Source organism: Myotis daubentonii, chromosome 1 (assembly GCF_963259705.1).
Source record: "Myotis daubentonii chromosome 1, mMyoDau2.1, whole genome shotgun sequence".
Classification (NCBI taxonomy): Eukaryota; Metazoa; Chordata; class Mammalia; order Chiroptera; family Vespertilionidae; genus Myotis; species Myotis daubentonii.
In genome coordinates, this window is record NC_081840.1 from 233,329,881 (window position 1) to 233,432,233 (window position 102,353).

Here is a 102,353-nt window from a genome sequence, read left to right on the forward strand (position 1 = left end):
CTTGCTCTGGTTCTGTCTGTCCTGAGGGGTCCCCGCCAGGGCTGGGCCCGATCGTGCACCTCCTTTCAGGTGGGGAACCTAATGTCTCAGGAGACTGGCTGGACCGGGCCCCTCTGTGCAGAGAAGCCCTGACCGTCCTGGGACCACATTCCAGGGGCGCCAGGGGCCAGGGCAGGAGGCGAGGGGCCAGGGCCGTGCTGCTATTTTGTGCACCTGGAGCCCAGAGGCTGGAGTGGGGACCAGGCTGAGCTGGGAGGGGCCTCTGCCAGGCGGGGGGCAGCACAGGGCTGTGGGACGCCTGGCTCCGGTGGAGTGGGCATGAGGGCAGCCCACGGGTCTCCAACTGGCCGGCACCCTGGGCACAGTGTCCCCCGAGCTCCTGGTTCACAGAGTGGGGGGCCCAGGACCAGGGGCCTGGCTCCACCCTCCCACCCAGAAGCTGCACAGGGCACCTCCCAGTCCCGCCGGGCCTGGCCCACCCAGAGGGCCACTCCTCCGGGTTCAGGCGTGTCTCCAGGGCCGAGCGAGGACCCCAGGAGGGGAACCGGGCAAGGGTGGCATCTGGCTTGTGGGAATACACGGGGACCATCACCCCCCGGGCCCGGGCCTTCCATCCATCCTCCCCAGAGTGCCCGGGGCATCTCCGACACACCGAGCCCCAGCCCGAGCCTTCGTGGGAGCCCGCTGTGTGACCCCCGACCCCCAGGCCTCACGCCCCCAATCCCTCCCCAACGCAGCTCAAGGCCCCAGGCTGCTCACAGGGGGACACCGGCCGCCCCGCCCGTCCCACCTCCTCTTCCTCCCCGAGTTCATCCATTCATTTATTTGCTGAACTTCTGGCGCTGAAGGGGGCCTTTGTCCAGGCAGACAATCGGTGGCAGGAATGGGCTGGAGTTGTGTTTGAGGAAAGTCGAGTGTGTGTGTTTGTGGGGGTGGGGACAGTGGTCCAGGCCGGAGGTGGGGCGCCCAGCCAGCACCCAGCCCCTGGGGGGCCTCGAACACTCTCACCCCAGGCCCAGGCGCCAGCCCTTGCCCTCGGGAGCAGGGAGCGTGGGCCTCGATGCCGGCCCTCTAAGGCCCGAGGGGAGCGATTCACAGCAGAATCCTCGGCGGCCACTGTGCTGGAGAGGCCTGGACCTTGACCCAGAGCCCGATGACCCTGCTGTGCAGGGAACAGCGCTCAGGCCCAGGGAACAGCCCCTGCGAGGACCCTGAGGCTGGGCCCACAGGCAAGTCTGCAGAGCAGTGAGCAGAGGCTGGCGGTGGAGGAAGGGAGAGGGAAGGGGGTGCCCACTTCTATTTAAGGTTGTCAGAAAGGGTGTGGGGAGGAGGGGCTGCGAGGCCGGGGAGAAGGTGAGGGATGGAGCGTGAGATGTGTTAGATTCTGGTTGGCTAACGGCTCGACTGCGGGTGCAAGAGAAGTGGGGGCCCGACTAGGGGGCGGTGAGGGATCTGGGTTCAGGCTGGCTGGCCCCTCACGGCTACCTCCCCAACCACCCCATGGCACGGGGTCCCTGGAGGTCAGGACCGGCCCACCCCACTGTGCCTGCTCCCATTTGGGGCTGGTGTTGAATGAGGCCTTGGGGGTCACCCGCCGGACAAGCCGGACCCAGAGGGCCTTCTGCCCCGAGGGCTTCCTGGTGGAGGTGTCTGTGCCTGGAGGGAGAAGCACGGTGGGTAGGCTGTGTCCCTGCACGTCCCCTCCTGGACCTGGCCTGGCCCCTGGCCGAGAGGGGGAAGGGCCGGGAGCGCCCGCCTGGCCCGGGGCTGTGAGCGGCGCTGACCCAGCACTGGCCTCCTCGTCCTGGGCGCTGCCCCGCGCCTGCCCCAGACACAACACGACCCGTTCCCGGCAGGAGAGGCCAGGAGTCAGGAGGCATCAGCGTCAGCCGCCGGCCAGCCGAGTGTGAGGCCGCCCGCACGGCCTGGCTGGCTGTCGGTGTCCACTGGTCCCTCGGGCCTGCATCAGGCTGGCTGAGCCCCCTGGATCGGGCGGCTGGACTCAGCTGCGGCCTCGGCCACTGGGATGGGAACGAGGGGGGGGCTGAGGACAGGGAGAGAGCCGGCTCCCAGACCCCAGGTCCCAGGCAGGGCTGTCTCGCACGGGCGCTGACACCGGGGCTGGCCTGCTGGTGGCCCGGAGCCCACACCGAGTCCCCAAGGCCTGCGCCCTCTGGGGTGCTGCCTGATGCCGAGGCCGGTCAGCCTGTCCAAGGGCCTCGGGGGGCCCTGGGGCTGGCGTCTCATTGGCCCTCGAGCACCAGTGTCCACGGAACCCGGGCACAGTCGTGTGTGAGCCGGTGTCTGCCTAGCCCCTGGCGGCCGGCGGTGGGCTGCAGGGCTGGGGAGGTGGGCGCATCCCCACGCTGCGTGACCTCTACCCTCCGCACCCCCAGGCCCCTCGGGCTGCAGCCTCCTCTACCTGGGACTTGCCCGGAGGCGCCGTCGTAAGCTAAGCAGTCGAGGTGCTCAGGCGGCAACGGGAACAGGACCCAGACACACGGGGCAAAGGCACGGAGAGGCCCACCGGGGCGCGGCTGTCGGGCCGCCGGACACGCCCGCGAGGCTTCCACGCAGGAGGGCGGCAGCGGCAGCGTGGGTGCAGCAAAGCCGCGGGGAGGTGGGGGCACAGAGGCAGGGCCTCGGGGAGACGCACGCCCCCGCTGGCCAGGTGACGGCCAGGTGGCTGGACTGGGGCCAGGGCAGGGCCGGGACGCAGGGGGAGCTGAGAGCCTCGCTGCCCGGCCCGGGTGGGGGCTGCTCCGAAGGATGGAGAATGGGCCGCCCCCACCCCCCGGGTTCTAAGGTCCCTCCTCGTGGACCACCTCACCCCTTCACGGTGCCACGGGGGTCAGAACCCAGGCTCCCCCTGCAGGGAGCCCCTGGGGACCCGTCAGAGGCAGCAAGGAGGGGGGAGGGTGTGGGGCAGGGGCTCAGAAGGGGCCACCATGGGGCTGGGGGCTGGGAACAAGGACCTGTGGCCGGGGAAAGGGCACTGCCTGGGTGGGCGGCAGGGGTGCCCCAGGTGGAGGCCACAGCTGGGCAGAGGCCAGCAGGCCCAGCGTGGTCACCCAGGTCCGCGGGGCCCCGGGAGGAGGTGAGAGCAGGAAGCTGCTGCTCCCGCCACATCCTGACCCAGATCTCGCTGCCATCTGAGCAGGAAGGGACTGGGACCTGAGATTGGGTCCCCTGGTGCCCCCGCCCCCCAGCACTGGGAGTGTGGTCCCTGAGAGACCCCTCTCCCCCCGCCCCACCCCCCTCCGGCCCAGCTCCCCCAGGCCTGGCCCCTGCTCCTCGTATCTGGGGCAGATCGAACTGGGAGGGGCCGGGACAAGGGTCTGGCTAATCTCTCATCTCCGGGGACGGCCGGCCAGGTTTGCAGGGGGTGGGGGTGGGGGTGGGGTTGGGTTTCGGGTTGGCCCCGTCCCAGGCGCCGACACCTGCGCTGGTGCGGCGGCCCATTCTGCGGCTGTCACAGATAGCACCTCCGGCGCTCACCGGCTGTCCCGGGAACAAGGGCTGGCACCGGTTCTGGCCGCTGGGGAGGCGGGTGCAGGGGCCAGGGCCCCAGGGAGGGACAGTGGAGGCGAGAAGCCTGCCCCTTCCCACCCGCTCCTCTCAGGGCTCCAACGGCTCCCGGCTCCCGAGTGGCCCCAGCACCGAAACCCAGGGCCCCGGGGGACCGCAGGGAGGGCGGGCGGCTACCCAGGGGGCATGGCACGGGGCGGGGGGAGGACTTGGGGGCCCTCCTCCCCAGAACACAGACATGTGCTCTGCATCCAACTGGCCCCAAACCCCCGTCAGGTGAGGCGGCCAGAGAAGAGGAGGTGGGGGGAGGCTGGGGTGGCCCAGGCCAGCAGACGGCACCCAGCGGGCGCAGGTCGGCCCTGCCCACAGCCCGGCCTGCTCCCGTCGGCCCTGGAGCCGGGGAGCAGGGGGACTCTCCCACGGCCTCCGTGTCCGCCTGCCAGGCGGGCTGGCCTGGCCCAGGGTCCCCAGCCCTCACTGGGCCCGTGCTGAGCCTCATGTCCACGCCTCCAGGGCCTCCTGCCCCAGCCCATCGGGCTCTCTGCCTGGCTCTGCCGTCCCAGGAAACTGGGTCATCGTGCGGCTGCAGATCCCTCGCGAGGCTCTCAGCCCCTCCAGGCCGCACACCACAAATATCCACTGAGCCCGACCTGCGGCGGGCCGGCCGGGACCCTCCCAGGGCCGTGCGCTCCCCAATGCACCGCATGTCCCTGCGCACGGAGGGGTCAGGCTCCGTAGAGTCCCCGGCCGGGCTTGCTGACCAGGCCTGAGCCCCGGCCCCTGTGGTCGGCTCGGCCAGGTCAGGGTCCCACAGGCGTGGTCAGGCCGGGAAGCCGAGACCTGCGCTCCCCGCCACCCCCTCAAGGCCAGCAGCTCCCCTCCCGCCTCTGTCTGCCAAGACCCCTTCACCCGCCTTCAGAGTCTGCGGCCCCAGAGCCAGGCCCGTGCTGGAGGGGGTGGCAGTGGGAGCCGGGCCCTGAGAGCCCCCTCTGATGGCTGGAGGGGGAGCTCCAGGCCTGCAGTCCCAGCCCCCCAGGTCCCCACATCCCAGCCCTGCCTCCTCCCAAGTCACAGCACACCAGGCTGGGCAGATGGAATGGGGGCGCTCCCAGGGGTGATACCCCAACCACAGCCACGCAGCCATCCATCCAGGCCCCCAGCACCCAGTCTGGGCGGGACCCTCCAGTCTCTCCCACCCGGTGAGTCCTGTGTGCGGTTCCAGCCCCGTCACCCTGGGGGCCCCAGCTCTGAGCCAGGGACCTGCTGGGGGCCATGGCGCCGGAGCCCCGAAGCCCTGGGTTAGGGGCGTGTGCACAACCCTAAGGCCCCCCTCCCCCCGGGACCTCCTAGGGCCGCCCCTCCCGGTCTGAGCTGGCACCCAGGTCAGCCTCAGAAGCTTCTGGCAAATCCCCTTGGTTCTGCCATCGGCCCCTCTAGCTCCCCAGAGCTCCTGAGCCGGGTGCCAGGTGGGCCCCTCCCGCCCCCTCCCTCCGGCCCCCACCCCTGAGCCCCAGCCCCAAGCTGCTCCTTTGAGTGAAATGCAGAGGACACCCCTCGTGTCTGAGCCCCTCAAGGTGTCACACACCAGCCAGACACCATCCACGCACCCCCTTCCCCGCCGGGGGCCCAGTCGGGGTGCTGCCCCGGGCGGGACGCTCCCCACAGTCAGGTGGGTCACAGCAGCTGGGCACAGATCGGGGGAGTCCCTTGGGCATCCCCTCGGGAGTAGTCCCACGTCACCCCACCCAAGCAACTCCATCCCCACTCCCCCGCCTGCACCCCGCCTGGAGGCCTGGAGCCCAGCCCCGCGAGCTCATTAGCAGCAGCAGCCCCGGAGCTCTCGCTTTAATTGGGGCCTTGGGGACGTGAGAACCTGGGGACCCGGTGCCCGGGCGCGGGGGGAGGGGGCGCCCGCCGGAGCCTCCCGCGGTGGCAGCCCCGGATTAGCCGGCTCAATGGGCCCAGCGAGCGGTCATTAAAACTGCCCGCTGCCTGCAGCCAGGAGGGAGGCTCTGGCCCGCCCGCCGCCCACCCGCCCGCGGTCACACGGCCCGTCCTGCCCCCACCCCGCCCCCGCGCGTCCCGCCGGCCCTGCTGGGTGACCAGGCCGTGCAGTCAGACACGCGTGTTTCAGGGGGAGCTCACGAGTGGATCTGGCCCGAGTGGTGGGGGCGTGGCCAGCCACTCCAGGACCCTCCCAGACCCCTGCGGCCGCCTCTGCCTCAGGCCCCCCCAGCTCCCCGAGGCCTGGCTGGGCAGCTGGACCGCAGGCCCACGGGGGTCCAGCCTGGATCCCAGACTCCCCAGAGGCAGCCCAGGGGCTACGGGGCGTGTGTCCCGCGTGGGTCCGGGCTGGGAGGGGTCCGTGGTGCTGGCGGCTGCAGACTGGGGGGCTCTTGTTTCTCTTCAGTGAGTTCCCTCCGCTGTCCCGGGCCCTTCCCTCGGGGCTGGGACGGGAGGGGGCGGGGGACAATGCAGGGCCACGGCTTCCCTCCGCCTGACACCCCTCCTGGGGTTGGTTGCAGAAGAGCCGCCCAGAAGCTCCAGAAGGTTCTGGGAGGGGCCCTGGTGTGGGCGGGGGGGGGGGGCGGGGGGGTAGGTGTCCAGGCTGCGTGAGGGGCTGGGGGCTGGCGAGGGAAAAGGCAGCGGGGTGGGGGTGGTGAGCAGGCCTCGGCCCGGCCGTTGCAGGGGGGGGGGGGGGGCGGGGTTCCCACTGCTGAGAGGCCAGCGGGGAGCTCCCTCGCTGGTCGCCCCCACACCCAACCCTGTCATTACTCGATCGGGTTTCCCGCTGCAAACCCCAGGCTCCGCGTGGTTTCTCCAGCGTCACAGGATCGGGCCAGGTCTGCCCGGTCCTGCCAGGGGGGGCCCGCGGGCTGCCTCTCCCCTGCCTTCCCAAGGTCACAGCCGGCCACCCCCCCCCAGGGGCAGGGCTCCCGGGCCCAGGGGGCCGCCCCCAGCCAGGTGCCCCCCAAGCCCCATGGGTCCCACGCCGGCCCGCCTGCCCGCAGCTGGACCTGAGCCGTCTGGGCACAGGGTGGGGCGCGAGGAGATGCTAGCGGCTGGACAGGGGCCCCAGGGCGGGCAGCCTGGTTTTCTCTCAGGCAAGATCCTAGGAACAGAGGGGCCGCCCTGGGGGCCAGACAGGCCTCGGGGTGACTCCTGGAGGGGGTGGGGACTCAGCGGCCACCCCCAGGTGCCTGCTCAGACACCGGCAGCTGCAGGGAGGGCCCGGGGTCCCCTGGTGTCCGGCCTGGGGTGGCGGTCAGTGTTCGCCACCGATGGAGAGGCCGTGGTGACGGAGGGGAGCCCACAGCCGCCTGGGTCTGGTTTGGCCACATTTTTTCTCTCGGGAGACGGCCTGTAGCTTCATCTGCAGGAGATGTTTACTCTTCTCAAGCCGGGCCCTGGCTGTGGTGCGTGTGCATGTGTGTGCATGCGCGTGGGGACACGTGTGCGCCCCTGTGCGTGGGTCCCAGGCAGCGGGTGGGTTTGAGCCCCACCAGCACGGAGCGGGGAGGTGGGCTCAGGCCATCAGCTGCCCCCAACAGGCAGGTGGTGGGTGGGGGTGAGAAAGGAGGCCCTGAGGGTGGAAGTTGAGGTCAGATCTCTGCTCCACACCCCCTGGCAGGCTGACCGCGGCTGCCTCCCTGAACGGCACCTCAGTTTACCCATCAGGTCAATGGGGCAATAGTCAGACCTTCTTGGCTTGGTCCGGGTCGGTGTCGGGGGCAGGGACCGTGGGCTCTGAGGCCCACTGGGACAGGACCCTCCCGGCCCCTGGCAGTCCGTGGCCCGGGGCCCAGGAACTGTTTGGAGTGAAGGCGAAGGTGATCGCCCCTCTCTGGGCACCGGGGAGGGGTGCTACCCACCGGGGTGCCCTGAGAGCCAGGGGTTCCGGGAGGAAGAGGGTGATTTCAGGAACACGGGCCTGGCGCTCCCGCTGGGAAGACCCAGACAGGCAGGCTCCGGGGGTTGGTGGGCGAGGCTGGAGGCCGGAGCCTGAGGGTGGGGCAGCCCCTAGGGCGGTGGGACGGCCCCTGGGCAGCCGGCCGCCCAGCAGCAGCGGGTGCTCGCCCAGCTCAGCCCCGGAGGCGGCGGGGGACACGGGCCTCCCCATCCGCAGGGCCCGCCTCGGGCGCGCCCCTTGCCGCCTGCCCCCACCCCTTCCCGGCTCCCTGGGCTCCAAACCCGGGCACCGCGCGAGCGGGTCCGGCCGGGGGAGTCCGATGGCAGGGCGGGCGGCGGGGCCAGTCCCAGGCGGCAGGCGGGGCGGCCGCAGAAGGGGCGCCGGGGCGGCTCAAAGGGCCGCTAATGTTCGCTAATCCCAGCCTTTCAGGCGGCGCAGCCGGGCTGTTGGCCCAACAACAGGCTGTGAGAGGAGGCCGGCCGCTGCCCCGCCGCCCGCCCCGCCCGACCCCGCGGCCTCCCGCCCGGACGAGCTGAGCCTGAGGGCGCAGGTGCCCGGCCTGGCTGATGCCCCTGGGGCGGAGGCGAGCTGAGCGCCCGGTCTGTCCGCTGGGGCGGGGCCGGGGCGGGGGCCGGGCGGCCTGCACCCCTCGGCTGGCTGGCGGCGCTTCCCAGGCCGGAGGGGCGCCCGGCTCACGGTGCAGACGGGCCAGGCCCCTCCGGAGGGAGCGTGACCCCCGCCCGCGGCCCCGGCGCCTCGTTAGGTCTTTAATTAGGGAGCCGGGATTTGCATAATCTGCCGGCGGCAGCGGGGGCGGGCGGCTCCACATTGGGGAAGGGTCTGGGGTCCAGGGGCCCTGGAATGGCCCAGCCCAGCGGGGCCCCCCCCAGCAGCTCAGAGCTGTAGACTCAGCTGGGCCCCCAGGTGTGGGGAGGGCTCCCCAGGAGGGCGGGGCGCCCCCTTGGGCAAACAGTGAGCGCAAACATTCCAGCCCCAAGCCCAGCCTGGAGCCACGGGCCCTGCCCTCCCCGCAGGTCCTCCCGCGCCTGCCCATCCCAGGTGGCAGCAGAGGGCCACGGGGTCCCCGCCAGAGTGGAGCGAGGGGTGCCCACCCTCCCCGGGCAGGGCACGGCTCCCCTCACAGGGCCTGGCTTGGGGAGGGGCGGGAGGCTCCGGTCCGTGCCCGGTTCCGGTTCCGGCTGGAGCTGACCCCCCCCCCCCCCCCCGCCCCGGGTGGTGGTGCAGAGACCTTGGAGTGGAGGCTGTGAGAGGCCTGTGGGCCTGCTGCTCTGGTCCCAGCGAGGCTGACGCTGGGGGTGGGGCTGGGGGGCGGGGAGGCCTGGTCATAGCGCTTGTTCTGTGCAGCGGGTCTGGGAAGGGGGCCTCTCAGGGCAAGGGTGTGGCAGGGGGGGCTCAGGAGGGGGCCCGGCTCCCCTAGGAGGCCCTTTGGGTCAAGTCACAGCAGAGCAGCCCCTCCCATGCCGGGCGCCTGGGGGCAGGGTCTGGCCATCGCCTGGGTGGGAGCTGGGGCTGGGTGACCCCTGGCCGGCCACCTCCCAGGCTCTCCCCGCAGCCTGGGGGGACCTGGCACTCGGCCCAGCTTGTCTCTTCCTACCCCACCAGGGAGCCTTGCCGGCAGGGTAGGAGCCAGCAGTGCCGTGGCCAGGCCCATGTGCGGGGCCTGCACCCCCCGCCCCCAGGGGTGACCCAGGCCCCCCGACGCTGCCCTGCCTGGGTCCTGCCCCTCATCCGGGTGCAGCTCTGTCTGCAGTGGCTCCTGGGGCCTCGGAGTGGAAGTCAGTCTCTGCAGCGGCCAGGAGGCCACAGGGCAGCGGTTCTCAGCCTTCCTGACGCCGCGGCCCTTTCATACGGTTCCTCATGTTGTGGTGACCCCCAACCATAAAGTTATTTTCGTTGCTACTTCCTAACTGTAATGTTGCTGCTGTTATGAATCGTAACGTAAATATCTGATATGCAGGATGTGTTTTCATTGTTACAAATTGAACATAATGAAAGGACAGTGATTAATCACAAAAACAATATGTAATTATATGTGTGTTTTCCAATGGTCTTAGGCGACCCCTGTGAAAGGGTCGTTCGACCCCCAAAGGGGGCGCGACCCACAGGTGGAGAACCACTGCCATAGGGCCTGTGCCTGCGGCCCCACCACCTCCCTCCCCCATCCCAGCCCGCCCCCCCATCCCAGCCCCCCTCCCCCATCCCAGCCCTCCCTCCCCATCCCAGCCCTCCCTCCCCATCGCAGCCCTCCCTCCCCCATCCCAGCTCTCTCTGCTCCAGCCGCCAGGAGTCCCACGGGTGAGGGCCACGCAGGTCTCCTGCCTCCTCCTTCCTCAGGGGTCAGCCAGAGTGTCCTCCTCACTCCACCCCCCGCCCAGCTCATCGCCTGAGGCCAGTGGGGTCTTGTTCACAGGCGGTGGGCTGTCCCCCTGGGAGGTGGCCCCCCTCCGCCAGCCTCGATCAGGAGACCCACCCCACCCCAGTGGGAGGGCAGGTGTGTCACTGGTGCCCCTCAGGGTTGGCTCAGCAGATACCGTGTGACCCCTGGGAGCCCCAGTCTTCACCGGAGCCCGGTTCTGAGTGCCCACAGGGAATAAGCGGGGTTTAGTCCAGCAAGCAGGGCGCCCGGCATGTGCACAGTCAGGGCCGGACACCCCACACCACCCAGCCCTGTGCACACACACACCCAGGCCTGTGCAGTGGGGACACACCCAGCCCTGTGCAGTGGGGACACACGCAGCCCTGTGCAGTGGAGACAAACCCAGTCCCTGTGCAGTGGGGACACACCCAGCCCTGTGCAGTGGGGACTCGCCCAGCCCTGTGCAGTGGGGACACACCCAGCCCTGTGCAGTGGGGACACACCCTGCCCTGTGCAGTGGGGACACACCCAGTCCCTGTGCAGTGGGGACACGTGCAGCCCTGTGCAGTGGGGACACACCCGGGCCTGTGCAGTGGGGACACACCCTGCCCTGTGCAGTGGGGACTCACCCAGTCCCTGTGCAGTGGGGATACACCCAGTCCCTGTGCAGTGGGGACACACCCAGTCCCTGTGCAGTGGGGACACACCCAGCCCTGTGCAGCGGGGACACACCCAGCCCTGTGCAGCGGGGACACACCCAGTCCCTGTGCAGTGGGGACACGTGCAGCCCTGTGCAGTGGGGACACACCCAGGCCTGTGCAGTGGGGACTCACCCAGCCCTGTGCAGTGGGGACACGTGCAGCCCTGTGCAGTGGGGACTCACCCAGTCCCTGTGCAGTGGGGACACACCCAGCCCTGTGCAGTGGGGACACACCCAGCCCTGTGCAGTGGGGACACACCCAGTCCCTGTGCAGTGGGGACTCACCCAGGCCTGTGCAGTGGGGACTCACCCAGCCCTGTGCAGTGGGGACACGTGCAGCCCTGTGCAGTGGGGACACACCCAGGCCTGTGCAGTGGGGACTCACCCTGCCCTGTGCAGTGAGGACACGTGCAGCCCTGTGCAGTGGGGACACACCCAGGCCTGTGCAGTGGGGACACACCCAGCCCGGTGCAGTGGGGACACGTGCAGCCATGTGCAGTGGGGACTCACCCAGCCCTGTGCAGTGGGGACACGTGCAGCCCTGTGCAGTGGGGACACACCCAGCCCTGTGCAGTGGGGACACACCCAGCCCTGTGCACACACACACCCAGGCCTGTGCACACACACCCCCAGCCCTGTGCAGTGGGGACTCACCCTGCCCTGTGCAGTGGGGACACGTGCAGCCCTGTGCAGTGGGGGCACACCCAGGCCTGTGCAGTGGGGACACACCCAGGCCTGTGCAGTGGGGACACACCCAGCCCTGTGCAGTGAGGACACGTGCAGCCCTGTGCAGTGGGGACTCACTCAGCCCTGTGCAGTGGGGACACGTGCAGCCCTGTGCAGTGGGGACACACCCAGCCCTGTGCAGTGGGGACTCACCCAGCCCTGTGCAGTGAGGACACACCCAGTCCTTGTGCAGTGAGGACACACCCAGCCCTGTGCAGTGGGGACACACCCAGCCCTGTGCAGTGGGGACTCACCCAGCCCTGTGCAGTGAGGACACACCCAGGCCTGTGCAGTGGGGACTCACCCAGCCCTGTGCTGTGGGGACACACCCAGCTTTGTGCAGTGGGGACTCACCCAGCCCTGTGCAGTGGGGACACGTGCAGCCCTGTGCAGTGGGGACACACCCAGCCCTGTGCAGTGGCGACTCACCCAGCCCTGTGCAGTGGGGACACACCCAGCCCTGTGCAGTGGGGACTCACCCAGCCCTGTGCAGTGGGGACACGTGCAGCCCTGTGCAGTGGGGACTCACCCAGCCCTGTGCAGTGGGGACACACCCAGCCCTGTACAGTGGGGACTCACCCAGCCCTGTGCAGTGAGGACACACCCAGTCCCTGTGCAGTGAGGACACACCCAGTCCCTGTGCAGTGGGGACACACCCAGTCCCTGTGCAGTGGGGACACACCCAGTCCCTGTGCAGTGAGGACACACCCAGCCCTGTGCAGTGGGGACTCACCCAGTCCCTGTGCAGTGGGGGCACACCCAGTCCCTGTGCAGTGGGGACACAACCAGCCCTGTGCAGTGGGGACTCACCCAGCCCTGTGCAGTGGGGACTCACCCAGCCCTGTGCAGTGGGGACACACCCAGCCCTGTGCAGTGGGGACACACCCAGGCCTGAGCAGTGGGGACTCACCCAGCCCGGTGCAGTGGGGACACATGCAGCCCTGTGCAGTGGGGACTCACCCAGCCCTGTGCAGTGGGGACTCACCCAGCCCTGTGCAGTGGGGACACACCCAACCCTGTGCAGTGGGGACTCACCCAGTCCCTGTGCAGTGGGGGCACACCCAGCCCTGTGCAGTGGGGACTCACCCAGTCCCTGTGCAGTGGGGACTCACCCAGCCCTGTGCAGTGGGGACACACCCAGCCCTGTGCAGTGGGGACTCACCCAGTGCCTGTGCAGTGGGGACTCACCCAGTGCCTGTGCAGTGGGGACTCACCCAGTGCCTGTGCAGTGGGGACTCACCCAGCCCTGTGCAGTGGGGACACACCCAGCCCTGTGCAGTGGGGACACACCCAGCCCTGTGCACACACACACCCAGGCCTGTGCACACACACCCCCAGGCCTGTGCAGTGGGGACTCACCCAGTCCCTGTGCAGTGGGGACACACCCAGCCCTGTGCAGTGGGGACACACCAGCCCTGTGCACACACACACCCAGGCCTGTGCAGTGGGGACTCACCCAGTCCCTGTGCAGTGGGGACACACCCAGCCCTGTGCAGTGGGGACACACCCAGCCCTGTGCAGTGGGGACACACCCAGCCCTGTGCAGTGGGGACTCACCCAGTCCCTGTGCAGTGGGGACACACCCAGCCCTGTGCAGTGGGGACTCACCCAGTCCCTGTGCAGTGGGGACACACCCAGCCCTGTGCAGTGGGGACTCACCCAGTCCCTGTGCAGTGGGGACACACCCAGCCCTGTGCAGTGGGGACACACCCAGTCCCTGTGCAGTGGGGACACACCCAGGCCTGTGCAGTGGGGACACACCCAGGCCCCCAGTGGGGACACACCCAGCCCTGTGCAGTGGGGACACACCCAGGCCCCCAGTGGGGTTGACCTGCATGGCACCTTCCCTCTGCCATCTCTCAGGACAGGGGCTGGGGTGAGACACGGGCTGTGGTTAGCGGGAGCCACACGCCCACGCTGGCCTGGCACATCGGGAAGGAGTGAGGGGTGACCTTGGGGGTGGCAGCGTGGACGAGGCGAGCAGGCGGCCTGGGCTTTGGGATTCTCTGTTGTCCCTGGAGCTTGGCCTGGCCCAGGGCCCTGCGGACCAGCTGCTGCCGGGCACATCCAGTTTGGTCCTGGCAGCCCCTCGGGTCCCTGGGCTGCGCTCCGTCCGGCTCTGTGCCCCCGGAACCTGCCCTCACCTGAGACCTGGAGCTGGGGCGCAGGAGGAGCAGGCGAGGGAGCCAGACAGGACCAGGGCCGGGACAGCCGGGCCAGGCCTGGGGGAGACCTGTGGGGGCTCTGAGGTGGGTGTGCTCCAGGGTGAACCCCCACCCTGACCGCCTCGCCCTGTCCTCACCTGGGGTGTCTGCCGGGCCCAGAGCGCATGGCCCTCGGACAGACGGGAGCCCGGAACCCGACACCCCTCTGCCCAGGCCTGGTGTCCCCCGGGCGCCCGTCCTTCCAGGCCTGGGGTGTAGGAGGGGCTGGGCCCACTGTGGCTCGCGGGGCTGGGGTGCTTTGAAGGAGGCTCTGGGGGAGGCGGAGGACCAGGACCAGGAGGGCGCCCAGAAGGGCAGGCACATGGGGTCAGGGCTGCGGACCCCGGGGGCCTCCTCCAGGGGGTGACCGGTGGCAGGAGGAGCCCCTATCGCAGCCCCTGGGCCCCCAGCACCCGCCGCCCGGGGTCTGACCCAGAGCCCTCCCGGCCTGGGAGGAATGGAGATAGTATCCGGGTCCTCATTCATTTCCACGTAAGTTCCCTAAACTTTCCCGCAGGCCTGCCTCCCAGGGCCCGGAGCTGGGACAGCCAGGAGGGGGCAGGAGCCTGCGTGTGGCCCCACGGCCGGCCCAGTGAGGCCCCTCTGCCCTCCCGCCGGCCCTCCCTCCTTCCTCCCCCGATCCCAGGGCCCGTCCAAGTCCAAGTCCGGCCGCTGAAGGGAGGACAGCTCTTGGCGGCGGAGGTGGCTCACCCAGGGCCCCGCAGCCACTGTGTGCTCAGGCCCGGCGATGCCGGGGGACCTGGGGGGCGAGGGTGGGCCTGCCCTGCCGGACGGAGCGGGCCCAGCCCCCTGGCTGGAGCCGGCTCTCTTGAAGGGGCCTGTTCTCCAGGGCGGCCGGGGGAGGGGGTGCGGGCGCGGGAGCCCCTGCCTGCCGGTGCCCAGCCGCTGCTGGCGCCTCCGGCCGGGCGGCCACAACCCTGAAGTTGCTTTAATAAAACAAAGTTTTCCTTTCGTGCACGGCCTCCAGCGGTGAAAGGGCCGATTTACGGAGCCGAGCCCCCCAGGCCGCCCCGCCCACCCTGCGGTGGCGCTGGCCGCGGCCGGTAATTTATAGCTTCAACTTAGCGCACTCGCGCTGGGCCAGCGAGGATGACTGGGGCCCTTTATCCCGGCCCGGCGGCCGCGGGCCCGCCTCTCCCGCTCACAGGCGCCATTCACAGCCCGGCCCTCCCGCCCGCCCGGCCGGCCACCTTCCCTATTAAGACGTTGGAACCCGGGGGTGAAAACAAGCCACTGTTTGTGCCTTGGCAGCGCTCGGCCACCCCCAGCCAGGCGCCCGCCCGCCCGCCAGGGACAGCCAGGCCCGCGCCCGCCGGCCACAGGTGAGTGACCTGGCGGCCGCTGCTGGGCAGTTTTCATTTCTTTTTTTTAAATTTAAATATATTTTTATTGATCTCAGAGAGGAAGGGAGAGGGAGAGAGAGACATCAGTGAGGACAGAGAATCGCCGATCGGCTGCCTCCTGCCCGCCCCGCACTGAGGACCGAGCCCACAACCCGCGTGGGACCTCCTGGTGCACAGGTGGACGCTCAAGCGCTGAGCCACGCCGGCCGCGCTCATCTCCCGTCTGTTCAGCGGACTTCACTTTGCTCCCAGAAACTCCATCCGCAGCCCCAGTCCCACCAGGAGCCTGTCCCTTTAGGAGCCCGCGGGCGGCCCGCCCGAGGCCAGGAGGCGCCCCATGCACACGGCCAGCGTGCGGGGCCCCATCCCGGCACCCCTCCCCGAGGAGGAGGGGGGTGCCCCGGCCGGGACTGAGGGCCCCGGAGACGCTGAAGCTCGGGTCCCTGGAGGAGGGGCAGCCCGCAGGGCCCTCAAGGAGGACTGTTGCCCGCGACTCACGCCACACGACGGAGACCCCGATGTCAGCCCTGCCACGCACGCCCACCCAGACGGCAGCGCGGGCCCAGACCAGCTCCGGGTGGGCACGCACAGAGGGACACACAGACACGTACACGCAAGCACATGCGTGGACGTGGGCGAATGTGTCCTCTACGCGGTGTTGGCACTTGGACCAGTGGATGGGCATCGCGAGGGGGCACCCGCTTGAGTCTGACCACCCTCTAAACCCAGGGCACCCGCCAGACCTGGCCCCCTCCCCCAGCGGGCCTGGTCCACACCCTCCTGGGCCCGAGGCGATGGGGGTGGGCCACCCTGTCCTTGCAGACAGCTTGGTTCTGGGGTTCTGAGAACGGGGAACCCCCAACCTGAGCCCGCCTCCAGAAGTCAGCCTGCGTCCCCCCAGCCGGGGCAGGGGCCCAGCCCAGGTGGGCTCAGGCCCGGGAAGCGGTTCTGCACGGGGACCCGGCCTCTGGGAGGGGTGTGGTCCACCTTGACCTCGGGCTCCTCCTCTGTGCCGAGCCCAGGGAGCTGCTGGGCCCAGTGCTGCCCTCACCGCAGGGGTGGGCGGTGTGGGGGGAGCGCGCGATGGGGGCAGTGCCTCTGAAAAGGACTGGCTGTCGGGGGTGTTGGGAGGCCCCCCGGGTCTCCTTCCACCAGGACCCCCCTGGACCTGGGGTGGGCACTCCCATCACTCAGGCAGCCGCCACACCCCGCCTCCTCACCACGGGCCCAGGTTAGAGGCCGGGAGGCAGGAGGGAGGGGCAGGGAGAGCCCTGGACGGGGCACAGGCAGGGAGCTGGTGTCTCCCGTCTCCTTCCCCAGCTCTGTGCCCCCCAACTCCAGGCTGCCCGGCCTGTGACCAGACTGTGCAGGGGCTGGGGGGGAGGGCAGGGCTCCCAGGGGAGGGCAGGCCCCCGACGTGGACGACACCGGGCTGGAGCGGGCGGGTCACAGGAGCAGAGGGCACCGTGTCAGCGCCTGGGGCGGGGACGGGCACGGGCCCTGGTGGGGGCGTCGGGGACTCTCTTAGGAGAGGAGGTTTTCGCTTGGTTCCCACTCCCCCGGGGCCAGGGATGGGGGCCGGCGGCGGGGCCTCCCCGTGCGAGGGCCCGACAGGGTTAAGGAGCCTCCTGGCTGTTACGTTGGAGCTGGGTCATTAAAACCCCATCTCCCCGCGTCCCGGCCTCGGGCCTCCGGCCTTTGTCTCGCTTTCTAAGGCTCTGACAGGATCGCCGGGTGGGGCCCAGGAAGAGAGAGGGGCCGGCACACCAAGCCCCCCGCCCGGCCCGCGCCGCCTCTGCCAGGCCGCCAGCCCGCGCCCCTCCCAGGATGCCCTCCTCGGGGGGCGGCCCGGCCCCGCTGGGCAGGCGTCCCCCGAGTCCAGGCTGGGCGGTGCGCCAGCCGCGCCCCACGGCCACCCTGCGGGTTCCCAGGCCCGGCGAGCCGGCCTCCTGATTTGCCCACGCTTGGCTGCCGGTTGCTAGGAGCCGGGGGGGGGGGGGGGGGGGGCGTGTGGCCGCGGCGGGGCTGGCAGCAGACCTGGCGGGCGGGCGGGGGGACAAAGCCCGCCTGTGATTAAGTCATCTGCCCGCCGGCACCTCGAGAGCCCCCCAGCCAGCCGCGGCCGCTCCGGCCCACGCCCTCAGCCCGCACCCCGCTCCGGCCGGCACCAGGCCCCACATGCTCGGGGTCCTCCTCCTCGGCCCCCACTCCGCCCTGTGGCCTCCGCTGCTCAGGTGCCCGGCTCTGACCGGCAGGTGCCCACAGCCCCGCCCTCTCTCCCAGCGGCTGGACGCGGGGTCAGGGCTGCCCTGTCCCCACACACCGGGGTCTGACCCTGACACCAGAGCTCCAGTCTGAGCCGGGGTGCTGAACCGGCCAGGTGGGTGTGGGGGTCACCCTCCCCAACGGAAGGAGGCAGGGGACCCCTGTGCCCCCAGCGGCCTTTCCTGATGTTCCCAGTGCCCCCCCGCCCCTCCCCTGGGGCCTCTGGGTGCTGGTGCACAGTCCACCTCCCACAGCACCGAGGCCTAGGACAGGCCAGGCCCCCCACACTTCAAAGGAAGAGTCCGCTGGGGGCCGGGGCGGCGTGTTTGGGCACAAGAAACACACCTTCCTCACTGACCCCTCCCTGCTGGCCCCACTGGGCACATAGGGGGCCTGGCACAGCAAGACCGGGCGCCCTCGGCCTCTGGAGAGTGGGTGCCCCTCCGGGCTCAGAGCAGATACCGAAGGGGGGGCCGTGGGGCAGGCCAGCTCACCCTCAGTCTTGCCATCCCTGAGGTGGACGTGCGGCCCTCCCGAGGCCGGGGCGGGAGGGGAGGGGGCGGAGGGGGCCGGGCTGGCCTGCGGGCGGGCGGGCGGGCGGATCACTGCCCCCTGAGCCTGGCTCCTGGATGGGGTTTCCGGATGGGGCGGGGACTTCCTGGGATTGCGGCAGCCAGGGCTGGAGCCGGGAAGGAGTTTATCTCTGACTCTCCCACTTATCTCCGCCTGGGGAAGGAGAGGGGGCCTGGCTGGGGCTGGGGGAGGGGACCCAGGAGCCTCTGGGGGGCAGGTAGCCAGGATCCCAGCGCCCCCTCCCCTCCGGGACTGCTCTGATGGCGAGGGGCAAGCGGCAGGGCGAGCTGCCCTCGGCGTGCAGGTGGGGAGCCCCTCCCCCCGCCTCTGTGTGCTCATTCCCTCCGAGGGGTGGGGGGTGGGACTCGGACCCCAGCCTCTCGACAGGACCCCACGCGCCCTCCCCGGGACCTGGGCCATGTCCCAGCGCAGCCCAGGGAGAGGTGAGTCGTCTGGTCTCGGGGTAACCCTTCTCCCGGCTCCTCTCCGCTGCCCTCGGGGTGACGGCAGGAAGGCTGGCAGGCCTCCTGGCCCCTCCGCCTGAGCGCCCCAGCTATCCACTCAGCGGGCACTCGGCAAGTGCGTCACGGGAGGACCCCCACTGTCCACCGCCCACTATCGGGGTCCCGCCTCCCCCGGGCCCAGCCTCAGCCTGTACTCCCTCCACCCCCCTCCCCGCACCAATCATTTCCCAGCCACCATGGGCGCATCTGGGCTCCAGCCGGCCAACACCCAGTCACCCCTTAGCCCTGCTCAGGGTCCCTGATTCGGGGGCCTCTCCTTCACCTGGGCTCCCCCCACGCCGGGGGCAGCTCTGAGGGTGGCTGTGGGTCAGGGCCATTGGCCCCGGGACGGAGCGGGTGGAGGCCTGGTCTTCGTGTTCTTACACCCACCGGCGTGGCCAGGCCCCGTGCGGCCTGGGGGACGCGGCAGGGACGCGACAGACCACCACGGGCCTGGCTCGGGCCACAGCGACCCCACCCCCACCAGCGGAGTGGGCTGTCCTCAGGCGCGGGGGCCACAGGCCACTGCCCGCAGCCCCGGTCCAGGAGGCCGGCCGGCGGATGGGCCCAGTGGACACAGACTCTGCGGCCAGCTTGGCCTCTGCTGACCCTGCAGCCTCGCGGAGCTGGTCCCACTGGCCTGGGCCAGGGCCTGGGAGGACCCCACAGGCAGGCTGACGCCAAGGGGTGTGGGTCTCCCGCAAACAGACTCTCCGGCACCCCAGGCGCGAAAGGCAGCTCTGGGGTGGGTGCGGCTGGGCTGGAGGGGACCCTCCGGCCACGCCCTGAGGCTGAATTCTGGTCGGGCAGCGAGGCGGAGCGGGCAGAGGGCGGGGGCACGCGGTCACCGGCAGGGGAGCAGCAAGGGTGCCCACGCAGATGTCAGCTCCGGCCCCGGCCCCTCCCCGGGGCAGAGCAGGCGGGGAGCTTCGCCCGTCCCGGCGGTCATCGGCCTGCCTGCTCCCCACCGGCCCAGGCCTGGCCGCGGGCTGAGGGGGCGGGCTCGCCTCCTGGCATCACACCCACTGCATCTGTCAGAGCCGTGGCCTTGCCCCTCAGTCACGCAGCCTGGCCCGGGCGGGGAGCTGGGAGAGAATGGCCTTGCCCAGCACCACCGGGCCACTCGCACCGGTCAGTCCTCGCGGGGCACTGAGGGATGGGCGTGGTCCAGGGGAGGGGGAGGGTGCAGTGCAGAGAGGTGGGCAGAGGAGTGGACAGCGGTGCCTGGTGAGTCAGTAGGTCTGTCGATGGCTGAGTGACCGCTGCAGGGTGAGAGGTGGGGACGGCCGATGGCACACGGAGCTCACACAGTCGGGGGTGGAGGAGGGGTGAGTCCATGGAGGACGGAGGGGGGGGGAGGGAGTCTGGAGGAGGGACAGCAGATGGAAGTCGCATCCCCGTGTCCTGGGAGTGGCGCGCGGTGGGTGCTTTGAGATGCCAGGAAGGCGGTGAAAGTCCCAAGGGAAAGTGGGCGAGGCCTGTCCCAGCTCTGGTGTCAGGGTGGCCTCGGGCCGGGAGGCGCTGCTGGCTGAACAGTGTGGGCCCTGGGAGCACCCGGAGGCCGCTGTGGGTCTGGCCTGGGCGGCCGGCCCTGCCTCCCACCTGGACTGGAGCTGGGGGCCCAGGTGGGCGGGGAGAGGGTGAGTCACCGGCTGGGGTGCCCGTCGGGAGCCGGCACCCACGCCTGCCTCGGTGGGCCCCGCGGATGACGTCACGTCTGCTGTGGGTGCCCTGGGGCCTGGCACAGAGCCCGGGGGTTCTTGGGGCCGGGTGCCCTGCCCAGGCTGGGCCAGGCCCCGCTTGACCCCGCAGCCCCAGCTCACCCAGGGTCACCCTGGGGTCACCAGGTGGGCGGGCCTCCACCACCTCCTTGCACTGCTTGCCTCTGCGCTGACCGCCTGGCGGCCCCACAGGCCCCTGATTGGCGCTTTTGAGGTGTCAGGCCAGGCCAGGCGGGGGCCAGGGCGGGGCCTCCCCCAGAGCAGGGCCAGGAGGGGTGAGCACCCGCCCTGGGTGCCCGGGTCCCACAGGGCACGGCCGGCGCCATTTAAAAATGCACGTTTTTATTGATTCAGAGAAAGGGAGAGGGAGAGGGAGAGGGAGAGGGAGAGAATTATCCATGAGGAGAGGGAATCATGGACCGGCTGCCTCCTGCACGCCTCACGCTGGGGATCGAGCCTGCAACCCAGGCGCGTGCCCTGACCGGGAATCGATCCCTGACCTCCCGGTTCACAGGTCGGCCTCAGCCGCCGAGCCGCGCCGGCCGGGCCCCTGTGCCATTTTACAGGTGGAACACTGAGGCCAAGTAGCGGGGAGGGGAGGCCCAGCCCACCACGGTCCCCCTGGAGGGTGAGGGGTTCCTCTATCAGACCTTCGCAGCTGCCCCCACACCCCCTGCCATCACGTCCACCCACCTCCCGCGGCCGTGGGGGGAGGGTGCCCGGCCAGTGCGCCCGCAGAAATGGAGCTCAGCCCTCGAGGTCCCTGCCACCCCTCCCGCCTCCGGATCCCCGAGCAGGGAGCCGGGGCCGGTCTGCCCTGCCCTGGCTGAGCCGGGGCGGGGGGCACAGTGGGCAGCGGAGAGGGCTGGGGTTGGCAGACGCCAGGGCCAGGGAAGCTGACGGGCAAATCTCATTAGCTGGCCGACTTCCGCAGCCCCGTCGCTGACCGCCTGGCGACCTTCTCGCCGCCCGCCGGTGAGTGCAGCCCCGGGCCTGGGGCTTCCCAGCAGGGAGCACCTGGCCTCCGGCTCCCGGTGGGGGGCGCAGCCACCCTGGTCTTCAGGGGCCCCCGGCTCTCACTCGGGGCCGGGAGGCTGGGGGTCTCCGGAGCTCCCCTGCCCGGAGGGAGCCAGGGGCCTGCAGGAGGGGGTCCCTCTGGGTCCCCTGCAGCGGCCCGGACGCCTCCGGACCAGCCCCTGACCCGAGCCAGGGAGCGGGCACGCGGCAGCCAGCGCTGGCCGGGCTCTTCCGGAAGGACACCAACCTGGGGCCAGGATGCGGGGCCCCATCCCCGACGCGCTGGGCCCCTGGCCCTGGCTCCGGGCCCCACCCCCTGTGCTTCAGGCTTCGCAGACCCGCAGGGCTGACCCTGTCTCCGTCTGTCAACTGGGAACGAGGGCCACTCACAGCCACTCTGGGCCCGGCACGAGCTCTGGGCGCGAGGTCCCGACACCCCCCGGGGGCCTGGCCCCTGCCCCCTCCCCAGGCCCAGCACAGGGCGGCCGTCCACAGGGTCCCATCTGGAAACGATTGTGCTTGTGGCCCTCAGAGATATAATTAAAATATATTGGGTTTTATGCTCCTTCCTCAGCTGGGCGGGACCCAGGCTGGTTATGAAACCGGATCGCGCTGACGTCGGCACGGGGAGCATCCGACCCCCACCGCCTGCTTCACGCTGCAGCGGGGGGCCCCGGGGTCCGGCGGGACTGGACGGCCTCCTGTGCCCGCTGCCTGCTCCCCACGACCTGCTCACGAGGGGGGCCTGCTTGGCCCCAGCTGCTCCCAGGCCTCGGGCACTGTCTGTCCTCCTCCCTGCCGGCATCCCTGCCTGAGGGGTGGGCATGAGCCGTCCCGGCCCGCCTGCCCTCCCCCCTCCCCTCTCCCGGGGGCACCCTTTCCTCCCCGGGCCTCCCCTCCCCCAGGAAACCTCCGTCACCAGATGGGGTCTCGCCCCCAGAGGCCCCAATGGTGAGATCTGGGGTCTTCCTGGGCCCCTAAGCAGTGTGTGGGCCCAGGACAGACTTGGGGTGTGAGGGCCTCAGAGGGGTGCCTGCCTGGCTAGGCCAGCCCCTCCTCCAGCCCAGGAGCCTTCGCCAAACCGCGGGCTCCGGGCCCGGAGCTGGAGGCCCAAGGCGAAGGCGTGGGGTGGGCTCTGGGCTGCTGCCTCCTCCTCCAGGGAGCCCTCCTGCCCATGCTCAGCCTGCAGTGCTGGGCCCCTCATCCCACCTAAGTTCAAGGTCCCCTGAGGGGCTTCAGGGAGCCACAAGCCCTGCCCCCACCCTCCAGCCTCCAGCAGCCGCCACGGCCCCCAGCAGGGACCCCAGGCTCTCCCGTGGGGAAGAGGCCAGCACGTTCCACTGTCGCCCAGGGAGAGCCGGCTGGACACGGCCTGGGCACCAGGTTCCTGGGGGGCAGCACGCCCAGTCCCTTGGCCAAACCTCCTGCCCCCGCTGAGCGGGTGGGGGCTCAGGGCCCTCCCACCATGGCCCCAGCCCGGCTCTGGTGCCCACACCCCAGGCCCAGTGCCCCAGACCCGGGCAGCACCCTCCAGATCGGCCCTCCTCACCCCACTGTCCGCCCTCCCTGAGGCCTCCTGGGTCCCAGGCCTGGTTCCCACCCAGGATGTGCTGCCTCCCCTCCCGGCCTCCCGTGAGTCCCAGCTACAGGGCCATCCCGAGCCTTGGTCCTTGGTCTGGACAGTGGGATGGGCGGCCCAGGAGGAGGAGGGCAGGAACAGGGGCCCCATGGCCTGGCCCGCAGGTGGGCTGCCCCATCGCTGCAGTCCCATCACGACTGTCCCATCACCTCTGTCCCATTGCGACTGTCCCATCACCTCGGTCCCATCACCTCTGTCCCATCGCGACTGTCCCATCACCTCGGTCCCATCACCTCTGTCCCATCGCGACTGTCCCATCACCACGGTCCCATCACCTCTGTCCCATCGCGACTGTCCCATCACCTCGGTCCCATCACCTCTGTCCCATCGTGACTGTCCCATCACCTCTGTCCCATCACCTCTGTCCCATCACCTCTGTCCCATCGCAACTGTCCCATCACGACTGTCCCATCACCTCTGTCCCATCACGACTGTCCCATCACCTCTGTCCCATCACCTCTGTCCCATCGCGACTGTCCCATCACGACTGTCCCATCACCTCTGTCCCATCACCTCTGTCCCATCACCTCTGTCCCATCGCGACTGTCCCATCACCTCGGTCCCATCACCTCTGTCCCATCGTGACTGTCCCATCACCTCTGTCCCATCACCTCTGTCCCATCGCGACTGTCCCATCACGACTGTCCCATCACCTCTGTCCCATCACCTCTGTCCCATCACCTCTGTCCCATCGCGACTGTCCCATCACCTCGGTCCCATCACCTCTGTCCCATCGCGACTGTCCCATCACCTCGGTCCCATCACCTCTGTCCCATCACGACTGTCCCATCGCGACTGTCCCATCACGACTGTCCCATCGCGACTGTCCCATCACGACTGTCCCATCGCGACTGTCCCATCACGACTGTCCCATCATGACGGTCCCATCACCTCTGTCCTTCGTGGCTCTGGTGGAGTTTAGGATCTTGTCTGGGGGTCGGGGATGTCAGCGTGAAGACGGGCCTTGCCCTGGCTGGTGCCTCATTTGGTCGGAGCATCAGCCCTTGGACAAGAAAGGTTGTGTGTTCGATCCCCGGTCAGGGCTCGTGCAGGAGGCAGCCAATCAGTGTCTCTCTCACATTGATGTCTCCCCCCCCCCCTCTAAAATCAATAAACATATCCTTGCGAGAGGATTAAAAAAAAAAAAGATGGGGTCCAGAGTCTGGCCATGAGGGGGAGTAGCTGGAGAGAGGCCCGGCTTGGGGTCCAGAGTCCTGGCGTCGCCCCCATCTCCCTCCACCCCCTCCGCTGCCTGAAGGAAGGCCCTGCTCAGGGTCCCGGCCCACCAGCCCGCCCCCTCTCTGCTCGGGCACCTCCTCCGGGAAGTCAGCCTCGCCCGCTGTGGGGGGAGGGGTGCGTCAGGCGGGGCTGGTGGGGCACCCAGGGCCAGGCAAGCCTGGGCTGGGGCACAGGCACATTCCTGCTTCCTTAGCAGGTGGGGAGGGGGTTCCCAGAAGCCGAGGAGGCTGGCTGGCCAGCTGCCCGCAGGGACAGCCCCGCACTTCCTGCTCAGAGAGGAGGCTCTGAGTGCAGGACACGGTCCTGACCACACCAGGCCCGGCCCGCCCCCCGCCCCTGGCACAGCCGCACCATCAGCACCTGCTCCCCTCAGGGCCCTTCCCACCAGGCCTGCCACCCTGATGCCCCTGCTCCCAGCCACCCCGGCTGCCACCTCCAGGCCAGGACGGCAGGTTGGGAGCCCGGCTGTTCCAGGAGCAGAGGGAGGCGGTGAGGAGGCCGAGGCCGGGCGGGGAGCCGCAGAGATGCTTCGGGACCTCGAGTCACATCGCCTTGGGCCGGGGTGTCACCACGACCCCCCTGCGGTGGGGGAATGAGATCACGCCGCTGGCAGGCGAGCTGGCACCTGGAGCGGGGAGCGCCCGAGGGGAGTGGCACGGGGCACGTCGGGGCGGCAAGGATCTGGCCCACACTCGCCTGGCCCGCGGCCTCCGCAGGGCGGGGCTCCCCCCGGGCACGGCCAGCCCTGGGCCGCTCCGGCACCCACGGCCTTTCAGCCCCCGGAGAGAGAGGCCCCGGCCTCAGGGAAGCCCCTCAAAGCTGGGCTGGCGGCAGGGTGTCCCCCACGGAGCACAGGGGAGCCACGGGGCCTGGGCTGGCGGCAGGGTGTCCCCCACGGAGCACAGGGAGCCGCGGGGCCTGGGCTGGCGGCCTGGGCTCGGCAGCCGCGTGGGCCACCAGGGTCTGGCACTGGGTGTTCTCAGAGGGAACGGAAGCCGGGCCGGGCGCCTCCCGGCTGGAGCGCAGCCAAGCTGGTGACGAGAGGCCAGGAGAGGCTGGGCTCCCAGGGGCTGGGGGGCTGGGGGGCTGCGTGTCTTTGATTCATTCCCTGGACGCTGGAGGCCAGGTCCCCCGGGTGCCAGGTCCCGGAGCAGGAGGAGCAGCCCTGACCCCGGCCTGAGGCCGCCCTCACCGGCACGGCCGGGCCGGGCCGTCATGAGCCTCCCGGGGGAGGAAGCAGGCAGGCCCGCGGGGAGGAGGGGCTGAGCCAGATGGCGCGTCCCTGGAGGACAGGCGCGTGGGGGCAGGAAGACCCGTGGACCCGCACTGGGCCCGCCCCGGCTCCGCGCTGGGAGCTGCCTGAGGTGAGGGCTGGGCGCGGGGACGCGGGGACACAGGGATGCGGGTGGCCTGCCATGTGTTTCTGATTCCTCGAGGCCTCCAGGCGGCACTTGTGCAAGAGGCCCCCTGCCTCGGGCCCGCCCTCTGTCCAGCGGCCCAGGCTGCCTGGCCTGGGGCAGGAGGCCCGGCCTGAGCCCTGGCCCCTGCTGTCTTCGGGGGGGGGGGTGCATGCGCGTGTGTGCACGTGTGTGCACATGTGTGTGCGTGCATGTGTGTACGTGTGTGTGTGCGCCTGTGTGTGTGTGCCGGGCTCCGGTGGGAGGCCGCCTTCTAGGTCCAGAGGTGCCTGAGGTCGGCAGCTCCCAATCTCTGCGCGGCACAGACAGGATGAGGCCGCCTGGGTCCCAGCGCCGGGCGGAGCTGGCCAGCTGGGCGGGGGCTGCCTGCACCCCATGCCAGGGGCGGGGTCTGGCCTCTCCCTGGGTGGGGGTGAGACCACCCTGGGCCAAACCCTGTGCTCCCTGCAGCTCTAGCCCTGGACACGTCAGGCTCCCGGGGCCTCGCCTGGCTGGCACGGGTGGGGGGTGACCCTTCCTCTGTGGTGGGGGGCTGGGCAGGGGATGATGGAGGTGCCCGGAGCCTCCCCAAGATGCACCTACACCAACTTCCTCCCCACTTCCTGCCCCCGAAGGTCGCCTCCCCATGCGCTCTGTTCGCTCCCCAGCAGGGGCGGGGCTGGCTGTGCCCGGCTGGGACAGCGCGACTCCCGCACGTGTGTGTGTGTGCGTGTGCATGTGCGTGTGCGCGCGTGTGTGTGCGTGTGTGTGCGTGTGCGTGTGTGTGTGTGTGTGTGTGTGTGCGTGTGTGTGAACAGGCGCAGGACCAAGCGAGAAGCAGTGTCAGTCTCAGGGCCCCCCCCCCCCCCGGCTGCCTGATGGGCTGGAGGCGGCCAGGTGGGGTCTGCCCAGAGGCAAAGCCCCTCCCAGCCACCCCTGCACCACCACCGCCTCCTGGAGCTGGCTCCGCTGATGAGACAGCCGGGGGCAAGCCCGGCCCGGGAGGCTCCCCTCAGCCTCTTTGCAGGCCCAGGGAAGACCCCCCCCCCGCTTGTGGGGTGCTCCTGGACTGGCGTGCACCCTCCTTGGCTGGCTCCACGCACCGCCCTGGAGCCCCCTGCCCGCCGGGCACACGGGGAGCTGGTGCCCCCTGGTGGCCCTCGGCTGGCTGTGGCCTCCACCCCCCACTGCACAGGCCCCACGTCCGTCCCACAGAGCGCCCTGGGGTTCAGGCCGCACAGCAGCTCCTGCCAGGACAGCCCCCAGGCAGGCCTGCCTGGCCCCGGAGGGACACCCCGTGCCTCTGGAGACCTGGCAGGCAGGCCCAGGCAGGGCCCCCCCCCCCCCCCGCCCCCGGCCATCAGTGCCGGGGCAGCCCTCTGCCCACACGGGAGCCTTTCTGCTGAGGCTCCGCTGCCGTCTCGCACGCTCTCCTATCAGAAGCACACAGGAGCCGCTCCAGGACGCCCGCCCCCCCGCCCCCTGCCCCCCTACCCCTCTGCCCCCCACCACCCTGCCCTCCTGCCCCCCTGCCCCCCTGTTCCCCTGCCTCCTGCCCCCCTGTTCCCCGCCCCCTGCCCCCCGAGTGTGCCTGGCCCCGGGGAGCCCAGCCCAGTGCCTGCGGGGCTACGGAGGGTGCGGGGGACAAGGAAGGGGACACGGGGAGGGGACGTGGACACCCCTTGCTGGGCACAGCCTCGCTGGCACGTCCCGTACGCACCGCTGTCCCTCGTTCAGCCGCGGGGACACCTGTGACCCGCCCAGCACTGCGCCCGGGCCAGGCTGGGGCAGGGTGTTCTCTGGGGCCTCCCACTCCTGAGGGACTAGGAGGGGGCGCCCCGAGCCCTCACACCTGAGCCTCGTTGGAGCCTCAAGGATGTGGTGTCCACTCATGGGGGGCCCAGGACATTGCTGGACAGGACTGGGCCTGGGCGGGAGGGGCCCGGGCCTGGCCATAGACCTTCTGTGGGCGATGGGGTGCTGCTGGGCCTGGGAACCCCAGCAGCACCCCCTCCTCCGCCCCAGGAGCCTGGCTGGACCTCTGGCCAGCTTATTGGTGCCCACTGCAGGCCTCCCAGCTCAAGGAAGCCAGCTGGGCCCCAGCCGCTGGGCTCAGAATTTGGGGGTGGGCATGTGGGTGGGTAGAGCTGGGGCCAGAGGAGCACAGAATTCCTGGGGTCTGGGGACAGGAGGCCATGAGGAGCCAGGGCCGACGTGCATGCCTGTCCCCAGCCAGCCCAGCTGCTCTGCGGATGGCGGCTGCCCCTCCGCTGCTCCGGGACATCCGGCACAGGGACACGGAGGGCCTGGCTGAGGGGCAGAAGGAGGTGCCTGCGGGCACTCAGCCCCGGACGGACCCACTCAGAGGGGTGGCGATGGCCGTGATGCCCACACCTGGCGTCTCCACGGGGCTGGAGGCCTCCTGGGCCACCGCTCAGGGAGCACAGACGGGCAATGGTGGCCACCGTCACTGGGGCTTAGCCAGCACCTGCCGCTGTGACAAACACGACAGCAGGCGCTGATCCTCCGTCCTGGAGGCTGGGTGTCTGCGACCAGGTGGCGGTCAAGTCGTCTCGCTGGCCGCAGCCTGTCACGGTCCTCACAGTGGAGAGCGGCGCTGGTCTCTGCCCACCAGGGCCCCAAGCCCATCGCGGCCCCGTCGCGGCCTCACCCAACCCCACTCCCCCCTCCCCGCCTGTCAGGCCAGGGCTTCCACACACGAATTGGGGTCACACAGTCAATCAAGGCTGACGGAGTCTGGGCCCAGGACCCACACCCCAGGGGCAGGGGCAGCCACCCTCCCCTCCCGTGCCAGGGGAAGGGCGGCCCGGGCCTGGGGTCTCGCTGCCCGGTGCTGGCCCTGGAAGGGCCGCCTGGGACAGCTCAGCTTCCCCTCCGGTCTCCCACGTCCCCATCCTGGCGGGAGGCCCGTGATGCCAGGGTGTCGAGGCGCAGGAAACGCCGGGGGCGGGAGGCCAGGCCGCGCTGATTGCCGGCTCCGGTCATGTTTACCTGCGGAGCCCGCGCCAGGCCCCCGCCCGCCTCGCGCCCGAGCTCACACGGCTCCAGGATAAACACCCATTCAGCGCACAAGGCCCCTTTGTCCCGGCGCGGCTCCCGGCCCAGGACGCTGCCCCCCGGCCTGCGACCGTAGCGCGGCCAGCCACCCCGCGTGCCTTCTCCAGGCCGAGGCCGGGCCTGGCTCAGAGGCCCCGGGACAGGGACCGGGCAGTTCTCAGAGTGGCCGGAGGGACCCTCCGCAGCAGCCCTGGCTCTGCAACAGGAGGCCACCTGCCCCTCAGCCAGGAGCCGGGGCTGCTCTGCAGCTCTGAGCCGGGGCAGCTGTGAGCCCCCCAGCCCCTCACCCACCCACCCCAGCCCCAGGCACCCGCCTCTCCCCACCACAGTCGCTGACCCTTGTGAGGGGGCCTCACAGGCTTTGAAGGCTCCTCAGCATCTCAGCTCCATCCCTGTCTAGGGGTGGGTGAGATCTGGGGTCCCTGTGCAGAGGAGGGGGTGGGTGAGATCTGGGGTCCCTGTGCAGAGGAGGGGGTGGGTGAGATCTAGGGTCCCTGTGCAGAGGGGGTAGGTTGGGGGGTACTTGTCCAGGGGCCTATGGGAGGGTGCCAGGGGTGCAGTGGGCTGGGAACGGGTTACCACCTTGTGGTGGGTGGGGGCTGCATGTCGAGGGCAGGAGCCTGGGTCATTCCAGGGAAGGGGCCCAGAGCGCTGCTTTGAGTAGCAGGACTTTCGGGGGTGCTGGCCTGGCTTGGAGGGCCCCACGCCCACCACCCACACCCCTGCAGCCAGCACCCTGGGGTTTGGTCAGGTTGAAGACACACAAACCCTGACATCACATCTGCTCTTGGGGTGCCTCCCAGGGTCTGAGTCCCCCTAAACCAGCCACTCCGCACAGAACGGGACAGAGCCCTGAGCAGGGAGGAACACGTGCTTGGGCCCCAGGTCCGGCCACAGCGGGTGTGGTTTGGGGGGGTGACAGCTTCGGGACGGCCGGCCGGCCCTGCCCGAGGGCTGGGAGCACTGCAGGCTGGCCCTCGGCCTCAGGAGGGACATGTGTGACTTTACAAAAGGACCTCCGGCCCTGGCCGGTGTTGCTCAGTGGGTAGAGCGTCGGCCCGAGGACTGAAGGGTCCCGGGTTCAATCCTGGTCAGGGCACAAGTTTGGGTTGCGGGCTCGATCCCCAGTAGGGGGTGGCGTGCAGGAGGCGGCCAATCAATGGTTCTCTCATCACTGAAGTGTCTCTCTCTCCCCCTCCCTTCCTCTCTGAAATCAATAAAAAATGAAAAACCAAAAAGCACCTCCTGTGCGGCAGTGGAGGAGGGGGCCCAGCAGGGGGCCCGGGCTGCCACGGGGTGAGGAGAGGGCAGGGCTGTGCACGGGGCCATGGGGAGCGGGGGGCAGAGTGGCCTCAGTCCCTGCCCCGGCCGGGCCCGTGTCCCTGTACCAGTCTCCCCCAAGCCCTCCACCTGTGGGGTCCTGACGCCCCAGCCCACCAGAGCCCCAAGTGCAGGTCCCTAGCCAGGACGTCACCTCCAGGCCCTGACCCTGCACCTTGGCCCACGGCCGGCAGCGCCCCCTGGTGGCAGCCAGGCACATCGCCACTGCCCTCCCTCCGGCCAGTCACAGCCAGGCTGTGGCCCTCACAGGTCTGAAGGCTCTTCTTGGTCCCCATCCATGACGAGGGGGGAAAACACCCCTTTTGTGGTTTCCCCCAGGCCTGAGCGTGGGCACCGCCTTAGCGGCCGCTCCCCTGCACAGGGCCTGTTTCTGGGACCCAGCGGGCTCCAGGCCCAGCAGCACCCGCTCACCTGGGAGCCGTCACACACACAGACCGGGGCCCGCCTGCCACTGGTCAGCACCCAGGAGCCCATGCCTCCCGCTGGCTCTGGGGGCCCCGGCGGGGACATGGCTCCCGGGCACAGGGCGTCTCAGTCCGTGATGAGTGTCCAGCCAGCTTCGTGCCATGTCTTGGGACTGGGCCGTGATGCCCTGCAGGCTGAGCGTCTGCCTGGGCCTGCCCCCCTCCCGCCGGGGCCTCTCCAGGGCCTCACCTGCCTGCAGTGCACCCAACGGGCCCCGACACCTCACTCGGCCAGAGAGAAAGGGGCCCAGGGCCCAGGGTCAGCGAGCTGACAGGCTCCGTGGAGCAGGTGTCCACACGCTGAGCCACAGCCGGGAGCCGGAGGTCTGCGCTGGCTGGGGTGCCCCCAGACCTCACCTCAGCTGCTGGAAGGCCCGGCTCAGCAGGTCGGGGCCCAGCTGGGAGCCTGAGGTCTGGGGCACAGACCTGCTTCCTCTGGGCGTTTCCCTTGTCAGCCCATGGGGCTGGACGAGGCCACCGCAGCCAGGACACAGGTGCCACGTTGTGAGTCAGCCTCAGGTGCCAATCCCGCAGCCCCTCCTCAGTGCGGGCTCATTCACAGGCCCACCACCCCCGTGCCTGTTTGTTTTTACATTAAAATTGCAGTTGCCGAAACTGGTTTGGCTCAGTGGATAGAGCGTCGGCTTGCGGACTGAAAGGTCCCAGGTTCGATTCCGGTCAGGGGCATGTACCTTGGTTGCGGGCACATCCCCAGTAGGAGATGTGCAGGAGACAGCCGATCGATGTTTCTAACTCTCTATCTCTCTCCCTTCCTCTCTGTAAAAAATCAATAAAATATATTTAAAAAAAAAAGAATTGCAGCCGAAACCGGTTTGGCTCAGTGGATAGAGCGTCGGCCTGCGGACTGAAAGGTCCCAGGTTCGATTCCGGTCAAGGGCACGTACCTGGGTTGCAGGCATATCCCCAGTAGGAGATGTGCAGGAGGCAGCTGATCGATGATTCTCTCTCATCGATGTTTCTAACTCTCTATCTCTCTCCCTTCCTCTCTGTAAAAAATCAATAAAATATTAAAAAAAAAAAAAATAAATAAAAAAATAAAAAAAAATTGCAGTGGCCCCAGCCGGTTTGAGTCAATGTATAGAGCGCTGGCCTGCAGACTGAAGGGTCCCAGGTTCGATTCTGGGCAGGGCACATGCCTGGGTTGCGGGCTCGATCCCCAGTGGGGGGCCTGCAGGAGGCAGCTGATCAATGGTTCTCTCTCATCATTGATGCTTCTCTCTCTCTTCCTTCCTCTCTGAAATCAATAAAAATATCTTTTTTTTTTTTATATATTTTATTCATTTTTTACAGAGAGGAAGGGAGAGAGATAGAGAGTTAGAAACATCGATGAGAGAGAAACATCGATCAGCTGCCTCCTGCACATCTCCTACTGGGGATGTGCCCGCAACCCGGGTACATGCCCTTGACCGGAATCGAACCTGGGACCTTTCAGTCCGCAGGCTGACGCTCTATCCACTGAGCCAAACCGGTTTCGGCAAAATATCTTAAAAATAAACAAACTTGGGTCCATTGGACTCTGACCTGTGGTTGGAGGCAGACCCAGCAGGCTGTGTGCCCGCCTGGCAGCCTGAGGTGCGAGCAGAGGGGCCGGAGGCACAGGGGCCGTGGAGGGTCCGGCCAAAGCTGGAAACCTTGCTTTAATCAAGATAGAGAACTTCAGTGCTAAACTCACATTTTATTTAGTCTTGTTCCTAACATAGTCATAGTTTAAACACGAGCTGAGGTTAGGAGAGGAGAAAGAACATGAAACCTGACAGACAGACAGACAGACAGGAGGGCGGGGACCCCCAGGTCAGATCTTCTCCATCTTGGAAATGAGGTCGTCACAGATCCTGGTCAGCTCGTCGTTTTCTTTCGTCTGAAAGAGGAAGGTCAAGCCCTCCATCTCCCAGTGCTCAGACGTGGCAGCGGGGCCCACCAGGTGAAGAGGAGTTCGGGAAGAGGCCACGGGGCGGGAGAGGGCAGGTCCCAACCACGGGCTCGTCCCTCCCGCTCCCGGGCCGCAGGCCTGGCCCACCTTCTGCTCCACGGCCTTCTCCAGCGACTGGACTCGCATCTGCTCCTTCCTCAGGCTCGCCTGGAAGGCCAGCGCCTCCGCCTGGGCCTTGCTCCGGACCTGGGCGATCTCCTCGCTGGCCCTGCACATGGAGAGCGGGCTCAGCCTCCCGCCTCCCCCATCACCCACGGCCCAGGCGTCCCGGACTCACAGCCGGAGCTTCTCCTCCGCGTGGGCCTTCAGCGCCTGGTACCGCTGGCCTTCCTTCTGGACCCTGGCGATGTAGTCCTCCACGCACTTCTTCAGCGACTCCTCGTTCTGTGAGGGGGAGGGGCGTTGCTGCTGCCCGTTCGCTGCTCCGGGTCAGCTGTACGAGGCCCCGGCCAGGCCCCCTGGAAGTCCCCCTGGCGGCAGCTCGGACGAGAAGGCGCGGAGCAGCGCCAGGCCCCCCGCCCCGGACACCAGGCCTGTCCTGACCCCTGTGGCCGTCGTTGCCTCCAGGCCCCGAGCCTGTCCAGCACCAGCGCTTCCCTCGCCCGCAGCACTGTGCCCCGACTCCTGCACGTGCCCGGCTGGGGGCCGAGGTAGACCTGGCCAGGCCTCCTCTGGAAGGCAGTGCTGGCTCCTCGGTGCCCAGTCACCAGGGCATCCGCTGGCCCGCCCGCCCGCCCGGCCCTGCCCAGGCTGTGCCTCCAGCTCCTCTGCTCACCTGCCCAGGCCCCCCAGGCCGACAGCACCCCCACCCTAGCCCGACCCAATGGTGAGACTGGCCGCACAGCCCAGCGCACAGCAAGGCTGAGCCAGGTGCCGCGTTCAAGGGGCCAGGACGCGTGGGGCGGCAGCTCCTGCCCGACGGGCTGGGGACCGAGCAGGACAAGGCGGCTCACAGGGCAGAGCCCACCTACCGTCCGGTAGCCCTCGATCACCTCCTTCTGCTTCTCAAACCGCTTGAAGAGGTCGGAGAAGGACTTCTCCATGGAGCTCAGATCTGTGCTCAGCTGTTCTTTTTCTTTCAGAACCTTCTGGATCTCGGCTTTGGCAAGTTCCTGCTGTTTCTGAGCCTCCTCTTGGAAAGGGAAAAGCACATGGGGTTGGGGGGGCAGTCTCCACATGAGCGACAGAACAGGGATAGTGGGACGGAGGCGAGGGGCAGCACGCGGAGGTCCTGCCGGAGGGAGGTGACCAGCCCCCCCACCCCCCCGGACCTGGGGCCCAAGTGCCCCGAGCACAGCACTTCCTCAATAGCAGTCCCGGAACCCGAGGGGCGGACAGGAACCCAGGGCGACAGCGGAGCCGCGGCAACACCTGTCCCCAAAGTTGGGGCCTCTGGAACCTGAGTCCCTGGCCGGGGGAGAGGCAGGGTGCTCCCACCCCCAGCCCAGACCCGATGCCCAGAGAGTGAAGCTGGACACGCCGTGGGAGGACCCTACCCGTTCCCTGTGGTCCCAGCTGCTGGCTCGGGTTCTGGCCAATTTGGGAACCGTGAGTACCAGCGCTACAGCCTGACCGGTCGCCTGGACCCCAGCTGCTTCCGCACTGGCCTTGGCTGCTCTCTGCTGGGGGCTGCGGCACCAAGGGGGGAACTGCTGCTAGAAAGGGGGGCTTGGGGGCCGCACACTTACCCATCGCCTGGTACATGAAGCTCTCGTACCCGTCCATGACCTTCCTGTGGGAGGAGCAGATGCATGAGTGCCGTGGCGGGCCACGCCCCCACCCCAGCCTCACCCCACCCCAGGCCCCCCCGCAGGCCTCACCCCATCTCCAGGTTTTTCTGGTGCAGCTCCGCACACCGGCTCCTCAGCTGCAGGACCTCCTCCTGCGCCGCCTCCACCTGCACAGGAGGCGGGAACATCACCTGGTGGCCAGCAGGTGCCCACTGAGAGCCCAGGTCCCCCTGGGGTGTGAGCCCATCAAGCTCCCCTTCGTGGGCAGGTGTGTTCCGGGGGTCCCACGCCTGTGTGTGGGGTGTGGGCTGGGGACGCCTCTTGCTACAGGCCAGGCTGGGGAGCAGCTTGGGAGGGGGAGGGGTGGTGGCAGACAACACCACACTGGAGGCAGCTCAGAGCAGGGCAGGGGCTGTGGGCAGTGAGGCGCAGCCTGGGAGCGTGTGCCAGCTGGGCGGCGGCCGGCCGAGTGAGTGGACGCCTGGGGTCCCACCCTTCCAGGCCTCGCCCTCACCGCCGCGTCCAGGTCCCTCTGGCTGTACTGCAGCACGTCCACCAGGGGGCCGCCGGGCCTGAGCACACAGGGAGGTGGGGGCACCTGTGGGCGACAGAGACCGGCTGGGCCTAGCTCCTCTCCCATCCAGCCGCCCTGTGGTCAGGAGGCTCCAGGACGGCAGTGACCAGAGATAAGCGGGGGCCCGTGGCCCCCCTGCCCACTGACCTCTGACCCTTCAGATCCCCGACCTAAACGCACCCTTTACAGGACCAAGGGAGAAGCACTCACAGGCAGGGCCGGCGCCGCCGGGAAGTCCAGGTCCACCAGCGGGGCCTCGGGCGGGGCCCCCCGGGAAGGCGCCTCGGCACCCTGCACGCTGAAAGCAGAGGCACACGCGGTCACATCTCCCGGCGCTGCCTTTCCAAGTCACTCTCAGGGGGCACCGCCCTCCTGCAGCCGAGGGCGTCCGCTCAGAGCCGGACGCTCAGAGCCGGGTCGTGAAGCCTCCGCCTGAGGTCTCTGATCACCGCGCCCTGAGCCCCCGCAGAGGCCGGCCTACCTGCTGGGCTCGGGGGCCGCAGGCGCAGGCCGCTCAGGGCTGTCCTTCAGGAGCGGGTCGAACTTGAGGTACAAGGACTGCTTCCTCAGGGCTGACTCCTTAAACTGAAGTGGGGGGGCGCGTCAACAGGGCCCCCTCATCCTGACAGACAGCAACCCCCAGGGTGAGGCGACCAAAGGGCCCGAGTGCTCTGCACAGACGCCTCCTGGGGGGCTGACCCCCGTGCGTGGTCTTGAGTGGCCCTGGGGACCCGGGATAGGACTCAGCGGGGACCACGGGCGTGGCTAAGAAAAGCGCTGCAGGAAGAGGCCCAGACAGCACCGTCCAGGCGGCCGAGGGGTGGCAGCTGCTCTAGGGAGGCCCCCCCTGAGCCTCACCCTCAGGAAAGGCAGGTGCGGGGCTCACCTGGGACGTCCCGAACTGCTCCAGGTAGTCCACGTCGACCCCCATGCCTAGAACTGAGGGAGCAGTCAGTGCCGCTGCTGCCAGCGCCCCGCACGGCGGACTGTGCCTCCCCCTCCAAAGCCAGCCGGCAGCTCCTGCACCGCAGGGGCGCCCCCGGAGCCTCCGCTCAAACTGCCAGCACCCAGCTGCACCCCCCGTCCCCCAACCAGACTGCCGGCGGGGCCGTGCTGTGCATACTGGGTGTTGGGAAGCGACTCCAGGGGTGACAGCCAAAAGGTCCCCCGGGCGAAACGGTCCAGCTGAGAACCACGGTTTAAACTACCCCAGACGAGTCCTCTGGTCCCTGATAACATAACATTTGCTTAAAAAACGGAGGGTGCCTCATGCCACACATACAAGTAACTGGGAACGGGGCAGAGACCTACATACACGAGCTAAACTATAAAACCCCCAGAAGGAAGCATGAGGGTCCGTCTTCACGACCGGCTTTGGCAATGAGTTCGTCGGCCGGACACCAACGACACAAGCAGCAAAAGGAAACACGGAAACGGACTCAAAGTTCCCGCAGGTGCGTCCACGCGCCGTCCAGACGTGGGAAGAGCCCCAGGAGGGCATTTCTGCACGTCAGTGTCTGACCGGGACCCTCTCAGAAAACCCCACAACCTCAGAGCCAGGCACTGAGCAGGCGGAGGGTCTGACCAGCACCCGGGGAAGGTGCGCACCATCGTCACCAGGAGCGCAGGCCCCAGCCCCAGACCTGCTGCACCGCCCCCCCACCCCCCCAGCTGGGAGGCGAGACCTCGCAGCCAGACAGGGGGACCCGCCGCCCCTGGGGAGGAGACGGTGCAGACCCCGTGGGAAAGCGAGTCCCTCAGGGCGTTAGACAGGTGCGTGGGAGCAGTACTTACACCTGAAAGACGGGGAACCCGGACGCGCACCCCCACGTGTGCACGCACTCACACAGCTGGAGGGGAGCCACACAGAAGCCCACCCACCAGGGAGCGAATAACGAGCTCTGTCCACACGCAGGTCACTCACGCTGCAACACGGCCAACCCGACGACGTGCTCAGCGAGAGGCTGAACTCACCCCCCCCCCCCCACACGGCTGGGCTCCCCTGGGGTGGCGGGCCTGCCCCAGCAGTCCCTCCCAGGCTCCCGGCGCCCCTGCAGAGCACGCATGCCCGTCCCCCCACTTCCTATCTCCTTTGCGCCTACGGTTTTTAAGGAGCTGGAAGGGGTCGAGCAGCCTCACGTCTTTTAAAGCAACTCAGTGGTGCGGTCTCGCTGGGGCACCTCCGCTCAGACCACCCACCCCTGTGGGACGGGCAGCTTAGCCGCACCCGCACCACGTCCGAGGCTTGGGCTCTTCCTCTCATCCCCGTGGGGCCTCGGGCCCAACCGTTTCTCCAGGGGCCTCGAGGCCCAGGTGTCCGGCACTGGGACGGTCACGGCGCGTGCGCACCCGTGCTGCTGCGCTCAGTGAGGCTGCAGCCCATCTCCTGCCTCGAGGAGCCTCCCGGGAGGCCCTGAGGGCCTGGCTCAGTGAGGGACCAGCTGCCTGCAAACGCCACTCCACGCGCTCAGAGGCAAACCCACAGTGACGCCGGGGACAACGCACCCTCAGCTGCGTCCTGGAAGCGCTCCTCCCTCGGGTCCCAGGCAGGCTCGGGCCGCTGCAGAGCGGGGGGCGCTGGGTCGGCAGCAGAGGCTGTGGGCTCAGGGCCCGGACGGCTGGGGGCAGCCACCGGCTCTGGAGGAGTCGCGGTTCCCTCCTGGACGGAAGAGCACGGTCACCTGGGGGCTCAGTTCGAGCACCTCGAGAAGTCGAGGGTCCTGGGTGGGGCCTCGCCTCGCCCGTCTCGTCAAGAAGAGGGGGTGGGGCAGTGGTGTGTCCGCCTGGTCCCCACGGGGCTCCCTCTGCTCTGCGAGGACGTGGGAGCACCGGTGACCGTGGGAAGACATGCTCCCGCCCGGGTACACTCCGTACCTCGCCCACCGGTCCCGAGGTCCCCGCTGTGGTCTGCATCACAGGTGTGCCATCTGCGGAGGCCGGAGGCACCTGCCTGGAGAGACGGGTCAACAGGGCCTGCACCCCTCACCCCCGGGCCTGCCCTGTGCACCCTCACCCAGAAGGCCAGGCCCAGGGCTAAGGTGGCGGCGACGAGGCCCACCCATCCTCCCGAGAGAACCGAGCCTCGCAGGAGGACTGGGAAGCAGGTGGGAGCTCCGAGGGCTTCTCAACTCAATGGCGGTGACCCCGAGAGTCATTCGTCCCTTTTACCAGAAAACCGGTCAAGAGGCTGAGCGGCAGGAGGGCGGCCTCACGGGGAAGTACCAGGACTGGGGCAGCGGGGGTGGTCGGGGCTCTGCGTGCATGTGGGCACCCGGCCCGGCGAAGCTAGGACCCGACACTGGGGGCCAATGAGCAGCCGCCCCAGAGCAGCCCGCAGCCTGAGGACCCGCAGGCACAGGGGCCGGGGACCGCATCTTCCCTAGCATCTTCCCCGGAGGAGTGCTCACATGGCCTGGCCCTGCCCTTCCAGCTCCTCCACACCAGCCCCTGCCGAGGCCCCTTCCTGGACAAGCAAGTGCCTTTCTGGCCCCAGGTCCTCCCGCACGTATCACCGAGCAGCCACCCCGACACCGCCACCCTCACTTACTGGCTCAGGGGTGAGTCCCCTGCAGCCCCCGGCCCCGCTGGCCTGCCCTGGGGGCGTTCTGGGGGACAGGGCTCTCCCTGGCCTGCGAACGGGTTGAAGTTGGGGTCTTCCAGCTTGTCCCAGTCCAGGCTGTAAGACCCCCGGGGAGGAGGAACGGGACCCCCGCCTGCCTCCTCAGGGGGCGCTTCCGGCCTCCCCGCGGGTCTCTTCCCCAGTTTCCTTGGTGGGCGTGGCCTTTTGCTGGGAGCCTCATCCGAAAAGTCAAACTCTAGCCTGACAGGCCCCTTGCCCGCAGAGCCGGCCATGTGGCCACTGGTCTCCTGGTCCTGAGGACCGGGGGCCGTCGCCCCTCCAGTCTCCGGAGGACCGGCCGGAGCCGTGCTCTCAGGCCCAGCAGCGTCCTCAGGGCTGGCCTGGGCCCCCGGCAGGTCTGTGGCAGGGTCTTCTCCGAGGGCTACTGGGGGGTGAGCAGCAGAGGGCGAGGGGGTCTCGGCTGAGGAGGCAGGGGGTCCGTTGGCGCTCTCTCCTGGGGCTCTGTGAGGGTCCTCTGTTCTGTCTGGGGCTGTGATCCTGGGAGGATCTTCTAGAACTTCAGAGGTGGGTGCAAGGGTTTTCTCCAGGGAGTAAGAACTATCGTTTTCCTCCAAGCCTTGCCCAGGGCCATCAGACGTTCCTTGTGGAGGTGGGAACTGGTTTTCAAGACTCGCGGGGGCCTGGGGACAGCTTGAGGGATCCGGGGGGGCCTGGGGCGTGGAGGCCGGCCGGCAGGGATGCCCGTCTTCAGAGGCTGGCCTCGCGTCTTCCGGAGCGGGGTGGGCGGCAGCCACTGCAGGTTCCTGTAGAATCTCATCAGTGGGTTTGGCGTCCACTTCCTTGGTGAGCTGTTGGCTTTTAAAAACAGACTCGGTCAACACTACCGAACCCGCTGGCTTTTTAAGGAGGTTTTTGTCTACGTGGAAAGCATCAGCTAAAGACAGAAAAAAAGAACGTTCTGGGAACCCCGTCCTCAGGCTAAACTTCCACAGCATGTATCCCCGTAGGTCACTCAGGGCCGGGGGTGGGGGGGTGGGGGGGCGTCTGAGCAGCGGGCTTCCCTTCCTTCTTGGCGTGGCTGTAGCCCAGTGATGGCGAACCTATGACACGCTGTCAGAGGTGACACACAAACTCATTTTTTGGGTTGAGATTTCTTTGTTAAATGGCATTTAAATATATAAAATAGATATCAAAAATATAAGTCTGTTTTACTATGGTTGCAAATACCAAAAAATTTCTATACGTGACACGGCACCGAGTTAAGTTTGGGTTTTTCAAACGCTGACACGCCGAGCTCAGAGGGTTCACCTTTGCTGCTATAACAGAACAGCACTTGAGTCCCTCTAATCTCTCAGTTAAATTTCAAAAAGAAAATAGGAGTGACTTTGCAAAGTAACAAGGAAACCCGGGGAGAAAAAGATTCAGGTTCCAGAAGCTTCCGCAGGAAAGGGGCACACGGCCCAAGGTGGCGGAAGGGTCTAGCGGGACATTTTGCTGGAAGCCCTGTCTCTGTACCTCTGCAGCTGCTTAAGAGAAAGAGCAAGTTTTAAACAGCTTAAGTCGGCAAAAGTCAGAAGCAAAACCTGCCTGAGGCCCCTGCCCACTGTGGTCGGAGGGTCCCTGGCGGCCCAGGTGGGTCAGTTCAGCCAAATTCGGGAGAAGGCCGCCAGCGGGGTCCTCGGGTTCAAACAGGCAGACCGAGCGGAGGCACCTGCTCAGCCGGCCACCAGCCACGCCCACGCCCACACCCAACACCTGGAGGCTGCCCCGGGGCAGGCGGGGCTTAACCCCGATGGGACCAGGCCCCAGACAAGCCTGGAACGGGCCATCGGCCCGCGTCTCCACGGCTTGGCTGCCGGCAAGGGGAGACCCGTGGGCGCAGGAAACGGGGGGAAGCCGCAGAGGCGTGGTCAGGGCACTCCACGGAGGCAGAGGACCGGCAAGGGCTCTGGGCACTGCCCAGCTGGCGCAGACCCAGAGGCCCACCAGACTCCGCAGCGCCGCACTTACTGCTCTTTCCGGGCCCAGCCGCCAGGGGAGCTTTCTCCGCCGGCGCCGTTGCCGGGGGCACCGCAGGCCTCCAGCCGGCCGCTCATGCCGGGCGTCAGGATCCTGTGCGTGTGCGGGTCCCGCAGGGGCGTCTGGAAGGTCACCTGGGGGGGGGGGAGGCCTGCTCAGCGCCCGGCGCCGGGGCAGGAGGGGCAGGGACGGGGCGGGCAGCGGGCGGGCACTCGCCTTCGTGGCCCTGGCTGTGCTCCTGGGCGGCACATTCTCCTTCTGGGACGGGCGGAGGACCGGGGACCTTCCGCTGAGGTCGGGGGGTGCCGACAGGAAGCCGCAGCTCTCTGCTCGGCTGTCAGCGGCGGCGTTCTCGTCCCCGGGGAGCAGCAGGCTCATCCTGCAGAGGCGGGCGGTGGTGTCAGAGGCGCCCCTCCGGGGGACCGCCCAGGGGCTGGGGCCACGCGCCGGAAGGGCCTTCGGCCGCAGGGAGGAACCAGGCTCTCCCCGGACTGTGGGGGCGCCGTCAGGGGCCTGAGCGCCGGCGGGGAGGAACCTGGGGAGACAGAGCCCTGCCCGCAGGAAACAGCAGGAGGCGGGGCTGCCAGGCATTGTCGGGGAGCCCGGGGCTTCCCCATCGGGGCGCAGTCCGCCCTCCCTCCCGCGGCCCCGGGATGGTCACCGACGTGACACCCGAGGAGCAGCCGCGCTGGGCGGGGGCGTGTGGCTGAAGGGCAAGGCCAGGGCGGCCGGCGGGCACCGGAAGCGGGGAAGATGAGCCCGGGTTTGGCCGTGGCAACCGGGTGCGACAGGGCAGGGCCCGGCCGGGGCAGGGGCAGCACGGCCGCCGTCAGGCTCAGCCCGGCTTCTCTTGCCCGCGGGCGCAGGTGTGGCTGCGGGTGCAGGTGGAGCCGGCGGCGGGGGGGGGGGGGGCGCTCCCAGCTGAGGCCGCCCAGGCGGGGCGGGAGTCGGAGGGGGGTGGGCTGCGGGGACGCGACCTCGCAGGCGGCAGCGCGGGGCGGGGGCCGGACGAGGTCCCGGGGAGCGAGGGGGCTGTTCGACGGACGAACCGCCCGGAGGACGACCGAGGAGCCGGGGAGGCAGGAGGCCGGCTCCGGGGGGAGGGGCCTGGCGTGCGGAGGAGCCGCGGGAGGGCGGCTCGCGGGAGGGCTGGGCTCGGCCGGCGCCCACCTGCTGCCGGAGGGGCCGAGGCTGGCGCGGAGCCCGCCCCGCCGCGGGCAGACGCCTTACCTGCCGGCCGACGCGCAGAGCCGAGGACGGAACAGGAGGCGCCAGTCCCGGAGCCCGGCCGCCCGCCGCCGATTCAAATACCGACGGTTGTTGCGTGCGGCCAATCAGCGCGAGATCGGGGAGGACGCCCGAGAGCCAGCGACCAATAGGAGGGCGCGCCGTCCAGCCACGCCCTCAACGCGCTGCGGGTGTGCTTCCGGGGCGAGGAGCCGGCGCTTGGAAGCCGGCGCTCGCCGGACACGGGGAGCGGGCAGGGCTGCTCGCGGACTGGCGGTGGCTGTGGGCCCTCCGCCGACCCGGGACCACGGGCGCAGAAAGGCTAGGGCCTGAGGGCCGCTCGCGGGCCTCAGGTTCCCCAGCTGTGAAACGGGACTAGGCGCAGCGCCGCCCTCCGGCGGGTCTTGAGGAGCCCAACCCTCGCGATGACTGGGAGCAGTTCACGGCTTCTGGCCGGGCGCGGGGCTCCGCGGAGACTCCATCTCCCAGAGCACCCCGCGCCGTCGTGGTGGACTCCATCTCCCAGAGCACCCCGCGCCGCCGTGGTGGACTCCATCTCCCAGACCACCCCGCGCCGCTCGGCCCCTACGGACCGGGACGCTCGGCCTTTCCAGTGCCGCGGGGTGGGGGGTGCCTCGCCGCGGGTCTGGGCGGCGGCGGCGGCGCGATGGACAGCCCCGAGGTCACCTTCACGCTGGCCTACCTGGTGCTGGCCGTGTGCTTCGTGTTCACGCCCACCGAGTTCCACTCGGCCGGGCTCACGGTGCAGAACCTGCTGTCCGGCTGGCTGGGCAGCGAAGACGCCGCCTTCGTGCGCTACCATCAGCGCCGCACGGCCGCCACGCTGCTGTGCCACTCGCTGCTGCCCCTGGGTGAGGCCCGCGCCCCTCCCCTCCCCAGCTCCGGGCCCATCGGTGCGGGGCCGCGGGGACACCTCCCTCTGGGAAAGAGCCGAGGGGGGGCGGTTCCGGGATCCCCAGTTGCCCCGAGGCCCGCGGCGGTGGGCCAACCGCCCGTGCGTTCCACGCTGGCGGCAGCTGGTCGGTTGCAGGCGGCAGAACGCGGGCTGCGAGCCCTGGGGAGGATGCTCGCCCCGCTGGGGAGGGTGCTCGCCCCGCTGGGGCGGGTGGGGAGCGGTCCTTGGACGGCAGTTCCAGGAGAGGAGCCCGAGTTAGCGGATTCCAACAGGGGGACGAGCGGCCTTGGCCCAGGCCTCGGGCAGTGGGTGTGGGCCGGGCCGGCGGAGATGGGTGACATCATGGCGGGGGCGGGGGGGGGGGGTCACAGGTGCAGAGATGGAAAGCCTGTGTGTGGCCGGGACACTCGGGCTGTGCTGGGCCGCCACCCAGGTGCCAGCTGGTCTCTGGGAGCGAGTCTGCCAGCCCCTGGGTCGGGCCGGCTGAAGGGTGGGGTTCTGGGTAGAGGGTCTCTGAAGGGTAGGGGGGCGGGCAGGCCCGTGGCTGGGGCCGCAGGGGCTGGACCACCGCGCCTGCAGCCTGGACCAGGGCGGGGTGGCCAGCTCGCAGCCGGAAGCAGCGGCCTGGTGGGCGTGGGCGCGCAGGGGGCTGCCTGTGGGAGCCAGAGCTCAGGGGCAGTGACCCCAGGAGGCCACGCCTCGGGGGCTTGGTGGAGCCTGTCTTCATAGCTTTTCATCTTGCCATTGCCGTTGGTTTACAAGATTAGCCCCAAGGGTACAACCTATGGCAAGACATTTATGTAATTAGGGGCTGTTTTCCCCGTAAGCCCACCCGCCTGGCGCCATACCCAGTGCAGACACTGTGGCTATTAGCCCCTGGGCTGCGTACTTCCTCTCCCGCCTCTTCACCTTTTCACCCAAACCCCTCCTGCTTGGCAACTTACCAATGTGGTGAAGCCTACCTTGTGGCCAGACACGGCTTTGTTTTTATTTTATTCGTTTTCAAAAGCTTTGAAACTTTATTGACATGGTATCTATTGCAACACAACAGATTGTCCTGAGATGTAGTGACTTGACCAACAGCCAGTCTTTACTATTAATTTTGCAACCTCAAACCAGCCACTGCACACCGCCACCTACTCCATTCATTGCAACCTGCAGATTGGCCCCAGTCGGGCCCGCCTGTGCGGGGCACTGGCTCCCAGGTTGTGGCGTGCCCCCATCCTTCGCTTACTGTCTGGCACGCGAGAGTCCAGCTCGGGTGGGCCATGCTCTGATCTGCTCCTCAGGGGGGTCAGGAGGCCCAGGGGTGGGCCGGTGGGCAGCTCCATGTTGGGGGACACCAGATCCTTGTATTTATCTTTGCCTTTCTGGGTTTTGCTAGTTTTCTCATGACTCACACGCATAAAACTAAAGTGGCAAGTTAAAAACGCTGTCTCTTGCCCATGGTGTCACCACTGTGGGCAAGGGCTGAGCTGGGCCAGCTGTGGGTGGGTGAGACCCACTCAGCCTGGGGCACTGACCAGGGCAGAGGGCCAGGCCCAGGGCTGGGACGAGAGGAGTGGCCCCCTGGGAGGTGAAGGGACAGCACTGTGACCCTCAGCGGGCACCACCAGGGGAGGATGAGGGCCTGGCAGTCCGACCTCTACTGAGGCCGCTCCGTCCCCTGCAGGCTACTACGTGGGCATGTGCTTTGCAGCCTCGGAAAAGCGGCTCTACTCCCCAAGCCAGGCCCCCGAGGCCTGGCGGCTCTTCCTCCTCCTGGCCGTGACCCTGCCCACCATCTCCTGGACCCTGATCTACTACTGGTCCCGCGACCGGTGGGCCCGCCACCCGCTGGCCCGCTCCCTGGCCCTCTATGCCCTCCCACAGTCGGGCTGGCAGGCTGTCGCTTCCTCTGTCAACACTGAGTTCCGGCGGATCGACAAGTTCGCCACAGGGGCCCCGGGTGCCCGTGTGATCGTGACAGACACGTGGGTGATGAAGGTGACCACGTACCGTGTGCACGTGGCCCAGCAGCAGGATGTGCACCTGACCGTGACGGAGTCGCAGCAGCACGAGCTCTCGCCGGACTCGAACCTGCCCGTGCAGCTCCTCACCATCCGCGTGGCCAGCACCATTCCTGCCGTGCAGGCCTTCGACATCCGGTAGGGGGCGGGGCGGGGTCCACCGAGGCCTGTGCCCAGCTGGCACCGGGTCTCGTCTTTGGGTCCTGGGAGGCGATGAGTGTGACTCTCGATTGAGGCCCCTGCAACCCACCCGGGCCCCGTTCCCCTTGTTTCCCCACAGTACCCCCACTTCCTTTGTCCACGCTGTCCTCTGAGCTGCCTTCTGCCACTTCTAGGGGAGCCCTCTGGGCTGTGTGGGATGGGACAGGGCAGAAGCATGGTGGCTGCACCTCTGAAGCTGAGGCCATGGCCAGCTGAGGCCATGGCCAGCCGGCTGGGACCCTCCCTCAGCTGCGATCCTCCCTGTGTCCTGTGGGGGCGCGGGGCTCAGGGCCGTCTTTGCTCGTTTTCATCGGCAGCTGGGCGAGGCCCGAGCCTCCATGTTCTGTTTGGTTGTGAGCGCCTGGGTCGCCCTCAGGGTGCAGCCTGGGCCTCCCTGATGCCTGTCCCAGGGTTCTGGCCAGGCTGCCTGGGCATAGGGTCCTGCCCTACAGAGGGGCCTATGTCCAGTGGCCTTAGCCCAGCAGCCCCCTCCTCGCGCAGGCTGAACTCCACAGAGTATGGCGAGCTGTGTGAGAAGCTCCGGGCGCCCATCCGCAGCGCGGCCAACGTGGTCATCCGCCAGAGCCTGGGCGACCTGTTCCTGGAGACCTTTGCCTCCCTGGTGGAGGTGAACCCAGCCTACTCGGTCCCCAGCAGCCAGGTGGGTCCCCAGGGGCCAGTCCTGTGGTGGGGGAGGGGAGCCCCGCTGGGGGTCCGCCGGGCTCCTGTAACCCCCTGCACCACCCCCAGGAGCTGGAGGCATGCATCGGCTGCATGCAGACACGCGCCAGCGTGAAGCTGGTGAAGACCTGCCAGGAGGCGGCGGAGGGCGAGTGCCAGCAGTGCTACTGCCGCCCCATGTGGTGTCTCACCTGCATGGGCAAGTGGTTCGCCAGCCGCCAGGACCCGCAGCGCCCCGACACCTGGCTGGCCAGCCGCGTGCCCTGCCCCACCTGCCGGGCGCGCTTCTGCATCCTGGACGTGTGCGCCGTGCGCTGAGCGGGCCGGGCCAGGGCGAGGGCGCGGCGGGGGGCTGCTTTCCCAGCTGCACGAGGACGGGGCTTGTGTAGAGCTGCTCTGTGAAGTGCGGGCAGGGCAGTGGGATGGGTCTCGGGGCTCTGCCTGCATTCCCCACTCTGGGTGCGGGTGGGTAAGGTCACAGAACACGGCCTGGGCCCATCTCCTGAGTATTCTGGGCCCCTGAGCCGTCTGGGAGACCCTGGAGTGTCCCAGGTGGCCTCACCTGGGCCACCTGCCTTAATTCTGTGGAGCCCACCTGCCCCGTGGTTACACACCAGGCCCAGATTCGTCCGGACAGGCTGTGGTTAGTCCTGCTGCTGGCCCCAGGGAGGCTGCTCAGAGGACCTGGGGCAGAGCCTGACAGTGGAGGGGAGACCTAGCTGCACCCCAGATGAGGCACCAGCTGGGGCCTCCTGGCGGCTGCCCCGGGATGCCACCAGGAGGCCCCACTCCTGCCCCTGTTGACCCCGGGCTTCCCATGAGGAGCTGGGCGCCAGACTGGCAGCTCCGTCACCTTTCCCTCAGCTGTGTGCTCCTGGGGCCACTCCCCCGGAGGGTCATTACCTATGTGCCTTCTGCTGCCCCCAGGTCCAGGGAAGAGCCACACCTTAGCTTCCTGGCGGGAGGCACTGAGCTGAAGACCAAGCACCACAGTGGCATCCCACATCCACACAGGCTTGTCAGAACGCAAGCACAGGACTGGGCGCAGCCCCACCGGCCCACCTGGCTCAGAAGGGGACATGCCTGTGGGCAAGGCACTGAGGGTGTCTTACCAGTTCCTGGTGGGGTGGCAAAAGGGCAGTGCCAGGACCCAGCTCTGGGAGGCATGGCTGCTGGAGCCTCAGACTCGTGACCCAAAACCCCCTAAAATTGGTCATCTAGCAGGGGTGATGGACCCAGCTGGCCCACCTCACCCAAGGCCACGCCAAACGCAGGGGACTGGGGAGCAGAGAACTTGTGGGCCTTGGGGTGCTCAGCAGGTGAAGGTAGCAGAGGCAGCCAGGACCACGCCCAGCCTCGGCCTGGAATTTCAGATGCTGCCCAGGGAGGGTTTTACTACAAAAGGAAGTTAATTTCGTAAAGACGAGTCTATTGTAGCCAAGCGATACAGTAGTTAATAAATATTAGCCCGAAGTTAAACGCACTTTCTCTAAGGGAAGTATTTGTCCCCGATATTCAAGCCTTGGGAGCAGGTGGAGAAGCCATCTTAAAAATAGCAGCAGGTGCCGTAAGAACCCCCCCTGACTCCCCAGCTGGGTGGGGGTTTCAGAGGCCCGGTCCCGGGGGTCCCGGGGTCCCGGGCGCGTTGTGGTCGAGCGGGCTGCGGCCGGCGCCCTGGGGGCCGAGGTCGGCAGGCAGGGCCTCCCTCCATCCCGTGCTTCCGCCGCCCGTGTCCTGTGGGGCTGCGGCCCCGGCTCCCGGGGGCCAAGCGCCATGTTGCTGCTGCACCCAGGAGGCTTTTAGCGAAATGGTCCGAACGAGCCCCTGGAAAGCACCGGAGCCGGGCCGGGCTGCCGGGTGGTTAGAGCCGCGCCCGATACCCAGGCTGCCGGGCGGATCCCCAGCCGGGGCACCAGCCACCGGAGGGCGCATCGGCCAGGGGCACACATCGGGGTCCTCTCGCCCTCTCCCTCCTTAAAATCAGTCAGTGGAAAAGCTAAACACGAGGGGCGGGCCCGGCTCCCGCGTCCTGAACGGCTGCTTCTCGCCCGCCCGGGCCCTGCTGGCGGGTGGGCGGGGCTGGCGCGGGAGGAGCGAGCCCGGCGGCCGTGGAACCGGGAAGCGGGCGGCGGTCCTGGCTCCGCGGCTTCCGCAAACCCGGCCGACGACGGGGAGAACGGGCGGTGCGCCGCGGCCGCCGCTTCCGGGTTCCGTTCCCGCCAGCGCGGAGAACGCGGCCGCGCGGCCAATCGGGGACGGCCCCGCCCAGGCAGGGACCAATGGGAGGGCCGAGCCCCGGTTCCCTGCGCGCACCGCGCCCGAATCTCCCGCCCCGTCCCTCCCCCGCCGGGCGCGTCCAATCAGCGTCGAGGGCCCGGGCACCTGCGCGCGGGGGGAACGGTGCCGGGCGCGCTCCCGCCCTGCGGCGTCCGGGCGGCGGTCCGGCGGCTCCCGCGGTCCTGGGCCGCCTGCGCGGCGCGCGTCCGGGCGGGCTCCCCCCGCGGCCCGATGGTTTCGCCCGCCGGCGGGACGGGGCGGGGCGGGGCGCGCGGGCGAATAAAGGCGGTTGGGGGCGGGGCGCGCCATCGGTCTGCGCCGCGGGACACGACGCGCTAGTCGCCGCTTCGCCATGGCCTGCAGCCCGCGAACCCCCCCCACGTACCGGAGCCGCCGTGACCGCGACGCCAGGTGAGGCCGGGCGGGGGTGCGAGGCGGGGGTGCGGGCGCGGGAGTCGCGGCCCGGCCCGCCCGCCTGACGCGGCCTCTCGCCCGCAGCCCGCCGCCCCCCGCGAGATGGAGCCTGGGGCGCAAGCGCAGAGCCGACGGCCGGCACCGGGCGGCGGAGGACGCCGAGGGCCCCGCGAAGCCGGCGGAGCCCCGCCGACCCGACAGGTGGGCCCTGCGCGCGGGGCGGGGGACGGGGCGGGCGCCCGCGGGTTCTCGGGCCGCCGGGGGTCTCGGCAGGGCCCGGGGTGTTCCCGGCCAGCGCGGGCCCCCACGGGCTCCTCGGATCCGTGCAGCTGGCTCCGTCCCCATGGGGGACCCCGCCCGCCCGGGCTCCTGCAGGGTCCGCCGTCCTCTCGGGGGGACCAGGGCCCGGAGGCGAGGCCTGGCTGCCCGGGGCCCCGTGGGAAGGCGGCGGCAGGGGGCTGGGGCCGTCGCTGTGGTCCGGGGTGGGGGCTGCGCTGGGCGCGGGGGAGGCGGTGCTGGGAGACGGAGCGGAGGGGTTCGGGGGCTGGGCTCCCACTGCCCGCTCTTGAGCGGGCCAGAGGCGTCGGTCCCACCGGGTCCGGTTCTCTGCCGACATGGAGAGGATGGGAGCGCCCGGCCCGGGCAGGCGTCGGGGCCCAGAAGCTCCCGGCGGGCAGCGAGCTGTGGGGAGACGATGGGGTCGGGGCGCAAGGCCGGCAGTAGCCCGTGTGGACGACCAGGAGGCCGGGACCGCCGCCGGCGCGGGGCGCGGGGAGCGAGTGCAGAGCGGCTCCGCCGCCGGGGCTGGAGGCAGAGACGGACCGAGCCGCACCACGGAGACCCCGCTCCCCGCCCCAGGGGCCCGCTCAGCCGGGAGACGGGCTCTGCGCCCCCGGGGCGCCCCCTAGCTCAGCCGCACGGCGCCTTACCGCCTCCCAGTCCCGGGGCACCTGGGCGGGCCGCTGCGCCGCCGGAGCCGGAGCCGCCGGTGGGGGGGTGTCTGAGGGGCACAGGCTCTGTCCTTCGGGCCCTTTCCCCACCGGTGCCCGTCCCAGGGCGGGAGGAGGCTGGGCCGAACCTGCTAGGAAGGGCTCAGGCCCGAGAGGAAGTCTCTGCCCCCCCCTCCCCCGCTCCACGAGCCGCAGGAGCCTGCGGGGCCGCAGCCCGGACCTGCCCGCTGCTGGGCTGCGGGCTCCGTCCAGCCCCGGCCGCGCCTGCGTTTGGTTCTGTCGGTGGCTGGGCGCGCACTCGCTTCGCTTTTGGGCCGTGGGTTTGCGTTCGCGCCCCGCCAGCCTCAGACTCTGGAGTTCGCTCTGGAACCCGGTCTGATGGGGTGAGGGGCGACCGCGTCACTGCGTCTTCGGAGCGTGGGACTGGCTGGCGTCTGAGCGGAGGGGGGGGCGCCTTTGCTGAGCCTGGTTTTGGCACCAGAGCAGGGGCCGCATCTAATCTGTGGGGACCAGCGCCTCCCACCGCCAGAGCTGCTGGCAGCGAGCCTGGTGGCTCCGTATCGCCGACCCGACAGAAGCTTCCCGAGTCTCGCTGAGCTGAGCTCCTCCCCGGCTCTGGGGAGCCTCTGCCCTCGACGCCCCGGAGCAGCAAGGGCCCCGGTGCTGTCCGCACCCCCTCCCCGCCTTCAGCGAGGGTGTGACTTAGCTGAGCCTTGGGCGCGGAGAAGTGAGCAGCCGCCGCTGCTGAGGAGCTTCATGGGGCTGGCCACTCCACTCGGCCTTCAGTGTGTTGTTCGAAAAAAATTAGCTCGGTTTGCAATAAGAGAGTGGGTGTATTAGGCCCCCTTCTCTGCTGATGGGCCCTCGCTGACCTGGTCTGCCTCCCCCCCCCTCCCCCAGCCTCTGTCCTCCGGGTTTAGCCAGCCTGGCACGTGGTGGGTGCGCAGGAACGTTACTGAGCCAGTGGCCCAGGCCCAGGGAGCTAGGGAACGTCAGGCAGAGTCCCAGAGCCCTTCCCTTGGGTCTCCACGTACCCGGCCACTTCCTGTGCCGATTGGATGGAAAGAAACCGAAAGTGTCGGGTTCCAACGCGTGTCCATCTCCTGCAGCTTCACCACCCCCGAGGCCCCGAGGCCCCGGCCTCGGTGTGCGGACTGGGCCAGCGCCGTGGAGGAGGATGAGATGAGGACCAGGGTGAACAAAGAAATCGCAAGGTACGTGCTCGGGCCACTGTGGAGGGCCAGCCGGGGTTCAGTTAGAGCCGCGGTACTTAAAAGGCTGGTCTCTGACCAGCTGGTGAGCAGCTGCTGGGAGCCGGGTACAAATGCAGATTCTCAGCCCCCCCCCCCCCCCCAGCTGTCGGCAGGGACTCCAGGTGGGGCCTCGGGGGACTCTGCTCACTGAGGGGTGAGGACCCCTGTCTTAGTGGCTGTCCCCCGACCTCAGCTGGACTGCAGAGGGCCACCGTGATGTGCCCGGCCTGTCCCGCCCAGCCCCAGGCAGGAGGGGTGCTCTTGACTGACACCTGTCAGGCAACAGCCGTGAATGGCCAGAGCTCAGAGAGGACCCCTGACTTGGAGCCTGAACCCCTTGCAGTTGCACCCCAAATGGTTGTATATCCAGGTTCTCTCAAACTCCAAGCCGTGTCCTCTTCCGGGACACGATGGTTCAGGTGGTGTCGCCGGAACCCCTGCTTCTCCCTCGCTGACACGCTCACCTGTGTCTGGGGGCCTCTCCTCTCTGCCGTCTGACCCACTGAACGCCCCAAGTTAAACCGGCTCCTGGGTGGTTGAAGGAGGGCTGTGACTCTGGGTGCCAGCAGGGGCAGGGCTGGTGGGTTGCAGCTGCTCACAGGAAAGGCATTGGCACGGGTGGGGGGGGGGTCGTCCATTCAGGGGGGCGTGAACGCGTGTGGGGTGTTGACAGGTGGGCCCAGTGTTCTGAGTGACTTGCTTTCTGCGTGTGGGTCTTGGTGTGGTCGGTGTGTCCTCTTGCTCTGCTCCCAGCTCACAGTGCGCCCTCCCGCTGCCCTCGCCGGGGACAGTCTGTGGCCCGTGCCGGCAGGGTCCCCTCTTTGTTCCTCGGTGGCCTCACAGGCCTGTCGCTGAGAGCTGTCCTGCTCTGTCAGGGGCCGCCCTGTGATGGCCGTGACAGTGCTGCTGTGGCAGTGCCCAGGCTGGCCCCGCTGGTGACGCAGCCCATCTCACTCTGGGGGGTGGGCACTGTGAGAGGTCCGCTCGCTGTGCTCCGTGGAGGATGGCATGGCTCACACCAGCAGCCTGAGAATTGGACAAGGGTTTGTCATCCCTCCAGCCGGTCTTTCCGGGGCCCTGAGGGAACGGAGCCTGGGAAGTGGGAGGGGCGTCTCATTCCCGGGGTGCTGTGTGCTCAGTGCAGCTGTGGATACACGGGTGCCCGGGCTGCAGAGGGGCGAGAGCTTACCTGGTGGAAGGGGCAGGGACTGGGGACATCCCTTAGGCACTTGCAGGACCTGTAGCTCGAGGGGGTGGTTGGTTTCAGTGCCAGGCGGCACTGGGCCCCCCTCCCTCCCCGGGATGGTCTGCAAGCTGGGAGTCGGTGGGTGGGCGCTGCGATGGAGGGCGCTGCCTCGGGAGCCGGGGAGCAGGAGGGGCTGTTCGGCCTCTTTCCAAGTCCGAGAAGGCAGGGAAGGAGCGGGCACGCAGGTCCCCCAGCAGGGAAGGTGGTGGCAGAGAGAAAACTTTTTATTCCAACCTCTTTCTTCAGGCCACAGGGTTTGGGGGTGTCGGTCTCTGTGGTGCTTGGATCTCGCGACTTAGTCTGAAACGGAGCGTCTGTTTGGCCTCCGGCTCGAGTTCTGGGCTGAGGCCTTGAGGCCGCAGGTGTCTCTGGCGGCTGCAAGCACTTTCTCTCCGGTGGAGCCTTTTCCTGCCCAGGGCTGTGTGGACATTAATGACATCCCTCTGGCCACATGGCATCATCAGCTTGAAGCCAGCCTCTCTGCGTTCACTAACTCGCCCCTATTGCCTGGGCAGGGCCAGACCAGGTGGCTCATGGATCTTATGCAGCCTGTGGGCCACACATTCGCCAGCCCTGACTTGTGTGATCTGACATGATTTATCATAACCTTTATCTTATAGAAAGAGTGGGGGGGGGGGGAGAGCAAGGGGGGGGGAGTGATGAGAGACACCTGCTCTAACCGGCTCCACCACTGACCGCGCCTCTCGGGGGCGGAGTCCTGTGTCGCTCTGAAAGCTTTAGGTGTTAGGTTCATCTTTGCCTTTTTAAAACAGCAGCGTTTATTCTGCTCCCAGATACAAAAGAAAACTCCTCATCAATGATTTCGGAAGAGAAAGGAAGTCACCACTGGGAAGGTAATCACCGTTCGTGTTTCTTCCCTGAGCTGACCTGCCATTGGCTACGAAGAAGAGAGCGAGCAGGCGGGGCTGCCGTGTTGGGCGTTCCCCGAGCAGCCGAGTCGGGATGGGGATGCGGTGTCTGGTGTGCTCACTCCCGTGGGGACAGAGGCCCTGGGGCGCATGGGGGTTGGGAGCCCGAGGCCAGAGGCCCCCGCCCCGTGGCCTGCGCTGCCTGCGCGGTGAGGGGGTGGGAGGCTCGTTCCGCGCCAGCGTCCTCCTCTCCAGCAGTGGCTCAGAGGCGCCGTGCCCAGCGCCCGCCGACCTGGAGACGGACGAGAGCGTCCTGATGCGGAGGCAGAAGCAGATCAACTACGGGAAGAACACCATGGCCTACGACCGCTACATCAGGGAGGTCCCGAGGTAGGCCGTGGGCGCGGGCCGGCCACGCGGGCACTGCAGGCCACGGAGGTGCGCAGGTAGCAAATCTGGCTCATGTAAACAAAGCAGGGGCTGGTGCCCACAGAGGTTTAAAACCACGTGTTCGCCATCAGAATGTGGTAAACATCTCAGTTCCCCAGACCCACAGCAGTCTCAGGACGCAGTCGTTAAGGACGGTGGGGACGGGAAGCTCACACTAAAGGTCTTCCTGAACGCAGAGCAGTGCCGTGGGGACGGGCAGCCCACGCCCTGCTCCCGTGGACATGCTCTGGACAGGGTGCCCCGCAGGACCAGGATTCGGGCGCACATCGGGGCGTGGGTTGGGGAGGCACGGCAGAGGTAGAGGTGGTGGTGTGCAGCCACCCTTGTGCTCCTGTGGCAGATCAGTGGGTCTGTAATTCACAGCAGCCCTAACCTTAGAGTCGGGGTAACCGAAGGGCTGTGCCAGGGTGAGTGCTGAGTGCCAGGATCCTGTCCCTCCCTGCAGGCACCTTCGCCAGCCCGGTATTCACCCCAAGACCCCCAACAAGTTCAAGAAGTACAGCCGGCGCTCCTGGGACCAGCAGATCAAACTCTGGAAGGTGGCCCTGCATTTCTGGGACCCTCCAACCGAAGAAGGGTGTGATTTTCAGGAAATGTAGGTGCATTGCCCCCTCGTCCCCCATTGCCGCCCGCTTGCGCCCCGACTGGGACAGCTGTCACCTGTGAGGCAGGAGGTCGTCGCAGCAGCCAGCTGTCCCCTTCACGTCCGCTCCCATCCGCTCCTGTCCGCGCAGCTTAAAGCAGGGGTGGGGGGGGGCTCTGGGGGTGGAGTCTGCTTCCTGGGTTGAATTTACATTTTTTAGCTAGAAAAACAGAGTTTAGAAAACCCGAAAATGTGGGGGGGTTTTCGTTTGTTTTTAGGATAAACATTCTAAAAATTATTTGGGTAATTTATTCCAAACTATGAAAGCAGGTCTTTTTTTTTTTTTTAAACTCGGAAAGGTTTTCCCTTTTCCCGGTTGGTTTTAAGCTTGTGCTTCGTCAGGAGGGGCTCAGGCCCAGCCGCGGCCCGGCTGCGCGGAGGGAGGGAGTGGAGGCCTGCGCTGCCCCCTCCGGCCGGCCCTCGATGGCCGCAGGTGCTGGGGACTCGCTGGGAGCTGCCGCGTGGGAGGTGGTTCCCGGCGAGCTTTACGTTTGGCCTCACAGACGTCACACGGGTCTTTCCTGGCGACACTGGTCCCGTTCTCTGCCAGTACAAAGCTGGCGCGAGGTGGCGTCGGGTCTGCCAGGTGTTCGCCGCCCCCGCCCCCGATTGGGCTCCTTCGGGCTTGCACGGGTGCTCGGGTGTGCCCAGCTCCGCCGGGGCTGCACGAGCTGCCGCAGCCGCACCTCGGACTGGCTCAGCGGCACGTGGGTCCCTGGCAGCAGTGCTCAGGGCAGCGGGGCGGCGATGGCCTTTGGTTTCAGCGAACAGACTGGAGGACGTTCCTGCGTCCCGGGCCTCCTGGCTTTGCTAAGCGGTGGCTGATGCCTGTTTGGTTCCACAGACATCCCGTGGACCTCGGGGAAATGGAGACGGAATCCACAGAAAGCAGCTCCGAGTCCCAGGCCAGCTCCCAGGATAACAGCTTCGTAAGTAGCTTTCCTCGTGTGTCTCGGCGGGTGGCTCGGGCTACTCGTTGACCATAGGTGCCCCTTTGTAAACTGAGGTTCGGTTCTGATGTCTGGAGAGGGGCGCCTCACCCTCCCCTCTCTCTGATAACCGGCAGACGATCTGGCGGCGTTCCGAGGTAATGGCCGCAATTTAGGTTTTTGGTTCAGTCTGACTAACCCCGTTTGCGTTGGAAAGTAAAGGCCTGTTCCCTCCGGTCTGGCTTCGGCACAGCCGCTGCCCGCGCTCACGTGGCTGTGAGTGTGGGTGTGGACGGCTGACTGTCACTGCGGCAGGGCCCGTGCCTGGGGATTCCCCCACGTTTGCTAGTTTTAAAAAATCCCAAGTCGGCCTGCGGACTGAAAGGTCCCGGGTTTGATTCTGGTCGAGGGCATGTACCTGGGTTGCGGGCACATCCCCAGTAGGGAGTGTGCAGGAGGCAGCTGATTGATGTTTCTCTCATTGATGTTTCTAACTCTCTATCTCTCTCCCTTCCTTTCTGTAAAAAATCAATAAAATATATTTTAAAAAAAATCCCATGTTTTGAAAAAGGAAAATTCCAAGATGAAAAGAAACTTGCAGTATCCGATTCTGTGGTTACCGGTTGGGTGCATGTTCTTGCTGAGTTTTTTTTTTTAATTGATTTTAGAGAGAGAGGAAGGGAGAGAAAGAGGAACAGCAATTTTTTTGTTTCTCTTCTGGTTTTGTTGGTTGATTCTTGAATGTGTCTTGACTGGGGATCAAACCTGCAACCTTAGTGTATCAGGGCGACGCTCCAGCCAACTGAGCTGCCCGGCCAGGGCTCGTGCAGGCGTCCTGCCTGGGCCCAGCACACCCGGCCAGCTGCCCAGCGACAGGCCCCTCTGTCACCTCCGGAACGCCCGGCCGAGTGAGTGTGAGAAGAGGGGGACACCAGGACACACAGATGTGTGGTGTGGAACGGGCGTGCTTCCCCTGAGGTCACCCTGTCCTCGGGCCGGCCAGTTCCAAGGCCTGTGCACTAGGGTTGCCCTTCCTGCCGCCTTCCCTGTCACCCCTGCGAGCGGGTCCCTGCCCTCCCGTCTCCATGGCCGCGGGCACCACACGCTCTGAGGCTAGAAGTGGCGCCAGGGCCCAGGTTCCCACCGTGAGGAATCCCGCTGTTAGAGGTGGTTTCGAAGCTTAGACGTGGGGATTGTCCAGGGAGAGAAACACGGCCGGTCAGGCAGGGCGACCCAGAGGGCAGAGGGCTCGCAGGCGGCGGCCTTCCTAGGGAGCCGCAGAGCAGCCTCGTCCCAGTTCAGGGTCTGGACGAGCTGGGAACTTGCCGCTGACAGTCTCAGAACGGAGCGATGTGCAGGCCTGGGGGCCAGGGAGGGAAGAGGCAGGTGTGCGCGGGAGTCGGCCCGGGGAGACGAGAGCAGGGGTCCTGGCGGAGATCGGGGGGCACCAGGGAGGGGTGGCTCTGAGACGGTGGACTTAGTGCCATGAGCAGTGGGACCGCCTGCCTGTGGCTGCAGGGCGGGGCTTTGCCGCTGGGCACGGCATCTACAGCAGGGACTGCTCAGGACACGTGACCGCGGCCCTGCCGCCTGATCCAGGCCCTGTGCAGGCCTCTCGGCTGCCCCAGTGCCCCTCTCACTGCAGGTCTTTCTTTTCTGATTCAGAATTTCATCAAGGGGACATGTGTGCGGGACACGTGTACAGGCCGCGTTGAAACTTCACCTGCCTGTCCACCTGTGACATTGACTTTTTTAAAAAACATGCATTTAAAATTTTGGGTTTCGTTGGAATAAACATTAGGCTTCAAATGGTTTAAACCCCCTAAATTGTAAACTCTTAATTTTAATTCATATGAACACACAACCTTTCAATTATACTTTTTTTTTAAAGGGAAGTTTTTAAAAATATATTTTCAGAGAGGAAGGGAGAGGGAGAGATAAGAAACATTGATGATGCGAGAGCATCATTGATCGGCTGCCTCCTGCGTGCCCCCACCAGGTAGGGATCAAGCCCGCATCCCGGGCCTGTGCCCTCACTGGAAATTGAACCGTGACCTCCTGGTTCATAGGTCATCGCCCAACCACTGAGCCATGCTGGCCGGGCCAATTAAACTTTTTCTTTTATCCTCATCCGAGGGTATTTTTTCCATTGGCTTCTAGAGTGAGTGGGAGGGAGACATCAGTTGGTTGCCTCCCGCACATGCCGCTGCGGGGCCGGGGGACCTGCCGCCAAGGTACATGCCCTTCACCAGGCCGCGACCTGCGGTCTGCAGGCAGACGCTCCAGCCACTGGTCCGCACCGGCCAGGGCCAGTTAACGTTTTACAATGAAAAACAAAAAGGCAAAACCTCATTATGCAACCAGAACTATATCAAACGCAGCACTCACTCCTGTGCGGGGAGCCAGTGCTCAGTGCTGTCGAGCCTCTTCCGTTCCCTCTGCGCTGTGAGGAGCGCGCCCACTCCTGACCTACACAGCGCCTGCCGAGTGCGAGTGCACCGGGGTGGGAAGTGCCCTGCCTTCGGGGCGAGCGGGGCTGGGGCAGGGGCTGGAGCGCCGGCAGCTCTCCCTGAGCTCTGAGTTTGCGGAGTGTCTGGTGTGACCGCTGTGCGAGGTGGTGAGGGCCGGTGGCTTCTGGTGCCCGCCAGTCCGGTGGGAGGAGCTGGCGTGACACATGCTTCTATCTCCCAGGACATGTACTTGGGCACTCCCACCAAGGTGCCACACCTGGACTGCCACGTGGAGGACGAGTTTGACTTGGAAGCGTGTTTAACTGAGCCCTCGAAAGACTTCTCGGCCATGACCTAACCTGCCCGCGGACCGCAGAGCCAGGGCCTCTGCCCGGCCGGGGTGGCCAGCCGAGCCTGCGTCGCCCGTTTGCCACGGGGGCTCCTGTTAATAGTTATCACCTGGTGAATTGTTATTCTTGCCTCATTTTTTAAACAATTTTATGTATAGTGAGTGTATTTTGCGTGTTTTAAATCGTAAATGCAATTAAGCCCAATGACAATTGAACTTGAAGCAATCTTATGATAGACTTAATTGCTTGGTCCCCACCATCCCCCAGTTCACCCGACAAGCACACTGGAACCGGTTTCCACCGAATTTCAGATGCCAAGCTGCCGCTGGTAGGTGGTGGTGTGGCTTTCACCGTGTTCAGGGACCGGTCTCCTGTCAGCTTCCTGGACTGGTATCTGAGTGTTCTCACCTTCGGGCCCTTTAACGTCTTTATGGAAACTTAATTTTTGGCCTTTTGTCAGTATGTCAGGGTGGCTTTTCCTGCACACAGAGCACTGACCAGTCAGATACTAAAGTCGTCGGTTACTAAGTCCCGTGGTCCAAGTTGGGTCTTTGTAAATAATAATTTACAATAATACTCCAGGAGTTAGGGCAGCAGAGGGATTTGGAAAGAGCATTTCACACAGTTCATTCACCATGTAAAATTGCTGTAAATGATGATGTATACAGACTTTCTATTCAAACATTTAATTGTAAACTTCTTGTTAAGACTGTTGTTAAGTTTTATTGCTTTTGTATGGGATGAGATTGCAAAAATAAAAGAGCCTTTAACTGATTGATTGCGTTGCCAGATGGGCTAACTGCTGAGGCGGCTCCTGGGTTTGGAGGATCTCTGTGCTCTGTCCTCAGTGCATGGCCTGGCGGGACAGCACGGGGCGGGGCGGGGGGGGGGGGGGACAGGGTTGTGGCCCAGGCTGTTACATACCCCCCGCCCCCCCCGCCCCCCCCGCCCCCAGGAGGACTACATCTGTGATGGGTTTAGAGCTGGAGCCAGAGCAGACGCATCCATGTGGGCCAGCGTTCCCCATGGCGGCCCTGCCCCCCAAGACAGCTGCGTAGTCGTCCCAGAGCAGAGCGAGTCCTGGGGGGCTGCCCGCCGACGCCGCCCTCCGCAGCCACACGTGGACCTGGCTGCTCTGCCCTAGAACCTGCCGCCAGCCACGCCACACGCCCAAGGACCCGGGGCGGGAAGCTGCACTCACTCCCGGGTGGGCTCTGCCCAGCATCTAGGAGGGCAGTGCCGCCCATTCCACACTGGCCGAGCCTGGACTGCCAGGCACCAGCAGGAGGCGTGGGGGACGTGCGGGAAACGGTGCCCCCACGTCTGCTCTCCTTGACGGGCACAGAGATAGTAAACGTGTCAGGTTAAAGGGTGAGGGAGTGGAGGGTGGGGCGAGGGTGACTGGGTGTTGGGCCGTTGCCATGTCTCAGGGTGGTCGGGAGCTGCCTGATGGCCGCCTTTCAGCAGGGACCGCGGTGGGGGACGGTGCAGGCTGCCAGCAGCTCATCAGGAGTGAGCCCTGGGGGGCGGGGCAGAGAGCCAGCAGGTGTCCGCCAGCGTGGTGCTGGCGAATGGGCAGTGACAGGGCTGGGGGCCCAGGTGACCCAGTCTGCTCTGCAGGCGCCGCTGGCTGCCGGCCCCTCACCCATAGGTGAGGGGAGAGGCTGGTGGGCGTGGCCCGGATGGTCTCGTCTCGGCCTTTCCAGGTAGCAGATGAGGCTGATGCTCCAGAAGGAGCCGTGGGGCCGAGCTGGGAGCTTGACCAGGGAGACGTGGTCTGTGGTCGAGGTTCTGGCTGGACGAAGCTTCCAGGCAGCCCGAGACCTGGCCCCGCTCCCCCCTCCCTTGGCAGGAGCCTGGGACGGAGACCTGGGCCCCAGCAGGAGCCTGGGACGGAGACCTGGGCCCAGCAGGAGCCTGGGACGGAGACCTGGGCCCCAGCAGGAGCCTGGGACGGAGACCTGGCCCCAGCAGGAGCGGGGGGCAGAGAGGGCTTGTTTTGAGATCAGTCTGTGTGGCTTTTGTCGAAGGATCCCCAGTAAGATTCACAGACTCAAGCTTTTGGAAGAATTCCATTGGCAAAAACCCGACCGGCGTGGACCAAAGGCCCGGCAGGATGAAATGAGGGATGGGGTCCCGCAGGCTGAGAGGAAAAGGCTCCTGAGGGCAGGGCCGGGCACCGGGTCCCGGCCTGACCCCGGGACTCCGACAGGTACTGCTGTGGCCCCTCCCTGCCCACCAGCTCCAGCAGGAGTGTCTGCACCAGGTCCCCCGGGTGCTGGGTGTGTGCGGGGTGGGGCCAGGGCAGCCCATCTCAGCCTGAGGATCTGGACTTGGGGCCGAGGCTGTCGGAGGGAGACCGGGAGGCCTGGGGAGGAGGGACTGATCGTCGGGGGCGGGGGTGGATGTGGGCCTCAAACTAGGGCAGAGGCCGGGCTGGCAGGAGCAGGTGGGTGAGAGGTCAGCGCCCGGGCTGCCGTGTGTGTGTGTGTGTGTGTGTGTGTGTGTGTGTGTGTGTGTGTGTGTGTGTACACGTGTTGACTCAGGCTTCCCTTCGAGTGAGTGGGCAGCTGGGGCGGTCTTGAGCAGGGACATGATGTCTGACTGGGGTTCTGGAAGAATCTGCTCTGGCTACTGGCTTTTGCTGCGCATTTAAATTCTTGGAATGCTCTGAAGCCCCAAGGAAATCAATCTCCAGGCTTTTGTGCTTGCCTTTCATGCTGTTAACGTAATCTAGGACTTTCCGTGTGAGGCACAGATACCGGCAGCCGGGATCGAGTTGTCTTTCTTCTTGACTCTTGTACATCGAACCGAGAAGTGTCAGAACTGAATTAAGTTTGTCCGGCGTGATTAATTCTCCACAATCCCAGGCTGATCGCTATCTCAGCCCCTTGGTGACTCATTTTCCTATCTTCCCGCGTCTAGATGGACGTGGTCAGCTTATCAGGGTTGTCATCCCACACCCCCCACTTCCCCTTCTCACGCTCTGAAGCCATTGTTTCCTGCTCCCAGTTGGGTTCTGTCCTCCAGCTGCTCTCCCTCAGCCCCTCCGCCCCCTGGTCGCCGACTCCCTGTCCCTCCCTGCCCCTGTGGTGGACGGTGTCCAGCCTCCCAGGTGAGTCAGCAGCCACTGCACTTGGCTTTCTGGACCTGAGCCGGTGGCTCTTCTGAGGATGCAGCTAACTGGGTGTTTTTCTTCCACGAGGGCAACTCTGAAAGGCCTGCTGGGTAAAGTCACGTTACCGTGCTTGGCCAGCTGCCAGTGCCTGCGAGTGAACGTGTGGGCTGTCTTGGCTTTAGGTGGGGGTGGGGGTGGGGGTGGAGGTGGGAGTGGATCTTTGGATCATGAGGGTGCGTATGGATTTTATGTTTAAGAATCTCGAGGGGTATTTTTTCCTTTGCTGTCATTGCTGTTTTGTTTGCTTTCTCATGTGCAGGCTCTATTTTATTTAATTTTAATATATTTTATTAAATTTCTACAGAGAGGAACGGTGAGGGGTAGAGAGAAACATCGATGAGAGAGAAACATTGATCAGCTGCCTCCTGCACACCCCCTACTGGGGATGTGCCCGCAACCAAGGTACACGCCCTTGACGGGGATCGAACCTGGGACCCTTCAGTCCGCAGGCCGATGCTCTATCCACTGAGCCAAACCGGTTTGGGCACATGTGCAGGCTTTAATGGGATGTAAGCCTCTTTGTAAAACTCACACTGCAAAGATGCATAGAGCCGGCCAGCATGGCTCAGAGGTTGAGCGTTGACCTATGAACCAAGAGGTCAGGGTTCTATTCCAGGTCAGGGCACATGCCCAGGTTGCAGGCTTCATCCCCAGTAGGGGGCATGCTGGAGGCAGCCGATCAGTGATTCTCATTGTTGATGTTTCTATCTCTCTTTCTCTCCCTTCCTCTCTAAAATCAACAAAAATCTCTCTCTATAAAAGCCTAAGCTATGACCCGCACTGACCACCAGGGGGCAGACATGCTGGGGTCCAACCCCAGCAGGTCCAGGGGTCCCCAAAGGTGTGGACGGAGTCGGCGAAGAAGGAATGACACGGAAACAGCGTTCAGTTGATCAGCAGCCTAGCCAGGATCTCTAGCCAGGATCTCCAGCCAAGTTCTGGTTAGGATCTCCAGCCAGGTTCTGTGTCCATGTTCTCTTGCTAGGTTCTCCAGCCAGGTTCAGCAGGTTCTCCAGCCAGGTTCTGTCCAGGTTCTCCATCCAGGTTCAGTCACCAGGTTCTAGTCAGGTTCTCTTGCCATGTTCTAGCCAGGTTCTGTAGCCAGGTTCTGTCTCTAGGTTCTTCAGCCAGGTTCTCTCACTAGGTTCTGTCTCTAGGTTCTGTGGCCAGTTTCTGTCCAGGATCTTTTGCCATGTTCTCTCCAGCGAAGTTCTTCTGTCTCTAAGTTCTGTGTAGGTTCTGTGTCTAGGTTCTGTGTAGGTTCTGTCTAGGTTCTGTGTCCTCTTGTCTTGTTACATCTGTATTTATACCAGTTGATTCCAATCCTATCAATCTCTATTCCAAAGGTTAGGGCGTTTCTTATCTCCATTCCAGGGAGTAAAGATTATGTAGCTTAAGCATGATTGTTCGTAGTTAAAGTGATTAATTACCCGCCTGGCACTTAGTGAAGGGGTTTTATTCCCTCCCTAACTTCAGGGGAAAATCTCTACCTGGGGAAACAATCTTTCTTGGAGAGGTGACCTTGGTTAAAACACATAGTGCCAAGAAGGTGAGCAAACATTAAGAACAGTATGCCATATATGCCAGGTCCCTTGAAACAGCAAGGATGGACCGGCTCCCAGCACAGACTCAATGCAGGCATGGAAACATGGAACAGACTGATGAATCTCAGAGGGAAGAGGGGAGGGGGGAGGGCGGAAAGAGATTAACGAAAGATCTTCTATGCATACTAGAGGCTTGGTGCACGGATTTGTGCACTGGTGGGGTCCCTCGGCCTGGCCTGCGGGGATCGGGCTGAAACCAGCTCTCTGACATCCCCCGAGGGGTCCCGGATTGCAAGAGGGCACAGGCAGGCCGAGGGATCCCACACACTGGGCCTCTAGTATATTAAAAAAAAAAAAAAAAAAAAGATACATAGAGTTGCATGCCCACTGGTGGGTTCAGCAGGCTCCACGGCGAGGAGCTATGGGACAGAGGCCCTAAGGGGGCCTGCAGCGACCAGGCTTATATGTAAAGTGTAAGGCTATGGCGCCTGTGGAAGATCGATGGGATTTGGCGAGGCAGAGGTCGTAGGCTGGACACCAAAGCACAATCCATAGAAGGAGAAACTGAGACAGGACCTTGTGAGACGGGAAGCCTTCTGCTCCGTGAGGACCCTGGAGAGGGTGAAGACAGGCTGCCGGAGAGGAGGAGGTCCGTGCAGGGCGCGTGCGGGACGAGGGCTGGCACCCGGAACCCATTCAGAACTCGGGACTCAACAGGAGAGCACGAACCCCGTTAGAACACGAGCGGAGAGGTTTGTGCGGTTGGGTGAGAACCGCCTTCCTGTCCACAGAGGAGGCCGTTGTGGGCGAAAAGGGGCCTCGTGCTAACCTGACAAGCTGGGGGGGGCGGGCGGGGGGCCCTGTGGTGACCCTGCAAAGTCAGAGACCCACAGTAACCCCAGAGGATGGTGTGAAGTTAACACTGTTGAGCGGGTTATGGCAGGTAGTCCTGTTCGAGGCCAGAATCTTCCCTGACGGAAGTCAATCGTGACCGTAACAGCCTGTCTATTGCCTTTTGCCTCTAAGGGAACATTCCTTTGGAATGTCGGGGGGACCCCCTGTGCCAGGCCCCTCGGCACAGCCAGTGCTCCAGGGCCGAGACCACGAATCCTCTCCTTGTTATTATCATGTTAATTGTTGACTGTGGACTACCCTGCACCCACCTACCCACCGAGGTGAAAGGTGTCTATCATTTTACTTTCCATCCAGTCCGAGTTCCCCCTTGGCTTTCTCCCACCTCCCTCACCTGTCCCGGAAGGGGGACACTCCAACCACCCACCCCAACCACCGGCCGAGCCACACCCTCCGGGGCGGTGCCTTCTCTTCTGATGTGATGCACAGGCAGTCCTCCGGTTATGTCGGACTCGATGTACGTCCTTTCGTGGTTACGTCGCCATCTCCCCTTTATTTATAAAAAAAGTTCCGTCATTTTGACGTCTGTCCATATGTGCTTTATGTTTTTTATTATTTATTTACCACAGGTAAAGGCCGGGAATTATTCTCTTTTAGGTTTTTTTAATGTTTTCCTTCACTACTGCTGTGCCTGTGCTCCACGTGAGTGACGTAGGTGCTTATGTAGGTGGGTTCCGTACGCGAAAATTGCGTTACGTCGCCGTAGGAATGGATCTTCCACGTCACCCCAGGACCTACTGTTTAAAATAAGGTGCAGAGCCGCCATTCGCTGGAGCGCGGTCTCCGTACAGGGAGATCCTGCCTCCTGCTCCGGCAGTTGTCCATAGTTTGGCTCAAACAGACTCACAGAAACCCTTTCCGGGTCGGACTGTTTCTTAGGTCGACAGGTCTCCCATGTACTCAGCTACCCCTTCAGCAACATCCGCTCAGTGCAGGGCAGACATGAGCAGAGCCAGGGCGACGGCCAGGTACAGAGGTCACCAGGGGCTGCCCGGGTGTCTAGCACAGGACCACAGCAGGGGGCCTTCCCCCCAAGGGTGACTTTCCTCCCCGCCCCGGCTGTACCGTCACCTTCCGAGCTCCCGAGCTCCAAGCGCCCTTCCTTTGCCGCCATAGCCCGTTCCCTAAGCCGTTTTTTCTAGGAATTCCCTTTTCTCCCTCTGCCATTTCCCCAATAAACGTCCTCGTACAGTTTAGCTCTTGGTTCCGAATTCTTTCCCAGCCAGAACCCAAGTGCCGAGGCTGCTGATGCCCAGTTTGGTCCGACCCCAGGGGTCACAGCGATAGGAACCAACAGGAGCCAGTGTTGAGAATGGCATTGCCCAGATGCCTGCCCGCGTGGGAAGCATCATCGCATCATCGCCCGCCGTGGTGTGCGCGTCTCGGTCGCCCTCCCTGCTCCCTGTTCCTTAGCACACGTTGTCCGGATCTGCTTGCGGTGTTTCTGTCTAGAAAACCCTATTCGGTATAAATAATGGCAGTTTGCCCGGCCGGATTGGCGGTGGACAGAGTGACCGGGAGCAGACCGAGGGTCCTGGGTTCAGTTCCCGTCGAGGGCGCACACTTGGTGGAAGAGGCAACCCATCCCTGAGTCTCTCCCATGCGTGTCTCTCTCGGCCTCGCCCTCCCTCCACGCTCCCTAAAATAAGTAAATTAATAAAAACAATGACAGTTCCGGTTCTTCCCGCCCTTTTAACTCCTGTTTCTCGTCTAGTGTTGGTGATGGTCTAGCAGGCTCTCAGACACTTGCTCAAGGTCACACTGAGGTCACCGGCAGGGCGGGTCCGCCCCGGAAAGTGGGGACCACGGGTCGCAAGGGGAGCACCCCGAACCGCCGGGCCGCCGGCGGGCCGCCCGCCCTCCCTGCCCGCGCGCCCTCCCGCCGCCTCGGGTCGCCCCGCTGCCCGGCTTCGCGACTCCAGAGCACGCCCACGTCGGCGCAGGCCCCGCCCTTCCGCCGGCGTAGCCCCGCCCCCTGCTGTTTCAGGCCCCGCCCACCCGGACGCTGCTCCGTCCCCTCCGTCGGCGCTGGCCCGCCCTGCCGTCTGAGGCCCCGCCCACCCAGACGCGGCCCAATCCCCGTGCGCGCGGCGCCGCTGAGGGGCGGGCGGTGGCTGGCCGAACGGCCAATGAGCGCGGCCGGAGGGGGCGGGGTCGCGTGGTGTGCTCCCGGCCGCTGAGGCGCGTCGGCTGTTGCGGGAGGAGCGCGGCCTGCGGGGCCGGCGACTCAGTCGCTCCGCCCGGCCGGCCGTGGCCGCCGCCGCTCGGCCGCGCTCAGGTACCGGCCCAGCGTCGGCCCTCGAGGCGGCGGCCGGGCGCGCGCCCCCCGCCCGTGCGTGCGCGCCCCGTGGGGCCCTGCGTGCGCGCGCCTGCGCGGGGCCGCGCGTGAACTTGGGCCGGACGGGCCGGCTGCCGGCTGCGCGCAGACCTGGCCGCGCGGCCCGATGCGCCGCTCCCCGCGTGAGTGCCGAGCGTTTTCGCCGCTGGACCCCGGAGCGCGGCGGGCGGGTCGCGGAGGGCGCGGGGCACCGGGGGCTGGGACTCCCGCCGCGCGCAAGCCTCCTCGGACCGGCCCGGGACCGCCGCGCCGCGGAAGCCCACGTGCGCCCCGGGACCCCGCGCCCCCCGCGGCTGTGAGGGGCCTCGCTGCCACTTGTTGAACCGACCTGGGTGTCGCCGGTGCGGGTGTCGTCGCTCCTGGGCTCACGCGCTTGTCATTTCGCAGCGGGAGAAGCAGGAAGTTGGACGGGACACACGGTGCGTTAAGGAGCCTCCAAGGTGGCCCCGGACGACGTGGGAGGCCGGACCCTCCCGCGGCCGGTGCGCGGGGACCGCACGCACCGGAGGGCGTAAGTCCCGGACCCGCGGCGCGCGGCGTGAGCGCTTTATTTCCACTTTCCCCGCCTCCGCGTCCCGGCAGCTCCGGCCGCCTCGAGCCCGCGCCGCCCACCGCGGTGCCGCCGCTCTCCTGCGGGCGCCGCCGCTGCCGCCGCGCCGAGTGCGATGCCGCCGCCCCGGGTCCCGTGCGCGGAGCGGGCGAGAGGGCGGCCTCGGCCTCGCGGGGGCTCAGCCGCGGGACCGAGCGTAGGTGCTGCGTCTCCCGCAGGTCGGCGGCCACCGCTCCCGGGACGGAGCGCGACCCGGAAACCGGCCGGTCCGGGAGGGAAGTGCCGCCCCGCGCGCGGATGGTAGAAGGTGGGAGACGCTCTGTCCCGATTATTTTGAAGTTCTTTTTTTTTTTTTTTTTAATGTTTTTGTTGATTTCCGGGAGGAAGGAAGAGGAAGAGGGAAACGTCAATGATGAGAGCGAATGGTGGATGGGCCGCCTCGGGATGGAGCCCACAACCGGCCTGTGCCCCGGCGGGAGTCGAACCCGGGACTCTCCGCCCGCAGGCCGAGGCTCTGTCCACGGAGCCAAGCCGGCCGGGCCGGTTACTTTGAAATTCCTGCGTGTAATCCGAGATAGGAGTGTTGGAAGGGTGACGGGGGTTGAACGGGGGTCGGCGAGTGCCGTGCAGACGGCGGTGCTTGCCGATGATCCTTCTGCGAGTCTCCGCGGAGGGCGCCTGCTCGGGGCTCCCCGGTGCTGTGCGCAGGGACCTCCCCCCTCGCCCCCATCCCGTGGCCCCCCTTTGGGCCCAGGGCCCTGAGCTCCGTCCGCCCTCTGGTGCAGCCCGCTGCCACCTTGAGGGTCGCACAGCAGGGTGGCAGGCGTGAGTGGTGGGAGCTCGGGAAGGCTGTGCCCTGTGCAGACCCTGGCATTGTTTGACTCCCTGGGATTTAGGGGCGAAGAAGGGAGCGCGGTCCTTGCTGCTACTGGAAGTACCTAAGGGAGAGAGCCCCCCAGTTCCTGTCCGTCTGTAGGGGGACGCGTGGGGGCCTTTCCTGGGTAGAGAGGTTTTCCCTCTGTACTGTGTGCTCGGGGCAGGCACATGAGGCGACTTGTGCTTTTACAGGGGACTCAGCAGTTTTCACAGGTGCACTGCAAACCTTAAAAAACCTAAAAAACAATACAGATTTTTATAATAAACCCTTTTAGCTTTTTCTGCAGCAATCTTAAAATATATTTATAAAATATATTTATTGATTTCAGAGAGGAAGGGAGAGTGAGAGAGAGAAACATCAACGATGAGAGAGAATCATGGATCGGCTGCCTCTTGCATGCCCCCTACTGGGGATGGAGGCCGCAACCCCGGGCATCCAACTGAGACCTCCTGGTTCATAGGTCGATGCTCAACCGCTAAGCCATGCTGGCCGGGCTGCAGCAATACTTCTTAGCTCAGTGGATAGAGTGTCGGCCTGTGGACTGAAGGGTCCCAGGTTTGAGTCTGATCAAGGGCACGTGCTCAGGTTGCGGGCTCGCTGCCCAGTAGGGGGTGTGCAGGAGGCAGCCGACCAGTGAGTTTCTCATCATTGATGTTTCTATCTCCCTCTCCCTCTCCCTCCCTCTCTGAAATCAATAAAAATCTATTTAAAAAAATACTTCTTAAAGGAGAGTGGATTTCCACTGTCTTAAGCATCCTATATCAGAGAAGGCTAATATGGAAGTTGACCACCAGGGGGCAGACGCTCCACGCAGGAGGTGCCCCCCCCCGCCCCCCGCACCCCCCCCCTCAGTGCGCTCCCACACAGGGAGCACCGCTCAGCCAGAAGCCAGGCTCACGGCTGGGCCAGCCGGGCGGTGGCAGGAGCCTCTCCCGCCTCCACTGCAGGCGGCTGGTAAGGATGACATCCCCGAGGGCCCCCGCACTGCGAGAGGGCTCAGGCCGGCTGAGTGCACGAATTTTGTGCACTGGGCCTCTAGTCCATTAGAAATGGGCATAATTTAAACATGTGCCAGGAACCTGGGCATTTTCACGTGTGCTATTTACGTCGATTCCTTGTGGCCTCGTGTAGTGGGTGGCTCTCTCCTGTTTCCAGTCACGGAAGCACAGGCTCAGAGAGCCCAGCCGGCGGCGGGCAGCCGGAGTCAGACCTGCCTCCTCTGTGCGGCTGGCGTCCCACCTCGCCCCCTTCTCTCACGGGAGGCCGGTGCTGCGGCTTGCCTCCTCCGCCTGGCACAGCGGAGCAGCGGTGCTCCAGGTTGAGGCGCAGCTTTCTTCTCCTTTGTTGGCTTGTGGCGCTGACCTTCACACACGGCCTCTGCGCCCTTTTAAACCGAGCGCCCTGCTGTCCAGACCGACAAGATGCTGGCTGGTCAGGGCAGGTGCTTTGTCTCTTGTGTTGAAGTCTTTTTTATTTTTCATTTGTTATTATTATTATTTTTTAAATCCTCATTGTTGAAAGTATTGCATGTGTCCCCTTTGCCCCCCTTGACTCGTCTCGCCCACCTCCACCCCACCCTGTGGTCTGTGCATGGATGCGTACAAGTCCTTTGCTCTCTTCCCGCCTTCCCTCTGAGATTCGCAGTCTGTTCCATGTTTCTATGTCTCTGGATCCTTTGTGTTGATCAGTTTTGTTTATTTTGTTCATTAGATTCCACGTGAGTGAGGTCATGTGATGCTTGTCTTCTCTGACCGGCCCATTTCCCTCAGCGCAGTAGCCTCCCGGTCCCTCCGTGCTGCCTCGCGGGGTCGGGGGTCCTATTTCACGGCTGCACAGTGTTCCCTGGTGCAGACGGGCCAGGTTTCTAATCCAGTCGTCTGCTGATGGGCACTCGGGCTGTTTCCAGATCTTCGCTACTGTAAGCTGTGCTGCTATGGACATAGGGGTTCATATGTCCTTTCTGATTGGCGTTTCTGGTTTCTTGGGATGTATTCCTAGAAGTGGGATCACTGGGTCAAATGGCAGCTCCGTTTTTAGTTTTTTGAGGAAACTCCACACTGTTCTCCACAGTGGCTGCACCAGCCTGCACTCCGCCAGCAGAGCCCGAGGGCTCCCTTTTCTCCGCACCCTCCCAGCACTGGCCATGTGCTGGTGGTAGCCATCTGACAGGTGTGAGTGATACTTTGTTGTCGTTGTAATCTGCATCTCGGATGCGCAGGGACTTTGAGCCTTTTTTCACGTCTCTCGGCCGTCTGTGTCCTCTTTGGAGAGGCGTCCATTAGGTCCTTGCCCACTTTTAATTGGACTGTGTGCCTTCCGTCTGTTGAGTTGTGTGAGTCCTTATAGATTTTGGAAATAGATCTTTGATCAGATGGGTCGCTGCCCGTGTTCTCCCTACAGTGGCTCCCTTTTCGTGTTGCTGATGGTTTTTCGCTGTGCGGACGCTTTTGACGTTGATGTCCCACGTGTGTATTTTCTCCTCAGTGTCCTTTGCGCGCGCGCGCACACGCACACACACACACACACACACACACGTGCAAGCCCGGCGCACACCTGGCGGCCAGCCCCTGGGGCAGCGTGCGGCCGTCTGGGTGTGAACTCTGCCTGTGTGGGGCCCTTTTCTAAGGCGTGTCAGCGTGACCTTGAGGACACCCCGGCCCTGGTCAGCTGTGGGTCCGCAGGAGGTGGCCGTGTACGGCTGCCGTGGGTGTGGACCTGAGCGGTCTCCCCGCGGGCGGCTCAGAGCTCCAGCTGTGGCCGGCTGCTCCTTCGGGTGGTGAGGGGGCTGGGGGCCGTCATCACAGCAGGCGGGTGGGGTCCCAGGGCAGGTGTGGCGGAGTGGGTGGCGCCGTCCTCCCCAGTCCTGTCCTCCGCGCTGGCGGCTCCCTGCCGGGTCCCAGCATCGCCTGCGTCACCCCCGCTGGGCCTGGCACAGACTCTGCACCCCGTCCAGCTTCAGTGGGGGAGGGGGCTTTTGTGCAACGGGATGGAGTGGGGGGGTGTTTAACTCCCTTGGGCCTTCATCAGCAGTGAGGCGGGCACTGGGCCGTCCGTGATGAGTGGTGAGGCGGGCACTGGGCCATCCGTGGTGAGTGGTGAGGCGGGCACTGGGCCGTCCATGGGCAGTTTGCAGGCAGGTGGGTTGGGGTTTCTCACTGCTGGCTGAGACTCGGCTCTCCAGCACCTTCTAGCTCTCACGGACGCCGATTCTCTTTACTGACAGGCGGACAGGAGGCTCTGAAGAGCCGCTGGCGATGGATCGCTCGCCTGTGACCCGGAAGTGCAGCCGGGAGGGTTAGCGCAGACCGCGGTGCCCGCCTGCCGAGCCTGATGTTCTGGAGCCCCAGGGCCTGGCGGTGCGGACGGAGGGGCCGGCCCGACCATGGTCACGCTCATCACCGAGAAGCTGCAGAACCAGAGCCTGGACGACCTCGCGCACCCGAGCTGCGATGCCGGCCCGGTGAGCCAGGGGGCACCGCCGGGGGCGGGGGCAGCGTGAGGGCACCGTGTCCCCAGAGCCTGCCAGCCTCGGGGTGGGTTTTCAGCATCATCACCCCAGCTTTTCCTCGGACTCACCCCAGGATGTTTTGTTTCTAATATGTTGGTTTTTTTAAAATATATTTTCATTGACTTTTTACAGAGAGGAAGGGAGAGGGATAGAGAGCTAGAAACATCGATGAGAGAGAAACATGATCAGCTGCCTCCTGCACATCTCCCACTGGGGACGTGCCCGCAACCCAGGTACATGCCCTTGACCGGAATCGAACCTGGGACCCTTGAGTCCGCAGGCCGACGCTCCATCCACAGCCAAACCGGCCAGGGCTTTAATATGTTTGTATTGATTTCAGAGCGGAAGGGAGAGGGAGAGAGAGAGAGAGAGGAACATCAGTGATGAGAGAACCATGGATCGGCTGCCTCCTGCACACCCCCCACTGGGGACCGAGCCCGCAACCCGGGCCTGTGCCCTGATCGGGAATCCAACCGTGACCTCCTAGGTTATAGGTTGATGCTCAACCACTGAGCCACGCTGACTGGGCGATATGCCTTTTTAAATTTTTTTATATATTTTTTTAGAGAGAGAGGAAGGGAAAGAGAATGAGAGGGAGGTAGCCTCTTGGGAGCACCCCGACGGGGAATGGAACCCACGACCTTTTGGTGTTCGGGACAGCGTCCAACTAACGGCCACCTTCAGCGCAAACCCCAGCTTTTAGGGACAGTGTGGCCCCCACACAGTGCCGACCCCGGCCCACACCCCGCGATGGATGCGAGCGCCGCCCTCCCGAGAGCCTGCTCGGGTCTGAGCTTGGCGGGCGGGGAGCCATTTTCTCAGTGTCAGCACTGAGCTTCAGGACTGGTCAGGCTGTGGTGGGGGCTGAGGGCCCGGCCCTGTGGGGTGTGGAGCCGGGCTTGGGGACCGGGTCTGCGTGGGCGCTGTCCTAGCCGTGGGGCCGGGTGGGTGCTGGAAGTATCGGGGGACGTGTGTAAAACAGGACTGTGTGCTGCGCACCCGAAACTAGTACAGAGGAACACTGACTGTAAACTACAGAGGAAAAGTACAGTTGCTTAGAAGCGGGGAGAGGAATTCTCGGGGTCAGGGCCGGTCCTGGGAAGTAGGACGCATGCGGCCATGAAGGAGCCGTGCGGGCCGTCCTGACTGGCGTCTCCTGTGACCGTCCCCCCGTCACTCGCAGTGTTCGGCCGAGACACGGAGCAGCGGACGTGGCCGCGTGTTCCCTTTTGAGACCAACGGTAAGTGTTTGAAGCCCGGGCGGGGGTGTAGGCCGCTGCCGCCTGCCTCACCTTGCGGGTGGGGGTCACAGACTCGCCTCGCCCTCCGCGGTCTGTGGTCCGGCCCACACAGGCCGCTGGGGGCAGGACAGGACAGCGGTGCACGCTTGGTTGGCGTGTGCTGGACCAGCAGTGTGTGTGTGTGTGTGTGGGGAGGGTAGCCATGCCTTGAAGTGTGAGGGTCTGCCCTCCACCCTCCAGGGCACAACCCCACATATGTGCCCTGTGGTCTCAATGGGTCAAGTGGCCTCACCACCCAAGTGTGAGTGTGTGTGCACAAGAGTGAGCAAGTGTATGCATGTGAGTGTGAGCGAGTGTGCACGTGACTGTGAATGCATGTGCACGAGTGTGCACATGTGAGCATGCAGTGTGCACGTGAGAGCGAATGAGTGTGAGCGAGTGCATGTGAGAGCAAATGAGTGAGCGAGTGCACGTGAGTGAATAAGTGTGAGCAAGTGTGCACGTGAGTGAATTAGTGTGAGCGAGTGTGCATGTGAGTGAATTAGTGTGAGCGAGTGTGCATGTGAGAGTGAGCGAGTGTGCACGTGAGTGAGTGTGAGTGTGCATGTGAGAGTATGAATGAGTGCATGTGAGAGTGAAAGTGTGAGCACTGAGTGTGCACGTGAGTGAATGAGTGAGCGAGTGTGCATGTGAGAGAGAATGAATGAGCGAGTGTGCATGCGTGAGCATTGAGTGTGCGTGTTGGGGAGCCTGCTGGCCTGTGTGCATTCCTGGGGAGCTTTGGCTGGGGTCAGCAGTCACGTGGAGTTAGTTGTGTGACTGCGGGTGGGACAGACCCAGGTGAGTCCCGTCCCCGCGGCCGAGGGGGCTCCGTGCGGGGCGTCCTGCACTGCCAGTGGAGGCGGGGTGGGCGGAGGAGGGGCCAGCCCGGCCCCACCTGTGTCCTCCCCGGAGGCCGTTCGGCACGTGGGGGTGTCCTCGCTCCCAGGCCCTCGGGCTCTGGCAGGGCCCAGGCATCTGCGCCCTCGGAGGGGGAGGGTGGAGCCAGGGCCGACATGTCAGGGAGGGCAGGCAGGTGGCACTAACCATTCGCTGTGGGCTCCACCCGCTGTGCAGCCCCCGCGCCCATGAGGCCCGGCTTCATCGGGGGCAGCTGGCAGGGGCCTCCTGCTCACCCGTCTCTCCTTCCTCAGGAGACAGGCGCCCCTGGAAGGCCCTGAGTGGAGGGTGGCCCCTCAGGAGCCAGGCGGCCGCAGGCCCCGCCCTCGCCTTCCCGCCGGGCCCCTGCGGGGTGAGTGCGGTCAGCGCCGTGGACCTCAGGGAGAGCTCGGGGCCGCCCCTGGCCCCGCCCAGCAAGCGCCACTGCCGCTCCCTGTCGGAGCCGGACGAGCTGGCCCGCTGCCGGTCCCCCTGGCGCCCCGGGGGCTCCAAGGTCTGGACGGCTGTCTCCAAGAGGCGCTGCCACAGCGGCGGGAGCACCGGGCTGCCCGGGAGCGCCCTGCCGGCCGCGGGCCCCAGCTCCCCGCCCACGCCCCGGCCGGCCTCCGCCAGTGGCGGCTGTGTGGACGGCGGGCGCGGCTCCGGGCCGCCCCGGGGTCCTCCGGAGCCCAGCCTGTCCTCCCGGCGCCGCCTGTCCCTGTCGCAGGAGCACCTGCTGGACGCAGACACCACGTCGTCCGCACCCGAGCTGGGCTGGCGGCTGGGCCTGCTCCGGAGCCGCTCGCAGCCCTGTGTGCTCGTCGGGGGCAAGAGCCGCCTGAAGCGCCCGCGGGAGGAGGACCCTCGGGGGCCGCGCCCGTCCCTGGACTTCCTGAAGATGACCCGGGTGAGGCTCCCCGGGCCGGGAGGATGTGCCGACCGGGGGCACCGCCGGGTGCGCCGTGTCCCTGTCGGGTTGGAGCCGGGCCCCAGCGGCAGCGCCACACCCACACGACCTGCCCACCCTCCTGCAGGAGCGGGGCCCTGGCTGCCCTGCGGGGTGAGGATCTGGGGGTACGGGGTGTCCCGGGGTGTCCAAGGTGGCAGGGCTCCCCTCGGACCCGCCTCTCCTCGGGGCACAGGCGCGGGGCCTCCCCGAGGGCTGTGGTGACGGCAGCGCAGGGCCATGCTCCCGGGGGAAGCCGGCGCCTCGGCCGGTGGGCAGGTCGGGCGGCCGCCCTGGCTGCGGGTTCAGGGGGCTCGCAGGAGCCCTTCGTTCAGGCGCCGCCCGAGGGGGTGTGTCTGAGGCGCAGGGACCAAGGGCGCTCGTGTGACTCGGGACGTGCGTCGGGGTCGGCGTGCCCGTGGGCCCTCCCAGCAGCGCCTGACGCACGTGTCTTCCCTGTTGCAGACGCTGAAGAACTCAAAAAGCCTTGGCTCCCTCGACTGCGAAGGTGAGGATGAGGATGAGGCCAGAGCGAAGACGGCCGCGTCCTCCCCACGGGCCCCGCACGGCCTCGTGGGGCTGGTCACCCCCGCCTCCAGCCCCCTGGGCGCCGGCCCCAGGCCCCGGCCGGCCAGCCCCAGCCTGTGGGCCTCCCGGGAGGGCGGGAGCGGCGGGGCCCCGGGGGACTGGGACGGCGCCGGCGAGGAGGGCGTGTCCCCGCTGGGCCCCGGCGAGCTGGACCTGGAGCAGATCGAGAACAACTGACCGCGGCAGGGGCCTGGGGAGACGGGGAGCGGGTCCCGTAGTTCGAACGTTGGGGTTGTTCTGATCAGTCTTTCCTAAAGGAGTATTTTGCATTATTCTGGCTTTTACAGTTCTGGAGAAAGGTCTCTATTTTGAAATGCATTTTCAGAGGGCATTCTGTTACCCGGGTTCTGGGTACACACCCAGGGCAGGCTGGTTCCTCGGTAAACGCCTGCGGTGAAGGGCGCTGTGCGTCCTGTGGTTACGAAGCCTGGGCGCTGCTTGGGGCAGGACCCACGCTCTGCGGCCTGACTCCTGGCCGGCGTGGGACACGGTCCTGGCGCACCTGGTCTGTGACTTCAATAAAAGACGTTTGCTTTGCACTGTGCCTTCCACTTGATTTTTTTAAAACTATTTTTTTATTGATTTCAGAGAGGAAGGGAGAGGGAGAGAGAGACATCAATGATGAGAGAGAATCATGGATCGGCTGCCTCCTGCACGCCCTGTACTGGGGATCGAACCTGAAACCCAGGCATGTGCCCTGACCGGGAATCGAACCGTGACCTCCTGGGTCGTTGGTCGACGCTCAGCCTCTGAGCCACACCAGCTGGGCTGCTTGTTGGTGTTCACGGTCAGGGGCATGTGGCCTGGGCGGCCACAGCCTGAGTCCTGGCCCAGTGCTCCCTCCCCCTCGCCCCCCGTTCATTCCTAACTTAACAGGAGTCACAGGTTTCTACTAAGGGTGCTGACCTGGGAACTTTGGGTGAAAGAGAGGCGTTTGTGGCGATGAGACACAATAATCTTCTGAGAAATTTTCTTTTTTCTCCGAGGAAGTTGGAGTAGGTCACTCATGGCAGGGAGCTCTAACTGGTTAGGTCTGGGGGCCCAGGGGGCGAAGGCGGGCAGGGGTGGCTTCCAGACTGGCCTCCTGCACGCACTGACCGCGGCCGCGCCACCTGTGCTCGGCGGGCTCCAGCAGCACCTGGCCGGCCGTGTTTACTCGCAGACTGAGGTGGCCACGTGGGTCCTTCCTGATGAACGTGTAACCCTGAGGCCGGCTGCGGTGAGGGCCGGTGCTGGCCGGGCGCAGGGCTGCAGCACCACCACCAGACTGCACCAGGAAGTCACGTTTCGGGTTTAACTTGGGGAGACGGATAAAAATAAAACAACATGCACTGGCTCGTTCGGCTCAGTGGATAGCGCGTCGGCTGAGGATTAAAGGGGCCCAGGCCGATTCCGGTCCAGGGCACAGGCCCGGGTTGCAGGCTCCATCCCCAATAGGGGGGCGTGCGGGAGGCAGCCGATCAATGATTCTCATCACTGATGTTTCTCCCCTTCCTCTCTGAAATCAATAATATATTTTAAAAAGTAAATAAAAACATAAAACTGACAACAGAGAAGCAAAGTCCCGCCTCCGTCATCTGGTTGGAGACTTTGGACGATCTCTTAGTAAGCAGGCCAGGTTGACCCAGAGGAGCACAGTTCCTGTGGAAGGTCCCCTTGCCGTCGGCGGGCTCAGCGGCCGGCCGTCGGCGGGAAATCGCGGGGTCCCAGGAGCGCGTGGAGGCGTCTGAGCTGCCCGCTGCGCCCGGGGAGGTCAGAGCCTGACGACGAGGCCTTCGTGGTGCTCCCAGGCCCAGGGCGGCCACAGCCTCGTGTTCAGGACGGTAAACGGCTCCCGTGAAACTCGGGGGCCAAAGAAATGACCCGAGTGAGAAACGCTCAGCCGGAGCGGCCGGGAAACTCCAGCCGGCGTCTGAGGTTGGCGACAGGGGGACTGCCAGCCGGAAACGGTCGTGTTAGAAGGCGGATGTGAAGGACGGTGAGCGAAGCCGGGGCTCTGGGAATCGGGCGGTGGTGGGCCTTCCCCCCGAGAGGCCGGTCGAAATGCTCAGGAATGTGAGGACCACGGGGGGGCGGGGGGGCAGAATTCTCATCTCACCCCTCGGACACACGGGTGCCTCTCAGACACTCGGCCGTGCAGACGGCTGCCACTGGCCGAGCTCCAGATGAGGGGGGAAAAGACAAGCCAGCCCGGCCGGCAGGGCTCAGGGTTTGAGTGTCGACCTGAACCAGGAGGTCAGGGTTCGATTCCCGGCCAGGGCACAGGCCCGGGTTGCAGGCTCGAGCCCCAGTGTGGGGCATGCAGGAGGCAGCCAGTCCATGATTCTCATCATTGATGTTTCTCTCTCCCTCTCCCTTCCTCTCTGAAACCACTAAAAACATTAAAAAGAAAACCTGAGATGCGGCAGAGTTCGTAACGGCTACAGGAGAGCTTTAGAGGAAATGGCCAAGCTCCTGGGAAAACATCACTAAAGCTGCCCGGCCGGCAGGGGCTCAGCGGTTGAGCGTTGACCCAGGAACCACGTGGTCCCGGGTTCGATTCCAGGTCAGGGCACCGCCCAAGTTGCGGGCCGCGGGCTCACTCGATCCCCAGCAGCAGGTGTGCAGGAGGCAGCCTTTGATGATGTTTCTCTCATTGATGTTTTTCTATCCCTCTCTCTAAAAATCAATAAAAACATTTAAAAAAGAGAAATGTCGCCAAAACTGACCCAGGGCTGGGCGTCTGGCCACGAACTACAATGAAACAGCCGTGTGGCACCTCCCGCAGAGGAAACACGGCCCAGATGGCGGCCCGGGCCCGGGCACGAGCACCCACCAGACAGCGGGGCCGGGGCCGGGGACGGAGGCGGTGCTGGCCGGCCGGGCCGACCCCTGTGGCTGAGGTGTGGGGAAGCCGCCCGGAGGCCTCTGCCCCCCTTTCCCGTCCCCGTCCCTCTGCAGGCCGGAGAGGGCTGTGAGCCCTACACCCCCCAACCGTGCGCCCACCACCTGACCCCACACCGGGGGCTTGTTCCCACGAAGAAGAAGGGTCCTGGGCAAGTGGGGTCTGACTCCTGCAGCCTCAGGGGGGAGAAGGCCCCGTCCCCCCACAGGGCCTCCAGCTCATAGGCGCTGACCCCTGACCCCTGGCCTGGACCCCACTCCTGAGCCGGACGACCCTCACCGCAGGGCCCTGCAGGATGGAGGTGCGTCCCCATCCCCGGCCTCCGCCACCACCTTCTCCCACTTCCCTGCGGACACAGCTTCTGAGCGGCTTTGGTTGGTGGTGGTTTGCGTTTCACCGGGAGCAGCGGCGGCCTGCGCTCGGGCTCCGTTCCTGTCCTTGCTCCGAGGACCAGCCTGTGATTGACCCACGGGCCCCCATCTTCCTGGTTTCCTTATTCTGGCCTCCCTCCTGGTGTCGAATGTTTAGTTCACTTAACATTCAGTCTCTGTCTCAGTAAGAAAAACACTGAAGGCTGTGACTCCTCCCCTCAGCCTCCTGTGTGGCTGGAAGGTCGCCGTCATGGCCCCTCTGCCCCCCGCCCCCCAACCAGGGGTCACTCGGGAGAGCGGCTTCCCACCTTCAAGCGCCTGGCTCCTCTCTGGATCCTCCTGTTCGTCTGTCGGTGCCTCGTGTTGATGGAAAGGATGAGGCCTCTACGTGTTCTGCCACTTGTAGTGTAGCAAGGTATGTGTGCATGTGTGCACCTGTGCCCACACACATGCACACGCATGGTGCATGGCTGTGTTCACGCCAGTCCATGCATACATGTGTGCGCACACGTGCAGTCAGCTACATGGGTGCGCACGCGTGTGTGTATATGTCCATGTATGTGTAGGTCCATATGTGTGCACGTGCGCCTGTCCGCAGGGCCTGTGCATGTGTGCAATGCTTGCAGGAACGTATATGCACATGCGTGTGACTGTGCCCATGTATACCCGGGCACACACAGGTGCATACACACACGTGGAGAATGTTCGGGGAGTGCTGCCCAGTCAGGCATGTCCATGAGGCTCAGGCCCCGTCCTCATTCCGGTCTTGCCTGATCCTGGGGGTCCGGCGAGGTCTGGGCCCATCCAGGGGTGAGACAGGCCTGCTGGGTCCCCAGTGCTGCTCAGAGGGGCACCCTGGTCTCACGCCCCTGGTTTAGGTCTGGGTGCCAGGCTGCTGGGTAACATGTGCAAAGATGACGGAGCCCATGGGACAGGGTGGGGGGCCTGGAGGGGCTCCCACCACTGAGTCAAGCCAGCCAGGCTGTCTCTGTTATCATTCATTCATTTTTCTTTTTTAAAAAAAAATATCTTTATTGATTTCAGAGAGGAAGGGAGAGGGAGAGAGATAGAAACATCAATGAGAATCATTGATCAGCTGCCTCCTGCACGCCCCCTATTGGGGATCAAGCCCACAACCTGGGCATGTGCCCTTGGCCAGAATCGAACCCGGGACCCTTCAGTCCTCAGGCCGACGCTCTACTCACTGAGCCACACCAGCCAGGGCTATTTTTCTTTTTTCTCTTCTTTCTGTTACTCTTTTTAAGTGTTATAATAATAATTGGAACCATCTTTTCTAATGGTAGGGGATAAGCGGGCTATTGGTCGGGTATTGCCTTTATACATCTTTCTAATCCAAACCGCCCGATTGTCTTGTTTGGATGCTTTCTGAGGTGAAGGTCACTAAGAAAATCAGCCACGCAAGGGGCGTTTAGCGCATCCCCACGGCTGCGTGGCCACCACCCCGTGGGGCTCCACATCCACCGCCGCTGAGAGCCCAGCACCGCACCCTCGGCCCAGCCACCGGCGCCGGCTCCCTGCATTGCCCCTGGTGGCCGCTGGGTGGCAGCAAAGATCGTCCCTGTGAGGGAGGCTCAAATGCGCGGGTGGGCCGGGCTTGTGGGGTGCAGGGCCCCGCGGTGGTGGTGAGGGGGCCCCCCTGTCATTCCCACCCCCAGAGCCCTCGGGTGGCTCCTTCCACTTCCACCCGGGGTGGGGGTCCGGGTGCTCCCCAAAGCGTGCTGGGCGTTCTGGGGGGACGTGGGCAGTGAGGGTGCGCCCCCGCCTGGGAGGCTCAGACACTGGGCGCCTTGTCATGAGCTTGGGGGTCGGGGGAGCCGGGTGGCGCTCCTGCAGCGGCACCTGGGGCTGGGGGAGGGGCCCTCAAAGTTGGTTGCTCAGCGCTGAGCCCCTTCCCGCAGGCCAGGATGGGGGCCGAGCTTCCCCGCCCTGCAGGGGGCCCGGGGCAGAGCGGCAGTGGCTGGGGGTCCTACAGACTGTGCGCCTCACCCAGCCAGCCCTCCTGCAAGACGGCTGTGGGTGCGGCCCGGGTGTGGGTGTGGCCCCAGGGGTGTGGGTGTGGCCCCGGGATGTGGGTGTGGCCCCAGGGGTGTGGGTGTGGCCCCGGGATGTGGGTGTGGCCCCGGGATGTGGGTGTGGCCCCAGGGGTGTGGGTGTGGCCTCAGGGGTGTGGGTGTGGCCTCAGGGGTGTGGGTGTGGCTCCGGGTGTGGGTGTGGCCCCAGGTGTGGGTGTGGCCCGTTAGTTGTGGGTGTGGCCCCAGGATGTGGGTGTGGCTCCGGGTGTGGTGTGGGCACAGGTTGTGGGTGTGATGCCAGGGGTGCAGCCTTGTCAGGGTCAGGCCAGCAGATCAGACACAGTGTCCTGAGGTCAAACGGGAGATCGTGTCTCCTTCCTCTGCTGGGCCAGGTGAGGGGTGGGTGGCCCTGTGTCCCCAGTGTGTGGCCTTCAGGGACCTGGGCACAAGGCCAGGCTGGCATGGGCTTCCCAGGGGGCACTGAGCAAGGAGGCCAGGCCCCTGCAGGTCTGGTGGGGCTGGAGCCACGCTGGGTGGGGAACCTTGGGAGCTTGGGGTCTCACAGCCCCCCACCCCCACCACCACCCAGTGCGGACACCAGGGTCTGCGACCCTTCACGCCCTCTCTGAACCTGGGCGGGTTCTTCCTCCGGCCCAGGCCAGCAGCGGGGGTCCCGGACGGGACGGCATGTGCACCAGCCAGCCCTGTGGCGAGGTCGCCGGTGACCTCAGGGCAGACGGCACCCGCCCCGGTCAGGTGCAGGGCAGGGCCAGCGCCACCCTCGCCAGGCGGCCTGGAGGCTCTGCTACTGCTTCTGGGTTCAGAAGGCGCCTCGGGGTCCGCCTGGCACCCCGCTCCCCCCTCTCTCTGCAGCTGCTGGCTGGCCTGGTGACCCTGAGTCGGCCTGGGGCGCCGTGCCGCTGCCTCCCGCGCCCTCGAGCTCCGCCCTTGTCTGTGGGGAGCCCTGCGGTCACTGGGGACATGGACACGCGCAGGCTCCGGGCTCTGGGCACCGGCCTCTCGCATTTTGAAGACGATTTACTGACCCTCAGGGTGCTGACCGGGTGTCACTGCTTGAGCCTCAGCCTAGCGCCGTGCTGGTGACAACGCCGTCCCTTCCAGGGGCCCGGCGGGTGGCAGGCGCCCAGGAGCCCTGAGCGGAGGGCGGCCCACCCCACCTCAGCCCGCCAGCACCCCCCACCCCCCTGCCTCCCCCACCTCAGCACCAGGGGGAGGGGACCTGACCAATGACCCCTGAGGGTGGCAAAGCCGACGGTCAGACAGGCCACCCAGCCAGATGGGGGCTGCCAGCCGGGCCCTGGGATGTCCCGGGTCTCCCAGGTGGGGGCTGCGCCAGCTGGGCACCGAGGCCCGCCCCGCCCGCCCCCGGAGCCGGAGCCGTCAGCACTGCCCCCTGCGCTTTTTTCTCCTCCCCAATTAATTAATTTAAATTGACCATTAAGTCAGCGGGGTTTTGATTGATATTTTCATTAGCGGCCCTGTCCGACGCCCCAGGAATGTATGGTAATGTCCAACCCCCGGGCGGGCGGGCGGCGCGCTCCTCCTCGCGCTGAGTTATGGCTGGCACGGCCGCGTCGGGTAATTTGAATTCAGATGAGCTGCCGCAGTGTTCCGGAGCCTGGCGGCCGGCCTGACGGATGGCACTCGGGTTATCACAAGGTCACCGGCGCAGCCGCGCCCGCGGGAGGGGCCCGGCCTCCGCCTGGGGAAGGTGGCGACGCCGGGACTCCTGACAACTGCCCAGCGCACCTGTCACCCGAGACCATGGCGAGCCTCCCAGCCCCCGACCCTGGAGGGGAACCGGAAACCCCCGTGGAAGGGGCTGGGTGGGGACTCGTCCCAGGGGGCCTCCGGCCCGGGAGAGCCGCGGCCAGACGGGAGCCCCGGGTGATGGCGGCAGGGACCTGCCCCAGCTGCGTGCCCCCATCCCGGGAGGGCCCTTGGGCCTGGTCACCCCCAGTTCTGAGTGGGGACCGGGCACCAGGCAGTGGCCACCGTGGGCGGCTGCCCAGCTGGGTGAGATGGTGGGGCACTCATGCTCTGAGCCTCGGTTTCCCCACCTGGACCGTGGGTAGCAGTGCCTCCTCTTTGGTTTAGGGTGAGGGGCTCCGACGTGGGGGTTCCCCTCTGGTTCCGGCTGACCTCAGGCTGGTCCTGGGTGCAGGGGCCCCCGGGGTGCAGGAGATGGGGTGCCTGCCAGTGGAGGCCCCGAGGGCTGGCACCTGAGCCAGGCTGGGGCGAGGGAAGGGCCATGGGCGGGATGTGTGTGGGCATCCCCTGGGCTCAGAGGGAGGGGTGCAGGGTTCAGGGGGCGAGGAGGTGGGGGCACCCCTCAGAGGGCCTGGCTGGGAATGTAAGGGGCCAGTAAGGAGTCCCCCCCCCACTCCCCAAAGAAGGGGCCCCTCAGGCTGGACCCGTCTCTGGCCTAGGCACCGAGGTCCTGGCTTTGACGGTCACAGCGACCCGAGGCTGGGGGTCTGCCCACGTCCGGCGGGAGGGGCTGGTGCTGGCCGGGTCCTGTGGGGTTTACCCAGCCCTGTCCTCGCTTTCCGCTGGGTGGGGGTGTGGGCAGCCTGGCCCACAGAGCGCCCCACCCCAAGCTGATGGGGCCCTCGCTGGTCCAGGCCAAGCCAGACGCCCACCTGACCCAATTCTGGCCGATGGGATGAGCGGAAGAGCTGGGCAGACACAAGTCGCTGACTCACCGGCCGCGGGGCTCGGTGGTTGGGTGTTGACCTGTGACCCAGGAGGTCTCAGTGTGATCCCGGTCGGGGCACAGGCCCGGTGGCGGGCTCGATCCCCAGTGTGGGGCGTGCAGGAGGCAGCCGGTCCATGATTCTCTCTCATCATTGATTTTATTTTTCTTTTTAAAAAGTGTGTATTGATCATAATCAAAGTAAGGAAAACCTTGTATATCACAGACATACACTACGTGTCACTGATGTTTTTCTCTCTCCCTTCCTCGCTGACTCCCCTGGGAAAGCCCCCCTGTCCTCGCCGCGCGCTCCTCCTTTCCTGCTTCCAGCGCGGAGGGGTGATGGCCGGAGCTCTGGCAGCCACTTGCACCCCGAGGCGGCGGGGAGGCGGGAAGCTGTGCGCTCGAAGGTGGAGCGGGAAGACGGTGCCGGGGCCTCTGGTGACTGTGGCGACCGCCCCCCTGGTCTGCCGCCCCCCCCCCCGTCTGCCGCCCCCCTGGTCTCCCGCCCCCAGCCAGGGCTCCTGGGCGAGGGGTGGGCGCTGACTGGGCCTCATGCTGGCGGTGCTGCTCGGGGCGTTGGGTGGCGTGTGCGGCCAGGACCCTCTCCCCGAGTCAGGACCAGGGAGAGTCCACCCGTGAGGACAGCCCCGCGGCCCCTCACGGCTTCCCCTCTGTGGTCCCAGGCGCCTCGGCCCTGCCAGGACCCCGACGCGGGCAGTCCCAGGGGGCTGCCGGCCCAGCCCCTCCTGCTGGGCCCTCTCCTCCCTCCTGTTCGAGCTCAGGTCTGGTGTCACCTGCTGGGGGCGGGTACCTGCTCATGCACTGTGTGAATTCGGGGGACCCTGTCGGCTGGTGCAGGCACAGGCCCCCCTCAGGCCGCGCCCCCAGGGTTCCTTGCTCTGAGCATCACCCAGGGATGCTGCTGGGCAGGGGCCCAGGCCTGGCTCCATCATCACCCGCGGGAGACTCCCAAGGTCACGCCAGGGTCGCCCAGAAGGGGACACAGGTGGATGTTGAACGGCCCGAGCGACAGATCCAGCCACAGCCGCTTCCTCCTGTCGGCCCTGACACGGGGGGCGGGGACGCGGCCATGCGCAGCACCTGTGGGTGGGACCCTGCACAGCAGCCAGGTCACCGAGGTCACCGAGCCCCTTCCTCCCTCCGCCCTGCCCTCGGAGCGGGGAGTCCTGTGGCCCGAGCAGCCGGCCCAGAGGGAGGCCCAGAGAGGAGGCCCAGAGGGAGGAGGCCCAGAGGGAGGCCCAGAGGGAGGAGGCCCAGAGGGAGGAGGCCCAGAGGGAGGAGGCCCGGAGGGAGGAGGCCCAGAGGGAGGAGGCCCAGAGGGAGGCCCAGAGGGAGGAGGCCCGGAGGGAGGAGACCCAGAGGGAGGCCCAGAGGGAGGAGGCCCCGAGGGAGGCCCAGAGAGAGGAGGCCCAGAGGGAGGAGGCCCAGGGGGAGGAGGCCCAGAGGGAGGAGGCCCGGAGGGAGGAGGCCCAGAGGGAGGAGGCCCGGAGGGAGGCCCAGAGGGAGGAGGCCCAGAGGGAGGAGGCCCAGGGGGAGGAGGCCCGGAGGGAGGCCCAGAGGGAGGAGGCCCAGAGGGAGGAGGCCCAGGGGGAGGAGGCCCCGACCTCCCTCCCACACGTGTCAGGCCTGGAGGTGGGCGGTGCTCCCGGGGTCTGGGGTGTTGAGTGGGGCTTGTCCTTGCTGCCCCCCCCCCCCCCCCCCGCTCCATGTGCCTCGTCTGCAGTGGCTCCCACTCCAGGCCCCGCCCAGGTGGGGGCCACACCCGAGTGCCTCCTGTCACTAAAGACGGTTTCTTGTGCCGTCAGCCCTCTCATCCCACGAGCACATTTGCTGCTGGTCTCGATGGCGATGGCGGCTGCTCCGCCCCCCGACCTGAGCCTGGGGCAGGAGGGGGTCTGTGCCGGCCCTTCCCGTCGTTTCTGCCCCGTCCGCCCTCCACGCAGCCCCGTCCGCCCTCCACGCGCCCACAGCACAGTTTGCCAAGGACTTGGCTGTTGGACAGCGAGGGACCACCTCCCTAGCCAGCCAATGGGCACAGCCAATGGGCACAGCCAATGGCACAGCCCACGGTCACAGCCAACGGGCACAGCCCACGGGCACAGCCAACGGGCACAGCCCACGGGCACAGCCAATGGGCACAGCCAATGGCACAGCCCACGGTCACAGCCAACGGGCACAGCCCACGGTCACAGCCAACGGGCACAGCCCACGGGCACAGCCAACGGGCACAGCCCACGGTCACAGCCAACGGGCACAGCCCACAGTCACAGCCAACGGGCACAGCCAACGGGCACAGCCCACGGGCACAGCCAACGGGCACAGCCCATGGGCACAGCCCACGGTCACAGCCAACGGGCACAGCCCACGGTCACAGCCCACGGGCACAGCCAACGGGCACAGCCCACGGGCACAGCCCACGGTCACAGCCCACGGGCACAGCCAATGGGCACAGCCAATGGGCACAGCCCACGGTCACAGCCAACGGGCACAGCCCACGGTCACAGCCCACGGGCACAGCCCACGGTCACAGCCAATGGGCACAGCCCACGGTCACAGCCAACGGTCACAGCCCACGGGCACAGCCCACGGTCACAGCCAACAGGCACAGCCAACGGGCACAGCCAACGGGCACAGCCCACGGGCACAGCCCACGGTCACAGCCAACGGGCACAGCCCACGGTCACAGCCCACGGGCACAGCCAACGGGCACAGCCCACGGGCACAGCCCACGGTCACAGCCCACGGTCACAGCCAATGGGCACAGCCAATGGGCACAGCCAATGGGCACAGCCCACGGTCACAGCCAACGGGCACAGCCCACGGTCACAGCCCACGGGCACAGCCAATGGGCACAGCCAATGGGCACAGCCAATGGGCACAGCCCACGGTCACAGCCAACGGGCACAGCCCACGGTCACAGCCAATGGGCACAGCCCACGGTCACAGCCAACGGTCACAGCCCACGGGCACAGCCCACGGTCACAGCCAACGGGCACAGCCCACGGTCACAGCCCACGGGCACAGCCAACGGGCACAGCCAACGGGCACAGCCCACGGGCACAGCCCACGGTCACAGCCCACGGGCACAGCCAATGGGCACAGCCAATGGGCACAGCCCACGGGCACAGCCCACGGTCACAGCCCACGGTCACAGCCAATGGGCACAGCCAATGGGCACAGCCAATGGGCACAGCCCACGGTCACAGCCAACGGGCACAGCCCACGGTCACAGCCCACGGGCACAGCCAATGGGCACAGCCAATGGGCACAGCCAATGGGCACAGCCCACGGTCACAGCCAACGGGCACAGCCCACGGTCACAGCCAATGGGCACAGCCCACGGTCACAGCCAACGGTCACAGCCCACGGGCACAGCCCACGGTCACAGCCAACGGGCACAGCCCACGGTCACAGCCCACGGGCACAGCCAACGGGCACAGCCAACGGGCACAGCCCACGGGCACAGCCCACGGTCACAGCCCACGGGCACAGCCAATGGGCACAGCCAATGGGCACAGCCCACGGGCACAGCCCACGGTCACAGCCCACGGTCACAGCCAATGGGCACAGCCAATGGGCACAGCCAATGGGCACAGCCCACGGTCACAGCCAACGGGCACAGCCCACGGTCACAGCCCACGGGCACAGCCAATGGGCACAGCCAATGGGCACAGCCAATGGGCACAGCCCACGGTCACAGCCAACGGGCACAGCCCACGGGCCTGCTCCAGGCAGGAGTGTGACACCCGTCTCAGGTGTGTCCTTGCGGGTGAGGTGCTGCCGTCGGTCACCGATGGGCGTTGCCGCCAGGGGTTGCCGTCCATCCTGGGGTCCCACCGTCTGAGTGCCGAGAGCAGAGCCGTCTGCCTGGGGTTTCCTATCCTCAGAGCCAAGGGCAGGCGATGCCTTCCCAGAGGGCGCGGGGCAGGCGCAGGTTTGCTCCCGGCACCGGCGTCAGGGGCCCGGCCGCGGTTAAGGAATCTCCACGCGATGGTGGGACTCGGGGCAGGTGAAGGAGACGCTTGAGAGATGGTACCCACGTGGCTCAGCGCCGCGGAGACAGGGCGGCCCCCTCCCCCCCTCCCCCCTCCCCTCCCCTCCCCTCCCCTCCCCTCCCCTCCCTGCTGTGCGGACGCCAGGAGCGCGGGAGCTTTGTCTAAATAGAACCCCACACTCCAAAGGGCCCTCAAATCACCACAGACGCACCCGCCGGCGGGCTCAGGGGGTGAGCGTGGGCCTGTGAACCGGGAGGTCAGGGTTCGACGCCCGTCAGGGCACAGGCCGGGTTGCAGCTGGATCCCCAGTGGGGGGCGTGCAGGAGGCAGTTCCAACCTCTCTCTCATCATTGATGTTTCTCTCTCTCTCCCTCACCCGTCCTCTCTGACACCAATAAACATACATTTTTAAAAAAACACAAAATGGACGAACCTGAGAGGTTAGGCGAGAACGTGAAGGGCCCTGAGGAAACGGGTGCGGATGGCGGGGCCACAGGCTCGGGCTCCTCCGGCAGGAAACGGGCCGCGGGGCAGCGTGCACCACGCACAGTGGCCACCATGTGGCTTCCGTGGGAAGGGAGCCGGGAGCCGCGGAGCTGGGGGCTCTGGCTCAGGGTCGTCACGTGGTCACCGTCTCGCTGTCGAAGGCCCGAGTGGAAGTGGAGCTGGCGCTGCGCCCGGGCGCCTCTGCCCATGGCTGCCCCTTTCCACGGGGCCTCACCACGCGGGAAGCCACGGCCACGGCGACCCGAAGTCACGCCTCGCTCCCTCTGCCGGCTGCAGGCGTCCCGTCCCGCCCTCGCTCAGCGGCAGTCAGGGCCCCCAGGGAAGTCCACGGGCCACGGGGGTCACGGCCGGCAGCACTGCCACGGAGGGCGGCACATGCAGCCGCGAGGCCAGTAGAGGTGCCACTTTAAAAAAATATATTTTATTGATTTTTTACAGAGAGGAAGGGAGAGGGATAGAGAGTTAGAAACATCGATGAGAGAGAAACATCGCTCAGCTGCCTCCTGCACACCTCCTACTGGGGATGTGCCTGCATCCCAAGTACATGCCCTTGACCAGAATCAAACCTGGGACCCTTCAGTCCGCAAGCCGACGCTCTATCCACTGAGCCAAACCGGTCAGGGCGAGGTACACACTTTTGTGTGAGAACAATAGAGCATCAAAGTACTTTATTTTTCAAATTTTATTTTTATGTATTTATTTTTCCAGTTTTGTCCAAAATAATTTATTTACTTGCCTTACAAAAAAAATGTTGTCAAGAGAAAAATCAGAGTCCTAGTAGGAGCAGGAAGAGCGTATTTTTAAATTTTTATTATTTTTTTAAGATCGGTTTTTATTCCTTTAAAAGATATTTGTATTGATTTCAGAGAGGAAAGAGAGAGAGAGAAACACCCATGATGAGAGAGAATCATGGATCGGGTGCCTCCTGCACGCACCCCACTGGGGATGGAGCCCGCAACCCGGGCCTGTGCCCTGACGGGAATCGAACCCTGACCTCCTGGTTCCTAGGCCGACGCTCAAACGCTGAGCCATGCGGCCGGGTGAGCATCGACGTATTTTAAAGAAAAGAGATGGGGACGCCAGAGCAGGTGTGTGGAAGTTTCCCTGTGCAGAGGATTTTAATAAAATTCCTCAGAGATAACTTCGCATCTACACGGACACGCAGAAGCCCTTGCTCTCCAGTGTTTAAGGGGCATTTATTTAAAGAGATTTCTCTAATGGTCGGGGAGGAACACACTCCGCAGGCAGGAGAGACACCACTTAGGCGCTGGCTGCCATGTAGCATCCTGGGGCCAGTAGGGCGCTGGTTACAGTGTAGCATCCTGGGGCCAGTAGGGCGCTGGTTACAGTGTAGCATCCTGGGCCAGTAGGGCGCTGGTTACAGTGTAGCATCCTGGGCCAGTAGGGCGCTGGTTACAGTGTAGCATCCTGGGCCAGTAGGGCTCTGGTTACAGTGTAGCATCCTGGGCCAGTAGGGCGCTGGTTACAGTGTAGCATCCTGGGCCGGTAGGGCGCTGGTTACAGTGTAGCATCCTGGGGCCAGTAGGGCGCTGGTTACAGTGTAGCATCCTGGGCCAGTAGGGCGCTGGTTACAGTGTAGCATCCTGGGGCAGGTAGGGCGCTGGTTACAGTGTAACATCCTGGGGCCAGTAGGGCGCTGGTTACAGTGTAGCATCCTGGGCCAGTAGGGCTCTGGTTACAGTGTAGCATCCTGGGCCAGTAGGGCGCTGGTTACAGTGTAGCATCCTGGGCCGGTAGGGCGCTGGTTACAGTGTAGCATCCTGGGGCCAGTAGGGCGCTGGTTACAGTGTAGCATCCTGGGCCAGTAGGGCGCTGGTTACAGTGTAGCATCCTGGGGCAGGTAGGGCGCTGGTTACAGTGTAGCATCCTGGGGCCAGTAGGGCGCTGGTTACAGTGTAGCATCCTGGGCCAGTAGGGCGCTGGTTACAGTGTAGCATCCTGGGGCAGGTAGGGCGCTGGTTACAGTTTAGCATCCTGGGGCCAGTAGGGCTCTGGTTACAGTGTAGCATCCTGGGGCCAGTAGGGCGCTGGTTACAGTGTAGCATCCTGGGGCAGGTAGGGCGCTGGTTACAGTGTAGCATCCTGGGCCAGTAGGGCGCTGGTTACAGTGTAGCATCCTGGGCCAGTAGGGCGCTGGTTACAGTGTAGCATCCTGGGCCAGTAGGGTGCTGGTTACAGTGTAGCATCCTGGGCCAGTAGGGCGCTGGTTACAGTGTAGCATCCTGGGCCAGTAGGGCGCTGGTCACAGTGTAGCATCCTGGGCCAATAGGGCACTGGGTACAGTGTAGCATCCTGGGGCCGGTAGGGCGCTGGTTACAGTGTAGCATCCTGGGCCAGTAGGGCGCTGGTTACAGTGTAGCATCCTGGGGCCAATAGGGCGCTGGGTACAGTGTAGCATCCTGGGGCTAGTAGGGCGCTGGTTACAGTGTAGCATCCTGGGGCCGGTAGGGCGCTGGTTACAGTGTAGCATCCTGGGGCCAATAGGGCGCTGGTTACAGTGTAGCATCCTGGGGCCAATAGGGCGCTGGTTACAGTGTAGCATCCTGGGGCCAGTAGGGCGCTGGTTACAGTGTAGCATCCTGGGGCCAGTAGGGCGCTGGTTACAGTGTAGCATCCTGGGGCCAGTAGGGCGCTGGTTACAGTGTAGCATCCTGGGGCCAATAGGGCGCTGGTTACAGTGTAGCATCCTGGGGCTAGTAGGGCGCTGGTTACAGTGTAGCATCCTGGGGCCAGTAGGGCGCTGGTTACAGTGTAGCATCCTGGGGCAGGTAGGGCGCTGGTTACAGTGTAGCATCCTGGGGCCAATAGGGCGCTGGTTACAGTGTAGCATCCTGGGGCCAATAGGGCGCTGGTTACAGTGTAGCATCCTGGGGCTAGTAGGGCGCTGGTTACAGTGTAGCATCCTGGGGCCAGTAGGGCGCTGGTTACAGTGTAGCATCCTGGGGCCAATAGGGCGCTGGTTACAGTGTAGCATCCTGGGGCCAATAGGGCGCTGGTTACAGTGTAGCATCCTGGGGCCAATAGGGCGCTGGTTACAGTGTAGCATCCTGGGGCTAGTAGGGCGCTGGTTACAGTGTAGCATCCTGGGGCCAGTAGGGCGCTGGTTACAGTGTAGCATCCTGGGGCAGGTAGGGCGCTGGTTACAGTGTAGCATCCTGGGGCAGGTAGGGCGCTGGTTACAGTGTAGCATCCTGGGGCCAATAGGGCGCTGGTTACAGTGTAGCATCCTGGGGCCAATAGGGCGCTGGTTACAGTGTAGCATCCTGGGGCCAGTAGGGCGCTGGTTACAGTGTAGCATCCTGGGGCCAGTAGGGCGCTGGTTACAGTGTAGCATCCTGGGGCCAGTAGGGCGCTGGTTACAGTGTAGCATCCTGGGGCCAGTAGGGCGCTGGTTACAGTGTAGCATCCTGGGGCCAGTAGGGCGCTGGTTACAGTGTAGCATCCTGGGGCCAGAAGGGCTCTGGTTACAGTGTAGCATCCTGGGGCCAGTAGGGCGCTGGTTACAGTGTAGCATCCTGGGGCCGGTAGGGCGCTGGTTACAGTGTAGCATCCTGGGGCCAATAGGGCGCTGGTTACAGTGTAGCATCCTGGGGCCAGTAGGGCGCTGGTTACAGTGTAGCATCTTGGGGCCAATAGGGCGCTGGTTACAGTGTAGCATCCTGGGGCCAGAAGGGCTCTGGTTACAGTGTAGCATCCTGGGGCCAATAGGGCGCTGGTTACAGTGTAGCATCCTGGGGCCAGTAGGGCGCTGGTTACAGTGTAGCATCCTGGGGCCAGTAGGGCGCTGGTTACAGTGTAGCATCCTGGGGCCAGTAGGGCGCTGGTTACAGTGTAGCATCTTGGGGCCAATAGGGCGCTGGTTACAGTGTAGCATCCTGGGGCCAGAAGGGCTCTGGTTACAGTGTAGCATCCTGGGGCCAATAGGGCGCTGGTTACAGTGTAGCATCCTGGGGCCAATAGGGCGCTGGTTACAGTGTAGCATCCTGGGGCCAATAGGGCGCTGGTTACAGTGTAGCATCCTGGGGCCAGTAGGGCGCTGGTTACAGTGTAGCATCCTGGGGCCAGTAGGGCGCTGGTTACAGTGTAGCATCCTGGGGCCAGAAGGGCTCTGGTTACAGTGTAGCATCCTGGGGCCAGTAGGGCGCTGGTTACAGTGTAGCATCTTGGGGCCAATAGGGCGCTGGTTACAGTGTAGCATCCTGGGGCCAATAGGGCGCTGGTTACAGTGTAGCATCCTGGGGCCAATAGGGCGCTGGTTACAGTGTAGCATCCTGGGGCCGGTAGGGCGCTGGTTACAGTGTAGCATCCTGGGGCCAATAGGGCGCTGGTTACAGTGTAGCATCCTGGGGCCGGTAGGGCGCTGGTTACAGTGTAGCATCCTGGGGCCAATAGGGCGCTGGTTACAGTGTAGCATCCTGGGGCCAATAGGGCGCTGGTTACAGTGTAGCATCCTGGGGCCGGTAGGGCGCTGGTTACAGTGTAGCATCCTGGGGCCAATAGGGCGCTGGTTACAGTGTAGCATCCTGGGGCCGGTAGGGCGCTGGTTACAGTGTAGCATCCTGGGGCCAATAGGGCGCTGGTTACAGTGTAGCATCCTGGGGCCGGTAGGGCGCTGGTTACAGTGTAGCATCCTGGGGCCAATAGGGCGCTGGTTACAGTGTAGCATCCTGGGGCCAATAGGGCGCTGGTTACAGTGTAGCATCCTGGGGCCGGTAGGGCGCTGGTTACAGTGTAGCATCCTGGGGCCAATAGGGCGCTGGTTACAGTGTAGCATCCTGGGGCCGGTAGGGCGCTGGTTACAGTGTAGCATCCTGGGGCCAATAGGGCGCTGGTTACAGTGTAGCATCCTGGGGCCAATAGGGCGCTGGTTACAGTGTAGCATCCTGGGCCAATAGGGCGCTGGTTACAGTGTAGCATCCTGGGCCAGTAGGGCGCTGGTTACAGTGTAGCATCCTGGGGCCGGTAGGGCGCTGGTTACAGTGTAGCATCCTGGGGCCGGTAGGGCGCTGGTTACAGTGTAGCATCCTGGGCCAGTAGGGCGCTGGTTACAGTGTAGCATCCTGGGGCCAGTAGGGCGCTGGTTACAGTGTAGCATCCTGGGGCCGGTAGGGCGCTGGTTACAGTGTAGCATCCTGGGGCCGGTAGGGCGCTGGTTACAGTGTAGCATCCTGGGGCCGGTAGGGCGCTGGTTACAGTGTAGCATCCTGGGGCCAGAAGGGCGCTGGTTACAGTGTAGCATCCTGGGGCCGGTAGGGCGCTGGTTACAGTGTAGCATCCTGGGGCCGGTAGGGTGCTGGTTACAGTGTAGCATCCTGGGGCCAGAAGGGCTCTGGTTACAGTGTAGCATCCTGGGGCCGGTAGGGCGCTGGTTACAGTGTAGCATCCTGGGGCCAGAAGGGCTCTGGTTACAGTGTAGCATCCTGGGGCCAGTAGGGCGCTGGTTACAGTGTAGCATCCTGGGGCCGGTAGGGCGCTGGTTACAGTGTAGCATCCTGGGGCCAATAGGGCGCTGGTTACAGTGTAGCATCCTGGGGCCAGTAGGGCGCTGGTTACAGTGTAGCATCCTGGGGCCAATAGGGCGCTGGTTACAGTGTAGCATCCTGGGGCCAATAGGGCGCTGGTTACAGTGTAGCATCCTGGGGCCAATAGGGCGCTGGTTACAGTGTAGCATCCTGGGGCCAGTAGGGTGCTGGTTACAGTGTAGCATCCTGGGGCCGGTAGGGTGCTGGTTACAGTGTAGCATCCTGGGGCCAGTAGGGCGCTGGTTACAGTGTAGCATCCTGGGGCCGGTAGGGTGCTGGTTACAGTGTAGCATCCTGGGGCCAGTAGGGCGCTGGTTACAGTGTAGCATCTTGGGGCCAATAGGGCGCTGGTTACAGTGTAGCATCCTGGGGCCAATAGGGCGCTGGTTACAGTGTAGCATCCTGGGGCCAATAGGGCGCTGGTTACAGTGTAGCATCCTGGGGCCAGTAGGGCGCTGGTTACAGTGTAGCATCCTGGGGCCAGTAGGGCGCTGGTTACAGTGTAGCATCCTGGGGCCAGTAGGGCGCTGGTTACAGTGTAGCATCCTGGGGCCAGAAGGGCTCTGGTTACAGTGTAGCATCCTGGGGCCAGTAGGGCGCTGGTTACAGTGTAGCATCTTGGGGCCAATAGGGCGCTGGTTACAGTGTAGCATCCTGGGGCCAATAGGGCGCTGGTTACAGTGTAGCATCCTGGGGCCAGTAGGGCGCTGGTTACAGTGTAGCATCCTGGGGCCAGAAGGGCTCTGGTTACAGTGTAGCATCCTGGGGCCAATAGGGCGCTGGTTACAGTGTAGCATCTTGGGGCCAATAGGGCGCTGGTTACAGTGTAGCATCCTGGGGCCAGTAGGGCGCTGGTTACAGTGTAGCATCCTGGGCCAGTAGGGCGCTGGTTACAGTGTAGCATCCTGGGGCCGGTAGGGCGCTGGTTACAGTGTAGCATCCTGGGGCCAATAGGGCGCTGGTTACAGTGTAGCATCCTGGGGCCAGTAGGGCGCTGGTTACAGTGTAGCATCCTGGGGCCAATAGGGCGCTGGTTACAGTGTAGCATCCTGGGGCCAGAAGGGCTCTGGTTACAGTGTAGCATCCTGGGGCCAATAGGGCGCTGGTTACAGTGTAGCATCCTGGGGCCAGTAGGGCGCTGGTTACAGTGTAGCATCCTGGGGCCAGAAGGGCGCTGGTTACAGTGTAGCATCCTGGGGCCGGTAGGGCGCTGGTTACAGTGTAGCATCCTGGGGCCAGAAGGGCGCTGGTTACAGTGTAGCATCCTGGGGCCAGTAGGGCGCTGGTTACAGTGTAGCATCCTGGGGCCAATAGGGCGCTGGGTACAGTGTAGCATCCTGGGGCCAATAGGGCGCTGGTTACAGTGTAGCATCCTGGGGCCGGTAGGGCGCTGGTTATAGTGTAGCATCCTGGGGCCGGTAGGGCGCTGGTTACAGTGTAGCATCCTGGGGCCAATAGGGCGCTGGGTACAGTGTGGCATCCTGGGGCCAGTAGGGCGCTGGTTACAGTGTAGCATCCTGGGCCAGTAGGGCGCTGGTTACAGTGTAGCATCCTGGGGCCAGTAGGGCGCTGGTTATAGTGTAGCATCCTGGGCCAATAGGGCGCTGGTTACAGTGTAGCATCCTGGGGCCGGTAGGGCGCTGGGTACAGTGTAGCATCCTGGGGCCAGTAGGGCGCTGGTTACAGTGTAGCATCCTGGGGCCAGTAGGGCGCTGGTTACAGTGTGGCATCCTGGGGCCAGTAGGGCGCTGGTTATAGTGTAGCATCCTGGGCCAATAGGGCGCTGGTTACAGTGTAGCATCCTGGGGCCGGTAGGGCGCTGGGTACAGTGTAGCATCCTGGGGCCAATAGGGCGCTGGTTACAGTGTAGCATCCTGGGGCCAATAGGGCGCTGGGTACAGTGTGGCATCCTGGGGCCAGTAGGGCGCTGGTTACAGTGTAGCATCCTGGGGCCAATAGGGCGCTGGGTACAGTGTGGCATCCTGGGGCCAGTAGGGCGCTGGGTACAGTGTGGCATCCTGGGGCCAGTAGGGCGCTGGGTACAGTGTAGCATCCTGGGGCCAGTAGGGTGCTGGTTACAGTGTAGCATCCTGGGGCCAATAGGGCGCTGGTTACAGTGTAGCATCCTGGGGCCAATAGGGCGCTGGGTACAGTGTGGCATCCTGGGCCAGAAGGGCTCTGGTTACAGTGTAGCATCCTGGGGCCGGTAGGGCGCTGGTTACAGTGTAGCATCCTGGGGCCGGTAGGGCGCTGGTTACAGTGTAGCATCCTGGGGCCGGTAGGGCGCTGGTTACAGTGTAGCATCCTGGGGCCAGTAGGGCGCTGGTTACAGTGTAGCATCCTGGGCCAGTAGCAGCAGTCACACCCCAGGCAGGTTCATCTCTTTCTTCCTTAAATGACCATCCATTCAAAGAGGAAACGAAAGCCGGATCATTGAGGGCGATTTAGAAAGAGAGATTTTAAGAATATCACACATCAACGCGCACATGCCTGGTGTTAAAGGTGACAGTAAATTACACAGGAAAGGGAAAAAATGAACGGCCTGCGACCTCTCTTCTCCCCCCGGGGACTGTGGGGTCCGTGGGCGGGAACGCCGGCCGGCGGCTCGGGTCCAAACTGTGCCTCCCGTCCTCCGGGGTCGGCGGCAGCCCCAGAGCACGGCAGCCCGTGGTGGGACGGACGTGGCTTGGAGCTCGCACGGGGGTGCTGGGGCCTGCTCTTGGGGGCCCTCGGAGCCCCGTGTCCCAGGGCGTGGGCACGAGCCGGTTGCCATGGTGACCACCACCTGGCCGTCCGCCGTCGCTGTCCCGCGGAGCGTCCCCTCCGCCTTCCGGCTCCCGTGGGGGGGCCCCTGTGGGGGAGCTGCCTGCGCGTTTGCTCTGTGGCGGCTCCGACAGCTCCGTCTCCGTCTCCGCCTCCGCAGGTGGCCCAGGGCCCGGGTGCAGCTGTGTGGTCCCTACGGACAATCCTGGTTTGGGAGAGACTCACATTTCCTGTATTTTTTTGTCAATAATCACGTGATTTTTCTCCTTTAGACTCTTGATGGGCCTGAACCACAGGCAGATTTCCCGACCCTGCCTGCTGGGTCACCAGGTGCCGTTTGGAGAGCACGGGGGACTCAGTTAGGAGTGTTTCATGGAAGTGTTTGCACCTGTGCCCGTGCTGCATACACATACATGTGCACCTCTACACACATGTACACACGCACGCACACACACCTGCACACATATGCCTACTCGTGCATGTGCACACACCTGTGCACACATGTCTGTATCCACACACACCCGCACGTGTCTCACCCACATGCGTGTCTCTCGTGCGGGTGTCATGTGCTTTATTTTGGTGTCAGTCTCCCTCCACCTTGGGAGTTGCCTTGAATAGACGTGGAGAGGGGGCGGCGCGCCCGCTGCTGCTGGGACCCCTGGGAGGCCGTGCATGAGTGCGTGTGCACCTGCATGTGCACGTGGGGACACTGTACACACCGACACACATGCAGGTCCCTCGAGCATGTGCACACCCGTAAGCATGCATGTGCTCATGTACATTTGCATGCGTGCTCACACAGGGTTGTGAGGGTGTGCATGCATATGCACGTGTGGGCTGTGCGTGTGAACTTGTGGGTGGGTGCCTGTTCCCAAGTGTCGGGTGCCAAGCACACGCAGAGGGGCACGGCCGCGCCTGGCTTGACCTCACGTGGCCCCTCGTGGCTCCTGGGGGCGGGGTTCTGTGCGGGACCCTAGGGCCTGCGGCTTCACCTCTGACCCCACGGGCACGCGGCTTCACCTTTGACCCCACGGGCACGCGGCTTCACCTTCACGGGCCCTGTCACGCCCGGTGTCAGTGCCGCCGCCCGCACCGCAGATAAATACAAGATGCGTCAGGAGATTGAGGCACCTGTTGTGTAGTTAGAAGAATTATATCTTGTTTATGGTTCCGTGTAAAACGTGCGGCTGATTTATGCCGCGGCTGGCCCGTTGCGGGGGAAATCTCATCTCAATCATAAATGGCAGGGTTTGATTTAAGAATTCATTCTTTAATGGGTCTGCAATGTTCGAATTTAAACCCGTTCAATTCATCAGCCAAATATTCAATATGGGCACCGGGAGCTCATTTGGGCAAACAGAGGCTTTAATATAAATTTTCCGGGAGATTTCCCCATCGATCCCGCACTTTAGTGCAGAATGATTTGTGCGATACATTCTCGGGGATCAATGCCTCTGGCCAAGGGCCCCCATAAACCCGCCCGCCCCCTGCCCGCGCGGGTCAGGGCACTTTGGCTCCTGGAGCCGCTCGGCCACAGTCACTGCCTTCGCGTGTGCCCACCGCGGCCCCGCCTGTGCCCAGAGCCAGGCTGGCCAGGGACCCAGGCCCCCCGCCCGCCCCCCGCTGGCCTGCTGGCCGCCAGGACGGGAGCCAGGCCCACCGGGCCCTGGTGCCCAGCTGTGTGGGGGCGGGAGACGGCGGAGCCCGGGACGCTGCCTGTGTTCCTGCGAGCCGGGCCAGGCAGAGGCCAGTGGTCGCCCTGGGCGGGTGGAGAGCCTGCGGGGGCTCGCGCTGCCCTGTGGCCGGCGGCTGGGCTGGGGCCGGGCTCGGCTGCCCTGTGGTTGGTGGCTGGGCTGGGGCCGGGCTCTGGGACAGACAGGGTGGGGGCGGGGTAGGGTGACCATGGACATCAGGGCACCAGATGGGGTCCCGGACCCTCTGGCGACCCAGGCACCAGACCCCATCCCTGACCCAGGCTGAGCAAGAGCAGGGAGGGAGCCATGCCCAAGCCAGGAAGGGACACGGCCCGGTGTGGGGGGGACACCGCGGGGGGCTTGGCCAGGCTCCGAGGGAGGTGGGCACAGAGCCGACCGCCCTGTGATGGCTGAGAGGCTAGGGGTGTGGGAGCCCCAGAACCCGGGCTCTGCCCCCGGGAAGGTGGACCCCAGGCAGCGGGGAGACAGCCCCTGCAAGGACCCCACGCGAAGGCCCCCTGTGGCAAAGGCTAGGGGGGGGGCTGGGGGCCCCCTCACTGAGGTGTCAAGGGCCAGAGGCCAGGGCAGCCTCTGCAGCCCATCCCCGGCGAGTCTGGGTCAGGTCCGCAGCCCGCCAGCCCCTGTCCCCCTGTCCCCCGTCCCCCTTCCCCCGTCCCAGCGCACAGGGCCGGCCGGGAATGGAAAGAGACCATATTGATTTCATTTCCAAATTATCCATCAACTCCACGGCTCCAGAGACATTGCGTTCAGCTTGGGCAGGTCCGAATGGCTCCCCCTCGGGCGAGGACGGCGCTGAAGGACGCTGCTGACGGACGCCCAGCCCTCCCCCAGCAGGCGGTGCGGGCCCTGAGGGCGGACCCGGCCAGCGGCTTCTGCTGCCCCTGGGAACCTGGGCAGGAGCACGGGGTGGGGGGCGGGGTACCCCCCGCCGGCCCCTCTCCCCACGCCCCACGGAGCCTCTCCGTCCCCCTGTCCACCTCCAGGCCCTTCCGACCCCCAGCTCTCGCCGGCATCTCCCTGGCGGACGGGGGCGCCCTGCCCGGCTCTCGGAGGCTCGGAGCCTTAGGGGGAGCATGGAGCCGACCGCTGCCCCTGCCGGCCTTGCACGCCCCGTGGTGACCGGAGCTGGTGTCTGTCCTGGGGCCTCGCCCTGCAGCCGGCCTGCTGGGGTTTGGGCCTCTCGACCTCGTACTGTCCCCCCCGCTGGGCCCCCTCCTGGGAGCGGCTCCCTGGCTGCTCAATGAGCCCCTCCACAAGCCAGCCGCCCAGCAGGGGGCAGGCGGGGTCCTGGGCCAGGAGGGGCGGCCACACCATCAGGGGGTGATGGGGCCTGGAGGGGACCCTGTTCTCTGGAACCGTGAGGTGCTGTCGGGCGCTGGGGACCCGCAGTCTCTGTAACGGGACCAGGGGGCTCAACAAGGAGGCGCCGTGTGGCCTGGCTCCATCCCATGGTGACCAGAGCCGGCGCCGCCATATGGGCCTGGCTCTGCAGCCGGACCCTGGGGGGTCCCACCTCTCAGAAGCTGGTGCCCGAGTGGTGGGCGATGACACAGGAGGGTGGCTTCTCTAAAACCCCAGGGAGCCTGGGCCGGCGAGGGTATGAGGCGGCAGGGACGCAGGGCGGCGGGGACACGGGGCAGCAGGGACACGGGGCTATGGGGACATGGGGCTATGGGGACACAGGGCTATGGGGACACAGGGCTATGGGGACACAAGGCTATGGGGACACAAGGCTATGGGGACACGGGGCTATGGGGACACAAGGCTATGGGGACACGGGGCTATGGGGACACAGGGCTATGGGGACGCGGGGCTATGGGGACACAGGGCTATGGGTACACGGGGCTATGGGGACACGGGGCTATGGGGACACAGGGCTATGGGGACGCGGGGCTATGGGGACACAGGGCTATGGGGACACAGGGCTATGGGGACACGGGGCTATGGGGACACGGGGCTATGGGGACACGGGGCTATGGGGACACAGGGCTATGGGGACACGGGGCTATGGGTACACGGGGCTATGGGGACACGGGGCTATGGGGACACGGGGCTATGGGGACACAGGGCTATGGGGACACGGGGCTATGGGGACACAGGGCTATGGGGACACGGGGCTATGGGGACACGGGGCTATGGGGACACGGGGCTATGGGGACGCGGGGCTATGGGGACACAGGGCTATGGGGACACTGGGCTATGGGGACACGGGGCTATGGGGACACGGGGCTATGTGGACACGGGGCTATGGGGACACGGGGCTATGGGGACACATGGCTATGGGGATGCGGGGCTATGGGGACACTGGGATATGGGGACACGGGGCTATGGGGACACGGGGCTATGGGGACACAGGGCTATGGGGACACGGGGCTATGGGGACACAGGGCTATGGGGACACGGGGCTATGGGGACGCGGGGCTATGGGGACACAGGGCTATGGTGACGCGGGACTATGGGGACACAGGGCTATGGGGACACGGGGCTATGGGGACGCGGGGCTATGGGGACACAGGGCTATGGGGACACAGGGCTATGGGGACACGGGGCTATGGGGACACGGGGCGATGGGGACACGGGGCTATGGGGACACAGGGCTATGGGGACACAGGGCTATGGGGACACGGGGCTATGGGGACGCGGGGCTATGGGGACACAGGGCTATGGGGACACGGGGCTATGGGGACGCGGGGCTATGGGGACACAGGGCTATGGTGACGCGGGACTATGGGGACACAGGGCTATGGGGACACGGGGCTATGGGGACGCGGGGCTATGGGGACACAGGGCTATGGGGACACAGGGCTATGGGGACACGGGGCTATGGGGACACAGGGCGATGGGGACACGGGGCTATGGGGACACAGGGCTATGGGGACACAGGGCTATGGGGACACGGGGCTATGGGGACACAGGGCTATGGGGACACGGGGCTATTGGGACACGGGGCTATGGGGACACATGGCTATGGGGATGCGGGGCTATGGGGACACTGGGATATGGGGACACGGGGCTATGGGGACACGGGGCTATGGGGACACAGGGCTATGGGGACGCGGGGCTATGGGGACACGGGGCTATGGGGACACAGGGCTATGGGGACACGGGTCTATGGGGACACGGGGCTATGGGGACACAGGGCTATGGGGACACGGGTCTATGGGGACACAGGCCTATGGGGACACGGGGCTATGGGGACACGGAGCTATGGGGACGCGGGGCTATGGGGACACAGGGCTATGGGGACGCGGGGCTATGGGGACACGGGGCTATGGGGACACAGGGCTATGGGGACACGGGGCTATGGGGACACAGGGCTATGGGGACACAGGGCTATGGGGACACGGGGCTATGGGGACACAGGGCTATGGGGACACGGGGCTATTGGGACACGGGGCTATGGGGACACATGGCTATGGGGATGCGGGGCTATGGGGACACTGGGATATGGGGACACGGGGCTATGGGGACACGGGGCTATGGGGACACAGGGCTATGGGGACGCGGGGCTATGGGGACACGGGGCTATGGGGACACAGGGCTATGGGGACACGGGTCTATGGGGACACGGGGCTATGGGGACGCGGGGCTATGGGGACACAGGCCTATGGGGACACGGGGCTATGGGGACACGGAGCTATGGGGACGCGGGGCTATGGGGACACAGGGCTATGGGGACACAGGGCTATGGGGACGCGGGGCTATGGGGACACAGGGCTATGGGGACACGGGGCTATGGGGACGCGGGGCTATGGGGACACGGGGCTATGGGGACACAGGGCTATGGGGACACGGGGCTATGGGGACACAGGGCGATGGGGACACGGGGCTATGGGGACACAGGGCTATGGGGACACAGGGCTATGGGGACACGGGGCTATGGGGACACAGGGCTATGGGGACACGGGGCTATTGGGACACGGGGCTATGGGGACACGGGGCTATGGGGACACAGGGCTATTGGGACACAAGGCTATGGGGACACGGGGCTATGGGGACACGGGGCTATGGGGACGCGGGGCTATGGGGACACTGGGCTATGGGGACACGGGGCTATGGGGACACGGGGCAGCGGGGACACGGGGCTATGGGGACACGGGGCTATGGGGACGCGGGGCTATGGGGACGCGGGGCTATGGTGACGCGGGGCTATGGGGACACGGGGCTATGGGGACACGGGGCTATGGGGACACGGGGCTATGGGGACACAGGGCTATGGGGACGCGGGGCTATGGGGGCACAGGGCTATGGGGACACAGGGCTATGGGGACACTGGGCAGCGAGGACACAGGGCTATGGGGGCACAGGGCTATGGGGACGCGGGGCTATGGGGACACAAGGCTATGGGGACACGGGGCTATGGGGACACGGGGCTATGGGGACATGGGGCTATGGGGACACTGTGCTATGGGGACACGGGGCTATGGGGACATGGGGCTATGGGGACGCGGGGCTATGGGGACATGGGGCTATGGGGACACGGGGCTATGGGGACACGGGGCTATGGGGACGCGGGGCTATGGGGACACTGGGCTATGGGGACACGGGGCTATGGGGACACGGGGCAGCGGGGACATGGGGCTATGGGGACACGGGGCTATGGGGACGCGGGGCTATGGGGACGCGGGCCTATGGGGACGCGGGGCTATGGGGACGCGGGGCTATGGGGACACGGGGCTATGGGGACGCGGGGCTATGGGGACGCGGGGCTATGGGGGCACAGGGCTATGGGGACACAGGGCTATGGGGACACTGGGCAGCGAGGACACAGGGCTATGGGGGCACAGGGCTATGGGGACGCGGGGCTATGGGGACACAAGGCTATGGGGACACAGGGCTATGGGGATACGGGGCGGGGGGTCGCGGGGACACAGGGCAGTGTGTCGCGGGGCGGTGGGCCCTGCCCGTTGGTGGGATGCTCACGGTGCAGCCACAGGATACAGGCTCTCCTAAAATCAAAACACAGCCACCCTGTGACCAGCCACCCCACTGCTGGGGATTCACCCCAAACTGGCAGCAGGCCTGGACCGGTCCTGCGCACCGAGAAGAGGCTGGAGGGGAGGGTGAGGCTCTGGGCGGTTTCCCACGGACAGTAACGCAGGACACACAGTGTGAACGGGGCTGCAGCCCAGATGCTGTCGGCTCAGGTAGGGGTGTGTACATGGGAACCACAGGCCAGCTGCCCCGGGGCAGGGCCGGGCAGCCTGGGGGGGAAGGCCGGGCAGCCTGGGGGGGGCAGGGCCCGGCAGCCTGGCGGGGAGCTGGTCCTGGGAGGTGGGTGTTAGCGAGCTGGTGCCCCTGCAGGGGTGTGAGCTGCAGGGCTGGTAGCTGAAGGCTCCCCCTCCCCCGGCCCCCCCCTCCCCTCTGCCCCCTGGCCTCCTGCCCCGAGGGGAGGGGCAGAGCTGCGGGCTCTGGGCAGCCCCCAAGATAACCCTCTCTCCCGACTGTTGAACGAGTCAATTTTTTCAGACCGACCGTCTCTTATTGTTTGCTTTCGGGCACAGCCGCGGCGCGGGTCACCTGCCATCCACAGAGGTCAGCGCTTCATTTAAAGTTCCATCACTCTCCACATAAGCAGCACAGACCGTGTCGCCGCGCCTCTGGGCCGGCGCCCGCCTGCTCCCTGGCCTGGGAAATGACAGTGGTCACCCCGCCGCGCCCCCCCCCCCCCCAGGACTTTCATTTAGAGGCAATTCCAGGAGCCGGCCCTGCCTGGCCTCCCTGCCCTGCCGTCTCTTAGGATGGAATTATCCCATTACACGCCCGCCCTGAGTGTGGTGCCCCCAGCCCTGGCCCCCCGCCCTAGGCCCCCAGCCCCTGGCTTCCCGGCTCAGGGCCCCCCATTCCTGGCCCCCCAACCCCCTGGGAGGTGGGTGACAGCCTTTCCTGGGATCTTTTCCCCAGAACCTCAGCCGTTGGGGGGGAGCTCACCCCCAGACATGGGCTCTACTGTATTGGGGGTGACCTGGTGGCGGCCTCACTTGGCCTGGCCCTCCCAGGACCCCGCAAGGACCCCTTGCCACCCCGCCCCAGGGCTACCACTCAGAGGCCAGTGTCTCCCAGGGGTCCTGCGGGAGCACATGGGCCAGCCTGGCCAGGGCATCCTGGACCTTCACCCTGAGCGCACTTGCCCCAGGCCTGCCCCCCGGCCTCTCCGACAGGTGAGAACGGGCCGGGTCCTCTGTCCTCATTCACCTCCATCCATCCATCCATCCATCCATCCATCTATCCATCCATCTATCCTCTTCTCCATCCATCCCCCATCCATCCATCCATCCATCCATCCATCCATCCATCCATCCATCCATCCTCTTCTCCATCCATCCTCCATCCATCCCCCATCCATCCCCCATCCATCCATCCATCCGTCCCCCATCCATCCATCCATCCATCCATCCTCTCTCCATCCATCCCCCATCCATCCCCATCCATCCATC

At 65.8% G+C, this 102,353-nt stretch overlaps 4 protein-coding genes across 14 annotated transcripts; 3 read left to right on the plus strand and 1 right to left on the minus strand.

Moving 5' to 3' along the window:
- Positions 1-31,722: 31,722 nt before the first annotated feature.
- TACC3 (transforming acidic coiled-coil containing protein 3) lies at positions 31,723-41,265 on the minus strand. Its single transcript, XM_059677604.1, has 16 exons — positions 41,131-41,265; positions 40,117-40,279; positions 39,892-40,034; positions 37,849-38,736; positions 37,176-37,251; positions 36,807-36,960; positions 35,188-35,240; positions 34,783-34,886; positions 34,512-34,599; positions 34,242-34,325; positions 33,818-33,894; positions 33,686-33,729; positions 32,969-33,129; positions 32,275-32,381; positions 32,085-32,205; positions 31,723-31,925 (listed from the first exon to the last, which is right to left on the minus strand). Exons 2-16 carry the CDS (start codon positions 40,276-40,278, stop codon positions 31,860-31,862), a joined length of 2,328 nt encoding a protein of 775 aa, XP_059533587.1. The 5' UTR covers position 40,279; positions 41,131-41,265; the 3' UTR covers positions 31,723-31,859.
- A 380-nt stretch (positions 41,266-41,645) lies between these two features.
- On the plus strand, positions 41,646-46,370 carry TMEM129 (transmembrane protein 129, E3 ubiquitin ligase). The gene is made up of 4 exons (XM_059677616.1): positions 41,646-41,999; positions 43,716-44,190; positions 44,755-44,914; positions 45,004-46,370. The coding sequence occupies exons 1-4, from the start codon at positions 41,795-41,797 to the stop codon at positions 45,250-45,252; spliced, it is 1,089 nt and encodes a 362-aa protein (XP_059533599.1). The 5' UTR covers positions 41,646-41,794; the 3' UTR covers positions 45,253-46,370.
- A 1,113-nt stretch (positions 46,371-47,483) lies between these two features.
- On the plus strand, positions 47,484-57,539 carry SLBP (stem-loop histone mRNA binding protein). 6 transcript variants are annotated; one of them, XM_059677630.1, is made up of 8 exons: positions 47,484-47,622; positions 47,710-47,826; positions 49,685-49,789; positions 51,848-51,928; positions 52,199-52,333; positions 52,839-52,988; positions 53,881-53,965; positions 56,657-57,539. In XM_059677630.1, exons 1-8 carry the CDS (start codon positions 47,564-47,566, stop codon positions 56,771-56,773), a joined length of 849 nt encoding a protein of 282 aa, XP_059533613.1. In that variant the 5' UTR covers positions 47,484-47,563; the 3' UTR covers positions 56,774-57,539. The 6 variants fall into 6 exon arrangements, with proteins under 6 accessions (XP_059533613.1, XP_059533621.1, XP_059533631.1 ...); XM_059677638.1 differs by having other exon boundaries at positions 52,202-52,333; XM_059677648.1 differs by having other exon boundaries at positions 51,869-51,928.
- A 6,994-nt stretch (positions 57,540-64,533) lies between these two features.
- FAM53A (family with sequence similarity 53 member A) lies at positions 64,534-73,904 on the plus strand. 6 transcript variants are annotated; one of them, XM_059677696.1, is made up of 6 exons: positions 64,568-64,677; positions 65,125-65,248; positions 69,388-69,624; positions 70,856-70,913; positions 72,107-72,738; positions 73,243-73,904. In XM_059677696.1, the coding sequence occupies exons 3-6, from the start codon at positions 69,547-69,549 to the stop codon at positions 73,540-73,542; spliced, it is 1,068 nt and encodes a 355-aa protein (XP_059533679.1). In that variant the 5' UTR covers positions 64,568-64,677; positions 65,125-65,248; positions 69,388-69,546; the 3' UTR covers positions 73,543-73,904. The 6 variants fall into 6 exon arrangements, with proteins under 6 accessions (XP_059533689.1, XP_059533679.1, XP_059533669.1 ...); XM_059677686.1 differs by lacking the exon at positions 64,568-64,677 and adding an exon at positions 64,684-64,859; XM_059677722.1 differs by lacking the exon at positions 64,568-64,677 and adding an exon at positions 64,684-64,859 and having other exon boundaries at positions 65,125-65,156.
- The last annotated feature ends 28,449 nt before the right edge of the window (positions 73,905-102,353 follow it).

Bases quoted from the DNA above. Each gene is read 5' to 3' on its own strand.
- TACC3 (XM_059677604.1), bottom strand. From the start codon at position 40,278: ATGAGCCTGCTGCTCCCCGGGGACGAGAACGCCGCCGCTGACAGCCGA. The intron at 37,252-37,848 runs GTAAGTGAGGGT...CCGTCTCTCCAG, and splicing joins GGGGACTCACCCCTGAGCCA to GCAGGTGCCTCCGGCCTCCG. The intron at 35,241-36,806 runs GTGCGTTGTCCC...CTGCTCCCTCAG, and splicing joins CTTCCAGGACGCAGCTGAGG to TTCTAGGCATGGGGGTCGAC.
- TMEM129 (XM_059677616.1), top strand. From the start codon at position 41,795: ATGGACAGCCCCGAGGTCACCTTCACGCTGGCCTACCTGGTGCTGGCC. The intron at 44,191-44,754 runs GTAGGGGGCGGG...CTCCTCGCGCAG, and splicing joins GTGCAGGCCTTCGACATCCG to GCTGAACTCCACAGAGTATG. The intron at 44,915-45,003 runs GTGGGTCCCCAG...CACCACCCCCAG, and splicing joins ACTCGGTCCCCAGCAGCCAG to GAGCTGGAGGCATGCATCGG.
- SLBP (XM_059677630.1), top strand. From the start codon at position 47,564: ATGGCCTGCAGCCCGCGAACCCCCCCCACGTACCGGAGCCGCCGTGAC. The intron at 49,790-51,847 runs GTACGTGCTCGG...TTTTTAAAACAG, and splicing joins GTGAACAAAGAAATCGCAAG to CAGCGTTTATTCTGCTCCCA. The intron at 52,334-52,838 runs GTAGGCCGTGGG...CCCTCCCTGCAG, and splicing joins TACATCAGGGAGGTCCCGAG to GCACCTTCGCCAGCCCGGTA.
- FAM53A (XM_059677706.1), top strand. From the start codon at position 69,547: ATGGTCACGCTCATCACCGAGAAGCTGCAGAACCAGAGCCTGGACGAC. The intron at 69,625-70,855 runs GTGAGCCAGGGG...CGTCACTCGCAG, and splicing joins CGAGCTGCGATGCCGGCCCG to TGTTCGGCCGAGACACGGAG. The intron at 72,739-73,242 runs GTGAGGCTCCCC...TCCCTGTTGCAG, and splicing joins ACTTCCTGAAGATGACCCGG to ACGCTGAAGAACTCAAAAAG.